General features: G+C 41.0%; 1 protein-coding gene across 2 annotated transcripts; it reads right to left on the reverse strand.

Moving 5' to 3' along the window:
- Positions 1-2153: 2153 nt before the first annotated feature.
- On the reverse strand, positions 2154-112984 carry itga11a (integrin, alpha 11a). 2 transcript variants are annotated; one of them, XM_033625262.2, is made up of 30 exons: positions 112921-112984; positions 72736-72850; positions 54214-54326; positions 53611-53702; positions 53262-53376; positions 52987-53114; positions 51502-51650; positions 51264-51408; positions 50565-50730; positions 48218-48288; positions 43571-43715; positions 42516-42664; positions 36849-36992; positions 30307-30510; positions 27527-27657; positions 27067-27233; positions 24434-24573; positions 22638-22748; positions 22402-22487; positions 22076-22286; positions 21458-21556; positions 14200-14276; positions 13805-13888; positions 13452-13542; positions 13182-13295; positions 11521-11604; positions 11308-11418; positions 11019-11114; positions 9964-10077; positions 2154-4101 (listed from the first exon to the last, which is right to left on the reverse strand). In XM_033625262.2, exons 1-30 carry the CDS (start codon positions 112937-112939, stop codon positions 4024-4026), a joined length of 3549 nt encoding a protein of 1182 aa, XP_033481153.1. In that variant the 5' UTR covers positions 112940-112984; the 3' UTR covers positions 2154-4023. The 2 variants fall into 2 exon arrangements, with proteins under 2 accessions (XP_033481153.1, XP_033481080.1); XM_033625189.2 differs by lacking the exon at positions 112921-112984 and adding an exon at positions 84683-84864.
- Positions 112985-121693: the final 8709 nt, after the last annotated feature.

Genomic DNA, 121693 nt, shown 5'->3' on the forward strand with positions numbered 1-121693 from the left:
CAGAGGATGCAAACAACCACTGACAATACTCTCGTTTGCCTTTAAATTAAATGTTCTTTAGATGTGAGAGAAAACACTGCAGCCCAGACAAAAATTAAAGGTTTTGGGAGGCTGTGATTGGCAGGTGGCTTCACAGTCATCTCTGCGCGTTAAAGGTGGTTTGTAACTTTTATAAAAGTTAATTTTTTGTTATTCACTGAAACTGTCACTACATCCACACAGAAGTAGGAGACAAATTCCTCTTCCTCCTCTTAGTGCTCATGAACTGTGGTCAAACGGTCAAACTAGGCAGCACTGAATTAATATGAGTCAAGATTCTGTCACTGCAGTGCCTTTTTCTCATCTCTAATCTTTACACTTGGTATTAGCATGAGTTTCAGTGATCCGAAGACAAGTGGACAGCCGAGACACATCGCCGTTCACACCTGTGTCCATCCTGCGTCTCCAGCTGACTGCTTGCGTTACCCCTGCTTTCATGTGGGGTCAGAATAACTGAAAAAATGACCTCCCCACTGGGAAAATTCAGGTATGTCCTCTCAAATGGGAAAAATAGCTTGAAAAGTTGGTGAAAATTTTGGTAAACGAGTTGTCAAGTTGACATTAGAGGTGCAGAAACATGGTAGACCAAAGTAAATGTTTGGTTGATGATAATAAACTTCATAGTAATTCATATATTACATGTCAGCTTTTTGTCTTTACATGTAATTTGTAATATGGTATTAACGTTAGTTGCTGTCCACGTAGAGTGACCTGGATCAGTTGGAAAAGTTACTGAGTTACTTAGCATAAAAGCACCATTTCAGTAGCTAATGTACGGCAGCAACAAGTCTACGACAAAATCATTTTTTAATATAAAGCCTCAAATATGTTTAAATGTTCTGAGCAGTAAAATACAGCACATCTTCTTTGTAGCGTCAATTTTGTTTCCACATTACGACTTAAAGCTCGTGAACACACTGAAGTCAGAAGGACAACTTCCCAACTCAGGACTTTTTGAGGAGCATGTGAATGCAGCATACCGTTTCATTTACACCAGAAGGTTAAAGGGCCCCATACACACTTAATATGTTCACGTTGTGTCTGCTCACTAGTTATGTTAGTGGTTGTGTCAATACAGCTGGAGAAATTACTGTCAGCAGAATTCAACATGTCTCCCCCATAGGGGAAAACAGTGGATGGTCACACAACACTTTGTCCAACTTGTCTTAAAATTGCTCGCTGTCACAGGTACAACCACCACATTCAGATCAGATCACATTGCGTCTTGGTGGTCGTTTACACTTAGGGTGCTTTCAGACCTAGAGTTGTCTTGCTTTGGTCTGAATCAGGGACCAATTTTGTTACACAATTGCTTAGAGTTGGTTCGTGTTCTCGCGGCAGCATTTACAAGCGGACCAGATCAAATGCCTTGTGTGAGAAAGCTGCTCTGGATTGGTCAGAATTTCCAAAACTGAAAAATCCAGGAAGTAAACAAAACGATGAAGAAGAGTACACTTGCAAGATAAATGTGACACTTTCTAATGTCACAATGGAGGGACAACTACGCAGGTTGATTTTAGCGCTGCTCATCGTGGACTATATTGCTGTCATTGTTCATTTTAGTCAAACCATACAATTTGAAAACGAGGCGCGGCTCCAACTAGAAAACAATGTTTAACCCAAACAATGTGTCATGTGACTGCAGTTGGTTCAGATCCAGGTCGGAACACCTTCTCACTACAAACGAACCGCATCAGAGTTTGTTTGTAACCGGACCGAGACCACCTCTTCAAGAAGGTCTCGGCCCAGTTGTTTTGGTTCACACCTGCCCAAACGAACCGCACTTAGGGGGCAAACAAACTTGAGTTCTATTGAACCGAACCAAACAGGGCAGGTGTAAAAGCACCCCTATATTTAGGGCTGTCCACTTGTGATAGGATTACCCAAGACACAGTTTAATACCAGGTATAAACAGGGCCAACATTTCAACCAAAACATAATGAAATAATATTGCCTACTGCAGCTTTTAATTATCTTCACTCTTGATCTCTCCCTCCATAACCGTAGCCTCTCTCTGATTAATTGACATGATTTAAATAAACAACACTCTTGTTTCCTCGGGGCTCCTTCCCACAGCTGAAACTCCTCAGGCGTTCATTAAAAAGACATTCACAGACATATACAATGTTTTATTTGTAGGCATATTACAGCTCTTCTCATCAACACAGGACAAACTGACATTCGTTGGTAACACCAGGAGGGTGCTGACATACTGTAAGCAATGTGCATTTACCGGACTCATCTTTATGGCATCTGATCGTCATTTAGTTACAGTTACTCATCAGAATTAATTTGTTGATATCCATGTTGCCTGCAATACTTTATGCACATCCTTTTGCTCTGATGCAGTGCACGTTAAAAGGCATGCAACGTCTCGTAACAGGTTCAGTAACACAAAGCCTTGTTGCTTAAGTTACAAAGTAATGCCATAAACCACGTGGAAAAATACTGAAAACCATTATAATATTTGAAAGGGTATAAAAAGGTACATGACTATTTACAAAATTCAAGTTAATTTTGTACAAAGTAAAAGTGCATCAAATGGTTAATGTTTTCCAGGATGAACATATTAAAAAGAAAAAGGAGTGAACTCCTAAGAGCGGATGCAGGTTTAGAAGTTTCTCTGTAGAAAAAAAATTAAGAAACATCGCTGTAAAGGCCCGACACACCAAACTGACATCAAAGAGCAAGTGGAGACAATGTTGCTTGTGTCTCAGCCAAAAAGTTGCTCTGAACACACTGCAAAAACGACAACGGCCAACTTGCGCGAAAGTTCTGCACGTGCATGAGAGGACATAACTTCATGTCAGCAGGCGGCGGTAGTCTGCATTTGTCATTCAAAAAGGGAAACTGGAAGGCCGACAGGACGGATTCAAGATGCTAGTTAGCCAGTTAGCACATTAACTACACAACCCAATGTTGACGGAACAAAGGATATTTACGGTGCGCCAGCAAATAACAACACAAACAGTTAGGAACTGTTTCTCCTGAAGAGCTCAATGGCTAAAAATATTACCTTACGTAATATAACAAGTAGGTTTCCTTCTCACACCCTTTTGACTTCTGCCATTTGTTTATTTTCTTCAGTTCTGTTTCTCTTGTCGTGTGCTGTGCGGAACTGCCTATCAGAGTGATTTTACCCAACGTCGAGCTATGATGCTCTGATGCTGATTCAACATGCTGAATCAGCTGAGGAAAAGCTGACACCCTAGCACCAACGACATGGGACACACTGCAGAAACTAGCACAGCAGTTGCCCACAAACGGCCCGACAGTGACCAGCGGTTGACCGTCGGCTTGGTGTGTCAGGGTTCTTAGATAAACATGAACCTTCTTTGTACTCTGGCGACTTTAGTTCAGTTTAGTTTCTTCATAAATTATTATGCAAGTGAGCTGAACATGTTGCAGATAAAAATCTTTTAAACATCGAATTCAATATACAGTATAGTAACTTTACATTTGCGGTAGCTTTTGGGTGGCAAGTCACCCTTGAGGTTCTTCATGTATTTCAAAATTTACCATAAGAGTTAATAAATACACATCAGGAAGAGACAAAAAAAATGATTGGCTAACGCTTGCCTCAAGGGCAAATTGTGGCCTGAAATTCTTGGGACAGATCGATCAAAGCTCGCTCTGTTCTTCTTTTCAAACGGCCGGGAAAAGCACCAGCCTGAAGCCAAGAAAACGACAGCTCAAAGATCTGTGGAAGGTACGACACTGGAGGGCGGTGAATACATAGACAAAGAAGGCCCTAATGTCGCAACAGTGCAGGAATGCTAAGTGAGTGTGACAGTGCTGACTCTTGGGGGTCAGGGGTCGTGGCGTGGGACAAATCCAGTGCACTGAACAAGCCTTGCTTCAGCGGTCATGCGGAGCTGTCGATGCGGTGCCACTGTGGTGTTGGGGAGCAGGGGGGAGGTGGGTTGGTCCCTGAGTGTCGGGTCCCCTGTGGAAAAGGCGTCTGCTGGGGGCCCTCAGCCTGCGTTACCGCTCTTCGGCCACTTTCCCGTTTGCCCCCTGCTCGTCCTCGTCTCTCCGTTTCTGCCTCCTGAAGAAGCCGAGCTGGGAGGGAGAGAAACACATACAGACATCAGACATGAAGCTCAAACTAACAACAGAAGACTGTCTGTCCTTCACCATGAGCTCAAAATAATCTGAATTTAAGGTCCACTTGGTTGCTTTTTTTCCCAGAGAAAAGAGTTCAACTACGTCTTAGGCTGCATTCACATTACAGGACTTCATGTTCAGTTTGGATTATTTCCCAAGATCCAGTCTTTCTGATGTCTGAAGCAACCAATATCTGACATCAGTGTGAACTGATCTCTGCCCTGAAACACCTCACATGCATCCAGTAACATCACACACATGGAAGAGCAACAAAAAACATCACAATTGTGAAACTGGCATTTGTGGAAAAATAGATGTAACGATGTGCTGCTGGTTGGGAGAGTGTGTAGCATATTTTTGGACCCAATGAGCAATGGGCATTTGTTTTCAGGATATTGGGCTGACGTACAAAAGGGCTTTCAGTCCATTAGCAGCTATTCCTGGTAGTTGTGTGGGGAGAGAGGTGTGGGTGCAGCCAGGAGAGGAGCCAGGAGTGGTGGGGCGGGATGTGGAGGGATCACGGAGGAACAGTTCTTCCAAACCCTTAGGATGTCCAGGGCAACCTGTTTATATCTCTGTTGGCGCCTAATGACAATGCTATCAGGGCTGTTCCCATAAGAAATGGTCTGACATTCGGGCTCTATTGACTGGCAGCAGCGGTACAGCTGCAGCAGTCTTCTGTAGTTTCAATGAACTGCTCCGACACTGTATGTGAGTAATCTGCAGTTCATTCTTTCATTTTTCGTAACCTCTTATCCTGTTGGGGATCACAGGGGGGCTGGAGCCTATCCCAGCTGACATTGGGTGAGAGGTGGGGTTCACCCTGGACAGGTCACCAGACTATCACAGGGCTGACACATAGAGACAGACAACCATTCACACTCACATTCACACCTACGGACAATTTAGAGTCACCAGTTAACCTGCATGTCTTTGGACTGTGGGAGGAAGCTGGAGTACCTGGAGGAAACCCACACTGACACAGGGAGAACATGCAAACTCCACACAGAAGGGCTCCCCCACCCTGGATGTATCGGGAAAATAAACCTGAATTCTGATGTCACTGTTCTCACAGCTGATTTAGGACCACATATGGAAGTAGCCCAGATCTGATTTGAAAAAACGGGATGTGAATGTGTCCACACTACTCTACTAAAAGTCGGATCTGTTTTCACATGAGAGCAAAAAAAAGTCCAATGTGGGCAACACCTGCTTGTACTGTGACTGTAGCCTGACAGTTTTAAGCCTAGTCCACATGAGCACGGGTATTTTTAAAACCGAACTTTTTTGGACTCCAGTTTTTAAAAAATCTGCGTCCATACAAGTGGTGTAACAAAAATACCTCCGTCCACATGACACCGCAAATTCCACTATCAAGCAATGTAATACACATGCCAAAGCAGTAGGTGGCGATATAACTCCTAACTGTAAGGCCATTGTAGCCAATCAGAAGGCAGTAAAACGTCATTATGGAAAAAACAACAACGTTAGTTGTATGATACAGCCACAAAGTGCTGATGGGCTGCTAAATAGCAGCAGTATTTTGTATAGGTCCATCCTCAAATCGTCTCTCGCACACACTGGATCGGGTAATAACACAGCTGTTTTCTGTTTACGTTGCACACTGTGATGTCATACAATGGAGACGAAACAAAATAACTGCGGTTATCCTGTCCACACATGACTGCTGACACCGGACTTTTCCAAAAAGTTCACCCTGGACCCTGGTTACAAATAACTCCGGTTACAGGGGCCCAAAACTGCAGTTACGTGTGGATGAAAGGCCAAACTGTGAGCAAAGAGTCACGGTTTTATAAATACCCGCGCTGGTGTGGACAGCCTCTTGAATTAATGAATGGAGCTGGCTCAGCTGTAATCAGGCCACCTGAGAGGGGAGTATGGGTCAAGTGATAAGAACACACAACCACTTAATTATCATCTGACCTGTGTTAATGTGTCGCACTTAATTCATGCGATGACACCTAAGACAAGGTTGACAGCTCTAAAAATGTCAGTAAGTTGACCTTGAGTTGTAATTTTTTTCTACAAACATAAAGTTGCATTTACAGCTTCAGAGCCGAACACAGTGAAGATGCATTCAGCTGATATGTCAACTATAAAATCCAAATCTTCTGGTACATTTGATTGATTAATTTTGTTGCCTGCTCAGAGCCTGCAGAGCCACACAGGTGTTTCCAGTTACTCTCACTGATTAGGCTCCTGCTCAAGTGGTGTGAAGATAAAAGTGTCATTTGTAAAACCCACACAGGTGCAACAAGCTACCAGGAGAGTGAGGGAGATGTCAGTCAAACTGTGTGGGTGCTTTTCATCATGCCAACGTGTCTCCTTGCTAGAGCTTTCATTCTCTGCACGAACCTGATCAGGCCTGACCCAACCCACTGGGTCTGGACTATAATTTTTTGAAAATGTCCCTGGGATTGACTTTAGTTTCTTTTAGTTTGTGATGAATGCTTTTTTCTTACAGTGGAAATTCGTGTTTTTAATCTGGCTCGGGCCCAAAACTGCTGCCATGGTTTGGTCTCAGTCGGGCTTGGACAGAAACTAAGTAAGTTCATGCATGGTCGGGCACGACCAAAAGCTCTACTGCTTCCTTCCCTCACGTCTTTGCTCCTCCCAGCAGGGATGTGAGAGAGAAATGCGAGGAAGAGATACGTAGGACACACATGTTCCCTCGCTCTAGGCTCCTCCAGAGGCCTCCTCTCTCCTCGCCTCCTCAAGATGCATTTAAGAAATTGGAAGATCCTTCGTAATGGCGGAGGGGGAATGATTTCAGGGTCACAGGAAGAGAGAGGATGTGAGGAAGCGTATGTTAGCATAATGAAAAACCCACACACTGCCCACACACGCGAGATGTTTACCATGAGTATTTGCAGCTGTTTAAAAGGCCAGACTATGCTTAATGTTGTTCTAATGCATTTGCCTTATAAAAAAAAGATTTTTTTTTTTTTAAATCAAAGGACAAACATCAGAGGAGGCCAATGATGTCATGTGAACATGAACAAATCTATCCCAGAGCTTTGCCCCAGAGAAAAGCGTGACGCTGTTTATGATCTTTGTCCCCTGGAGTTACAGTAAGTGTTTCAGTCAATGGCTTCTGTGTTGACCATGAATGTTATTGACTCTTTGCCCTTTTACTTCAAAATAAGGTTCTACATTCAGTTTAGTGGTGCCATTATTTCTCCAACTAGAAAACTTGCACATGTCCGGAACTCACGTGGTTCAGCTGTTCTTGTTTTATTCTCTCGAGAGAGTTATAAAGTGGACAACACATTTTTCTTTCCAAGATAAATGGCAAAATATGAAATTATAATTGTCCTCGGTTATATAAACATGTTTTTTTACCGAAATGATGGGATCGTCTGTCAATTAATACAGTGTCTTCTGATTGCCTGGGCACTATGTTTGACAGTATCTACTCTACACACTTACCTCAAAAGCTTTTGCTTTTTGTGTGTGCAGGGCAGAACAGTTTGCAAGACAGATTCATCACACATGTACAAAGTATAGATGTGTATTCTGAATACAACTCACTATCACTACCAGTGAGGTCAAATTTTTTTTCCTGAGTCTTGAAAGTGTGCATAAATGTTCAATTAACTCCAGACACAATCTGAAGCAATTTAAAACAGTGCATTTGCTCTACTATTTCAAAGACAGATTGCATAATATTTTCCCTGATGTTTCCTCCCTCTGTAGCAGGTGTTAAGAGGCAGACGGGACATCAACACATTCTCTTTGGGCATGTTAGAAATTGTTTACTTATTGGAAGAGTGTATTTGAATGTTTCTCTGATGCCTTTGAGAAGAAATGGGAACTTCACCCACTAGTTGCTGTCATCTGTGCCACGAGTGTTGCCTTTGGTAAACAAGTATGAAACTCAGGCCGTTTCATTTGGTGTGGCTGTGGCAAGGAAACTTATTCTACTTATGTGGAAGACAGACGGTGCACCAACATAAGATATGTGGAAAAGAGAGCTGATGAATGTACTGTACTCAGAAAGGTTACAGTTTTCTAATCAGAATAAGATTTAAATATCTGTCAGAATTTGGAGTAAAGATAGTGAATTGTAATGTTCTAACTGAGTAGCCATATACCCTGTATCGCTGTGTATATGTATTTTATTTTACTAGTAATGTTGAAGTCCTAGGACTTGGTTTTTGTACAACTCTCAGTCAGCTCATGGTGCTTTCAGTCATTATGGTCCTACTCTCTGGAATTATCTTCCACATGACCTACGGTCTGCTACAACAGTGTTCTCTTTTCACAAGTTTTTAGTTTGGTTTTTAAGTGTATTTTTATTTGTTTTAGGAATTAATATCATCATTGTCATTATCTCCCATTTTAAGAAAAATGATATCAACAGTACCCTCTTATTTTGTTTGTTTTTATCATGTCCTGATTGTTTAATACATGTGTAATACTTTATTATCTTACATATCTATCTACATTTCTCTTCTGTCCAATATTGGCCTCCATTGTTGTCCACATTTTCATCTGTGGTCTATTTGTAGTGCTCAAGCTCTGATTTGTAACATAGTGTAGCAATACAGAGACTAATGTTCATGGTTTTTGCTAGAAGTGTGTTGTAAGATTACAAACTGAGTGTAAAGCAGAGAACTTTCATCCACTTGGTAAATGTATCAGCTACAAGTGTTAATGGGTTCAGAGATGGTGCTTCAAGAATCGCTGTTAGTGTGTCGCATTCAGAAAATGCTGTAATATAACTGTCAGATTTGACCTGTCTGGCCCAATTCCAATCCGATCCCTTACAGACTCACTGACTTAGAGGCGCGTTCACGTGAAGTGCGTGAGTGTGTGAGGGCTGTCCCATTGTCAAATCGTCAAGTCAGTGAGTCAGTGAGTGAGCCCTTTATGCCCCCTTACCGTAGGACAGCATCGATGCGGACTTCTTTGTGTGTGGAATATATGCTGACAATAACCGATAAATGATCACGCCCAAAGCCGCCAGTGTCAACAACATTTTGTAGACAGGGGGATAAGTGCTGTCCCATTCCTATTTGTAGCATCCGGAGCCCTTTCAGACTCTCACACTCAATCACTTACAGCTGACGTCAGTTAAGTCAGTGAGGGTTCAGGGCTTGAGTCTTTAGGGGCCGGATTGGAATTGGGCCTCTCTCTGTCTACAGACATTATTTTGTTGTCTACCAGAGGGTGGCAGCATATCCCCACTCTGAAGAACTGCTGTGACTATAGTTAAGGTTTAAAAGAGCCTCTGAAGAATTCAGATAACTTCATCCATTCATCTTCTAACCGCTTCATCCCCTTGAGGGTCGCGGGGCGGCTGGAGCCTATCCCAGCTGACATTGGGTGAGAGGCAGGGTACACCCTGGACAGGTCGCCAGACTATCACAGGGCTGACACATAGAGACCGACAACCATTTATGCTCACATTCACACCTACGGACAATTTAGAGTTATCAATTAACCTGCATGTCTTTGGACTGTGGGAGGAAGCTGGAGTACCCTGAGAAAACCCACGCTGACACGGGTAGAACATGCAAACTCCGCACAGAAGGGCTCCCACACCCGGGATCCAACCGGGGACCCTCTTGCTGTGAGGGGACAGTGCTAACCACCACACCACCGTGCCGCCCAGATGACTTCAGGAGAACAAAATCAACTTGGCCATAGAATAATACGCTATGACCTACTTTAGATAAAAACAGCAGCAGCACTGAGACACACCTGATCTTTGGCAGTCTGAAGTAGTTACCTCTCATAATTCTTTTAAATACATTTAATTTTTAAATACATGTGCAATATATGATGACTTACCTTCCATAAAGCGAGACTGAGCAGGGCTAACAATAAGAGTCCTCCCAGCGTGCTGCCGATGATAATCCAGTTAGGGATTCTGTAATCTCCCTCCTTCCTGATCTCCAATATTATCTGTGGACCAGACCATGTTTGAATCATTCGATTGGAAAATGTATTTTTTTAAATACACACTGAACTCCTAATGTACAAAATATACATATAATACACATACAGTTATATATATAATCATAAATTGAGTACCCAAGGCACAGGCAGTAATAATGCACTCTACCCACACATGATGATGATGATGATGATGATGATGATACTGGATTATAAATAATTGCTGTAGCTATATTCAGCACATGGACACAATATTTTAGACTCCTTCTGTGACTCTAAGAGACATATGTTGAATCAAACATAACTATTTTACAGAAATAGGTCTGAAACAGGACTATAAATGTTCTTTCCTTACATGTATATTTAAAGGAAGACTTGCCGCACAGATCAGAACCAGATTTACCACAAAATCCGTTCCTCTTGTTACACTAATAATACATTTACGTCAGCTGAAAGAAATCAGTATGCACTGGCCCATAAAAGCAATATGAAGAGAAACTGTATGACTGGTTGTACTGGCCAATAGATGGCAGCAAAGATTAGTGTATGAGTCCAGACTTTAACATGTTGTGCCGCTGGTCCTTTCGGTCCCTAAGCACCACACAGCACGTGTGCTCCAATACCAACCTTTACTGTCTGATCCTACACTGCCTCACTCTCACAGAGCTGTGCTCAACTGCAGCAGAGCCCACTGATATCTGTGTAACTGCAGCAGAATATGCTCCTGTTCAGTGTTACATGTTTTATACTATTTTAACACTTCCAGTCCATTTAAATACATTTTAAAACACTGATTTCTTTGAGCACAGAACACTGTATTCACACATGGAGCGGATAAAAATCAGAGAAAGTCTAAATCTGATCAAATTATGATGCTATTATGAGCTCAGATTTAAGTCAGGTCAAACCCGGGACAGAGCCACTTTACAGTATTAGTGTTGTTGACTCACATGTCTGACAGGCCTCTCTTCATGTAAAAACATGGGGCTGGAGGAGGGGAGCTCCACCGATGCACTGGTTCCCAGTTCCAGGATTTTAAACTTCAGCTGGAGAGGAAATCAAAACATGCTGCCAGTTTTCACAAACACATCACACAGCTGAAAGACTACAAAGCTGTCATCACTGCGGAGGCAGAGCAGAGTAACAGCGAGATGAATAAAGCACTCGCATGCATTTGTGTTATTATAAAGCCAGGGATTTCCAGCTTTATGCGTGCATGTTATAGGGTTTTATACTCACTGCGTGTAAGGTATCTATTCTTAGTGCTCCTGTGATTCTGACTGCGATTTCTCTGTAGGAGGCCACATTGACGATGCACTGGATTGGCAGAGTGAGCGTGTTGGATCGGTTCTGTGAGAAGAAACCAGACATGAGCCTCAAAGTGATGAAAAGCTACAGAGGGTGGAAATAAAAATATTATTTGGGGTTGAATTTGGTTGGTTTTTACTTTACCAAGCGAGAGAAGCGTGTAAGGTCCTCAGGTGCCGCCCTGCTCTGCGCCACGTGCTGAGGTGGTAAACAGCGCGTACCATCTCTCTGAGGTGGGACATAAGAGTTAAAATATCTGTTAGTATGTTACAGCTTTATGTCTGCAGAAACAGACTGAAATAATATTCTGATAGGTTGACAGTGTTACATAATAACCAAGAATGAACATGGCTCTGTAACTGAAGGACTAGTTTAACACTGTGGAAGATATCAGAAGATCCATACAGATCTCCATGTCTGTATGTTAAGCACAGAGCTGAGGTCAGGACCTGGTTATCCTAGCTTAGCATAAAGACTGAATGTAAAGGGGAGCTACATCTCCTTCTGCCGATTTCAACACGGATTTATTAAGTTTCTTTTTTTTTTTTTTTAAATTTCATTTTAATTCTCTCCATATAAACTCCTTGCAGTAGTGTAGTGGTGGTTCAGTGGGCACCAGAGAGCTTTTGTTGTTTTGACATGACAATGATACAGCGTGTTTTGGGGCTCGCGTGATGTCGGATAACTGTCCCATCTCCACCAGGCCTATGCCACAGGCCAACACTGCTTACAAGCACTTGTAAAGCTGTCTTACTTATAAATAAGCCTGTTTCCAAAACTGTTAAAATATTTATTTAGGAGGGTACTAAATCATGAAGTGCCAATATTCTTTCAAAAGTTCACTCCTGTTCTTCAGCTTCACTGGCTCCCAGTAAACACCCCATTGACTTTAAGATCTTACTCCTCACCCACAACCTCGTTCCTCTGTACCTGTCCCAGCTCTTGCACATCCACACCCCCACCTGCACTCTCAGGTCTTCCTCTTCCATCCACCTCACTGTCCTGCCCCTCCGCCTGACCACCATGAGGCCTTCCAGCCACTCCACCCCCTGCCTGTGGACCTCCCTTTCATCTGACATTTGTAGCATCAACTCTCTCTCCACTTTCAAATCCTGTCTTAAAACTCATCTCTTTAACATTGCCTATTCAATTGACTCCCGTCCGTCTAGTCACGCACAACAACAACAACAACAACAACACTCCTCACGAATCTAAGTAAACAGGGTGCACATTTAACAACAGCAAAACTACATCAAAACATCCGTTTACAACTCTCAAACAACTCTTGCACCATAATCCAAGTCTCATTTATCCAGCCACATGCTCAGTACTTCCAAAACACGTGCATTTCCACTTCAACGTTACAATATAAAACAATTCCGCCTATGAATAAGCGCACTGCTCTGGTTAAGCAGAGTTCAAATGTGTGTTCAAAATGCATTCAGGCACACTACTCCTCCGTGCATGAGGCTGTTTGTACTGATGTGTTTTAAATTACAAGGTTTTAGTTCTGAGCATACGACTGGATAAATGAGACTTGGATTATACTGCACGAGTTGTGTGAGAGTTTGTAAACGAGTGTTTTGATATAGTTTTGCTGTGATTAAATGTGGATACTGGTTGCTTGAATTCATGAAGATTGTTTTCTGGATTCTCTGATCACAATAGAGGCATATGAGACAAACAAAAGTTCTTAATAAAGAATTTAAGGAAACATGCAGTGAATAACTGACATACAAGTAATAACTTTGTAGGTGAAGTGTTCCTTTAAATCAAGCAGCCTAACTTTGAGGTTCCACACTCACCTGGTCGATATAGAAGTCAGATATCTGCAGGAGTTGGTTCCCATTTTTCGTCATTTCTGGGATTTCAATGTTCAGCTGCAGATTCTTTACTGGAAAGTAGCCAAGGTTCTGGATCTGGGAGACAACAAGGAGTAAACTGTGTCAATTATTTCCAAGTCCCCTGTGACCCTCGAAAGTACAAGCAGATATAGCTAATGGATGGATAGATTTCCAAGCTTTCCTGTACAGTGAACTAAAGTAACAGTGATGATGATGATGCTCGTCTCTCACCTGGAAAGTGAAGTTGAAAGGAGGGCCTATGACTCCGGGCTCCTCCAGCGACAGCTCTGATTTGATGTCATACCGCGTTGGATTTGAATCCCTTTTGAATTAAAATACAATAAACACAAACAAGAAACATGTGAAAAAGCATTATTTTCCTTTTATGTGGGCTTTAAAGCATATTTTGTATGTTGCGTAGCTGAATACATGATAATAAAGACCCAATTCCAGCTTTCAGCTATTTTCCCACACTGATATTAATCTGCATTTTCCAGATGCCATTGAATCACTCACTTCAACTAATTACTTCAAGAGCCTCAGCAACATGTGTTGTTTGGTAAGACGTTCAGAGATTGACAAACCTAGTGAAGAGAAGGTCTGCCTCGTACTTCAATGAGTAATAGATATCATTGAAATTGTCAGCCGTGCTCATTTCCTCGCCATCGCTGTGGAGAGAACGAGACAAAAATATTCAAAGAACGTAAGTGATGATGTTACAGCAGGACACACCAGTTGAAATATTTATCCTTGTAGCTCAGCTGTGGTTGCAGCTTTTTATCTTATCTTGAGCTCGCCACATGGTCTGTGCTGTGGGAGTGATGCCTGGTTGTTATTTTTATGGATGTCTTAGTTGACTGTGAGCATCAGTGAGGACACAGAGGACAGTTCAGGACAGACTTCTCTCCATGCAAATAGGAAATTACACAGTTGTCAATCATTATAAAATACAGATGAGGGTTTAAATTGGTGTTTGCACCTTCTGGCCTCCAGGATGACTCTGACATGTTCGAAGAAGACAGTGCGACTGAACTCAAACTCCAGGCGAAACGACACCTGCACAGAGGAGAAAAGAGTTTAAAGGATTAAACCAGTTTTAGCAGTTTATCATCATTACATTTTTATAATTACAAACACTAAATACACGGGTTAGAAGCTTTTTTTTTTTACTTTATAAGCTACTGTATATACTCTCTCCAACAGTAAAGGCCCTCTATTATGGATTAAGGAGTAAAGCCTGCAATAACCTGCTGTAAGTCCCGCGCTTTGACCTCAGGCAGAGAGGCTGCTCAGTTGGTGCTGCTTAAAGAGAGCCAGGGAATTTCCCCTTAGCTGAGGACAATGCAGTAAATACAGATCATCATGACTTCACACACACACACACGCACGCAAACATACTGTGCGACCACCACTTAGAGTCAGAATCAGGGCAAAATATAAAACCAGAAGCAGAAAAGAGAAGAGAAAAGACAGAGAGAGACAAAATAGAAAATAGATGTGAGGATGTAAGAAGATGGAAATCATTAGAGGAAATCTAAACATTACACTGAGGGAGAACCCAAATCTGGAGAGGAGAGGAGCATTGATTGGCAGTAGAGAGCAGACGGAGCTGACCATTGTTTACAGTCCTTCATGCCGTAATGAAATCCTGACGGACTCCGTCTGACCAAAGAAGAATGCCTAACAAGGTTTACTGAAGCTTCCCTCCTCCCTATAGAGTGACTCATTGTTGACAGACCACAGATACAGAACATACATACGAACATAATGACCTATTTTCAGTGGTGGAAAGTGAGTAAGTACGTTTGGATGAGTGCTGTACTTTAAGGAGCAGTTTTTATTGAGAGCTGAATTATCCACAGAGGTCTCTTCCTCTCCAAAACAAATGGACCAGGTGCTTTAAACCATAAAAACATTGAATAAATCATGTTGGTGAAGATTTTCGGTGATCTAGATCATGGTAATGTTAAGCGCTACATCTTAATATAGCACTTAAGACTCAGTTCTGAAAAACTGAAGAAGCCTCTTGGACGAGAGGTGAAACATCCTCAAGTCCAGTTGCCTACGATATAGCACATTAGATTGAATAAAACAGTTTCATGGTAAAAAATCAATGTCTGTTTGTAATGCAGCTAGATGTAACCTTCCACAGTGTTATGATACGCCACTGGTCGGCCAGAGGTGGATGGGTCCAACAAACCTTGGACTTTAAACCGGGAGTCCAGTGTTCTTCCCGAATGTAGAGCCAAATCCTGATGTTTTTTCACACCTAGCAGTAATATGTAGATGTGAAAGGCCCCTGACAAGGCAGCAAAATGTGACAACTTGGGATGAGAATGTGTTGGAATGGCCCTATGTGGAACAAATGTTTGGTTTGTCCATTATGGGCTACTATAGAAACATGGCAGTGCAACATGCTAATCTGCTTGGATGAAAAACCTGCTCCCTATGTAAATATAAACTACAGTTTAATTCATTATGTGATCTCATTCTAATGAAAACACGATTCTCATTTTCAGATGATTATATACTAAACAAAACATTCTTATTGTGTTTTATTCAATTTCTGCCAATATTTCAACCTAAATCCTACACACTGGACCTTAAAGTTTAATTTAAAGGTACTTTTTAAGGTATTTTCTGCCACTCCATACATGTACTCCTCTACATCTTGAGAGGGAAATACTGTACTTTTCACTCGACTACGTTTATTTTACAGCTGGAGTTACAGGTTATTTTTCAGTTGAAGATTTTACATTAAAAAGATTTGATAAGATTATAAAAATCAACATATTGTGATAGGGACAGATACCCCCAAACCAAAAATACACAATCAGTCTAGACTGTTTTGGTGAGAGTTGCTGATTGTTGGAGATATCGGCTGTAGAGATGTCTGCCTTACCTCCAGTATAATGAAACTAGATGACACTCAGCTTGTGGTGTTCCAAGTGCCAAAAAAATCCATTTAAAAAAAACTTGCCAGCAATGTCTCTTTCTTCCCAGTAACTCAAGATAACCTACAGACCTTGTCGTGAGCAGTTTCATGTAGGAACTATTTTCTTTCTATCAAACTACACCTGCCAACTGTATCCACACACAGAAGGAGGCGTGCATCTACTGCTAGCTCACCTAGCATCACTGAGCTAGCTAACATTACAGCTCAGGTAAGGAGGACGGCATTAATGTTTATGTGCCCTCACAAGATTGAGCCTCTCGCGATGAGTAGATGCACGCTTACTTGTTGTTGATATAGTGGGTGTAGTTTGGTAGAGAGAAAATAGTTCCTACATAAAAGTGATCTCAACAAGGTCTGTGGATTATCTTGAGTAACTGGGTCATGATTTCTGGAAAGAGACATTGTTGTTGAGGTTTTCAAATGTATTTTTTTGGCACTTTGAGCACCATAAACCAGGTTCCACTTCCATTATATTGGAGAAATGGCAGATATCCCTACGGCCGATATGTCCAACACTCTGAAACTTACACCAAAACTATCTTAACTAATAAAACCGCACAACAGGTGAGAGGACACATATGTATTTTTGATTTTTAGGTGAACTGTCCCTTTACGTTGTGGTAAGCAGATCCGTCACAGAGAGCTTTCAGATATTTTCATTTAAATAATTGTTTCAGAGAGGTAAAAAAGAATGGGTACTTTTACTTTTGATTTCTTAATCAATTTTGTTTATCATACTTAAATTTGTGATGGAGTGTTTTTACACAGCTGTATTGTTACTTTTGCTTCAGTAAAGTATCTGGGTGCTTCTTTCTCTGCTGCCTTTTTCCATAAAATCTCATCCTATTAGTGGAAAATGCCCCTTTGTTTTTGTTTTGTTTTTGTTGTGAACGTCCTAGAAAAATCCATTTCTTTATCCATTTTCAAAGTAATTGGATGAATCCATGTTGATGGTAATTTAGAGGAAAAGTCAGATAAAAACACAAAACACACACATAAGAATGCACAGACACACACATGCATGCAAGCAGTATGGGTTTGGAAGACATCATTGTCCCGTGGCTAGAGGACGTTCGTGCGCCAGCATAGTTGAACATGGAAATTCAGACGGAGCATGAAGCTCTCCTTCCTCCTCTGGGGTTGCTGTAGTCCACCCACATCCCTGAGCCACATCCACTGTCAATCATCAAACAATTAATTTGCAATAACTAGTGTTCCTTGTCTCTAAGTACACCCACGAGAAACAAAAGCACATTCGTCACCACCAAGGTATGATCTTGAGACCTCCCTGTGCTGCAGCAGTAGTTGAGTTTACATGCTAGTTTTACACAGGTCAGAAGCAACCGGAAAACTCAAAACAAGAGTGATAACTTGCTGTTTTTAAAAACCTTGCCCTGAGGTTCCTACTTTTCTTTGGCTAAACAGCGGTTTCGGGCAGGCTTGGCAGCAGCGCTGGTGTACAATCAGTCTTGTTTAACTGTGTGCCACATTTTTAAAGGCTCCCGACCAGAGCAGATCAGCCTTGTGGCTCTGGATGCTTTTCAGGCCGAATGAGTGGGTATGAATCACTCGGTGAGATTTTAAAGGGTGACCTCTTGGTTCAGTTGTTGGGGAGCGTTACAGAGAAATGCGGTGATATTTTCGTTGCCCCGGAGATGGACTATTGTTTGTGATAATGACGTGGTTAGGACATCTCATGAACTCTCTCAATCACCTTCATTACTTCATTCCTACAGTATTTGTCAGCAGATTTTGTGTCAGTGAGAGCGACTATTGTTCAGACATCAACGCGAAAAACGGCTTACGTATAATCTGCTCACTGTTTAATAGCTTTTAATTGCACTGCGCGATGTGCCATCAGTGTCATCCCTATCGAAGTTAATTCAAACATCACCCTCTTAAATATAAAACTTGATGCCTTGCTGTAAAATTCACTGGAGTCTCATAAATATCGCTGACATTACAAGCCTGTGGAAAGGCTTGGCTACAGCAGAACTGAACGTGAGAATCAGGAACAGATGAGAGAAAGAAAATGCTCAGTATCTTCCTCTCAGTCTCACCTGGTGCCCTGGGCTAAAGTGGAGAGAAAATGTTCTTAATGGCAAAGGAAGAACGTTCTTCACTCCTGTTTACTCTGTTGCTAAGATGCATCCTGATAATAACTTCATAACAACCAAATGGGATGCTGATTTAAATTGTTACAGTCTATAGAGGAAGAAGGTATTGCTTGACTGATTTTTATGTCTGAATGAGGGACATTTACTTTAACCTTTCAGAAAATTATTTCAGAACACGCAAAGTCACTTTCAGACGACTGTGGGAGCCACAGGACTCACATATGTTATGGCTTGTGTCCCAGAAATTCTTCACACTGTAGGTTTTCAGTTTCATTACTATGTTTTTGTGCCAGTGACACTGTGTCCTCTGTCTTACAGGAATGTAAGAATTAAAGATAAAAAATGACCTTGGGAACACATAAAACATAAACTTAAAGGTGCCATGATGGGACCCAAGTAACTTTGGTCACATTATAACAAGTGATCATACAGAGTTTATGGTCATATATCGCATGACCAAAGTTGGGTCATGGGACAGCAGCTGAGCAAGTTTCATTCACCGATGAAGGTCGTGGGGTATAGCCAAAAGCTCTGGAATAAGCGTGACTGGTTTTATCACATAAAAAACATAATTAAAGAACTGTAAAAACATTCCCAGTTTGGAAGAATGTCACTCGCACTCAAACAGCTTGACAGACTTAAATACCAATACTCTCTCTGGCACACTGCAAAAGGTCTTGACTTCCACTACCACTCCTGTATCAAGCTGGAGAAAAGCGAGGGCTCTCTGAAACTATTTACACACTCTGGAGGCCTTTCTAATTTACTCTAAATCCTTGACACTGATGCCTGATGATGAGGATGGCTGATTGCCCCGCATGCCCTCCCCCCTCCCTGGTGAAATGTTGGCATTGTACATTTCTTAATACCAATTGAGCATAGCGTTAGTTCAGGCAGGACACAATGTCAAGCTCAGCTCAGATCCCAGCTACATCAGCTGATCTCAAACTGATGGAGCAGCTGATTGATGGAAGGGAGTCAGCTGATAGGTCACATGATTCCTTTCTATGCAACCAATTGGCAAATCTCATTCAGGGCACCCTATTTAAACTGCTCTGGCCTGCCTACTGTTGCCTCTACCTCTACAAGCTGCTTTACAACCCGGCTCCAGCCCAGCTCCTCCTTTTCATGCTGTGTCTGACTTATTAATGTCAATTCTGTTTGTCAGTTGATGCTGCTCTGTTCTGTACCCAGGGTGTCTTTGCTGCTGCTTTCTCCGCCTAAGGCTTTCCATGTAGGCGCATGGAAGGGCAGGCTTTCCGACCTTCTGTGCAGAGTTTGCATCTTCTCCCCGTGTTAGTACGTTTTTTTCTCCAGTACTCCAGCTTCCTTCCACAATCCAAAGGCATGCAGGTGACTCTAAATTTGCTGTAGGTGTGAATGTGAGTGTGAATGGCTGTCTGTCTCTATGTGTCAGCCCTGTGATAGTCTGGTGACCTGTCCAGGGTGAACCTTGCCTCTCACCCAATGTCAGCCGGGATAGGCTCCAGCACCCCTGTGACCCCTAACAGGATAAGCGGTTATAGAAAATGAATGAATTCATGTGTTGACTTTAAATGGGGATGGTGGATGGAGTGACATCTAGGTGAGATGGCTGCCAAGCTGCAGACCACTATTTGAGACCAACAGCAGTTGTTTTTAGCGAGCCACTGTGCCACCAATAGGAGGTATTTTAAGCCAAAACACGATCTTTTCTGAACAATAACTGAGTGGTTTTGGTGCCTAAATATAACCAAACGTTAACTGAAGTGCTGTTGAAATGTAAAGAAACAAAGTTCAACATGTCCGGGACATAATAACGTACTAATGCTACATACCAACACACTTTCCGACATTTATTCTGGCCATTGGGTTGTGCTTTAATTAATGACATACATTTATCTATGTATTTAGTTATTTGTTATTATTATTATTATTGTCTCTCTCTCTTTCTTTCTATGCTTTAATTTTTAAGTTTCTCGATAAGGTCTTCTACCAATGGGTCGGACTAATGTGTTTCTATGCATTTTAAATGTTAAAGTGTATAAATAAAGTTGAAAATGAAAAAAAAAAAAAAAAAAGCGTTCAGTGGGTGTATGTGGTAAATAGCAAAATATAAATATGTAGCCATCTTGATTTCTGTGGCTAATGAAAGCATTTTTCCCTTATGTTATTAACACAGTCCACTTTTCTGTTTTTCCTGCTTAATACGGACTTCAACTTGAAGGTCTTCAAGTTTAAAAGCATGTGACCAGTCGGGGAAACTACACCAAGTAATAAAGTGCTTTGTGAGCCCATCCTTTATGCATAGAACTGTAAATAATGTTTAGCCACAGGATATAAACAAAGATATGGATCTTGATCTTAATCTCCAGTGTGTTGTGCTATGTCTTGATAAACTACCGACAGCTTTTTAAACTGATGTAATAACAAGGACATGTTAGATTAAGTCATCTCTATATTGAGGTTGCTTCCTACTCACATTTGTTCTAAAGTTAAATAGAGTCAGACATGTTTTAGTGTCGACACTATACACTTTCATGTCAGACTATAGAAAGAAGGGATCTCACAAACCAGAACTAAACTGGGCTCTTCTGGTTGGCTTGTGGCTTCCACATTAACCAGTGTGGTCTGTCATGGTCATCTAAAGCCTGCAGCATGTGGTCTGAGCCCCTGTGATCTAATATGGACCACGTCAATGTTTTCTCAGTGCTGGAGTAGCAGCACAATGCAGGCTGTGGACATAGACCCAGATTTTTATTTAAGTCAGAAGTGCCGGCATCAAAACTGATTTCTATCATATTTAGGGATCAGTCTGAGAAGTCAAATATGGATGAATATTTTACGGTTGGAAAGATCAACTTCTACATCTGCTTTCTGTTCAGTTGGATAAATATTGAAATGAGCATTCTCACCTAAAACATATGGCCGATTTGGACTTAAAAAACCCGAACACCCGGGAACGAAATGTCAGCTTAATGAAAATGCTCCAGAATCAGTGCAAATCTGCAAAATCTATCATTTTGATTTGACTGTTTTCAACAATCAGCAAGACAGCAAAACTTGACCCAGTTTTTTGTTAGACGATAAACTAATGAAAAAGGTCACAACTCCACACTAAAAGTCCAATTTTTGGCCTTTTAAAGTTGTCAATAATTTCATTGATTCAGAGTGTGATATCTCACCTGAGATTTGGCCCTCATGAACGGAGCACTGACATTGCAGATCTTCTCATGCCTCAGTTTGTCCTCAACGAAACACTCTATTTTGATGTCAGAGTTGTCCTGGATGAAAAAAAAATGAGTTTAGATTTTTAAACCTACAACATTTTACACTCATATAATATACAACAAAAGTCCACATACCGTTGCTGCATTTTCACAAAACAAACAAACAAAATAACTAAAAATAAGGAATCAACATTTTTACAGGTTATCAATGAAGTTCACATATGGCGTCCACATTTTATCATATATGTCTGGCCTCCCTTTGATTTTATAAAATAAATAATCAAGGGGGACATGACTTGACATCTCTGACTTCCACTGAGAAAGGGGCGTAAGAGGCCCTCCAGCTGACAGCAATACATTTTTTTTGCAGCAATAAATGAAGATGACAGAGTTTCCTTTGATAGCAATCACCAACATTTATGTTCCCAAGTAGACAGAGACATTACTCCACTACATCTTTACATAGCAAACTGTTTTGCTGCTATATTAATACTCTGAATTTCATCTAAAGCTCCTTAAATGCAGCATCATGAAAACATATTCTCACTGTGAGTTTGGCTGATGATACTGTACCTTGACTATGAGACTAGAGAAGAGTAGGTTGGGTGTGTAGGTAATATTTAGGCGAGCATTGTAGGCGTTCTCCCCTTTGTTTTCCAATCGGACATCCACCACCATCCTCCTTCTGTTTCCTTCTATGACCCGCAGAGATCCCTCGGCACCTCCTTCACTTAGATGGCGGCAGAAAGCACCACGAGACTGTACAGGCTGCGCACAGAAGTGACTGAGAGGCAGGAAGAGAGAGTGAAATTCCAAGTTATAGCGCAGCCAAGCATCAGTTTTATTTTACTTTAATGTGTAAATACAGTATGTCTGCGTATTCTTGTGTGTGTACCTACTTTCGAGTCATCAGGTCGGTCATACTCTGCAGCGCCAGGTCAGGCATGCAGCGATCATCCTCGTCACAGCCGTTCCAGAAAGGCAGCTGACCAAACAGACAGGCTTTGGTCAAGTTAAAGAAACTACTAATACTTTCCTTTCTATATGTTCTTTGATAGAAACAGATGATAATTCATTAAGTGCATTCTAATGAATTGACTTAAATAACAGGTGCCGCTGTCAGATGGCCTCTCACCTCAGTCCTTACAACAGTAGGCCAGCTTTCATCCAGAACTGGTCCGTTGGCAGGATCCTGTAGCCCCGCTTGTACAGAAAACACGATGGGCCGTGCATAGTCTGTGGTCTCCTAATATAAAACATTAAGTTCAAAGATTAGCCTGTGGATTGACTCATTTATCACTGCACTTTATCTATGGCACTCAAATTTTGTTTTGCTTTCAAAAAGTTTACACAAATGCGCAAAGATACTCAAAAGATTTGATAATAATCTCCTTTTAATGTGCAGTGTGTGCTGGTTTTGACCACTGTGGGAGACCAATATCAATAATGAAGTTTTAAGACTGAGGGAGCTGAGTGAAGTGCAGTATTTTCTGACAAAATGCAATATGTTAAAATTGGACTCTTTATTTAACAAAGAACTACAAACATCCAGTGATTCTGCCACAACTGGATTCTTGTCGAAAAAACAAAACAAAACAAACCCCTGCATTTTAACCTTCACATGATACTGAGGTCCTGTCTACACGCAGACAGATATTTTTGAAAATAGATATTTTCCTCTACGTTTCAGCCTCTCATTCACATGCAAACAGTGTTTTAGGTCACTAAGACACAGATGTTTTTAAACGCCTTCCAAGGTGCAAACTTTTCAAATCTCCGATCACTATGTATCTGTGTGGACATATAAAATGGTCCGTTTGTGTTCTAGTGTGGACGCAGATATTTTGGAAAAATGAAGGTCTTGTGGACAGAATTTGGTCACACTTTACAATAAGGTACACAAAAACAAGTAGTTTCCTCAGTCATTATCAATTAACTGACTATCAACTAATGATTAGCTACTGTATGACATCTGATTGGGCGTTACTCAAGAACTGACCATTAACTGACTGTTAGTTCCTCATTTGCTCCTCATTAGTACCTTGGTAACTACTTATTTTTTGTGTACCTTGTTGTAAAGTGTGACACAGAATTTAGTTTTCAAAACCGAAGGAGAAAAAAATTTCAAAAATATCTATACGTTAAGACAGGGCCTAAACCTTTCCACAGAGTCCCACTTGGAATATATATCTTTCAGCCATCTCGCCTATTCAATGATAGGGTAAAATACAATGTACAGTGGGATACAGTAGTAGTTTTGGGATGTATTATTAATTTACAAAAAAAAAACAACATTAAAGGTAAACTAGTTTACTGTTTGTAAACAGCAGTGCCAGTGTAAGTGAATACAAAAGCAACACATTCTCACTCCAAACTCGTCACATATCGACATTTGGTCATGGACTTTCCACATCAAGATATGACGTGCAAGGTACCCTGGGATGCCTTGTCAACTTCAGCCTGTTACATGCATTGTCTGTTTTCATAATACACTTCTGTTTTCCCAAGAAAAGTACAGTTTACATACAGTCTCTTTCAAAATAAATGCACTACGTCAGTATAACACTGCAAATTGATGCTTTTTCCTATGGGAAGCGAACACTGGCCTCCTGGGTGAAACTTGGCGGTGATCAGACCCATCCACCACACCTCCTGCCTGCCCTATTTGGACTTTTGCCCCCTTTACTTCCACTGTTGTCCCATCATGTTTTCCCCCCTTTAAACAATAATGCCGACTGGCCGCATATCATGCTGATGTGAAAGGATGGCTTTTGTTGTCAGTGTGTGATGCTGGAAGTCACTGACCAAGCACTGGATTTTGTCTACACATTGCTTTATAGGGAAAATCCTGTATACTATCCCTTTATTATACATACTTACAAAATTAAATGAAAAAATACAGTTGCATGTTACCAGTGATCGTGGCCTCACCATGACGTGGAAGTAGATGTGTTCGCAGGTCTCTTCTCCAGGAAAGAGAGTCAGGTTTTGAGGCTGCAGCTTGTTTGGGTTGTCCAGTATGGCCCGAGGATTAAAACGTCTCTCCGCGATGGACACATTATATTTGATTCCTGGTGGGTCAGAGAAAGAGTTGGGAAATTACAATTCTTTGTGAAAGATCCAGTTCTATTTGTGTTAGAATAAGATTGATGAGCTTCTGTTCTTACTTTGGTTAGTGCAGACTAATTGACAAATGGCTGCATGAGGCTCTGGTGAATGACATCACTATAGCAGTGCAATGCAACATTAGCCTGACTCTGAACATATGATGAATGTGTGACCAACATATACAAGAATCCAAACCCCTCTGGCTGCTGTACTGAGTCATTTCCAAGCCACATTGTTTAAAAGGCTTTCCATTTATTGCCTCGTGTTTTCATGGCAGGAGGAAAAATCTACTGAGGGTGAACTGGTGCTTGAGTTGTGTTTGGGGTCAACTGGAGAATTAGAGAGAAGGAGAAAGCTTTATGCCTTACGCAAAAAGATCTGGGCACATAATGGACACTATAATGGAGGTTTTTCTCTGCTTTTCACAACATTACAACGATCAGCATCCACTATTGTGGATGTTTCTTTAAAAAGAAACTCTAATTTACAAATAAATAAAGTTCTATCTTGGACCTTTCCAGTTTTAAGAGTTATGCGTCATCAGTATATTACATGAAATTTTAACAAAGGCTATCTAAAAAGTAGCTGGCTGAGTCTTTTCTCTTGAATATTGTAAATAGATTTTTGCATAAATAACACTAACTTGACCAGGAAAGTAAAAAAAAAAGATCCATTTTTGCAATAGACCACAGCGAACTCATAAACACCACCACATCTGCCACGCATTACTAGCCAGACACGACAATGAGAGGAAAATTAAATAAATGTGCTCCACTGTGTGTAACCAGCAGAGACAAGATAAGTCCCCCTGCTCCTCCTCTGCTCTGTTTTTGGAACGTCTGATAGACTTGATAAAGATGTCAAAAGGTCAAGGGGTTAACTGGGAACACGCTCCCGCACACCTCTGCTTCCTCCCCCCTGATACACAGTGAAACTGGACCCCGCCGTCTCTTAAAACAAATTGTGAGCAGAGAAACACATGAAGTTGTGGTGCTATCACCCATCTGCAGGACCGATTACTTTCGGAGTTGTCGCCACCAAACAATTAGAAACAACTCTCTTTTTTAAGCTGATTTAAACGGAGATAAACTCGATGCAATGTTCACACAATAACAGGAACATCTGACAGCACCAGTGTGGTTCAGATATACCCGTTTTAGAGGCAGTAGCAGTAGTTTTGGCAGAGCACAGCAATGAGACCAGAATCTCTTACTGCTAGTAAAGAAACATTTTGTTTTGGCGCCACTCTGAACAGAAGGAGCCGTCACACATTTGACAGAAAGCCACATGCTGAAGAGTCTCTTGGAGCTGGGACATGAAGGATATACATTCAGAAGGCTGGATGCCTTTTCTCACTTAAAAACCAGTCGTCTTTCATCCTGTCATGAACCACAGTCCAAACAACAGCTGAAGTATTTTGCAACTACAGATCCAAAGTAGAAATTGCTCTACTCAAGCGTATCTGTAAAAATGATCTGTTAAAGCTTGACATAATCCAGAGGTTTGACAATTCAGCTGGCAGAGAGAGCATCTTTTTCTCTCAAAAAATATTTTCTTTTCTTAAGACTTGTTATTTTATCTTTTGATTTATCAGTTGTGCAATACATACAAAGATCTGCATTACTAATAGAAGAAGTATGGCTTTATGAATTGAGACCTGTGGGTCTGCCAGTGATCCCAACATTCCTATCTTTAAGAGGCTGCAGCAGGTTGAGTCTTAAAGCTAGAGTGATGATGCTGGTATCATATGAAACTAGACCTAAGCCATGAGATTTCGCTTACCAGACATCCCCACTTTATGCTAGTCCATGCATTTTTTCACATGCAATATAAATTTAATTTAGTGTATTTATTTAGGGCAGCACGGTGGTGCAGTGGTTAGCATTGTCACCTCACAGCAAGAGGGTTCCTGGTTTGAACCCAGGGCGGGGGTGGGGGGCTTCTGTGGGAGTTTGGGGTTGTGGTTTGACCATTTTTATCAATTTCCGAATGCCGAAATTTAGCACCGAAAATGTGTAACAAATGGAATCAGCCTAAAAATTGCTGCAAATATGTATGAGACATAATTGAGTGTGGGAATAGCCATCATATATATTCCATTATAATGTTCAAAGCCCTTATACACTCATAACATAAAAGTTTGAATCGGTGCTGAACCAAAATGCGTTTATTACAGATTTTTGACTAGAAAAACTTGACACAAAGTACTGAGCTATATCTAAAATGAATCTCCAGATTCCCAGCTTTCAGGTGATGTATACCACTCCTGTGTGGCATATACTGTCGGCCTGCTATCTACCCCTAAAGGTCCCCCAAGAAAAGACAAAAATGGGTCTATGGTGGGTCTCAAAGTGTTAACCTCTGAAAGATGCTGAACACCAGACAAACACAAGTGGAGGAACTTGGGAGATTTACTGAGATGCTTCCTCAGCACAGGATTATTTTTGCTGGCTTACCAATTTCCTGTGTGGGTGGAATGGCCGTCCTGGCAGTGATGTTGAAACATACAATGGCTGACATACAGGTCACGTCTTTGCCACCTCGCTGACAATCCTTCACAAAGATGTTGATCTTACTGGGCTCAAACCTGATGGTGGTATATATCCGGACAACACTCTGCGACCTGTGAGGGCATAAAGGTGGTGCAGGTGAAGCCAACTCATGACCTTTGAGACTCCAGGAAATTTATGAAAATATTACTCTTTCAGAAGGCGCACATAAAACTCTCTGTTAGAGGGGTGTTGCCAACATGTTTCTGCTTTAAAATAAAACAATGAACCAATCACAAAGTTTTTAAAGTAATCAATGAGGTTTATTTATGGAGTTTAGCCCACCTTATACTTTTGCAGAATGAACTACAATAACTGTCTTTTATAACAGATGACAACAGATTGATTTACTGATTGAAATACTAACCAAAGGAGAACAGCAGCACCGAGGGAACCTACTGCCAGATCCACTAAACCATCATCGTTCATGTCCATTGTGCCATGGATACTGCGGCCAAAGTACAGCAGGCCAGGAGCCAAATCTGCTGCTGCTATCCTCTGAGAAACAGACAGGAGAAGAGATATGAGCAAACAAGGATCATGACAACAACCACAGTTTACAATGTCATGATTTAAGTTATCACTAGAGGAGTCATGTGTGTAATTTAAGTGCACAGTTGGAACTGCTGGGAAATACAGTAGTAAACAGATACGGCACATTTAAAATGATTTAGTCAGGGATAAAAAAGCTTCCTGCATCACTCCAAAATAGTGTTTCTTAAAGGCACAGTTCACCCCAAAATGAAAAATACATTTATTTCCTTTTGCCTGTCCTGCTATTTATTAATCAAGATTGTCTTATCTCCAATATAATGGAAGTAGATGGCACAAAAAATACATTTTATAAATGAAACAGCAATGTCTCTTTACAGAAATCATGACCTGGTTGCTCAAGATAATCCAAAGACCTTGTTGTGAGCAGTTTAATGTAGGAACTACTTTTTTTTCTAACAAATCCCACCTGCCAAGCATATCACCATGCAGAAGATGGCCTGCATCTACTGCTAGCTTGCCCAGCTTGCACCGCTAGCTAACACTGCAGCTCAGCCAAGGAGGATGCCACTACTGTTTACATCTCTTTTTGTCACGAGTACAAGCCTCTCGTCCATGAGTATATGCACACTTCCAGGGGGCAGTTTGGTACAAAGAAAATAGTTCCTACATCACAACAAGGTCTGTGGATTACCCTGAGTACCCGGGTCATGATTTCTGGAAAGAGACATTGTTGTTGAGGTTTTTAAATGTATTTTTTAGCGCCTTGAGCATCACAAGCTAAGTGCCATCTAGTTTCCTTATATTTGAGAGAAGGCAGACATCTCTACATCTCCACACTCTGCAATTCACACCAAAAAAAATAAATAAATCTAGATTGGTAAATAGCTACAAGTAAGAGAAAAAAAATCTGTATTTTTAATTTTGGGGTGAACTGTCCCTTTAAAATGTATTACTATTGGCTAATTGGTACTCTGAGCTCATCTCACTATCATTGCCAAAGAGCCAAAAATAGTTCAGAAGTGCTACATATGAAATTACTTCAAGTCCATTTTGAGACCAGACATTTTTGGGACGTTTCTAGGGTTGATGTGGTCTGTGGTTTTTGCATGTTTAAACCCATTTACTGTAACATTTTACACTAATTTCAACCATTCACTGAAGCACACCATTAGATCAAATTGTTTCCCACAGCTTCCTGCTTCTATTTAACTTAGCATTGTCACAGGCGGCCTCAGATCATCTTATTTTGCATATTCTGTCAGTTTCTCTTGCCTGACAGTCTCCTGTCATTGCCACACCAACCTGCACACCGACCCCTCAATCCCCCATTTGTCGCTCAGTATTGAAGCCAGGCCTTTTCCCCCCAAGTCCTTTGCTAGTTTTGCTATTGTTCCCCGCAATGTTCCAGTCCTTTGTTCTAGTCATCATGACTAATTCCTGTTCCCTGTTTTTTCTAGCCCTTTTGCTCCTCGTCTGGTTTAATTTGTTTTAGTCTGCCTGTAGCTTACACCTGCCATGATTTTGGAGCAAGTGAATGCCTCACACATCTGGGTACAAAACTGTTTCAGGTGTAGAATTTTAGAGGAGGATTTTTTTACTATACTGAAACTGACATAAATCATTGGCTACTTGGGAGGTTGTAAATCAAACAGAGTGCTATTGAAAAGGAGCAGCAGTAATATGTGTATGTACAACGGTGTATTAGGGTCATTGTAGGTTGAAAAAAAAAACAACATTTTTGGAGAATTGGATTCCAAGTCTCCACCAGATCTGCATCACCTGCGCTCCTCACTAGACCACTCCCAAGATTATAAAACTCCACCCTTCAGCTTCTTCCCTCCAAACATGCCAGGTAAAACAAAGAGAGGATTGATATGCGTGCATATGGACTTTTCACGTTTATAATGTTTTACTTTGTTAATCCTGTATGTATTATCTAAAGTTGACAGATTGTTTTGTGTTACTGTTCTAAGATTCCTAAGTTTAAACTATTGTTAAAAGAAGAAAAAGAGTCCTTAACGGATGCATTAATGACATAAGTGAAACAAGACCTAATTCATTAATATTATTTTCAATATTATTATTGTTTAATATTATGCAGAGTGGTAAAATTTTCCTTTAATATTCCTTGTTATAAAAAAAATATTGGACAACCACCATTGTTCATTGTTCAACTACCCTATCTGCAATAAAACGTTGAAATGTCTTCCAGGATCCTGCGTGTTTGAATGTGCACACCATCATCAGAGGTTTTATGAGCAAGTGGCAGCACAACTATACAGTTTTTTCAAACCTGTATTAAAGCTGTAAATATAAGAGAAACAACTTGAGATTCTCTGAGATTAAAGTGGTAAATTTAGGGGACAAAATCCATAAATTTACTGCCTGAGAGTCAAGTGATGTATGAAGAGTGACAAAGTCCACCCCTTTAAACTCAGAGAATATCCAACTTTTTTCTCGTTAGTTTGAGACCTAGATCTCAGAAATGCAGAGATCTTTCTCGGAATATTACCCCCCTCCTCCTGCTCTGAATTTCCATTTTTAAATTCACAATTGCCCCTTTACACCATCGTATATGTTATTGCAGTCAGTGGACAAAACAAACAAATACAGTGACATTGTCCTTTAACTGTGTTCTTTCACACGTCCTACCTGTTTGTATTTGCGCAGGATTCTGTTGTGCTGGCTGAAGAAAACATAAATGGCTCCTTTGTGGTCATCTTCCAGTGGAGCGCCCACCACCAAGTCATTGAAGCCGTCACCGTTCAGATCCGGCACAGGAGCGAGCGCTGAGCCAAAGCGAGCGTTCTGGCCTCCGTTATGGATTTCCAACGCCCCCTCATGGATGAAACGATTCTGAGGGATGAAGGGAAACATAATGACGCTAAAGCTTGTGTTGTCTTATGGGCGTGTGTTTAAGCATGTTACACATGTCACACAAAGCATCCTAATCTTTCAGAATGTGTTTGTTTTCCCTTTGATTCCCACCTCATAAATATCTGAAGGCATTTCCCCCTTCAGGGAAAGTTTAGACTTTATTTGACACAAGAATTCGATTATATACTTTGGTATTAATGTTGATAAACAGACATTAGCTTTAGTAGGGAGTCCCGGAGCTAGAGATCTGGCTGCTCATCCCAAAAAATGAACTGCAACAAAAAGGGTCAATGAACAAAAACATCTTTAAACCACAGCACGAGATAAAAAAAAAACCTTTCATGTACTTCCAGAGCTTGACTCTCCTTCCAGATACTGCGTCCATGTATAACTGGACTAAATGTTGCATAATGAGAGCTGTTTATTGCTTTGGCTAATGTACCAATAGTTTATCATAACACTGTACTCACACAATTGCTCGAAACACCTTGGAACGAATAGAAATTCGAGCAGTAAAACTGTTCTTTCAGCTAAAAAAAACTTCCTGTGTTTTATTTGGACTGTCTTCACAACTTCTCACTTTGTTCAACTTGCTCTGACCAGGTCACTTCCCACAGTCCGCTGTAAAGACAACAGGAGTGTGTGTCTTGGACTGCTGCAAAACCTTAAAGTTTACCCTGTGTTTTGGCCTCACAAATATGGTTAGATTTGACTAAGGTGTGTTCCCTTGGTTTCATTAATCCCTGTAATAGCGCTGGTTCCAGCAAAGTATTCATTAGTTCGTTTCTCTATAGTGTTGCTTCATGTTATATAGCTACTGTAAAATATATATCATATTTTATGTACCGGCCAGTGTTTTTGGAAAACTGTTCTTTTAGCCAACACACAACATTGTGAGAAAAGGAATTGCTTTGTCCTCTCCAAACTCACCTCTGCCAGAAAACTGCAGCAGAAACTGAACACCAATTTTTGTTGATGTAGCTACCAGTTAGTCTGTGAAGACCCCCCATGTTCAGAACTTATATTTACTTACATTTACCTCACTGCCTGAGTCAGTGTCAACAAATCAGTAAAGCTACCAGGAAGTAACTCACTGCATCGTATGTCATAAATAATAAATGATCTATTCAGAGGTTGAGGGGATAGTTTGGATCTATTGTAGGGGTTGTATCAGGTATTATGTATTCATACTATATGAACATGTGAATACTGTAAAGTGGTGGTTCCCAACTGGTGGGTCACAAGTCCAAAAGTGGGTCACAGGTCTATTTTTAATGGACCACAAGTGACTTGCAAACGTGTCAAGTTTGTAAAAAAAACAAAAAACAACTTCATTTAGAAGTACAGTGAATTTCTGGCACAAAGCTTTTACTTTGAATTCTCATTTCCTGATTCAGAGTGAGTGAGTAACAGACAGCTACTTAATAGAGACAGCAAACTAGCTTGAGTACATGGCCAAATGCAGTTATGACACTGAATATAATAAACTGTGTGGACCTTGAACTAATGACAAAATAGAAATCTGGACCCCATGGCTGGACCAGTTGGGAACCACTGCTGTACAGGCTCTCTGTATATTGTTACTTCATGTATGTTTCATGTTTAGTATCAGGAGTATGCGTGCTGAGCATGATTTTTAAGGCATTCTAATTCACTGTAACATAAAAGGGATAATTTGACATTTTTAAAGTGGGTTGTATTAGCTACTCATCCATAGTTAGTATATTACATACAGTAGATATCTGTCAACACGACCCCTGTTTGGAGAAGCAGGCTGGAGTCCAACACGGAAGCTAAGCAATGTACTGCTGTTAATGAGGGGCAGCAACAAAACATATTTTAGCCGGCTAAAAAAGAAAAATATCAGTTGAAGTGTACACTATATATTAAGAATATTTTCAGTGCTTTACCTTACCGCCAGATAGTGATTTTAAACAGGAAAATGAAGCAGTTATATTGCTCTTTTCAAAACCAGAAAAACAGTGACTGAACAATCTCTGATCAGAGGAGCTGCTGGTCTACTGCTGCCTCAATTAATTATTTTATTTGTGTTATTGCATGACACTGGTGTTTAAGAGGATTGGTTCAAATTGACCAAAGTCACACAATAACACTAACTAACTCTCTGATCAAGGCAGCGGTAGACCAGCAGCTCCCATGTTTTGTGAGCCAAAATTACTGTTCTTGTCAATGGATTGTGGTTGCTTTGACCAGAGTATAGTTGGGGAACTGAAAGCATTAACGGCTTTCCGGTTGGAACAGGCTGTCTGACGCAAAGACAAAGCAAAAAAATACTCTTAATATAGCGTACACGGATGCTTCTGCCCTCCTGCTGCTTCTCCAAACTCGGGTGTGCTGACTGACATCTACTGTATGTTATACACTGACAACTGGTAACTACCCCATACAACCCCACTTCAAAAAATCCAAATTATCCTTTTAATGTTATAGCTAAGTAAAATGCCTGGAAAATCCCACTCAGTATGCAAACTCCTGATGCCTCAAACAAAACGTGACATGCACATGCACTAACGACATACAGACAGCCTTCACACTATTCACATGTTCATATACATATTCAGATCAAAGCGGTACAGGACAAAGGCTTTATTGGAATCGGAAGCACATGAGAAAAGGACATTGTTCAAAACAGCACATATAGTGTAAAGAAGGCCCTGCTGTATGTCTTATTTAGTGGGTTTTAGATGCCTTCTGGCACAGTTTCCAGTCAAACGGCTGATCTGTTCTTCAAATGATCCGTCATCCATTTATTTATACATCTCCTAACAAGACCAAGGGAGAGTTTGTTGTCCTCTATGCGCTCCATCCAGCTGAGTTTGTTGTTCCAATTATCTCTAAACCATCTTTAGTCAACTAATCATGTTGGACTTTATACAGGGAAAAGCAACAAACATTTTTCTTAAAATCACAAATCAAACGAAAGATAAAGTTTGGATCAGCTTCTGTGTTTTCCACATAATCCTTTAATTCTGCCTTTTTGAACTCAAATATCTTAAACATCTGGCAGCAGAGAAAGTGAGGAATTCTACCTCTGGGTCGTAAAAGAACTAAAGAACGCCGTATAGCTTTAGTGTATTTATTTGAAGTTCTATTCTTAGCAAGTGTAAAGTCCGATGGAAAATACCCGTGTCTTTGAAAGCAGCTACCCGACTGGAAATTTCTTTTTTTGAGACAAAATGGAGCCAAATACTTCAGTCCATCAGTAGTCATGCATATCATTGCTCCACTTGGCATCCCAGCTCATAATATAATTTAAGGTCGGCAGACGAAACATGAGATCACTTGTTATTTCAGTTGAACAAATGGGAGGGGAGCTGATTTAGGAAGGTAGCTTTTACTTTTCGGCTACCTGATGTGTGCATGTGACAAAGACGGAGATTGATGGAGAAATGGGGGGAAATATATTGAGCTCTGTTTAAATTTGAAACATATGGTTTGTGAGGAGGCCATGGAGGGTCACAACCAGTCTGCAGTGGCTCAGGAGTGAGTTAAAAGTTCAGCTATTTTTTTGTTAGACAGTAAAAGGAATTTTATTTTTGACCAGCTGCCAGACTTTAAGCAATGCTGTTTAGTTTTAGACTTGTAGTTATGATCCCTCAAGTTTTTGAAGGGGCCTTTTGTGCAAAGGCAACTTACCACTGATTATCTGTACTTATCCTGCACTTATAATAATTTGACCTTAATTGACTCCCTGCAAAGCCACCCATACATTTCTAATAAGGGACGCTCTGTGGAACTTTAGGCTCAGAAATGGATCCACTGTTGATATAAAAATATTGATTATAGTCATTTTATGGCAATGCATCAAATGATTGAGACTTTATAACAATGCACGCCTATTATATTGAGGTTCTGTCCTGCTGGCAGACATAAATACACATGCTGAGCTATTTAAAGGGACAGATCACCCCCAATGTTTTTTTTCTCTTAATAGCACCTATAGTGCTATTTAGTAATCTAGATTGTTTTGGTGTGAGTTGCTGAGTGTTGCAGATATCAATTATAGAGATGTCTGCCTTTTCTCAAATATAATGGAACTAGGGGGCACTCAGCTTGTGGTGCTCAAAGCACAATAAAAAAACAAAAAAACAAAACCATTTGAAAAACTCAACAGCAATGTCTTTTTCCAGAAATTATGACCCGGCTGCTCAGGATAATCCACAGATCTGGTTGTGAGTAGTTTCATGTATTAACACGCAGAAGGAAGAGTGCATCTACTCATGAATGAGAGGCTAATGCTCGTGACAGTGTGAGATGTAAGCATTAATGGTGTCCTCACTGGCTGAGCTGTAACGTTACCTAGCTCAGTGGTGCTAGGTGAGCTAACGCATGACGTAGGGCATCATCCTGAATCAACATTCCATGCCGCATTGTGGAACATTGTGATCAACCAATCACAGTCCTCTGACATCAGTGTGCTGCTTGTGTGCTGCCCTTCTTTCAAAAACCATTTGTGCAGTGTGCTACAACTTTGCTTCTTTAAAAATCCCTTTGTGTTTCTTCAGAGGCTATGTTTTTCAGATTGATTGAAGTTAGTTTTTGAATAAAATCCTCAAAGATTAAAATTATATGAGCCACTGCAGAACTAGCAAATTGGCTTGCTCTCTAGGCTACTGTTATGATAACTTTATTGGTAGTTTAATGAATGTCTTGTAGATGTGGGTGTTGTTTAGGCAAGAGGTAGGAGGCAGGGTTAGCACCTGATGTTGGTGGCATTGACTCATTAGCCACTAGCCGCGGAGAGGCCTTTGAGCTGAACGAGCGTGCCACAAGGAAGACACAGGAGGCAAGACATTCCAGAGACAAAAAGAGACTGAGAAAGTGTTTGAAATGCCACCACGAATTATCCATGTAAATACACATTTACTTATTACTTACTTACTTATTTACTTATTATATTTACTTATTTTGAACAACCACAAAGAGCAAGCTGGTTGACTGGTTGAACAGAACGACACCTGAGGAGTGTCTCGCCTGGTCTGAGTGAGCTGGTTGCGAGGACCAAGAGCGGTGGTCTGGCAGTGAGTCAACCACACACTCCCCCCAGACAGGAAAGGTCACACTCACCCAGGGAAGTCCAGGTACATTTCTCACGTCTAATGCAGCATATAGGGAGAGGCACTAAGTTTCGACCTGGCTAGCCAATGCACGCTTCCTTCAGCGCAGTGATACGGTTGGCAAGTGTAGTTCGGCTGAAAGAAAATAGTTCTTGACACTGTTCACAACAAGGTCTGTGAATTATCTTGAGTAACTGGATCATGATTTCAGGTAAGAGACATTGCTGATGAGTTATTTTTTTCTTTTTTTAGCTTTGAGCACAAAAACCCAAGTGCCTTCTAGTTCCATTATATTGGAGAGAAGGCAGACATCTCTATGGCTGATATCTCCAACACTAGCACCACAGATAACAGGGAAATATGTATTTCTGATTGTGGGGTTAATTGACCCTTTAAGTCTGGACCGACCACCCAGCACTGCCATAGCTAAAGCTAGGCTGCTAGCATGGCTAACAATTAACAGAACCATACAAGCACAGTGCCAATGAAAATCTGTGCACCTGTTTTTAAAGTCAAATCTGCAGAACCACATTGTGGATCTGTAATATTCACCGTAACCACAGGGACACATTTTTGAACCAGCCTGCCAAAACAATATAACTGTGCAGTGTCTACAGCAACACCTGAATCAACCACCACATGATTATTAATTACCCTGAACATGTGGAATAGCTGTCCTGATGTTGACAGAGGTTTTAAAATCGTGATTTCTCTCTGTATGTGTTTTGTTTTGCCACCTGTGATGTGGTTTGGGCCACACCAGATATTAAAATGCCTGTTCAATGGATTCAAAACAGCTGAAGACATTTATTATTCCAATGAGCAAGACAGACCTGGAGCACCGGGAAATTTCCTTTTATAACAGAAAGTTCTCGCCTCCTAATGGTTTTGCTGGAAATGGCTTTAAAAGGGGCAAAATACTTTCCTGTTGACTTCATTCTAAACATCTAATAAAGTCTATGCATGGCATGGCAGCATTTGATCTGCACATTTGATCTGGACAAGGTCATGTGTCAAACGTCTGCCTGCAGCATGTCAGTGTTTTAACTGTGGAGCTGGAATGCAGCAGAACTGGTTTGCTGTGTGTTAGCGGACACTTCTGGTGAGGAAGAAAATACAGGGAATGCCTGGAGTTTGAACAGGTGCTGGCTCAACCCTGTGTCTGTGTCAGAAACTGATTAATCGTTGTGTGTGTCCTGCCTCTCTGCATTTGTTCAAGTTTTTGGAATTTATACCCACCAGCTCTGTCACTCTGTAGATGTAGACCTTTCCCTTCTCCAACCCTCCACTGAAGAACATGGGTGCTGCCACCAACAGGTTGTCAGTTATACCGTCTCCATCAATGTCCAAAGGTGCAATCTCACTGCCGTAGTAGGAGCCAATCTGAAAAAGACGTGCATGGATATTATTCTGAGAACTGTATTATTCATCACTTTGATGCATTTGTTCCCCCCAACTGAAATCATTAATCTCCTTTGGTGGAAATGTCCTCTGTTCTTGTCTAAGCACAAATGTGAAGAGTCTTTCAAAAGTTCCATTTTTCTTATCATACTATATTTAGTCTTTGGCACAAGGGACTAGGCCTGGGCGGTATCACGGTATTACGGTATACTAGTAGTAGTATTTAGAAATGGTATGATTTTAAATGCTGTCAAAAATACAGATGCCCCTCATAGGGACATGCTGACACACCACGCTGACAGACTTTGTTGAGAAAGTTAAAACAAAGAGTTAAAATGATTTAAAACTCTATCTTCTCTCAGCAATTAACGCAACACGAGTTTCTCTCTCGGGTTCGATCAAAATCACTTGAAAGTCTCAACACAAACAAACAATAGAGCTGCCTGATGTGTAGTATGGAAAGAGCTTTATGCAGCGTGTCCAATAAAGACGCGGCTGATGTGACGCACGGACAGGTAATAGGAGAGCTCAAATTACACTGTAAAATTGATGACCTTAGGATTAGCTTCAATAAGAGGCTTAACTGTAAGGTTGACAGTTTTGAGAAGTCAATGGACAAGATCATGAGAGCCAGAGGCTGCTTGTGACAGAAATGGAGAGATGCCGAAAAGAAATGAAAGAGGGGCTCAAACTGCAGATTGGCCGGCTACAAGTGTGTCTGGAGGCCCTGGAGGAAAAGATAACGGGAGAAAGTCCACCCAACGATTTGATCCGGTCATGTCACTGATAATATATGGCCTACAACAGTAAAAGAATGAAAACATACTGGAAAAGAATGATATGATGTTCTCTGAGGGCTTAGGCAGTGAAATACTGGCTAAGGATGCAGAGAGGATGACAAGAAGGGGAGATGCGCCAGGTGTGGTGAGAGTGGAATTAAATCAACAGAGGAAAAAGTTGTGATTTTGAGACTGGAGCAAAAACAGAGACAAGTCTAATTATGAAAATCTTAAATCTGACACATACAGATGTATAGAAAAGACAATAAGAATTCAAGAGGTTGAAATGTTTTTCAGGAGAGATTAGAAGCCAAAAATGACTTATGAAGATACCTCCCCTATCAAAAAGCAATAATGATACATAAAAAAACAAAAGATAAAAACAAAGTTTGCATAATTGATCACAGTCTCAAGACCCAGCAGTAATACAAAATTAATAGAAATGTACAAATTACAAAATCAATGTGCTTATATGCTGAAATGCATTAAAATTGAATCAGTAAAATGTTAAGAAGCTGTAAATTAGATCCCTTTCAAGGCCGACTATGCAAGCAGTTTATTACGACCAATAATGACAGTTATTGTAAGCCGGCGCTCTCTGGTGGCTGTTGTAATTATTACAGGAGCAGAGGAGGAAGTGAGGTGATGTTAAAAAGGTGACAAAGTCCGTGTAATGTTGAACAAAGATGGCAGGTGAGGGTGGGCAGGATGGGTGGTGAATGGGTCAAAAAAGGCACAGGACTTTCACTCAGGAGACCAGTGTTCGTGTTTCAAAGTCAAAGTTTACTTCTTTTCATGACAACGTAGCGCAATATGCTAACATGTGTAGTATACTATGGTAGCAACATATTGTTTGTGACATGATGTATGTTATGTTCAAAACCTGAGCACCTAGTTTTGTTGCCTCAATCTAACCACAAAGTTTTACAGTGTAACAGCGACCGTTCCACAACATTAAGGACATGTTTAAAACTGCAACCATTTCAGGCAAGGTTATTTCTGTTGTTTTGGAAGTCAGTTAAAAATTGACCTATTTTGTCATTCAGGTATGAGGTATTAGATAAAAGTGTGATTTTTCATGTGATCTAAAAAGTTCACAGTGTTAGATACTTGCCCAAAGTATGGCCGTACCAGATATCATGATAAATCATAACAGATGTTGTGGTATTTTTCCTTATCATACTAAATATAGCCTTGGGGCACCAACACGTTAAAAGCAATCATTCAACTATGTGATTATATATGCTGAAGTTCTTGGCTTCTTCTCCCCCGTTTGTTGAACCACATGTTGTTTGTTGATTTACTGATAATCTGGAGTTGCTTATAAACGTGAATATTGTAAGCAAATGGGGGCCTGTGTTGTGTCAAAGCGAGTGGTCAGAGTCCTAATGAATTTGTAGATGCTCAGACTGTGAGAGGTTTACAGAGGGAGACTGGATCAGTCGCTGGAGTGGATGGAACACCATCTATTGGTTTTCAGATTAGAAACATCTGCCTATAAAAAAGCTTTTTTTCCCAAGAGTTGTGAGATCAAGACAGTTTTCTACAAAAAAACATCTGCTGTTCTGGATGAGCTGTTGCTGACAAGGTACAATGTAAGCTGCTGCAGGATCACTTCAGGCTTGTAGCCTGTGAAGAGCTGCCAGTTATGAGTGTAGCGGTCATTATCACACTGAGCCACATCTCCTTGAAATGAAGATTATTTTTAAACTTAACGGGACTCAGAGTGGATGAACAGATGATTTGCTGTGCACTCAAAGTCCTTCAATTATACAACATCAACAATAATAGCCTAATTCATATTACCAAATCAAACATAAACAGTAACAGGATAGTGTCCTCATGTCAACTTGCACCATCAGTGTAGTATGTTATGTTTATGTAATTGGGACTCTAGCAGAGCAACAGGCATTTTATTGAGCTTAAATTTCAAAATGAAAATCCTTTTGGCTATTACTCTTTTCCACGGAATAATACTGCATGTCATGACAATTTTTCCGGCCATTATCCCCCAAATTTGGCTGAAGTCGTGTTCTGTACTGCCAGTTCTGACTCTGGTTGTTGCGCACATTAGTTAAGATCATGAAGAGATGCCCCTCAAGGATTTAAAAAAAAACCAACAACCTCAAATTCATTTGTGTGTGTTTGCAAAATATGTATCTGCTAATGTGCTAGCCAGCTGAGGACTTGTTCGTGCTTGTCAACCACAGTAGCTCTCTCAGCTTCTCTTTCCTCTGATTTCCTCTGGTCTTTTACTGGTCGTGCGTAGATGGTAACCCCAGAATCGTAAAAACTCCTGCGAGATTTCACGTTCCATGTTTCAACTGATCATTTTACCAAACCATGATCTCTACATAAATGAAGCTTTGTGTTAGGTCATGCAGGACACGGAAGTCATACGCTAGTCTAATCAGTCAAGGCGGTCCATTTTAATATGGCCTCCTACTCACTGATCCCTGCTCCACCAGTGATGCTACACACCACTGCTGCCGCTGCTGGCAAAGCTTCCTTATTCAAAGTCCTAACATGGCTTAAAGGTTAACAGGGTAGGCTATACTGTGTCTTGCTTTATACCTGGGGGGGGGGGGGGGGGGGGGTTCCCTGCATTGTGCTCCCTGTTTTGGTTTAGCATGCCGCTTGTCTGATCCAGGAAGTATCTCAAGAGCCAACTGTATTAACTGTATTTTCATTTGTTGCAATATATGATTAAATCTATGGCAACAGTGTTCCTGACTGAACCATAACCAAGTGGTTCTTGCTTCTAAATCTTGCTGGCAACAACCCCTTTTATTTCCCTTTAGAATTTGGTTCTCATGATTGTAAATAATTTCATTCAATAAAGGGGACTGAAACAGGAAACTAAGTTATCATGGTTAAAACAAAATATCTGGTTATACCACCGACTCCTGTCCCATAACTGTCTACAAACCATGCCTCTTATGTGAAGTTTATACACTGACAGAGGAAGTTAAATAAAAGTGGATGGTGCAACACAGCTGGTGAACTACAACAGCCTCTTCCATCTTAGACACTCCAGGTCTTGATTCCTTCAAAGGTCTGCACTGACAAGACATCTTGCTACTGAAGTTGAACTTCAATCAGAAGAAAAAAATGTGAGTATTTTCTTTGACTATACTGACTGCAGCAACTCCAATTAGAAGACTAAATTTTGATGCAAATTTTGCTGTTTCAAATGCAGCAGATGCTTCTTGCACCCAGGTGTCTGTAGGCAACAATATTAACACACCCAGGTGAAAATAATGACATCAGCTTTTTGCACCTGGGTGTATATAGCACCATGGCAGAGGCAAGCACCCAGGTGTCTGTAGCCAACAATGCTAGTTTCACACGGGGTGTAAATAGCAAATGTGGCTATTTAAACCATGGGTGTACATTTCCAGGCTTCCTAGCAACATCGCCATATGACATTAACATGACTGGGTCTATTCAGCTATTCTGCTAAAGTTTATGTACATAATGTAAATTCAGCAGCTTTATGCATCCTAAAAACTGTAAATAATCAGTCAGCTAAGTCTAAAAATAATAAACCAACGTTGACTCACACAGTATTCAAATCCCAGTCTTCTGTGTAACCTACCACATCTCACTTCCTCCATTTGTTTGTGCATTCATTCTCTTTGCCCTGATCTTAACCTTGATGTGTCAACTAGGGGCGAATCTCCAGGTACCTCACAATTTAATCTGATCACTACCTGGAGCTTGCATAAACGGAGCCTGGGTTTGTTGAAGGTGGCAGTGCTGTTTGGGCTGAGAAAGCCATGTGTAAGGTCAGGTATAGGAGGTTGTTGGGTTGGTGCGGGGAGCAGTGAGACCTGGCATTAGGGGAGTGTCTCTGGGACGCCAGAGATCACTGTCTAGCCTCCTGGAGGTGTCGTGGGACCAACTAGATGAAACATTGGTGAAAGGAGGTTCTCACCTGATGACCTCAAAGATGTGTTAGTTATCACTGCTCACTGGTCTGTATAGTTAAGCCTTGCCATAATAGCTTATCATAGGGCTTAGGAGGTTATTCACTGAGTGCTGATCCTTTAGTAGAGCACAAACTTCTTGTGTTTATTTGAACTGATTATTATGGATAGGTGCCTCAAGCAGTTGGGGGTTTGGTACCTTGCTCAGGGGTACCTTGGCAGTGCCCAGGAGGTGAACTGGCACCTCTCCAGCTACCAGTCCATGCACCATATTTGGTCTGGATGGGAACTTGAGCTGCGACCCTCCAGTTCCCAACCCAAGTCCCTATAGACTGAGCTACTGCCGCCCTGTCTTTTGCTTATCTTTCGCTACATATTGTGAGTTCAGTTGTTTCTTCCTTTTGTTTATGTTATTGCGTCACATACTGCTCAGTTTAAAGCCACTACATACAGAATTCCAAAAATCAGACAATAGGCCCCCCAATGGACATATCAAAAACAACACTGCAAACAGCAAAACGTGTTGCTGAAAAAAACACGTCAACTGCACCAGTATCTGATATTTCTACGAAAATGTATAACACAATAATTTGTAAGATGTTACACATAAATCTACACAAAGGAGCTTTAAAGACTCCTCTAATTAACTGAGCTGCTCTTCATCAGCGTTTTATAACAATGTTTTATGACATTCCTTGTTGCACTGCAGTGTTTTTCCAAAGCAGACATGAGGACAACATATACTGGCCTGCAGCTGATAAACTTTATCAAACAGGTGAAGCTGGATGCCACAGTACCTGCTGGCCTTTGAGGGAGTGCAGGATGGTGAGGTTGCCTGAGTTCTTCAGAGTGAAGATGATGACTTTGCCGGTGTGGTTAAATCGTGGAGCTCCTGCTACGAGTAGACGACCGTTTCTGGCTGACACCACGGACGTCACAGTATAACCTGGATATGTAAAACATACAGACATTAATTCTGCCTCTACTGACAGACTGCAACTCTCTGAAGTTAAGTAGACTTCGAGGCCGAAGTAACCCATGTAGGATATTAGTTCTGATGTTAATTACCTTTTTCTGTATTAACTCTATCTGTAAATTAAGTAAACTGATTGATCGATTACCCAATTCTAATAAAGATCCCAGGCACTATGCTTTGTTCCACTGTTTGAGTGTGCAAATAGTAATTGGCCTGACCTTTAGGTTGAGTTTCATACCATGAATGTGCATGACTCAAGGAAAAATAGTAAAACTTTGCAATTTGAGGAGTTAAAACTGCATTGAGTTACGCAGAACTGGATGTTCTTGTTTCTCAGGTTTCTCAGATTTCTTCTTCTATTTCGTTTTTTCCCACTAAAAATTCCACTTACTCCCCATATACTTTTCCACCTTCATCTCTCATCTTCATACCCCCTTTTTTTCCTCAGCTTTAACTTTCTCCCTGGCCGTCCAAAATTATGCTTCCACCTCATATTACTATTGAGTCTAGAATGGCGTCCATTGGCAGCCTGGTGGATAAGCTCAGAGACAAACCACTGATGGTAAAAGCAGAGGTCTGTGGTGGTGGAGTGAGATGGGGTTGGATATGATGGGAAGCACTGGAGCAATGGGTACACTTTATAGAGATGGGCTACAGCTAGGATAGTTAGTGTTAAACCACAGCTCTTTTTACCAGGACAAGAGGATGTAGATTAAAAAGGTGGTGGATGTGGGAGCAAATGTTATAAACAGTGTTCAAGCGTAGCCTTCATTATTAAAATAACAACACTGTATTTTCTCTCATTACAAACATATCCATCACAATCCAGTTCTGACTTTTCCGCTCAATTAAAAAGATTTCTGGGGTGTTACTCACCCAAGTAGGCACCGTGATTTTTGAGCTCTTCGGGGAACTCTTGTGTGTAGGAAGACTTGGGAGGAACCACTTTCCCCTGTCGTGTTTCCTTCAGCACTGCTCCGTTCCAGTCATAAGCCCCGACTGCACCCACCAGAATCCCGTCCTGCAGGGGAGGTGCGGTGTCGTTAATTGTCATACTTCAAACAGCAGAGTAACCGAGAATGATCTTGTTGTACTGCCTGTGCTGCAAGTACATGCAACATGGTAATTACTGCCCTATACGACCATGATACACTCATGGAACTTAAAGTGTGACCACCATTTTGGAGCACAGCCTGTGTGTTTGGCTCACCTTACTCTCAGTCAGATTAATGATGGTGTAACTCCACTTGTGGTGAAATGTAATCTTGGTAACACAAGGGAGGTCCTCACTACATTTCTGGATTAGCTTAAAAGAATATGAAGGAAATCTAATTTAATGTATCCCTCCTTCTCCCTGCCACAGTACATCAGATCATTTTAATGTAGATGTTGCTACAACAAGAACATGTTGAGGGATATAGAAACTGATGGTCCATCTTAAAGGAATACTTCACCCACAAAATGACCATCTGTAAATCAGTTAGTTATGCCAGCTTACCTTGAATTTGTAAGGAAAACTTACATGCCTCCATGGAAAACAGCGGACATATTGACTTATTGATGGATTTGAGATGAGTATCCGTTTACAAACTCTCACACAACTCATGCAGGATAATCCAAGTCTCATTTATCCAGACGTATGCTCAGTGCTTCCCAAACACACATGCATTTTCACTAAAACCTTAGAATTACAGTCTGGCTACGAAGAGCGCATAACTAAGCTTCACTTTCAGTTGAGTTTTAAATAGTAGGTTTTAGTAAAAATGCTAAATACTAAGCATACAACTGGATTAAAGAGACTTGGATTATGCTGCACGAGCTGTCTGAGAGTTTGTAAGTGGGTGTTATGACATAGTTTTGGTGTTGTTAAACTTGGTCCCCAATTAATCAATAAATGAATATGACTAACTGATTTAGAAATAGTCATTTTGTGGGTGAAGTATTCCGTCAAGGTTGTTCAATAACCAAAATTTTATTTAAGTGTCCCGTCTCCTCATCACCCATCCCCCATGGGTTTATTAAGACACCTTTGCAAGACATTAGAGAAGAGCTTCCATCCACAGGTGTAGATTTCAGGATGGATGCAGGGGACATATCCCCCAAGATGTGCATTATAGGCCCCCAATAAAATCATGACAAAATGAAAAATATTTACACCATAACTTGATGAAGAAAAGGCACAAGTTGCAGGAAATGTAAGTGTTTGACGCTCTAAGAACTCTAAAACTCCTCTGTTCATATGCTTCCCCTCCAATGTGGAAATGAATCCTATACCATTGCCTGCATCTGTCCAGGTTGACATCAACAATAATCGATTACATCTTGCTTATACAACATTTTCTTCCTGAACTCTCATACATTCACTAAATAAATTGCATATTTGAAGGTCTCTTTTTCAGACCACCATGAGTCAATCATCTCCGTCAACTCAATTCTTTTCCTTTAGGTCTCTAAAAGAACAGGAAGTTCCCACCACAGAGGGCAGTCAAAGACAAATTAATACAACTTTCTATTTCTCTCAGATTCCACTCCAGATAAATGTAACTATCTTCTTCAATAGCATGGATGGGCAACCTGTTGCTGTTTAGGCCCTCTCCAGTGGCTCCCTGTGGCTTTTTCATAAAATTATCTGGAAATGAATAATGGTTATTTTTCAACATTCAGATTTTCACTTGTCATTGCTGTAGGCCTGAAGTAATTACTGCATTCTACAACTGTAAAGACGTTTAGCCTGTACATGGAATTAAAAAATGTATGCGTCATACATCTGCAACCTTGTGCCTTTTCCTCTAAATTATGCTGAATTTCAGTTGTGGTGGCAAACTTGGAGTCTCTCTAGCAAGGCTGGCTATGGATTTCAAATCCAAATGGATGGACTAAAATAGAGGATTTAATAATTTGTGGACAGATTTGTTTGCTTTCACCACCAACACTGCAAAGTTAAAATGGTTAATAATCATAAATAGCCCACTGTAGAGTAGCCACCTTGTGGTACTGAATGCTCATTTTGACCTGTCCGAATGTGGATGGGCTAATTTAGACTTAATAGGCTGTTACATTTATTCAAATAAGTTTTGCTGCTCCAGACTACTTCAGTGTAAAGAAACTGTTTCGGACTGTTTTCTTTTTTTAATGGATTATGAAGAACATTAAAAAAAAAATCATATTTCATTTCACAGTTCTTTGGTTTATGACAGATCGTTTTTTCCCAGTTGTGTTCAGAATGAATGTGAATTATTTTCCCCCTTTGATAAACATGATCAATCTTCCCTAACTTAAAAAAAAATATCTAAATGGAAATTATTTAAATCATCTATCTATTCAATAATCAATGATCCACTTTCATCAATGCAAAGTGAAAACATCGATACATATCGTCATCAAGACACTCCTTTGTTTTGAAATTCCCATGGCATGTCTGTATCACCATTTCTATCCAAGTGACCTCCTTCCTAAACCACAGACTGTATCATAAAGAGGGACAACATGACAGCTCTCCCAAAATGAAGCCAAAACATCTTGATCGCTCGCTGGTGGCTGGCTGCAGTACAGGTCATAAACCCCGCCCCTTCTATGTTAGCACAGGGGATATGGGCCAAACTGAAACCTCAAAGGAGACGTCAAATAAATATTTCCCAAAGATGGTTTCTATCATTTTCGGTAGTTCTTATCATGTTGATGTATCGGACAAGTTCCTTATCGACAGTCCATTTGTTTTTTTCATATAGTTTAACTATTATTGCCTACTATTAAACTCATGGGAATCCAACCACGCATTTCCTGTTTTGCTAAAAATGGAGTAAATCTGTGAACAGGTTTTGCAACAAAGCAGTAAGTGAATGAAAACCTGAAGTGTGCTCATCCATACTGTATTTAAGACTTCATCTTTTAAGAAAGTAAAAAAACCTGCTGGTGGAACTAAATTCATGACAGCTACTTCACCTACAGTTGTAAAAGCTACTGTAGACAATTTTCACACATTCACAAACATCAGTGTTCAAAGTCTGTGTTGAAGTCCATTATTAAATCACTGCTAAATCTTGATCTGTGTGTATTTTAAATCGTCATCCAACAAAGGAAACAAACCAGCAAGTGCAATTAGCTGCAGACACAGGGAGGGCAAGAGGAGGGATTTTCTATCTTCCATGGTTCACCATACTTTGTATCACTGACACTGTAATTATAGGGTTCCTCTGCTTAATGAGCTCAGCTCTTTTTTTCTTGCTGTACACAATATGCCGACAACACATTTTCCAGTGTTTGAGCGAACGCTGGAAGGCCTGCGATTTCTTCCTGAAAGATGGAATTGTGTGCTCGCCACGCTCGCACTACGTCACTGACTCTGACAGCAGCTTTACGCCAATGTGGTCGTCTGTTTTGGTCAAAATGGTCTCCATGGCAAATGAACAAAACCCCAAAACAGTTCAACCTTATAAACCAGTGACCTATTTCTACTGCAGTTGCATGAACGGCCGTGAGCCTCGCTTTGGTTCGGATGTCTTTGTTGTAGCGGAGGGGGGGCAGAGTTATGGCTCTGCATAAACATAGAGGATATATACATTTTGAACCAGCTCAACAAACAAGTAATGTATATTCTGCAGAAATCAGTTTAGCAAATAAGATATAAACTGCACGAGAGCCTTGAAATTGTTTAGTTACAGTTGACCAAACAAACAGAAAATGCTATGTGTGCAGATGCATGCACCATCTATATGGACGGTATATGACATAAGCAGCCTTCAGAGTTGGCACACGTCACATTCAGCAAAACCATCTGGGCTCTCAGGGCTGTTTTCCTCCTTTAAAGCCCCGACATTCTTTCCAATAAGTTATCCTACTCTCAACACTCAGGTTGGTGTTGTCGAGCATCTCTGGAATCTGGACTTGCGGATAAAATTTCCAGCCATTCTTGCCACCCAGCTGCAAAATCTGCTATATATTTATTTTTCATCATAAATGGGATATATTTATTCCTCCCCTGACAAATCACACTGTGAAGGGGAATTGGAAAATCAAAGCAGTTGCATCAGCAAATGTCCGCACAGAGCCAGAAAGGGAGGGATGAAAATCAATAGATTGGTGTGAACAGCAGGTAGTCGAGGAGATGGGACTTATCTCCCTCTTCCAGCTGTGTCACCCTCAGTACCAGCACACCTGCAACTATTTCCTCTCAGATGCAATCAAACTGTGAAGTAAAAGGAAAAACAAACTATTCGGCAGCAAAACGGTCTCAATCTCGTCTCAGCGTCTCCCTAGTATGTTTCCCCGGGGAACAAGTGGTGTCTTATTACCCATCACTGCATGGCTGAAGTGGAAAAAGGCCTGTCTCTTCTGTCAGGGGCTCCTAAATCAGGATGGCCTAAACCTCTGGGGCCACACAGCAGGCACCTCAGGGGGGACTGGAAAGTGATAAATGGCAGGTTGTGGGGAGGGGTTATGATGCGCCAGAAATTGAGACAATGTGTGTTGTTCCACATGCTGACAGACGATATGAGGCGACGTGGTAGTAGAAGTCAGACTCACCTCCACGTTGTGTGCGGAAAATCCAGCCTGAGACATCTGGAGGCCAAACGCCGTCCCGTTCTTGCTGGTTCCTGTGTAAACAAGTCACTTTTACAGTTTGGAACCACTGCAGCAGCAAGGAAATTCAAGCTACCAACCACAATCAAAACCTTTGAAGAGCCAAAGCACTGGAGTCTCAATGTGGACTTTTCACTCATAAGAGACAGGCTTAGTCACAGCATTACCACTGCAATGAATGATTACTTTAATGACTGATTAACTTCTTAATCCCATTAATTGTATAGTCTATAAAATATCAGAAAATGGTTTTCTATGTAAAAATTGCCATTACAATTTCCCATGGCTTAAGGTGACATCTTCAAACTGCTTATTTTATCCATTTAAATGGGAAAATATTTAATTTACAATAACAGAAAACAGAGAAACGATAATCTTCTCATATAAGAAGCTGGAACCAGCCAGTGGTTGGCATTTTCATTTTACAACTAATCTAAAAGGTATATTCTGCAGGATTGTCGGATACTCTTTGCAAAAACGCTCACCTGCAAAAGTAAATGTAAAAGCCAACCTTGATCAGCTCCATTGACACTCCTCATTACATCCTGCTAAAAAGTACTATTTGCGCCAGGTTTAGGGGCAGGACCAAACCATTTCATGAAAATACACGAGGAAAGGGGCGATACAGAGGCTCTCTGGATGTTGGATACTTTTTTTCCGAAAAAGAAAAACCTTTAGTATTAGTAAGCACATTCTAAATTAAGTCTTCTGTTAGTGATGATAAGTTCATCATTTTCTATTGGAAAAAAAAAAAAAAAATAAATCGTAACGTTCTAATATTGTCAGTGAGGGGTCCTTAGAATCATCCTCACTTTTCTCCCCCATATGGCGCCATTGACCAAAGGTCACGGAAGTTGTCAGAAAACATATATTTGCACACCACACCACAAGCTCATGAGTATTTAGTATGAACACACTATTTACATTGTTTTTGTTTGTTTCTTTCTTCGAAGATTTACTTTCGTTTGGCATATCGTCTCGTCATATTTGCGTTTTTTTCAGTGCTGTGTCTCTGCTTACAGTATGACACCTGGTCACTAACTTTTTACAAAGCCCCGATCTCACCTGAGCACTGTGGAGGTACATTCTCATAAACATCACGCAATTAAATAAGATGGCCGAGTGAGTCTCTGCAGAAAAAAACACTGCCACACACTAAGAGATGGTCATGAGTGATGATTCAGAGGGATTACTTCTGTATGAGTCTGTACTTTTGCATAGTAAATCTTTAATAACATATACTTAATTTGTTGTACAGCTTTCTGTCAAACTGTCTGATCCATTAACTGATTAGTGACCACTATGGATTTTTGACTTTATCTAAGGGCTATCCAAGTTCACTGTATGTAAGTTTGTGCTGATCTACAGAGAACCACCATGTCCTTTGATTAAAGATAAAAAAAATAATCACCAAATGTGAAATTAGAGTATTTTCATGCAAATGTAGTGGAGCATTACTGATTGGTTTCTATGCTGCTCAGTCCTAAGAACTTAAGTCGTTGTTTAAAGGCGACCTATTATACTATTCTTTATTTTGTCATAGTATTACAATAATGAATGTTCATGCTAAACATGGCCAAAGATTTAAATAACGAGGTTAATGTATGTAGACATTATCCTTGTGAGCAAAAACCTCAGGCTTCGGACTGTTCAGAATACTCCTAACGGTCCTCACAGTGTTTTCTCCAAAGCTTGTGAATGATTTCTTTATATAGTCATGTGCTCCAGGCACATTTACATTATGTAGCCTACACTGCTACATGTAGCTACATGCTAACGTCAAGGAAAAATGTAAACATGGTTGCTGATGTAGTAAACTTCTCCCCAATTTCAGATCATTTTCCTGCTGGAACGTGGTTGTGAAGATTTTGGTTTAGAGGCTTTTATTGGTGGTTTGTCACCTTAATAAGTGCCGCTGTACTCTTTTACAGCCATTCCCCGGCTGCAATGATGGACCAGAAGTGCAGAAATTTGGAAAACATGGAAACACTGACCAATTAGAGGAGACTGGGTTTTCTTGAGTGGGGGGCTGAAAGAGACAGGCGCTAAAACGGTGTGTTTTAAACAGAGGGTGGATACAGGTGTTCCAGCACAGACAATATGAGGAAAATAAAGCGTAAACCAAATATAGTAGAAAACTAAATTCAAGTATGAACCTGAAAATGAGCATAATAGGTCCACTTTGAGAGCAATGCAACTCTATTTTCTTAATGCGCTTTTTTGTGAGTTGCTTTGGACTAAAGCATCTACCAAATGAATGTAATGTAGTTCAAATAAATTCCTTGCAAACCTTCCAAACTGAAGATTCGTTCTCCAAGTGCGTCCACAATATCCTTCAGCGCCGACTCGTCTGTCACATTAAAGAAGTGTTTGTCATCTGGGTCGCTGGCAATGTACTTGATTTCATTTAGGAAAGCTTCTGGGTTGATTCCTCTGCGGTTATAGTAGCCAAGGACCTGTGAAGATAAGATTAAACAGTCTGTCAGTGTGTGCATGAAGTACCTGAGTGTCGACCAACTGGATTAATCTGTCACATTTAAAAGCCCTTTAATAGGTTAAAATTAGCACTATCTGACACGGTTTCAAAGGATTAAAGGTTTTCTACACCAATGCCAATGCTGTCACCAATTCCAGTTGGTCTTCAACCAAATGACTTCAGAGTTTTTGCTCGGATGCCCAGCAAAGCCGCAGAATGGAATCGAGTGTGCCATTAGCTGCACCAGCAGTGGCAAAAACCAAAGAGGCATGTGGTTTGGAGGAGATCATTTACACCTTTAACGGCACTTCCACTGAGCTTACAGTATCTGGAGCTCTCTGTGGGCCATGAGTGTTTTTGGCTCCGCTCTGGACTGATCTCCATGAGGTCACCTCATTAATGTTTATGGCGTTTTAAAGCCGCACTGGAAATTTATTAGCTATCAGAAAACTAAGTCAAAAATCACAGTGTAATACATCTAACCCAGGTAAATAATAGCTTTAGCAGACTCACAGCAATGGCATAACGCGTGATGCCGTCGCTCTCACTGTCCTCAATGGCTTGCTGGAGATCTGGGCTGTCATGTGACTCTCCGTCAGTTATCACAATCATCACCTTCTTGGCACCGCGGCGACCTCCTTGTTTGAAAGCCTGTGAGCTGTGAGAACATGTTTGATATGTTGAGTAAAATAAATCACAGAACAGAGAAGTACTGTCGTGCTGCTCATCTGTACAAATGGAGATACTGTACCGTGCTATGTTGATGCCGAGAGCTGTGTTGGTCTCCTCTCCACCTCTTTGGTCGATACTGCGTGCTCTCTTCACCACTTCCTCAACAGACTTGTAGTCACTGAGTTTGAATTCATGCACCACCTTCTCACCGTACTGAACGACTCCAACCTGTCCAGAGAAACACAACTACAATCATCCTTCAAAATTCAGTTCTGTCTTCTTGCAGCCAAACACAGTGATGATAAGATATAAAATTTACCACCACAGTAGGCTAAAAAAACAAACATGAACATATCACAAGCACTACTAGAAAAGTGCATCCAGTTGAGTGCAGTTCTTCGCCGGAGCTGATCGCAGCCAGTCTGGACAATTCTGTTCCAGCAGACACACTGTGGCGTTTCAAAAGCCTCCCAGAAGCAAATAAAATATGCGCCTTGTCTTTTTTTGACAGAGCTGCAGCGCTTTGCACAGAGCAGATCGAGTTCTCCTGCAAATATATGTGAAATATAGATACAATATAATCATGGGGAAGTAAATTTTGCTAACTAAAACAACCACAAATCTTTGATCCATATTGTTCATAACAGTATTAACTTTGGCCACAGCACAACAAAGTAGGAAATTAGAACAATAAACACAATTAAAACAGACAAAGAAAGAGGAAACTATTTCACTACATAGCCTACTTACTTACTTAGGGTAGAAGCACAAATATCAGGGGGAAATTACCAAATTAATACAATTAAGCAGGCAACATGTTCCACTTCTAAAACACTCTGTGTCATATGACAATGTGCAGCAGATGGAACAAAGTGGGGTTGAAGCCATGGCAGCCAAAACGCAATGTGGCTGCACCTGGTAAAATTGTCCCTCCCAGCTCCCTTACAGTCAAGATGGCGGACAAGCTAACAAAAACGGGAACAAATTTGTCTCATATCATGCCTAACTTTAGTGGATCGTAACTAGCAAAGATGGAAAATGAATCAGCAGATTCTCTGGCTCAAAATGAGACCAAAATTTTCTATGGATGTCAGTTTTTGAGCTATGATGTAAGCCAAAATGTCGCCTGCAACATACTAGGTAAGGCCTAATTAATTTCAGCTGAGTCAATGTCCAGAAAATCTGCAGCCCGTAAGAGGAGTGAATCAGCAGTCAGTGATGGTGTAAGACAATAAAACAGGTTTCTCAACAAATATGAATCACCGCAACCATGAGAGGTCCTTGAGCATACAGTGATACATGTGCACACAAGATATTAGGCTGACTGCTTCAGTAGTTAGCTAGATTGGCCAGGGACGGACGAATTCACACATACAGACACACATGACCAAACACATGATCCCTTCCAAGCTTACGCCTCATAGAGATAATAAACCTGAAAGAGAATATGCAAGAACAAAAAAAATACTTTTGTACAGATTAAGTCCAGTATTTGAATTCATCCAACAAGGAACATTACCAATATATCTCATCTTCCTTAAGTGCTTCTTCCTTTCTTACACACCTGTATTTGTCCTGGTCCAATATAGAACTTCTGCAGAATGTTGATGAGAAAAGCCTGCACTTCATACCAGGGGTAGATGGAGTTTGAGCCATCCAGAACGATCACTATGTCCATATAGGTCTCACATCCTGAAAAACATTTAAAGATGAGACTTAATCACGAGAGCACGCACACACACAGAAAACAGATGTTCATAAATGAGGAAATAATCCCCTGCTGTGACTAAGAACTGGCCATGAATGTTTGTCAAACAGGAAAGATACTTTACGGCTTACTCTGAAAGGCGGGTGCGATCGTTCTAGAGAACTTGAAGCTCGCATTGACTCTGGAGCATATGCCAGTGCTGTAGTAAGAGCTGCCACACTCATAGGACCAGAGCGGCCCACAGGCCTGAAACATAAAAGAAAGCATTTATACAAGCAACATCATTGACCTCAGCACATTAGAGAAGGTTAGGTTCATGCTCTCAGGGAACTTCCGTAGGGAGAGCTGCACCGTGTAATCAAAAGACAATCTTGTGGGATTTTCTTTCCATTTGACCATTGCTATTTTATTAAATGTGTTCTTACTTACTCGAAAGGTTCTGCAGCAACAGACCATTTAATGTATGGGCTTTAAACTCACCACAAAGCTGTTGTCTTTAGGGTTCGACATGAGCGTCATTCCCAGCCTCATCTTGTCCTTTCGCTCTGACACGTTGGTCAGAGATATCCTTCCTTGAGAGAAAATAGATCTCATTGAGAGGATCTTGGATGCACAGACTCACGTGATAGACATAAACACATGCACCATCCTTCAGAGACCAAACAGGAGTTCCACCATCTGGGACTTTGGTTTGTTATTGCTGTCTGGGCAGCCCAAGCAGCGTCTACATCCTCAGACCTAAACGTTTACTTGACAAAACTTCCTGTGCCTTCCTAACCAGCACAACACATGTGCAACTGGTATGAAGAGGCATGTGGTTGGATGTGTGGTATAACACACATGTGGAAATGTACATAAACCAGTTTTAAAAAAACAGTAAAATGTGGAATGACTGGTATGGTACCCACACTCCTGTCTCACACATGCCATCATGATGGTTACTCAGACACAGACACATAAACACCAATACAATGCATACATTTATCCAAACGTTGTTAACTCATGGTTGTCACTGTTACTGTGTACAGTAGTGTATCTTGCATCTGTCTGATAAATAAAGAGTGGTGTTTTGTGATACTTTACCTAAGTTGAGCTTGGAGCAACTGTTGCCATTGGTCCGTCTGCTCATTGAACATTTATAAACATCTCCTGTCTGGTAAGGGCCGTTCATTTCATATGGTGCGCCCACTAATAACCTGCAAAGACACAAAAGCCAATAGTTAGCATCACTTACAGCCTGGTATCAATATTAGAGGAATACCTAATCCCCTAAATGACCATTTGTATGTGTAACTAACCATTTAAAACACCAAAATCACACATTAATACAAGTTAACAACAGGTCAAGGTAGCGGTAGACCGGCAGCTCCCGTACTCAACAAAGTAGAGTTACAAATTTTTGTCAATGGAGTCTGGCTTTGAAGAGAGCATATATAAGTTTCACTTACAGTTCAGTTCCCTGTCAGAAAGGGTTGTCTGTTTGGGTGGTACCGAGCATATGACTGGATAAATGAGACTTGGATTGTACAGCATAAATTGTGTGAGAGTTTGTAAACAGATGTTTTACATTTGTTGGTAAACACGGATCTATGTGTTTAATTAAGCAAGATTTTTTTCCAGCTTTGGCTTCTCTGTTCACAAAAGGGAGGAGAGAAAAAAGTTTTCTTCGCAAATTCAACATCACACAGGGTCAGTGATTGATATACAATGGTAATTTTGGGGGTGTGAAGTGTTTCTTTAAAGTGTGCGTAACACATTGTCTCAGCTATTATTTAATGTCTGTAAAGACTTATGTAGTGATAACAAAGCAAGATAGACAACAAGATTTGGTCTATGTCAGAGTAAGTCTTTGTCTGGTATCTAATCATCTGAGGGAATATAACTCACTGTTAATATCGCTGACTGACATAAAAGACATGGGCAGACCTATAGATTTGAAGCCTTTATTTATCAAAGGACGTTAACTCTTAGTGTAATCGTGTTCAGCAGCACTAGCTGTATGCACAGTCTCACACAGTAGCTGGCAGTACAACCGGGCATCTCCTCAAGATACAACCAAATTTCCATTGGTCATTCTCATTAAAATTAGACCCTTTTACCACAAAATGAGTACATGAACATGGGTTTTTAAATACAGGAAAACCCGCTAAAAAAGACAGAACCCTTTCCCATTGCCAGTAGACTGGAGCTGTACACAACTCTGCAGCAGGCAAGCTTTTTTTTTCTTCTTTCTGGTGTGTCACGTTGGACATCACAGAATGGCTGGAAAACAGGTAGAAATGGTAGCTGGTGAGACGGTGGTTACTTCTTTTTTTGAATATCTGTAACTTATTCAGCCTCTGTCTGAAACTCTGTGCCGACTAAAATTTGAAGGATGTTCGAGTGCTGCTCAAATGCAGAAAGGTCAATATTTTCTGATGGTCTGCCATTGCATAGTGTCGGCAAAAGGACTGGAAAATGCTCTGCATACCTGAATATGTGACAGGTGCATCAGAGGAAAAGACTCCAGCACACTGTCTCACGATTACTGATGGAATATTTATATACAGTGTTTAGGTCTGTTCAACTGTAATCAGGTATATGAGCTGACACAGGGCAACTGATGACAGGTCAAAGGTCAAACATACGAGAGATGTAGAGAACCACAGATGTGAGCCTCAAGGTGGCACAAAAGGCAAACTCAGAGCAATGCAATAGTTGTTTAAACTATAGGTTTTAACTAAAGAACGAAAATTTAAATGCAAAATGTGAGGTGATAGTTGTATTTGAATGATACTTGTAGGTGATAAGTGTCTGTTGGATTTAGTGCCTTGCTCAAGGATAGCTTTACAGTGGATTTAGAGGGAGGGGTATCAGTTATTTACTTTTGACATCAAGATGAAAAACTGACTTCTGCTCCATTCTCTTAAACTGCAATGTCCCAACAATCACTGCTGAAATAATTTCCCTTCTCATTTAATTCCATCAGGGCTTTCCAGAGAATCAAGTTCAGTCAGAGGAATTTTGTCATCATGGACCACCACAGGATTTAGATTTCCTCAAAGAGCTGCGTGTTGGAGCGCTGGACATTCCTCTCACATGATGTAGTGTTTGTGAGGACTCAGTCCTGCACTTGACATCACAGTGGGTTTCCTGTGCGGGGTCAGTGTGGTCTTATAAATGTCACTGAAAGGTTTTAGCTGACTTGATGTGACGGAGAAAATAAAGTCTCCTGGCGTGTTTACCTCAGGACTGATGGAGGGCATAAAGACCTTAAAGGGAGCCATAATTCACATGTACGTCAGAGATAAGAACTCTTTTGTATTACAATCAGGATTATGTGAGGGGTCTTCGTTTTTATGTTGTTCATGAGCCCCTTTCCTATGTTCTATCATTGTGTGATAGATAGTTAAGTTTTTTGGATCTTGTTGGAAACAAAAAGGGGTTAAAGCTGTCATTATTTTTAGTTTGGTCAACTCAGTGTTCACCACAGCTTTATCACTGGCGGGTTAGGTTTTCACTGATTGTAGGTCAGCTCTCATAGTGGCTAAATCATTCCCCAATGCCTGGGGGCAAAATATCCGCTACGTCTTGTCTTAAGAAGGCTAAAAATTCCAGCTTCAATGCCTCCGTGTCGATAACTTGCAGCTCTTCCGTCATTGAGGTTAAGTGGTGGGGTGGAGATGAGGCACCTGTAGTCGTGGTCATTACCTGTGTAAAAGACTTCTGTGGTTGGGCTACTGAATGAGTTCTGATGTTTTTACTGGCCATGATAACTCATTCAGGTGATCAAATAGCCAGTGCAAAACACACTGGGATGTCTGTCATTAAAAACAAGATTCAAAAAGCACAGATGGATAACAATTTTAATCGGAATCTACAGGAGACTGAATATACGTCCTAATCCATAGGTTGCTCAGTGACTCTCCTTAGTCCTTTAAGGCCCGAACATACTCGGGCGAAACGTACGCGGAACGGACTCCGCAGAGGTCCACGCGGACTCAAAGCGGACGTCCGCAAGCCCTGTGCGCACAAAGCTCAGATTTTACGACGGCGCGGGCTCCGCTCCGCGCACCAGTCACTGCTCGGCATGTATTTTTCACATCGCGGGGATTTTTCATGGACATTTTTACAGGAAACTACAACGCGGAAGTGTGCTCGACTATGAAAGCCCGAATGACTGCGGACATTCCTCGCGGAGTCTGCTCCGCTTATAGTACACCCGAGTATGTTCCAGTGGTTGGTGGTAATGCCTTACTTTTACTCCAATACATGTACTTGAGTATTTTTTTTTTATATTACTTCTAAAAGTAGCTTTTTTTCCAGAATACTTTTTACTCATACATAAGTACATTTGTTATAAGATACATGAAACTATTGAAACTTAAGAACTTATGTATTAATTAATTAAAATTATTAATTATTATTAAATTATGTATTATGTTTTAATTATGTATAGAGCAAAATGCAGAGTGTTACCAGAACATTTGCAAAAGTTGTTTTTTTTCAGAGGACGACGAGCATAGAAGAAATTTTGCTTTAAGCACCAGTTTGCACGGACTACATTAAAACAGATGTGCATTTCAGTGGTGGGTGTGTGGAATTCTTTACAGAATGATTTAAAGGGTTGTTTTTCGGTTTAAGAAAATGTATAAAGAAATACCAATTGGACTATATGGAGTTGTCGTGTAGAAGCTGTGCCCTTGTTGAAGGGGACATTGTGTATGGCTTCTGATTCTTCTGTTTATTTATTTATTTCTCTATGTTCCTTCTGAAGATACTGTAAGTATTGGTTATTCACTGTAACTGACAAACCATCTATTTCGTATGATTATTTGTGTTTTGGAATGTGTATTGAAAAAATGTTTTAATGTTCAGCAAACACAGAGAATGGGTGACATATGTCATGTAACATACTACATTACATATTTTTAAAAAAAAAAAAAGACTTTGGGTTTAATGTGGGACACAAACAGCGGTGTCCTGGGTGAAAGCACTCACTATATAAAGTTAGACGACTCATCTCCACTTCATCCGACTGTACAAAACTGAAGCTGAAAATATGTCGGATATGACCGTCCCATTGTGTGCTGGTGACATCATCTGGAGCCAGAGTTTGCACAATGGTGATCGCTGTGGTATTGAGTTTCTACCCATACACCAATCAGACCTGCTCACAAGCAGAATCACAGCTCTGATTAACGATGTCACGCTCCGTTATTATAGCATCATATAACTATTTAACTATTAGCTAACTATGACCAAACTTAGCAGAAAAACAAACACTTGAACTCACATCAGAGTTACCCGCAGTGACAGACACAATCTATGGGAAAATTTTATTTGGCATAAACTTTACTGGTTCTGGATCTGGCAGTTTAATATCAATAAATGTACACTTTACATCAGTTACTACCTGTTGAGGACCTGTTTAAATGTAAAACATTGATGTAATAAATTGCATCTAATGACATTACACACAACTTGAGTCGCCTTTTTTTTTTTTTTTTTTACAAGATACTTATTTTGACTCTTACTCCAGTAGTTAAGAGTATTTTTACTTCTACTTAAGCCAATATAATTATAAAGTAACAGTACTTTTACTTGAATAGGCTACTATTTTGTTTAGTCTACCACCCTCTGAGGGTTTCACATTATATCTTGTGATGTGTGTCTGTTTATCACGTGATATCTTTAGATTAAATGCCTCACTACTCTTACATCTCAGCACTGTCAAAGTCACAAGGCTTGACGTCCAAACGCCTGAGGTTTTAACATATGTTAACAGATAACATGACACCGCAAGACCGCCCTCAGCTGTCTCACTTGATGGGGAACTTTCCATATTGCACTGCAGTTCATACAGTCCAACCTATATACAGTACACAGTATCAAACCCGCATTGTCTGAAGATACAACAGTAACATTGCAGTAATAACACAGATCTCCAGCTGTATTGTTTAATCTCTTCAATATGTAAGACCTGAAATAGTTAACTAAAGAAATATGAGGAACAATGGAGTAAACTGGCCTCATAATGCTTTATACAAACATGGAGAAAGCAGCAATAAATTCTGTAATTCAGTGCTACATTTAAACTTTAAAAGGCAGAGAATGGGTGAATGAGAGGGAAATTGTAAAACACTTTGGCTAAAAGTGCTACATTAATGCAGCTATTCATCATTTAAAGTGTACTGTCACTTCTTGCTCCAAGTTTCCAATCAGATTTTATGATAATGCTGACATGATGACTGACTGAAGAAGTACACTGAACACAGTGCTGAGGAATCATGGGGCTTAAGCATGTGTTTAAGTGGCACAAGGAACTGAGTATAGCATCCCAAATTGGAACTGTTTCCCAAGTATTTTTTTTATATGTTTGTTTGTTTGAAATAAGAATTTCTGAAGCATTTTCACTTTTTTTCTTATTCTTAACATTGCCTAATTTAGGCACCCAAAGAAGTTGTATCCTAAACTAATCACATTCCTGGAAAAGCTTCAGTAAATACAGCAGTTCAACAAGGAATTTAAACAACTGTTGAATCCAAGTGGAAATCACAGGGAGAGCAGTGGGCAAAGGAGCAACTCCCAGTTCAGTGGTGGTGCCCCAAAGGAAAGACACTCGACACCGCTTTATAGCAATAACAGACTGCGGCCAACCTCCTGCATGGACTTCTAGGTCAAAGTCTTACAATTTAAGAAAGACAGATCTTCAACTTAAGGTTTTCTAGGTCAGGCTGAAAGCTTCTCCAAATTCCCAGGAAACACTTTAGTCATAGTTAGTAGGAAAGGCGTTTACTCAGAACCTCCCTCAGTAGAGCGTGAGATTCATATGACATAATATGACATGCATGATTTCAGCAGAAATCAAATGTGTCCTTGGGGTTGTACTGTAGTAAGTACACATTTCATTAATAAAACTGTTGTAGCATTTTGTATTTGATATAATTTCTTAATTTGTTGCAGAACAAATTCCTTCAGATACAAAGACTGTATTCATCACAGCAACCACCATTTAATTAATCAGGGCAGAACAACAACAACAGATCAGAGTTGATAGTCAGTCAGAGGAGAGGGCTTGTTTTTTCTGCAAAACAGTTATGCTTCTTCCAAAATATGTTTTCTTTCTTCAAGTTAGTCCCAAGAGCACAGCTTGAAAAGGCATTTAGACTTTGCACTCAACAAAAACTTTAAACTGATTCAGCTCAAATGTCAAATGGATTCATCTGCTTGTGCTATAAAAGCTAAAATCATGCAGTGTACTGTAGAACATATCTGTTCATTTGAATTAGGACACCCGGTTAAGTTTTGTCATTGCCCCTGCCTTTTTATAATACTGCATTGTCTGTTTGAAACATGCCTGTTTGGAACAGGGCCATTGCTTGACCTCTAATATTACTGCTTGCATATTTCTTGAGAGCCGCTCATCCAAACAATGTCACAATCAACACTACGCTTCTTCCGAGTCCTGAGCAATACACCTGCCACGGCATAGTTGTCTCTCCTAACAAGGCTAGAGTATACACATAATTTGCTCACAGCTAGCTATTTGGATCCAGGATATTTCAGGGAACAAAAGTGTTTATTCATTCAAAAGTTAAGAACACTTCTGTATATAAAGTGCATAAAAAATTAAAATTTGAACACCATTACTACATGTTTTTTAATGTATGTATGTACTTATATTTATTTACTTTTTTCTTTCTTCTATCCATTATGTTTTATTTGTTGACCTGGGTAAGCTGTTACACTTCATCACCACACTGACTGCAGCCTTGCAGGGTTTAATAAAGTACTGATGAAAATTGAATCTACATTTCTATGAGAACTGGGTACACTCCTGCTGAGGAAGACTGTGTGATATAATAAAGCCCCAGAACAGAAGTGGTGAGATTGTTTAAGTTCTGTTTCCAAAGTCAAGAATGAACTTTCAGTCTTGAGTTTTTTGTTGCCATGTGGCATGACGTCTTTATTAGTGAGTCTCTTTGGGGGCAGCTGTGCATGTGATGTGTAGTCAAAACATACACACTGAAAATTTAGTTATGATTTGACATTTTACAGCAGCAAATGAGGACAAGAGGAAATGTTGTTCAAACAGGCCATCACTGCACATCAAAGAGGGACTCATATGGAAGTAAGCTTCAATGTTATTGCACCTGAAGCCAACTTTTTAAAGTCCCACAGACTCTGGAAGTCATTTTCACCACAGTGGCTCCGACAGGGCTCATATTTTCGAAGCTATTAATAATCATGATTATTACTTCAGTTATTGCTGTCCGTTGGCAAGAGGAGGCACTGAAGCACAAGTTCAGGTCAGGATACAGCCACCTTGATGAAAAGGGACCATTGTTGCCTTCAACTTGGATGCCTGCCTGGGGGCCTCCTGAATTTCACCAGAAGCTGTTCAAACAATCATGTTCCAGAGCTCATTAGGGTCGAATGCTAGCCCCGGTGCATCATCACTGCAGGAATGGTAATGACACTGAAAGAAATAACTTGACCCACAATGAATGCGCAGACATTTTCTACCATGGTTACCAGGGGATACAGGATTTTGGGGTTTTGAGGAAGCGCCATCTCCGAGCCCAGGCTGTTATTAATGTGGTAATGTTTTTCATATTTGGAAGGAAGAGATGTATACGCTGTGAAACCACATCCCTGCCCCAAACATGAGCGTGCTACTCCGATGTCACGCTTGCTCATCACATTCCATTTATCTGCATTAACAGGATATGTGTTCTTCTGTTAATGCTGCCTCATAAATCGGAGGAATTGTAATGGTCACATAATCATTTTCCAAAGACATTCATTTGGTGTGTCTACTTTACTTGAGAGCATTGACCAGAGAGTGACAGAGTGACTTATGAGGAAGCACATGCTTGTTGCCTCAATACATTGTCCCATAAAGCATGTTGGTCTCTTTTGGCTCGAACAATGAGTTGCCTGTGTTTCATGCTAGGATAAATTTGTAGCAATGCTAGCGACGTGGCTCTAAGAAAGGCAGCACTGGTTGGTCAGTCCATGATTTTCCCCCAGACTGAAATATTTCAACAGCTGTTAGAAGTATTCAATAAAATTTGCAAAAACATTTATGGTCTCCACAGGATGAATCCCGCTGACTTTGGTGGTCCACTGCCTTTTCCTCCAGCATCCCCAAGTCAAAGTTTTCACTTATCCAGTAAACCCTGGGTCCTCAACAGGCCCTAAGAGTCACTGCAAGGGGGGCGCCAAATTAATGCTTACTAATTGGGGGCATCGGTGGCTTAGTGGATAGAGCAGGCGCCCCATGTACAAGGCTGTTCAAGTCCAGCCTGTGGCCCTTTTTTGCATGTCATCCCCTCTCTCTCCCCCTTTCACACCATTACCTGTCCAGTAAAGGCAAATGCCCAGAAAAATATCTTTAAAAAAAAAGAAAAGAAAAAGTTTACTAATTGAATTTAAATTTAATTATTTTTCCAAAGATTTAAATATGTCTGAAAATACCCATTAACCACCAAAATATTATTAGCAAAGACAATTCCTCCCTTTCATTAAAGGGGAAAAACCCCAAACAAACAAACAAAAAAAAAACAAAACATCTGTAATTTAGGGTACACAACATTAATAATTGGCTAACCATTATCCTTGAGTCCTTGTGCAATCATGTGAGCCAGCTAAAGCTAAATCACTGTGCTACACTTATCCACAACAGTAAGGGCTAACATTTACATACTATTGAAATATGTTGGACAATTAAATGTATTATTATTCCAATTGTACTGACATTCTTGTGAGCAACATTATAGGGTTTTGTAACATCTCAAACCAGAGATACTCACACACTGTTTCCCTCAGAAAACACTGACAAAAGTGCAGAGGATGAAGCTAATGCACCTAGCCATGCTACAACTGCTGCTGACTTAGCAGCTACAGGCAAGTTAAACAAGAGATGATCCAAAGATATTCTGAGAATTACCTAAAATGCAAAAATAATGTATACATTATACAGTATGTAGTAGGAATCCCTGCTCTGTCTCTTTGAGCTCAGGGGTTCTTGGCCTGAAAAAGTTAAGAGACCCCTGCAGTTAACAATCTCACTATCTACAGTACAGCAGTGGTTCCCAACAGGTCCAGCCATGGAATCCAAATTTGTCCTTAGTCATTAGCTCAACGTCCCACAGTTTAATACATTAAGCGTCATACTTGCATTTGGCCATGTCATTGGACTAGTTTGCTGTCTTTGTCAAGTAGTTGGTAAGTCACTCACTCTACAGTGGAATACGGCACTTCATAATAAAAGCTCTTTGCTGGGAGTTACTGTACTTAAAAATAAAGTGTGTTTTTTTTTTTTTTTTTTTTTTTGGTGAGTCACTTGTGGTCCATTCAGAATGGGCCTGTGACCCACTTTTGGACCATGACACACCAGCTGGGAACCACTGATCTACAGGATGCCCCTGTGGCTTAGGGATACAGAATAGATTCTTTCTACTGTCCGTAATAAAGGCTTAAAAATCCCCATAAAACCTCAAAAAGTATTTAAAGTATATCTCAACATCTACATGGATTGCCACATTTTTTTTTGTTCAGATATTTTTGGTTCCCAGAGGATGAATCATTTGGCAATCCCATGACTTCTCGTTTAGCATCATCATTTTGTTGACATGTGACTCAAAAACTATTAGATGCTTCACTCCAAAATTTGGCACAAGCAATCACGTTGCCTTAGGGATGAACTGTAATAACTTTCTTAGTTGCTTAACTTGGATTCTCTAGCACCATCATCAGGTCAAAATGTGAAACTTACGTTTGTGTCCAAGTACCTGCAAAACCAATGGTATTCCCATCTAGGTCAGTTGCATTTCGAATGTAATGAACATGTAAAAAACATGCTAAGCTAAGACAGGGAAGATGGTAAACATTATCTGCTCATAAAATCTGTGAACACTGTCAATGTGAGCATGTTAGAATGCTGACATTAGCACAATGTTGTGCCACAGAGTCCTGTTTTCACTGAATTAAATGTAACGGGTATCCTCTAACTTAAACTGTGTAAAATACTTCAAACTGATGACATAGGCATTACAATCACATGACAGTGAGTGTTTTGTCTAAACTCAAATTCAATGGATCCAATTCTGTTTTCCTACTGAGCTCAGGATGTGTAAAAACACTTTTCTTTGCAGCTTTGAAAACGAGCTAAATAAAGGGAACTCTATTTAAGGTCAGTGCTGAAAGACTTCACAGACTCCCTGTAGTTTTTTGGTGGTGTGCAACTCGTAACTGAGCTAAAGAGTAAAGGTCAGGTCTCCATTGAGGAGACCTGGTACAACTGTAGAAAAATAAACAGTGGGAATAGCAAGTGGGAGGCTTCTGTGGTGCGTGGCTCAAGTATGCAGGTCAGTGTATCCCATCAGGTTTAAACACCCAAGCTCTTCACCAATTGGAGGTGAAGTGGCCTCTTCTCAACTCCCCAAAGAGCGCCTGCTCTGGCAGAGTGTTTAGAGCACCATAATGCTCAGTAGACATGTGAGGAAATGACACATTCTTGACCTTATGACCTTTCCTCAACTTGGTAGCTCTATCAGTAGTCATGGACAGAAACTGTCAACAGACCTGACAAAGATGTCTCTACTTCTTGATGTCTCTGATGCCAAAAACTGAAAAAACAGTGATATTACCCATCTCATCTAAATACCACATGCTTTGGTATGAAAGGAATATCTTCTATTCTATCTAATTTCTCAGAGAAGTGTTCTTCTACACATGCAGTTTTAGTATCTCAAATACACATTACACTACTCTCTTAATGTGGTTCTCAAAGCATTTTGAATTTAGCCACATGCCTGTCTAACTTCAGGTCCGGGTCATAAAAAGCTTTTTTTTTTTTTTTTTTTTACAGAGTCACTTTCCAGCTGTGATCCTGTTCCTATCCAAACACAGAGCTGAGGGTTTTGAGAAATCAGACAGCTCTGGAAAAGTTGACAGCGCTGCAGTCTAGCACAGATGCTCGCAGGCAACATCAGAGATTGTAACAATTTAAATTCCCTCAAAAGCTCAGCTGAGGTGAAACCACTTGAGGGGAAAATGGAGGTTAGAAAGTTAAAAGGCATAAATGGTCAGGGACGTGGACTATCCAGTTCAATTCACAATAAGTGTATCACTCACAACACAGTTTTCTGACTGACTAATCTAAGTGCGTCTACGTCACATTTGTACATACATTGAATACAAGCATCAGAGCACACAGACCCAGACAATCAGCAGAAATGCCCCCCTGAAGTGCTGACACTTGGTGTGCACATGTTCTGCTGTAGAGCTGCTGTCTGGCACTTCAAAGATGTCTTTTCATTCACTTGAGACAAAAAAAAGAGCAGATTTTGTCCTAATCAGCACAGATCATTACCTCATCAACACATTCATCATGTAGAAAACAAATACAAATCCCTCTAAACCTCTTAGATGGCACACATGAAAATGAGAGACATGTGGAGTCGAAGGCATCATTTCACCACAATAAAGCATTGCTAATCTGGTACCAGTCATGGAAAACAATGTACTATGGTACCAAAATACTCTATTAAAGTATAATTCTGAGTATTTTCATTGTGTGCTACTTTATACTCCTTTGAGGGAATTCCTGTTCTATTTAAACTTCTTTACTCCACACATGTATTTGTCAACTAGACTCACTACTGTCGCTCCAGATTTTACTTAAAAACATGAAAAAAATTACATTATTATACTTAAATTTACCAAACTTACTCTGTATAACACTCAACAGAACTTCTGTCATAATGAGGTATTTTTATATTTAGGTAAAGACCACTTTATTTCTATTTGCAGTATTACATTTACCAGCATGGCTCTGTACTGGGGCCTCTCTGTCTTTCCTAGGCCTACGCAGAAAGCCTAAGGCAGAGAAAGCACACCTCTCTGCCCTCAACGTGCCTACATGGAAAGCCTAAGGCAGAGAAAGCACACCTCGCTGCCCTTCAACGTGCCTAAAGATGCACCGATCCAGCTTTTGCAGTTTTGATACCGATCCCGATGCTGTGGCTTTGAGTATCAGCCAATACCTGATACCGATTGATGACTACACGGTTCCTAAGATAAAATGAAACAGGATGAAACAGATTAATGCAATGATGAACTATTTACTTTTAACAAAAAAATAATAATTGTGCAACAGCAGTTGAAATAGTGTGAAATACCTCCACACAGCAGATTCTCTCCTTCGCTCCCTGACGTATGATGTAGCTTGCGTCACAATAGATTTAAAGGGAAAGGATCGCCTCAGGTATAGGTTGCATTTTCCGATACCCGATCCATCTATTTTGATGATATCGGGGCCGATATTCGATCCAGATATATCGGATCGGTGCATCCCTAAACGCATCTACGCATAAAGCCTTAAGGCAGAGACAGCAAACTTTACTGCCCTTCCATGCGCCTACATGGAAAGCCTAAGACAGGAAGAGCAGCAGCAAAGACCAGTTTGGCGTTCCTTTTGTGTGAAAATAAAAATCGTGTATTTGTTACCTCAAAATGAACCATTTATATCTACATAGGGAGTGGATCCTCTTCCAAGGCAACCGCCATGTTGCACCGCCCTGTTTCTACAGTAGCCCAGAACAGACAAATCAAACACGGTCTCTAGGGCCATTCCAATGTATGCATTAGCCATTGTAGTTAATAGTCCCTCCGTGACAAGCGAAATAGCGTCGAAAAAACACCAAATTTTAACTTGAAACTGCTTTATTCAGTGTTTCTACTCTATTGACTCACTGGGTTCATTTGTTTTAGAGAGGAAGAGATCTTAACTGATAGTTTGGGTCCTAGAAAAACCTCCTGAACAATGAAAACTTAAGGAACTCTAACCGAGAGCTCACTGTTGGGACATGGGAGAAGTTTTGGCTGGTTGCAATCTGCAAATCTCACTGCTAGATGCCACTAAATCCTACACACTGTAAAGAAATAAAGAATCTAAATACTTCCTTGACAGCTGTCTGATAACAGCTGGATGCTCACATCCTTCAGCCAAGCGAACACTGGTGAAAGATAACACTCTCCTGAGCAGCAATATCTTTGGTTTAGATGTTTGGATGTGGATGAAATAAATTTAGTCTTGCCAAAATTAAAAACAACATTATTTCTGAATCATCTTAATGATCCTCTCACACTCAGTAACACGGTGTTTTCACATCTCCCTCAGATCCTGCAACGTTCCTGAGTCCAGCTGAGGGCTGTCAGATTAGGTACACACACTCCCACAGATACACACACAAATATACTGTACAGCTTGAGTTTGAGCATGCAGCTGTGAGTCCACATACCCACACCTACGCACACTGCTGCACTGACCAAACAGTCTTTTTAAAAACTAAAACTCCACTGGATGACTAAGTCGTCTGTCGCGGAGACAGACGAGTCATAACCAAGGTGTAAAACAAGTGGGAGAGTCACACTGTGGTTCACAGTAGCTTCAGTCAGACAGTAAACTGAGAAGCCGCAATAATGAAACAACACTTAAAACACTGTTTAAATATATAAAATAAAGGAGACATTTCCAGAAATGTTTTTTTGCATGAATTAGAAGACTTTCCACCACATTAGTGCTCTTCCACACCACCACTGTTCCACTGCTTCTGAATAAAGGCACTTTTATACCAGATGTACGAACACCTAATAAAGATGCCAAAATCCCAATCCCTGCAGCTCCGTTTGGCTGGACGCTGTTTGCACAGTCTGCACTGTTCTTCCATGGCAAATGTTTTCACCTTGTTCTCAGACATTTACCTCAGTCGAAACAGTGTCTCCGGTGACCTTTATTCCACATAAATCAGCTTCATCAGACCCATGCAGCTCTGGTAGACATGGTTGGCTGACAGCGGCTCCGAACAGTAAAAAAAAGTTGGATTTTACAGTGACATTGATATTGTCGCTGACATGCGCAAAGGAAGACTTTGACTTCTGGCAGCGCTTGCTAGTTTGTTACTTCACTCTCCTGTACACCAGGAACACACAGGTTTGCACTCCCTAACCTCTCATCTAAACCTTAAAGGATACGCCTAGTCATATTTTATATTTTCATTATTGTTAATGGAAAGTCAAAACCTGCAACGTGTCTCAATACTTTCTGACTCCAACCCAGTGTGTGTGGTTCCGGATGAAGGTGTAAATCTTTAAAAATGGGTCACAAATACATTTAAAGGCACTGTGGTTTTTGCCAAACATTACTCTCATCACAAGCTAACCATGCATCTGTTGAGGATTATTTTTAGCCATAGATTTGTGAGTATTTTTGACAGGAGTTTCCTTGATTGACTAAATTATCAACTACATGTTCATTACAATGAAGTAACATGTCACCTTAGTGTCAACAGTGTGGCTCATTGATGGAGTTTTAATAGCTTTTGGACAACTATGGCAGCCTTTGGCACAGAAGAGTATGCCCAACATGCCTCAGCTACACAGACATCATCAGTAGAATCAATTCATTGTTGGGTTTGGTGTTTTAATGGGATTTGTTGGCAATAAAAAACCTGAGCCTGCACCTGATTCCAACCTTAAACCTAAAACCAACCTCTGAAAAGTCAGGTCCAGCTAAAATGCCATTACTTTCCAAAAATGTCTCACGCTCCTGCTCTGAAGCTCAAATTGGATCACATAGAGAAATCAATATAAGAGCACATCTGCGCACACACACACACACACTGGAAAGCTCTCAATCAGCTTCTGTAGTCTCTTTTTACTTTGAGGTTACTAACAGACATTGTGATCTGTGATATCAGCCAACAGAGTGATTTAATTGCCAAGTGCAATATTATAAAGCTTCATTTGTATGAACATAATACTCTCTCTTTTCACACACACATCAGGCAATATAGGCCTCATATGTCAGGCTGCCTGAGGATGACGGAGGATGAATACCTCGCCAAGAGGAACAGTAAAATGGGACAGTGAGCCTAGGGCTGTATTTTCTGCAAAAACAGTGGTTGCATTATGTTGGACGACCAGTACTTAATGTAAAAATGAGAATCATACCATCGGGCTGTTAATGACTATAATGGCCGATGAATTCTTAATGAGACATAACTGAGTTGTACCACAATGTTGTTGCAACAATTACAGGATTAGGTATAACTAATGATGCTTATGTTACACTTATACTATGACTGATGTGTTTTCTGAGGTGTCACCTCTGTGGTTAAGGTTCAGAGTTTTTGACTAGATAGCTTTATTATCACTAGCTGGACACACATTCATCCTGTAGAGCTTGCATCAAGTTGAAGTTAGTTTAAGGTTGATTGTTGAACACATTCTTGTAAGACAATGAAATATGATCCAAAAAGTACAGATCCATTTGAATTTGCTTCCAGTGCCAAAAGGCTGCACAGCAGTTTCTATGAGGAGGGATTTTACAGCTTTGGAAAGTCGGCACAGCAGTAATCCTTTTATATTTCGTCACAATGGTCATGAAGGAAACAGTAGCACAGTGTTCATGTTACAAAGTACCACCAAAGTTTGCTTGTATGTGTTTTATTGGCCAATGCAGTGCTGCTCCGGATGACGCTGCATTGTGTTGCTGTGTAAGTTGAGCCAGGTTTGATTGTTTTGCCAAATAGAAATAGCCCTGCAATTATTTGCGGAGGTCTGTCTGTGTCTGCATGAGTGAGGGGGCTGCATTTCTTCAGTGTCTGTCTGGACACAGCCTAAAACTGCAGACACACCAGACCGACATTTAAGAACTAGTGGCAATGAAGGCCGGCTGTTTCACTGATTCACATTGCCTGTGACTGCCAAAAGGTTGCACGTGAACACACCACAAAGACACGGATGTTCCGCACCTGGGTGAGAGGAAACAACTCTCCATACCAGCAGGTGGTGCTACTCTGTATTACTAATTCAAAAAGGGAAACCAGAAGACCCAGGACTTTCAATACAAACTGTTGTTATGATATATATTTTAAACAAAGTAGTGTATGCCTGCTATTTTCACACCACTCTATCTAACCACCTATTGGTCTTCAGTTGCTTCAGTCCAGATGGCCATGTCATTGGTAAAATATTTGTGAACTGGAATGATAAAATGAGATGAAGATGGAAAATGAGAGTCTTCTGTTTGTGAACTCTTGACTTTTGCTTGCTGTCCTTATTTCTGTTTCTCTTCACGCACAATGATTCACTTAAACTAAACAGCAAATCAGAGATTTCTCTCACCAAGTGGCTCCGTTGCTGACTCAACATGCTAAAGTGGCCGAAAAGCTGCCGACAAAGGCTGGCAAGGGATGACTAGTCCCAGTGGTGCTGGACACACTGCAAAAACCAGGGCCACAGACACTTACCGATGGCCCCACATCAGCCCATTGGCTTGGTGAGTCAGGGCCTTGGGACAACTGAAACTGTGTTTATAGTTAGGGAAAGATGAGGTCATTTTTAGTTTAACTTTCACGGTAAAAACAAATGGTGGCATGGCGCTGCAGTGGTTAGCACCTTCACCTTACAGTAAGTGGGTTCTGGGTTTGACAGAGTTTCACAGCTGCCCTGTTTGGTTCGGTTCAATTGAACTCAAGTTCGTTTGCCCCCTAAGTGCAATTCGTTTGGGCAGGTGTGAACACAGCAATCGCAGTTAGGTGCACACCACAACAACCTGACCGAGACCTTCTTTAAGAGGTGGTCTCGGTCTGTTCACAAACAAACTCTTGTGCGGTTCATTTGTGGTGAGAACGTATTCCGACCTGGATCTGAACCAACTGCAGTCACATGACACATTGTTTGGGTTAAACATGAGCATGTTACAGTCCTGGAGGATTATTAATGTGCACCTCCTCCTGTACTGCCTTAATATGCACATTCAGCACATCCAATGCATCAAAACACTGTTTTCTAGTTGGAGCCACGCCTCGTTTTCAAACTGTATGGTTTGACTAAAATGAACAATGACAGCAATATAGTCCACGATGAGCAGCGCTAAAATCAACCTGCGTAGTTGTCCCTCCATTGTGACATTAGAAAGTGTCACATTTATCTTGCAAGTGTACTCTTCTTCAACGTTTTGTTTACTTCCTGGATTTTTCCCACATGGAAATTCTGACCAATCAAGAGCAGCTTTCTCGCACAAGGCATTTGATCTGGTCCACTTGTAAATGCTCCCGTGAGAACATGAATCAACTCTAGGTAATTATACAACTTAACGACAAAATTAGTCCCTGATTCAGACCAAAGCAAGACAACTCTAGGTCTGAAAGCACCCTTAGTGACCAAGAGTGTGAATAAATATCTGTCTCTATGTTTCAGTCCCTATGCTTCTGGCGTGAGTCTGGTGACCTGTCCAGATTTTACCCTGTCTCTCACCCAGTGTCAGCCAGGATTGGCTGCAGGGTTGGAAATTCACTTTTTTGTCCATTTGCCACTGTGGCTGGTTGATTTCGGATTCCACTAACCACTCAATACATTACCACCGTTTTTGTGGCTGGTGAATGAAGCAAATCTAGCAGCCACTTGCATATTTTACCAGCTTTTGGTTGGTGGCTGGTGCTAATTTCCGACCATGATTAGCTGACGCCAATAGGGTAAATACCCTGAATAGGATAAGTGGTTACAGATAATGGATGGAGGGATGGATGGTTAAACAAAGCTGATTATCAAAAGGAGGCAAGATGCAAACAATGTTCCTGGTCTCATGCCTGTACATCAAGCATCCACCCTAATGAATGAAGCCACTTAGAGGGGGCACTCATTATTCACTTATCAACTGCTTAAGGTCTCGTCAGGACATTGCAAACGAAGTTTGCTTTAAAGCATTTAAACAAAAGACCAGCCCTATCATTTTTCTGGTGAAGCCAGTCTGGAAGCCATCAGAGAGGAAAAAAAAACATAAAAATAATTAAAATATATATCAACAGAACTAATGATTTACACTCACACAAAGACACGCGCACACACACACAGAAGCGCAGCTGGAGCTCGACATGGTACTTGCACAGTGTTTGCTACCAGACATAATTTTGGGATGCCAGAAACTAATTTTGGCCACCACACGGTGCCAGTTGGCCTAATAATAGTGTGCATCAGGAGTCAGTTTGTGCGATGAGGTAATGTGATGAATGTGAGGTATCCAGCTCAGAGCTACAGTTTGTTTTGCAAGCACAAATTAATGGGAGGAAAGCTTGCACACCGCAGGAGAGGTACAGTAGATCACTATCTTTCCGGGGGAAAAAAAACCTCACTGCCAAGTCAGACAGTCTGTCAACACTGCTGCTTGTCGCTTGTGTTTTACAGTCGTAATATAGTTGACCTCTTAATCTCAGCCATAGATCACCAGGGTAAATTCTGGCTTCTTTGCAAATGCAAAAAATATACTTCACAGTACAAGTCACTGATATTTTATGTCATAAAATATAAATGATAGAAGTGACACTGTAATCCAAGCGGTTACTGTGGTGTCAGAAGCCTTAAAAATGTCAAATACAGCAGTTTTTCCAGTTGCCGAAATCAACTGATTCTCAAGCACACAGTGTTTACCAGGCTGTTTGGTCAGCAGGCACTGATCAGCAGAATTAAACTTGAGTACTTCACAGGTGCAAATCATCAACGTGCTATAATATTTTGCATCAAAGCAGAGTATAAATCATATCAGCCCCTTACCATTTCTCTCCTCCAGCGGCCACGTGTTGCTGCACAGTGTATCCAAATTGGGCTTGTTTAGGGCCTTTGATGATCCTGGCGTTCTTTGTGTCGATATTGAAGCAGTCATGGAAGCCTTGAAAGAGAAAAGATGATTTTCATCAGCACTGGTTCAAGAGGATGTCCTTAATGACTCGTAGTTAAATACCTAGTTCTGTCGCATCAGCAGAATTTAAACAGAACATCCATGGTTTCAGTGCCACGTGGTAGTATCTCAGAAGTTTTATGGATGTCTGTACTGCAAGAAACATTTACATTAGCATTGGTTAGACCAGACAGCATCTGGCTTTAGATCAACAAACAGCTGCAGACTCATCCTTCGTCATCATTAAAATAATCTCTTCCCTGTGCCTTGTCTGTTTGTCCCCCTGGGCCAGTCTAAACAGACAATTCTCATAAAGACAACAAATATTAATTGTATTAGTGTCGCAGAGCTGCTGAGCAGACACAGAGGAGTTAAGCAGCATCGTATCAACATGGCCACCTAGACGACCAATGTTTTACTTCCATAAGAGCTCTTTGAAAGACACCAGTCTGGGATAAAACATAAAACAGGCCTAAACATGATGTAAGAAAGATGGAATATCTTTGCTTTACATTTCAACAGAGGAACTATAAACTATAAACTATAAATGTCCTTCCACATGAAAAAAATAGAAAACACCTGCACCATATCAGTAATGAATACAGTGCAACTGCAAATACAAGCTTGGTAACGAGACTCAGCAAGGAGTTTTGTTTTGTGTTGTAGTTAATAGATGGTGAAGTGTAACCTGACAAGTTGTCAGAGGGTAAAAACTAAAAGCTGCCGGGGGACCTGATCAAAGCAAATCTGTTTTCCCGATTGTGTGCTTAAACTTCCCTTACATCTCTAGACAGCTTACCAGGTGGCAGAAACGAGCAGCGAACACCTGTTTTCAATTAAAATACCAATCAGAGAAGGTATGTTTTTCAGATTTTGCATGTCACCATGTTACCCATTAGGCTTATTAATGGCGATAGCATTATGTGGCTTTTAAATTTCCATCAAAAGAGTATATAAGGACACTGAGGTGATGAGATTTGCTTCCTGGCTTGAGAGAAGGGGAAAAAACGTAATCGTCTGCCACTCCGACTTCCTCTCGATCCATCTCTCTCCGTTCATCTGTCTTCTACTTAATCTCCTGCTGATCTCTGTTTCACCAGTTGCCAGAGTTACTGTAAATGTGCGTGTGTTGATCGATGTTGCTCCATTGATGTTTCATCTCAATGTTGACCTTCACACCAGAGCTCATTAATATTCTAAATCCCCAAAAATACCAATTTAGTTGGGGAGCTATTATATATCAGAGCAAAAAAAATGCACGGAGAAAATGGCAAAGGAAAGTTACCAGGAAAAAAATGCAGGCATTACACATTTCTGCAAACCACAAACACATTACATTTGCACATTTCATACATATCATATTGTTTCTAAAGTGATGTAATATATGAGCTGACTTTGCCATAGGGAGGTGGAGGGGACGGTGCATGGTGTGTCACCAAAGCGAGATGCCTGCCAGACTGCAGGCCACTCTTCACATAGTCATAGTTGTGTTTCCAGCAGTGTTTTAGGCTCCAAATGTGCATTTTGTGGTGACCTGTCAGTGTTTTCCAGCTGCTTTTTAGGCTCCAAACAAGGGTGATTTGTGACAAGCTGTCCTGTCAGATTTATAGACTCCAAACAAGGGTGTTTTTTAGTGACCCGCTGATTTTTAGGCTCCAAATGTAGGTGATTTGTAGCAACCCCTCAGTGTTTTTCCAGGTGCTTTTTAGGCTCTGAATGGAGTTGTTCTGCAGTGACCCATCCGTTTTTTTCGGCTACTTTCTAGACTTCAAACAAGGGTGTTTTGTAGTGACCCATCAGTGTTTATCAAACAGTTTTTAGGCTTCAGATGAAGGTGTTTTCAAGCGACCTGTCTGGTTTTTTTTTTCTGGCAGCTTTATACACTCCAAACAAGGATGTTTTGTAGCAACCCATCCGTGTTTTTCCAGCGGATTTTTATGCTCCAAACGAAGGTGTTTTGTAGCAACCCATCAGTGTTTTTTAGCAGCTTTTTAGGCTCCAAACATAGGTGTTTTGTAGTGACCCATCAGTGTTTTTCCAGCAAGGGTAGTGGCAAGACATTGCTGCTTTTCCAGCCAGGACTGTGCCCCCAAAAACCATTTTAAGACAAAATGTGATCTTTTCCTACCCATAACCAATTGATTTTTGTGCCTAAATCTAACCACGTTAACCAAGTGTTGCTTCAGTGTATCCGCTACATACGCTACATAATAACGTACGTATCCATGGTTTGCAGAAACTTACAATGCCAACATTTTTTCTGATGACTGTGTTAAAAGTCAAGCGGATTTTATGCTTGCTAGACACAGAGGTTTGTTTTGGAGGAGTTGAAGATTACTGTTAAAAAAATAAAGTGTTTTCTCACAGTTTGAGCTGCACAGCTGAGCTGAAAGCACAAAGGCCTCTGCTTTTAACCACCACTGACCCCCCGACTTCTTACATCTCTGCGGCTCTTGTCCACACACTGTGGGCTTATTCAATCCCTCGCCCTCATGCTTAACCACCCCTCTTCCCATCTGTGAGGCTCCGGGGTCACGTCAAGTTAAGTGAGGCCTTTTTTTCCCTGTGAGGGGAAATTCAGTTAAACGTAAACAACAAGGTGAAGGAATGCTCAACAAAGTTAAAAAACATGTAGAATTCAAATTAGCCTCTAACAAATGACAGCTGATGTCAAATTCAAGACAGTCGTACCCAAGGTCAATCACGGGTGGAGCTTTATGATTTTTCATTGGCAGGTATTAAGCTGTCTCTGCATGTCTAATGAACAAAAGTATGTGCTTGTGCAGGTAAGAATATTAAATGTATATTAATAAAGAGAAGTGTGTTATTACTTCACTGTTATGCAGAGAAAACATTGAGTCTCTTAATACGATTACTGTTGACCTGATATTGTTGCTATGTTATCCAATAACCCTATTAATTGTGAGTATCGCATCTGTTTCCACTTTTATCCCAATGATACTCATCTGCATTGCCAAGATAAATCGAGGAGCCCAAGTTACCCACATTACGTAACCGTCTAGTTGATGTCAAGAACTGTATGTCCCAAAACCTCCAGAATGTAACAATGTGTACCAGGCTGCCATTAGGAAAACTATAGCTGAGTCTTTTAAACATACCTCACAGAAGCTGCTTGCTTTTCTTGGCGATCCATGAACAACAATAACCATTAACAATTCAGCGTCAGTGTGTTGGTTTGGTGCTGAGTCAAATACAAAAGCTTGTTGTGTAGCAGTTTGTGGTTTGACTGCATAGCCGACCCCAAGCCAGATTTTGCTTTGGAGGCCCCAGAACTGCTTGTGAGATGGTCAATGGCTTCAGAAACTCCTCCCCCCACCCCCTTTCTGACATCTGGGGGGCTGCGTCCAACAATTTTTGTAACTTTCCAAAACCAATCCAATGGCTTTATGCAGCGATCGGCCAGCTGAGCAAAGTAAGAACTATTTGTAACACTTTCCATAAGAACAAGTAAAAAAGTAAGGATGCCTCTCAGGACACTATTTTTAAAAAGTGCAGTGTTATCCTCATATATAAAAGATTATTACACCTTCCTCCTCTCTGTGACAGCCTTCAAGTGTGGCCCTCTGGAGCAGCTATAAATACTTTTAGCTTCCGATGTGGTTGGACAACACGTCCTACGGACTACTTCTTTTCCAGCATTAAAAGAACTAGCCCGTGCCTGTGTGTATTTGTTGAGCTCAAACTCTGACTGATCTCACAACCGACCAGAAACTCTGATTCTGCCGGTTATTTCCTTCTGATCTGTCCTAAATCCTCTTGCCTATCTTCATTTATGAACTGATTCATGAAGCTCTGGCATACATGCTAATTTTTTGATTATGAAACATTTTCAACTCCCAGACAGATCTTTGCATCAATTTGTGCTGGCACAGGCAAAGTCGCGTCTAATCCCAACTTACATTGACATGCCACCTCTACAATTGTCTGTGTTTTGTCTGAACACACAAATAACTAATAGTGGATCTTTTTAATGTCTAAAAGATCTGCACAGTTTTCTGAGTGAACAGTGGGATCATACTCACAGTAATATTCAGGGTTCCCACACATTTTCAGGGGCAAAATTTCAAAACTTTTCCATGACATTTCAAGGACCCATAATAACACTGTCATTTCAGAAAAACACGCACTTCACTGTCTGCTGCACTTGCCGGCTATTGCACATCTCGATGTTGATGCTGACACGATACATCATGCAGCTCAAAGTTGACGCATATTAGAGGTATGTTATGTCAACGGCTAACTTACAGTGAATGAATTCACTGTTATGTTACATTACATGGAAGGTTATAACAATCAATTTCATTACAAACACCAAATTCTATGAGTTAGGGGTGTCATCCCCTCTCTCAATCCCTATTTCATGCTAGAGTTTCCTATCTAAAAGAATTTTTTTTTTTTTTTTAGATATTTTTTTGGCCATTTTGCCTTTAATGGACAGGACAAGTAAGTGTGAAGGGGGGGTAACATGCAGCAAAGGGCCACAGGCTGGATTCAAACCCAGGCCACTGCAGCAACAGCCTTGTACATGGGGCACCTGCTCTACCACTAAGCGACCGACGCCCCTATCTAAAAGAAATTCAATAAGTTTTCCAAAACTTTTAATAATTTTTCTAATTCCATGACTTTTTCGGTCCTGAAAAATGAGATTGTGAAATTCCATGACTTTTCCAGGTTTTCCATGACCGTGGGAACCCTGACTATCGTGTTACACTGAGATGAGGACAAAACTCACCTGCACTTCAACTTAGAGATAAAATTCTGGTGCTCCAGCTCTGGCTGAGGATGATTGTTGTTATGACTTCAATACAAGTAAGCCAATTTTAAACCATAAAGGGTGACAGGACTGGGTCAGCAATAGGGTTAGCGGCAGAATCATGTTTTACTGCGTTTTTACTGCACGTGAAATAAAAGACTCCCATTAGTATTTCTGCCTTATAAAACAGTAGCTCCCAACTGGTCGGTCACGGTCTAAAAGTGGGTCATGTGTCCATTCTAAATGGACCGCAAGTGACTCGCAAACGTGCCAAGTTGGTAAAAAAAACACACTTTATATTTAAGTACAGTGAATTTCCAGCACAGAGCTTTTATTTTGAAGTGCCGTTTCTTGCTGGAGAGTGAGCGACTAACAGATAACTGCTTGACAGAGACAGTAAACTAGCTTGACGACATGGCCAAATGCAGGTATGACGCTGATTATATTTACTGTTTGGTCCTTGAACTAATGACGAAGGAGAAATCTAGACCAAGTGGCTGGACCAGTTAGGAACCACTGTTATAAAAACATGACGTTATCTCTAAGTCAGGATGAAAAGTGTCAAAAATTCTAAAATACAATACTGTATTGATACATTAGACAGTATAAAATAATAGACGTAGCCACAGCGCATCGGCCATTAGCTTGTAGACAGCCATTTTGAAGCCTTGAGTTCAGCATTTTAATCGTCACAATCTTGTTTTTTTGGAGAAAGAAGTGACCATCTTTGGACGAGAGGGAGTTGTAGAGGAGCAAGGAGTGGCTCTGACTCGCAGACAGCCTGTCACTGAAAATAGCCTGCCCTTAGTTATGTATAACTTATAAGCCTTAATAAAATGTAAACACATGAGTTATACAAATATTCACCCCCCATACAGGTGTCATAAATATTGAAATTAGCTGTGGAGAGCTAAGAGTTTTTGTTAATAGGCTGTGAACATGTTTATTCTGCTGTAGAGTTGGGGATTTTAACATGGGGGTCTGTGGGGATTTACTCGCTCTTCAAGCCAACCTCAAGTGGCCATTAGAGGAACTGCAGTTTTTGGCACATAAGCATTGGCTTCATTTTTCAACGCCGGAGGTAGCCGCTTGAGTGATACAGGGTGCAGCTGCACCTCAACTCAGCTTTTTGTGTGTAACACAGCAGACAGAAATTATTTGTTTGGGTGAGGAGTTGTTTGCACTTTGAAATGCAGAGGAGAGGTGACTTATTGAGCAGCTGTATTCCCTGATGAAAAATGGTCCCCCGACAGAAATGTGAAGCTGTCTGCATTCCTTAGATAGTGAATATTTAGAAGTGTTAATAGGTTATCCAAACAAATAGCAAACCAAATATCTGTTCCCACTGTTTCTCAGCAACTGTTCTCTGTAAACTTAAGGCTGAAATTGAGGGTTTTGGGTAACTGCAGTCAGTGTCACAACCATCCCAACCACAATGTTACCACAGGACATTATGTGAATGGAGTGACAGCCACAGAGTGAATGAGTCATTCATCTCCCAAGTCTGTCAAGTGACCAGGAGTATATCACACCTTGATTGGCGCAAAAGACCATTTGTTCTGTTTCATGAAAAACCTCCATTAAAATAAATAGCAATCTCTACCAGGCAGGCTCTTCATGTAAATATTGACTCATTCTCCACATTGCTCATTTCCTGTTGTATGAATGGTTCACATGTTCAGCTGGTGTTTGATCCTGTCTTTCAAACATCCTCTGAAAGTTTCTGTTTATCTAGAAACATAAAAGGGGTGACTGGAAATAGATTGCTGAGAACAGATAGGTGTACAAAAAATAAACAGAAATCAGTGGGTAACTCTTGACAGTGTGGTGCAGCATAAATCATTTTACAAATGAAGGGCAGTGAGGTGTATTATTTTGAAGTCATTATTGTTCAGATGAAGTGCATAAATTTTAACAGTTCTGGTAAATAATAAAATGCTAGGATGACTTCTAAGCACTTTAAATACATTCCCAAAGATGCAATCACAGAAGGGCTGAAGTCTGACCATGAGCGAGAGCTATGACAGGGTGAAGTGTCAGGGTGAACACATGAGAATGGAGGTGATCCAGTTTCCATTTCAAGCTACTAATGTGGCAGAGCAATTTAATATTCCCAGTAATATCAGCAGCTTCTAACGCAAGGTTGGAGTCTTGCTGGGTTTCCTGTGTACTGGCTTCCATGCCCAGATAAATAAACCTCAGGCCGGTTGCTGCCGGTGCGACCCACATTAGTCCGCTGATGCCTTTGGCCCAACATCAAGCTGCAGGAGCTCCACCACAGACCCACTGACATAGAGCAGCCATGCGGGTTGCATTGTGCAAACTGCTGGCTCAGACTCATCCTCATATCAGACAGGCATGATGCAGGATTTTTATAAATTGAGACAGTGTAATAAGGTTAAGGATTTATGAAAACATATGGAACGTCACAATGATGTGCATGTGAGTGGACAGACACTGCATTACGACAGCATCTGACTGATGTTTTAACAAATATGAGAGAGTCTGCACATAAAATAAATCTCAGAAGCAACAGAATGTACTGTTTTTCCATTGAGTCCATCCTGGGTTTCCATTACAATGGTTTTCTCTGGAAAGATACTTCACAGTTGACAATATACTTCCAAAAAAATTTGGCACCTTACATCACATTTACCCCACGCCAACGAAAATACTATGGAAGGCACAGGGTATCTTAAACCAGATGTTCCCAGCAGCGACAGCCAACTGGGCACTGATTAACAAGCTTTAAACCCTCTAAGCCAACAAAAGACCCTCCGGGGATCCAAACCAAGTCTTTGGGGCAGAACAATACAAAACTTGTGTTACTAGCTACCACACACGTCTGCATGACAGTGTCAAGACATTTGGGTAGAATTAGTAAGCAGCAAGTTTCCTAGGTAAAGCATTAACTGCTTTTGGCAAAGGAAACATAAACTAACATGTAACAATAAAACTTCAACAGCCTATAAATAGAAATGCTGTAAAACAAAACGACTCCTGATTAATGAGCAGGTATTTGTCAAAACAATCTGACAGTAATCCAACCAATTAATTACATTAATAATTCAATCTAATGAGACATTTTATTAAGGACTACCTATGGGACATCTGTTGCTACTGGCATATTTAGTCTTGGTAGACACCAACAGACAGGCTTCACTTTTGAAAATAGGATCCGGGCACAGAAAGATCCAAAAGGCAGTCAAAACAGCATGAAGGAATTAAGGAATCCCTGATCTAATTATACCACCAAACTAGAATCATCTGAATCTTGGACCAACTGTAATCAATCAAGATATCGTACAAAGAAAACAACAGAAATGTGTGAAACATAACCTCCTCCCAAATTTGTTGGCAGAGGTATAGTAAATACCTGGCATTACTGGAGGTCCCAGAAGGGTTTTCAAACTTGGACAAACTGGTTCTAGTAAATGACTTTACTTTATTTACTCAGTTTATAAGAACCATGTTAATTAAAATAATGCAAAAGGACACCTCACGCAAAGCTTGGGTCACTGTTGAACACATTGGTCATAATCAATGACATTTACCAATCGATGTGTGACATGAAATGGGTCACAGAAACCACTCAATGATGATCCAACTCCAATGATTTTTACCCAGAGGTTTTGTTTCGTGCATTAATTGGTTCAGTCTCACCACTGAATAGACAAAAACAACAGCATTGGTTGTTTTAATGCCTCAAAACTACACATGTATGTTCAAGTGGTAAAGGAATTATCAGTCTTGTCAGTTGGTGACAAAGAGGAAGCTGAGTGACATTATTATTGAGCCACAAAGTCTCCAGAGGGAATAGGTTGGGGTGGTTGGAGGTGTCGACAAATCTTTGGGCTGTAACAAGGTTGTGCCTAGAAAATAATCCTGGATTTGCAGAACTCTCACAAGCTGCTTCACAATATTCGTGTCACTTTTTATGGTGTGAGTACACTGTGGTTCAGGTCTTGTTAGGTTCAGTCACAAAAAGCACTTGGTTAGGGTTATTGAAAGATAATGGTTTCGGGTTAAAATGATCACTTAAAACATGGTACATGAAATCTAGTATGAGTTTTCATGAATCTGGGGTTACCATCTCGACACAAACCTGTATCACATGAGATCGCTGTTTATTTCCTCTATCCTAATGACAGTCAACTCTGGTTTCTTGTAATCATCCATGGAACCTCAACTAGGCACTTATTTAAACTATGACCTTTCTCGGAACCTAACCAAGTCGTTTCCATAGCTAAACCCAACCAGACCTCAACCATGGCATTGTATCACCATAAAACAGATTTAATTTTTCAACAGTGATTTTAAATGATTTGTGGAAGGCACCGAAAAATGACATCATCCTGTCTATGGGGGGTAAGATCAGATCATCTCGTATATATAATTTTGGAGGGCAGTAACAATCAAGGTATAGTGGAGCATGAAGCAGCTAAACAGCTAGGTATTTTTCTCAGATGCAGAATAACTTCTTCAAATTGATCGCTAATTTTTCTTCCTGTTAGCCATAGAAGCTGTATAAGGTGATATTACATAAGGACTGAGCTTAGTCTTAAGTTATTTTGTCCTCTAGTGGCCAAAAACTGTAATTGCAGCTTTAACTGCCATTAAATCAGCCTGGTCTCATTCCCAGGGTGTCAAAATGTGCTGCTTGGGCAGTGTCCCCGGGGTCATTGTAGTGACACTGGGGGCACCATTTAGCATCTGTGTGAGACGCACCAGGCTTTCAACTCCAGTCTTAACCCATCTGCATTATTATTAGATTCTCAGAGACAAATGTAGTTTAAAGAGTGTGAAAGTCTGCTCATGGTGGGCTGGAGGTAGATGGATGGGTCCAACAAACATGGGACTGTAATCCAAGAGATCGGTGTTCAAGACTAAGAAACCACAACATCGGTTGCTGCCTTTCCAGCCATGTTTGTGTCACTCAAAGCTGGGTGTTTTTAGTGACATCTGCAATCTTTTCCTAATCATAACCAAGTAGTTTTATTGCCTTAACCTAACTGCCAACTGCTTTTGCGCCAAGATACAACTCAAAAGGCATAATTTTAGTAACGCTGGGGCTTCTGCCCAAGCGACAAAATATGATGAGCAGGGATGACATCACACTGATTAAATCAAGCACTGTTAAAATAAGACTGCATGGGTTATACTGACTACACAAAATGTTAGATGCCCATTAGCCGATAGTGATGCAAACAGCCTCCCAAATTTGCTTTGGGAAGTGGCCATGATGTAATTGCAACCATGCACTTACTCATTAAGAAAATAATGGACTTGACTGCTACTTCATTTACTATCAGGGCACTTCATTACGTGTTAGTGTTTAGTTAATCTTGCCAGAATCTGGTGTAATTTTTTTTGGATCATAAATTTTGTATTTTGGAGGGTCTCCAGTGATAGCTTATTATTTATGAGTATGTCAGTAATTCATTAGCATTGTTGACATTTTCAGTGCACACTTCATCCTCTACTGTACATCAATATGGAAGACATGGTGGGAACTCTTCACGACAGCTCGGGGTGGTCACAGTGCATGTTGATTGAAAGGAAGAAATAAACTTGACTTGACATATCCTGTCAGAACAGTGCTTATGAGGACATGTGCCTTATGAGGACAAATCTGGTGAAAGTATGCAAGAAGTACAATGTTCTATCAGGGCAAAAAAAATATTTAGGTGTGATACAGAAATGTCATCATGTCATATCGTAGTTGCTTGAGGGAAATGGCAACCGCTGTTTAGAGGTGTTATCTACGTCGATATGAGACGGCCCCCCTCAAAGTTATCTAGATGGGATCACTGGTCCCAAACTCACAGGATTCCACAAACAGAGGACTAAAATGCTGCCTCCTTCTCATGCGCCTGCCAAAACATCTCCCACCACATCCAGCATCAAGACCTTCTCCGCAGACTCCAGCTACAAGGTCAGCGTCTCCCTCATGGTGGCATCGGTCCAAAGCTTGTTTCCAACAAATTCCAAAATCAAACCAAATATTTACAATAGAGATTTCCTCTCTTCCACTTCTTCTTTGTGTTAGTTACCAAACGTCTACATTGAAGATTAATTAATGTCTTCTTCTTGAACAATTTCAGTCTTGTAGACCTCAGTACATTAACTTCAGGGTGATGCCGCAAAACAGAATAGGAATGAATAATGCTTCATTGTTGAGGAAAACTGCTCATGTACAGCCATGGTGACAACATGCACTGTATTCTATGGAAACATTGGCCAACACACAGTGTGTTTAAACAATGTGGTTACAGTCCGCAGTATGCTGAGCTCAAAACCATATAGAGATCTCTGTGGTGCTGCATCAGTTACTCAAGCTTCTACAGTATATTTAAAGAGTGCAACAGGTTTGATTAGCTTTACTTGTACCTGTGATAATTATGATTTAATTTAAATAACTCATATTAAATGTTTGGCTTTGAAAAAACATAAATATACTTCTGGTGCCTTTTATTCACTCTCTCTTTCTTCCCTCCTGTCTAGATGTGTTACTGGTAGAGTGATTTCACTGGTAATTGACCACAGTTCTGGCAGAGCACCAACAACTCTCCAGTCGCTGGAAACTTGACTGTGAAAAGATAGCATTAACTTTTATTTGAGAGAACTCTCCTGCTTTCCAATGAGACACACAGCACCTCAGTGTAGACCTGAGGGGGGACAACATATCCTTCAGTAAAGCCACTGAGTTCTGCCCTTCCTGTCACTTACAATGATAGTGGGTCAAGATGTCAGGTTAGGATGTCACTCACACAAGCAGCCATTCATTCATTCACTGAAGATATTCAGATATTGCTGCTCCTCCAAGAACAGAATATGTGTGCATATATAAAAAGACGTAAAAAGCAACAGTCTCAGAGTTTCCAGTTGTTTCTGGAGCAGGCCAAAGTATAACTAACAATTAGAGAGCCATTATTATACTGCAAAGCTACATGAAGACAGAAAGAAGGTCTGATTCATGCATCTGAAAGCATGTTAGGATACGCACACTCTGAAACTGTAACACTCAGATATAAACACCTTTCACTCACCTAACTGCTGGCTGCAGATCCAGAGCAGGAGGTAGCAGTAGTACTCCATATGTGTGCCGGTGCAAGCATGCATGTGTGTGTGTGTGTGTGTGTGTAGGTGTGTGTGTGTGTGTGTGTGAGTGATGACTGCTGTGAGTGTGTGTGTGGTGGGCTGAGGCAAAGAGACCCAGTGACGGGCACAGTTAAAGATCCCACTCTGATTGACTAAGTTAAAGCGCTGCCTATATCTTGGGGAAGTAGGAGGGGACTGTAGGAGGAGAAGAAGGAGGTCCACTCCGACACAGCTGGCTGGGATACACAGTCTCTCACACACTCATTCAACTCAGTTTGACTGGGTGAATACTCTCAAAGGGCTCATCTGAAGGCAAAGTTTTATTTTGTAATGGTCACTTTGACGGTGGATTTAACTGAGCGCATTTACTCAAGGACTGTACAGGAGTGCAATGTTGACATAATTTTACTTTACTTGAATATTTTCATTTTGGATTAAATCATATTTCAACTCCACTATATTTCAGAGAGAAATATTCAAACTTTTTACTCCACTATATTCATCTCAACCTTGTCTCCTGGAAATTACTTTTGTTTAATACTAATTGCACTCATTATTATGTTGTGGTGACAATGTAATCGTTAGAATATGTTTGGAGACAACACTACTTTGAGTTGATTAAACACTACATATATATACCGCCTGGATTCACAGGACTGTGAAAACAGAACCTTGGGTTCATGTCCTGACAGCCGCCTTAGGTTTAGGCAACAAAAGCACTTTGGTTGAGGTTAGAAAGAGGACGTGATTTTGGTTAAATGTTAATATTCAGTTCAATGCAATTTTGCTTGTAAAGCCCAGTAAAACCATAATTTGCCTTAGAGGGCTTTACAGCATACGGCGTAAATATCCTATTTTGGCAGGAAACAAATGAAATATATCGTCACGTTGGGGCAGCTGTGACTTAGGAAATACAGTACAGCAGATCATCCACCAATCAAAAGATCATAGGTTCAATCCATAGCTCCTCCTGTCTGCATGTCATAGTATTCTTGGGTAAGATACTGAAAACCAAATTGCTTGTGCGAATGCGATTAAACTGAGTGGCAGGGGGTACCTTCTATGGTAGCATTGGCCACATGTGTGTGAATGGTTGAATGTGACTAGTGTTGAAGCGCTCCATTTACTGTTAACATTTTGCTGATACATTTAGTATCAATATTTTGGCAACTTGCCATGTATGTTGACTACCAACATTTCCTCCTCACATTCATAGAAAACCTAATTCACTCTGCCTTTCATATGACACCACTTATCACCCACCTACAACGCAGTCTTGGGATCCCTTCCCAGATGATTTAACACCAATACACACCTTGACCCATCTAACCCTAGCGACACACTGGGTGGGTCAATGTTTCACATGGGACCTCAATGACTCTGTAAAGGTTCACACCCACACAGAGTTTAAAGGCGCTGTATGTAAGACTGTGGCCAAAACGGTTACTGCACTCAAATTCAAAATACTGCCACGAGTCGTGTCTGCCCCCTACAGATTCGAGGTTGCTGGACAGCAGCACGCTGGAGACTGATTTGTTTGCCCACGGACTGCTGCTGTGGCAGGGCCGCGTCACCGCGTCCTTGATCTTCGGTTTCCCAGCGGACCGTTCGAGCAAGTCCGGCTTCTCTGCTGCTAATGCTGCTGCCAGGATACAGCGGAGGAGGAGCCGGCTGCTAATACCATGTACCGGGACACTGCTACCGGGACACTGCCGTGCTGCTGTAGCTCAGTCGTAACTTTAACTGATGTTGAGACTCTACTGACTGCGTGACTGATAGACAGCGGTGGGTGGCGCAACAAGCCAAAACACAAATTCAAAACATAAACATGATTTGCAGACTGTAAAAATGTTTTTTAAATGGGAATATTCTGGCTGTACTATTGTTGTCCGTGAGATCAGTATGTTATATGAACATTATTCCTTAGTCTCTGTGACATATTAGGAGGATTTTATGACTATTTGCTTTAGATTTCTTACATATAGCTCCTTCAAAGCCTGTGCCTTAAGAGACTGAACCAGTTGCGACGAAGTGAAACATCTTCAAGAAACTCAAGCAAGTCCAGTTGCCTACGATATAGCACTTATGATTGCCATGACCTGGATGACTGAGAATCTTCAACAACACTCTGCCTTTCCTTTCGCTCAAAAACCTATTTTCTGTTTTACGTAAATTGTGTATACACATAATTTCTATGAGACAGGGCTGTTGACTGGCACTTAAGAGTTACTTTTTACATGAAAAATATGACTTGATGCAGTACTATCTACCGACCAATCTAGTAATATATGAACAAAACTACAACTACAACACTAAAATGCTCTTATATGTATTTGAGATAAAAACAGAATAATATAATGTTTTATAATAACATAACATTGTGAGAGGAGCCATTGTGTATAATGTGTAGTATTACTTTGTATACTCCACATACATACTTTTGTACTTTACTTAAGTAGCATTTTAAATTCTAAGTAGGATCTAAATACTTTTTTCCACCACTGGATATTTATGATGACCTGCATTTTAAGTGAAAGAGGTTTTAAGCTGTTCAGGTGTTTAAAGGAATAAATGTACCGGCTCACTTCAATATTAAAGAGACATGTTGTTAGTGTGGAATAAATTAAACAAGAATTGGTGACTCACAGCCACGTTGTAAACTTTTGTTGCTCATGCACACTGATTTCCTGAAAAAAATGAGGTCACTAATCAGGATAATCTGATATTTACTTAGTTACAGCTTGAAGACTGAGTGAATGAAGAATGGAATTAAATAATACACCTAAAAAAAGATGTTTCAGTCAGTGAATCTAAAGAAATATTCCATAGATCAATAACTATTCTTTTTAAACACCTAAAAATGTGTTCTGTCAGACTCAAGCTATGCACCACGAATGCTACCATCATGGCACGACCACAAACTAACCAGTGTATTAACAGTGGAACGCAAATGTGGGGTTTGCATGTTACCTCATACCCCTGCAGCTGAACCATCCAGTCTTAACTACAGAATGTATAATGATCCCACTTACGTAATAAGACTAGTTTGTGTACATTTGCTCTCCTGAAATCCATTTGCGGTCACCTGGTAGATCTCCAGTTCACTACTTAACCACTACATGTCACATAAATGCACATCTTTTCTTAACATAAGGCCTCATTTTCACTTTGGTCTGGAAAAAAGATTTTTATGTCAGCAGTGGCTGGGACTATGTTTGAATGTAGTACATTAATACCTGCATCATAAACCACTTACACAACAGCTATATGCAGAAATGTTTGGATGGTAGTAAGCCTTTATTTTATTTAACTAATTAAGTAATCCTAGATGTACTGTATCAATATGAATACCACTAGAACAGTGCTGTTAATACTAGTAGTGGTACTAATGGTCATATTGCCGATATCATTGTGATATCGGCAATATGAAATCAAAACCTATATGACGGGACCATGTGGGAATTTAATTTAAAAGGACAGACACAGGAAGTGTCCATGCTCAGCAGTCAGACAGGAGTCAGGTTAATTTCCAGGGCTGGTACCTGCAGTTATTACACAGGCTAGTTAATATGTCAGGCAGGAAATCCAAAGTGTGGGATCATCTTGAGAAGGTGAAGGACGAACCCAAGGTCGACTACAAACATGACATATCATCTGAAACATGGAAGTAGCTACATGCCCATTAGCCCACAGCGTCATTAACAGGCGGCTCGCTCAGTGTGTGACATGCACTTGTAGATAAAATATAGGCCTATATTAATGAAGGTTCATTAGTACGGTTTTGTATTTCTCTGTAATGTAGCACAGTGTTAACAATGTTACTGATACTATTCTTTCTCACACCTTCAACTCAAACCATTGTGTTGCCCCGCCCAAAATATATAATTTGATAACTGAATTAATATCGTAAACCCGTGGGCGACTAGTCGACTGATGGCCATAAATGACGACTGTTGGTCGACTTGTAAAATTCTTAGTCTGGGGCAGCCCTGATATTTTGACATTGTCTCCATTGGTAAATGAGCTCCATAATACATTGTTGAAATAATGCCCCATCTTAGAGATCAAAATTCTCATCTTGATTGTAGTGGTACATCAGTTGATACTTGGTTAATTTATTAGTGGTTAGCTACTGTTTGGGTACACAGGAAGAGTGACTTATTTTATTGGATAAAATGAACAAGTAAAGTATTATGTCTTGACATGATACTACAGGTTAATATGAAAAATACTGTGGGAGCTACAACGTGATGCTTACAGGGAGCGACACATGAAGGAGTTGTCGAGTGGGAATAAGTATCTTCAGAAATAGGTGTCCTGTTTGTCTTTCCACGACATTAAGTATCCTGAGCACAGGCAGTCAAACAGCCCATGTGAGACTGCGAGAGGCCTGTGAAACTCATCATGATGAGTTTGTCACATATCCAGATCTGATATTCATCCTGTCAGCAGCTGTCTATCTAAAAATCTGTCTCCAGCACACACCTCCTCATATTTTGCAGTCACAGCCTCCTTCTTTTCTTTTCAACACAGAGCGACCACAGATCACACAAATCAAGCCAGTGTTTGTGCTTAAACGACTTAGCGTAACCAAGGCTTCAAAAACAGAAAGAATTAAGACTTGCTTTCATTAAGGGTGCTTAAAAGCTCATTGGTTTTTTCACCCCTCCTTCATCACATCTCCTCAGTAGACTGCTGCCCCTCTTGTTTCTTTCAAGGCAGGAAATTAAGTCCTGTGCCTACTGCTGCTGCCTGGAAATGTCCACATAGCACTGTGGATGTAAATATCAATGGGCAGGGTTCTTGAAATGAGTTACTGCATTAGGTGTGTGAAAGTAAAGTGATACTCCACGGCTGGACACAGTACAAATGTCTGCATTTGACGTTAAGACTCGGTCTTAAACTATAAAAACATCAACGTGACACTGAAATTATGTTGTGCTTCCTGCTGACATTATGTCGTTGTAAAGCAAAAGCAAGTCCACAGGGTTTACCACATTACATCACAAACATACAGTAATTTCCTCGGGCAGACTAACAAGATAATATAACAAAGGAACCTTTTGAACGTCAGCATTCCTTGCCCATCAGACTGTCGGAATAAAACATTCCCAAATTGGAGGGGAAACTAAGAAGTTATAGGGGTTTGGCAGTCATTATAAAGTTCTCCATAAACATGAAAACTTTCATAACAAGGATTGTTTCTTCCAGTATTGTGGGTACAAACTCATAGCTCAAGAATCTCCCACTGTCAGCTTGTAAGACGAATGATAGATCGAAGGGGAACCTACAATTAAGATCTGGTGCTCTGAATGAAGGCAGTGTGCCAGTGCAGTTAAGGAGTTGGGCTCTATTTGTCAGTGTTTCAAGACCAGAAGGGGGTGGTGGGCAATTCTCCCCAATGCTTTGCTGCAAACCTAAATTACCATGTAGACATTTAGCTCACTGTCAGTAAGGGGGGATTGGGGTTTAGGGGGAGTAGAGGTGATCTAAACGGAGTGTGAAAAATTGGGTTTTGAAATCCTATTCTTTATCCCTCCTCCAGACCATATAAGCCATACAGAGGCCCACTGTGAAGTGCGGCCTGAAATCAACACTGAACAGGAGCTGCACTTACTTCACCTTTTCAGGGCCCTCTCCGACACCATACCACAACTGCAAGCAATTACCTCAATCACCCCAGGATTATCTGTTTGTGTGCAATGTATGGTCTGTCTCCTCGGGCTAGAACGGGAGCTTTGGCCAGACACAGGACAAGTCCTCTAGGATCAGATGTAAAGAAGCAAATAGCCAACCCTTGTCAGAGTTCAGGTTGGGTGCGTGCCTAGTGTCTATCACCCATCACAATGTTGTCATGTTTGAGACCTCCTAGGCTGGTCTCTGGGGCTTTCATACAACTGCTTCTGCATGGCTTCTTTCTGAGGCATCGTTACTTAAGCATTAGTTCAACAGCCAAGGTAGGAGATGAATGATGTAGTTTTTGGGAGGACTATGCCAATTCTGAAAGGCATGCCAGTTCTGAAGGCTATATTTAAATCTGAGTGTTTTCACAAACTTTTTCCCAATTTGATTCAGTGATTCAGCATTTTTATTCATGACTGAGTGGAGAAGCCTCTGTGGCATTGTGAGAGTTCTGGACACCAAATACTTCAGTGAAACACAAGTTCTTTATATTTTTCAAGCTGCTCTTTAACGCCCTGATCACACAGAAAGCATTTTAGCAGCTGGAGGCGGGTTTTTGTGATTTTTTTCAAGCTTTTTCCTTGCACTTTTTGCATTACAATGCGCCTCATGTTTCTGCACTCTATGTGCCTTATATTTTTGCCAGAGCGCTCTGAAATCCTTGAGTTGAAAAAACTTCAACTCAGAGCAGAAAAGCACCGTACGTCAACTCTTTTTTGTCATCCTTCTTTATGTTGTCCAATCCGATGATTTGAGAGGCGGGCCTTCTGTGGTGATCACGACACCAGGTTTACAGTTAGTAAACAATGGAGGAGAAACTGGTAGAAGTATACGGCCCAACAGTAGAAAGCAGGTTGTCAAACTGTCCATTAAACCAAACAACAGAACTGCAGGGTGAATATTTTTTGATCCAACCAATACGACACTTTTGGTATTTTTGGATGTCTGCCAGCTGTTTTGATGATCCAGTCAATCGGATTCGACCAATGTTGCTCACCCCAGGACACACCAAACACCAGTAGATGTGTTGGAGAGGCTTGTTATGACTTCCCAATCACATTGCCCAACAAGATATGACGGTGTCCATGACATAACAAAATTCTCCAGGTGCGCATCACAAAAGACAAGTGTCAAGCGACTCTCTCTCAAAAAGACATCATTTCTGTTGAGCAACACTCATCAAAAGTGTTGAGTGCCCTACCATAAATCAGGCTTAAGGGGGGAATAGAGTCTGAAAAAATGCAGTCAGTTTGACAACCCCTTGGTGCACATAAGTTTAATATCCCAGCAATTCTAACAGCACGTGTAACAACATTGGAAAACAAAATAAAAAACCACCTCCTGTTTTACACATAGAGAAATAGATACATATTTTTCCTCTGAACAGATACAGATACAAATAGTGATGACTATGAACACCCCTCAAAGCTAAAGACAGTTCGCTCCCTGACCCTTAACCTGTCAATGCAAATCAATACTATACAGAAGCCCTTTGATTTTAAAGTCAAGCAGGCACCAAGGCTTTTCAGTTTTGTTGTGAACTAAGAAAACCATGCTTCTCTTTTCACTGCTTCTCTTTCATATCTCTCTCAAGGATGGATTTTCCCAACAGTGCATGGGATCTAAAGCAATGAAACAATGCGTGGGAGTGTTTACCCTTTGACTCAGAACGATGAGCCAACTGGGAGGTTCAGAATCTCAGATCTGGTTGTGAAGCCTACACCATCTACTGACACTGGAAGGTCCATCTGCAGTCTTTATGCCCACAGTCCCATATCCTGTTGTCAGGAGTCATCTCCAGTTCTCTGTTACTGCCTCAGATATTTCTTGGAAATGGTTCTCCAAACATTCAACTGTACATGCTAAAGCTTATTGCCTGTGGAGATGTTACTTTCCACAAATCACAGCCAAGTAAGGCATGGGCAGGATGAAACAATGAATGGTTTTTAAAGCAATAGAGCACACACTCAAGGTCCTCCAAGGAGCTTTTTGAAACATGCTGCTGTTCCAGCAGCTCGTTTTTGGCCCCATGTCATCTGCTGTGAGGACGGTAGGGAGAGATTATTGCACAGTTCCAGCAAGTAGCCCTGCTTAAAGCATTAACCTGGAGAAAGTGCTGGGAGGTCATCTGCAGGAAGCTCTTTTTAAAGCCTTATGTGCTGTAGAAGACATGAACCAAACAAGACGCCATCTATTATCCAAAATGGAGTGGTTTGACAGATTAAAATCACAGGCTAACATTTCTATTTTCAGATGTACATGTATATACACAAATTTCAATATGAAAAAGAGGAAACTGGACAAATGCTCAGAGATCAAAGAGTCAGTTAAATCTGTTATTGAAGCTAAAGTACCCAAATATTCATGCACTACATGCACTGGGGTGGTCTGGAGTGTGAAGCGGTCAGGATGAGAGTCAATGGCTCTGACTGCCCCCTCTGGGTTTGGAGAGTGATTGTCTCAAGTTAAGGAGTTTAAGGGTCTTGTTCACAACTGAGGGTAAATTGGAGCACAAGAGGGACAAGCAGTTTGGTGCGTGAGCTTTGGGTAGTGAATGAAAAAATGAGATTGCAGATACAAGCGGCTGAACACATTTCCTCTGTAGGCTCCGCCTCAGAGAAAGGGTGAGGAGCTCAAATATCTGGAGGGAGCTTGGAGTTGAGCCACTACTTCCTCCAGTTGAAAGAGGTCAGTTGAGGTGGTCTGGGCATCTGATCAGAATGCCACACCTGGGCGTCCCCGTTAAAGGTGATGTCCAACTGATAGTAGGCCCCAGGGCAGACCCAGAACAGGCTGGACGGATTATATATCTCATGGGCCTGGGAACACCTCAGGATCACCCAGGAGGAGCTGGAAAGTGTTGCTTGGGAGAGGGACGTCTGGAGTAACATTACTTTGCTTAGCCTGCTGCTCCTGTGACCCCGCCCCGGAGAAGCAGATGAAAATGGTTTAAAATGGACTAAAATATTTTACTATATGTTTAAGTTCTGCTTTCAAATGTTACTTAAATAGGTACATAAAGGTACATCAATGATCACCAAAATTTAATAACAGTATCAAACTAAGAAAATTCATTGAGGCTTGATATCAGTACTCGGTCTGATCCCTGACCATCTAGACTCCCTGCCAGATCATCAAACTTTCTGTTGCTGCCATCTCAAGAGCTGCTCTCCTCAGCAAAGAGTCAATTCAATGTCTGCCCGGTTAGTACAAGCTAACACAGCAGCATCGGCTAAAATTCAACATCAAGCCGTCTCAACAAACTCACAGCTACACCAAAATGGTTCAAGGCTGTCATAAAACCTGTTAATAACCATTAGGTAATGTTAGTCATGTAATGCTACCATTTAGCCCTGCAACTGCATGTGGAGCTGGGCAGTGTCCCCAGCCCAGAGCTCATACTCCCACTGTGTGTGGTGTGGTGAAGTCCAGCAGGGTGAGTTGGCAGTTCAGTCTGCCAAGATGCCACCAAAACGTTCAAAAGTATGGCTATACACACACCTCTTCATTCATATTATGGACATTGAATAAAGCACTCTATTAGTACTGGTATCACTTTAAGGTGCTAGTGATACCCAAACCTAATAGTTATTATGTCGAATGAGTGTTACTGTAAACTATTAACCCATTACAAGTAAGGAGCACTTACATGTTGTAAATGGTACATGTGGCACAACTTTAAACAACGTTACACATGGTTAAAAGTCCAGTTTATCGGATTTAGTGGCATCTAGCGGTGAGGTTGCAGAGCTGAAATTTGCCATGTGCCAAACATCAAAACGAGTAGCCATTCTCGGCTACTGCAGAACAACATGGCGGACTTGGTGAAGGAAGTTCACTCTTTATGTCAATGAACAGGGGCCTCATTTATAAAAGAGTGCTTAGGATTCATACTAAGAGTTGACGTGCGCCCAAAAGCTGAAAATGGCGTGCGCCAAAAAATAATCTGATTTATAAAACCGTGCGCACGCACACTTGCACACAATGTTCTCTTTATAAATCACAGACCTCCTGGAGTTGTGCACACTCAGATCCGCCTCATATTCCACCCTCTACATGCCCTAGTTCAACCATAAATGGTCATGCAAATCACCTCATGAATGCGATCTGCATATAAATAAGCCGGCATGGGAGTGTTTTCTCGTTGTGAGTCACAGCGACAGGTGTGAGAAATGAACCAAAAAACGGAATTTCTCCGAGACTGAGCTAGTGACCCTTTAACGGGAGGTAGAGGACTGAAGAAAGATTTTATTTGGTGGCCACAGCAGCGGGACCACTAATAAAAGAAAGCGAAAAAAGTGGCAACACATCAGCGCTGATGTGTGATGCTGTCAGCTGTGTCTGTGGGACTGCACGGACAGTGATAGAAAAAAAAAAGTGGTCTGATCTAAAGGTAGACCAAATATGTCTACTCCTTTACCAACATGTAGTTAATGTGTTGCTTTTAAATTTGAGGATGTTTGACATTGATGTGCAACATAAAGAATCACATTTATTACAGGTGGAGGCAAAAAGGAGTATGTGCCAGTACCATCTTACGCAATTACGCACGAGGGTCACCGCAGTATTTATATGTTTATGGCAATTAGTCTGATCAGACTCCCGGCCTGAATTAAAGCATGAACCAGTGGTATCCCTGTCCCAAAATACAATGTGTAATTTGAAATACAATTCAAAGATAAAAGTGTAATAGGCGAACACGTTTCTTCATGCCGCTTTTGTCATGAACAGCACATGTCTAAGAAGGGCTGATGAAATGAGTGTAACGGTTGTGCTTAATGGCTGTATTTCGAGACATGATAAATACACTGGAAATATTTAGCTAAATAAATAAATATATTCCATGCAGTCGCGCCGTCCTCTCCCCCTCCTGCGCTTACAGAGTGGACAATGAGACGTTAGAGGCAGTGCGGATTAAATATGTATTTTGAAAGAGTTTCAATTCAGGATTTGAGTTGGATTTTACAACGTTTTTATGAAACAATTATCACTCACTCCAAGCGCAAAATAATAATTTAATTTCAATGATAACGTGGATCTAAAGTGGATATAGCGTGACATTAAATTTGTGTGAGACATCAATAAAAATCTGACTCCACTTCTCCACCTCGCCGTCTGCATCGCCACTTCCCAGTGTCTCCAAAATGTGCGCACGCATGACTCAGAGTTTGCTTACAGGTGCGCACATTCTCCCGCCAAGTTTATTTTTATAAATCACAACCTTTGTGTGGGAAGTGGCGTACGCCACTTTCAAGCCCCGTTCTGTGCATAGGCAAGCTTTATAAATGAGGCCCCAGATCATTCTAAAGTAATGACAAAGCAAATATTATTATTTTCAGGTGATGATAAACTTATGAAAACAAAGTTATGACTATTATATACCATTTATGCCAAAAGATGCCCCTAAATCTTACACACTTTAAGTATTAAATCTGTAACAGTACAGTCTTGGTACCAGTAGCTACATTTTTCAGATAAATGTGGTGGCAGTGAAACTCAAAAGTTGTACATAACTCAAATGTGTACTTAAATGATGTATTTGAGTAAATCTACCTTGTTAATTTCCACTGGTGCAATGCTGAACATAATATTTTACAATTATAGATATACAACAACTGTAACCTTGATTATATCTATTACGTTTAAAGATTTAAACCCTGTGTCTTTTGTTCCACCAGATGAATTAAATCATCTTTCAGGAATGAGGGGAGACGGTCGACCAATGTTGAAGCAGTACAAATCAAAGCAATGTGAGTGGATTTGGATGAGGAGAACTTGAGTGACAGAATGCAGACCCGGAGGAATTCAGTGGTTTTTAGGCTGCCGTGCAGAAATCCTGTTCCTCTACAGAATGCAGACTGTGTTTTTTACATTATTTTGGGGGCAACAGTGTATCTTAAAGCCTTTCTTGCTGTTACTGTATGTTATGAGTATGCATGTGGCTACGGAGGATTCCTCAGTTATAGGAAAGCCTTGTGTATACTCCTCCTATAAGCAAGATTATACTTTGATGAGTAAATAAACACAGCAAGGATCTCTTTGTGTGTGTGTTAGCTAGACTGAAACAGTCTTTCTTCGGTTAGTCTTTATTTGTTCTGTGGATGTTTCCTAAAGATGGCTTTTAGAATAAATAGTCTATCATGCATGTAAACTCAACCTGAGATCTCTGGTTTCGAGCTTCAAAGACTGTCCACCCACAGCTAAGCTGAAGTGGAAATAACGTAATACATCCCACATATCATTATGTGCAAGTCACTGCGGTATCTTTGGGAACTGCAAATCGGAAATGCAGAGTTATATGCTCAGCTTCTGTTAATATGGGGGTAAATAAGCAGAGCTGGCTGAAAAATAGACAACCAACTGTTCTGTACTCCAATCATTCATTTTCTTTTCCTAATTATTCCTTTTGGGTCATGGAGAGCTGAAGCCTGTTCTAAGATGCATTGGAGAAAAAGCAGGTCATAGTCAAACTGTCCTGGCACAGATTGGCAGGCACAATTCATGGCTGTGGACAATGTCTCCAAGCAGTCAGAGCTATGTATCTGGGTGAATGTCATAAAATGTACTGACTCTGTATTGTGAACTGTGGAGAATTTAAGGATTTCCCATCATTTCCCTTCAGTTAAAAAGTTTCTGAGCCAACATTTTCAAACTTTTTTTGCCCAAAGCACACCAAAGGGCAAGCCAAAATGTCAAGACACACCTGTGTATCTGTGCACTATACCTAAGTGTGTTATCACTCTTATCATGACATAAGACAATACAAATAAGAAAAATAAGACAAGTAGCTTTTGTGATACTGTCTACTATTTTTTTTTTCTTTTCTTTTGGTGGTAGGTCATCTTTAATGGTGCTTTGTTGTAATTTGCTCCGTACAATTAAGTGATCCATTGTTCCATTCACGGCTTTCTCCTTTTAATTGTTATCATCCCGCACACTGGCTGCCAATCAGGGCTTTTGTGTCACACACTTATAATTCCCGCACGCAAACAGCAACAAATAGGTTCCCTCTGTGAAGGTTTTTTCAATTAAATTACATTTAATTATATTTTTTTAATTCGAGTTTGCCTCTTTATTAGGTGCACACAGCATACTGATATAGTCAATTAAAAATCAATTTCTAACTTTTTGTATAGGCCCATATTGCAATATATTGCATGTTGCAATAAATATTAATAATAATAAATATACTGAAAATTGCAATAATAAGTTTAAGTTTATTCACTTTATTAATCCCCCTGAGGGGAAATTCAATAATAATCAATCATATTCAATAATAATCATAATCACAAAATCTCACACCTGGATTGGCATCAGAGCACACCATTTGAGAACAACTGCCGTAGAGGACCTGCATCTTAGTTTCACATGTCAACCAGCCACTGACTCTAAAACCCAACATGTATATTTATTATAATTATTAAACACTGGCTTACAAAATAAAACGAGATAAAAGCTGTAAAATCCTAAAGAAACACCAACAACTTGCATTCAGAGCCTGCTGTAAGTGTGAGGTAGCAAAAGAGCCAACAGTAAAGGATCTGGCCTTGATGCTTATTGTGATAGTGTATTGTGATAATCAGAAAAGTCAAGCTGTGGCGGTTTGAGTCCACAGCAGGCTGTTAGATTAATGCTGATAAATGTGGCCCTTCGGCGACTGTCCTTGGTGCTGATCAAAGGCTGGTTTACAGGACGGGAGACGCTTGGTGAGCCTCTCCATGGTGACATAGCATTTGTCTGAAGTGGTTGTGTGTGTCCATGTGTGTGTGTGTGTGTGTGTGTGTGTGAGCATACAAGCGGTACTTGTGTTTGGGGCCCATGAAAATATATTTGCACTGGGGCAAATCACAATCATGTTACAGTGCTGCTCAAACTGCTTTATAATTTGCCTTTCATTCAATCACACACTGATGACAACAAGCTACCACACAAGGCACTGACCATTGGAACAATTTAGGGTTCAGTGCTCGAGGATACTTGGATATGTCAACAGGAGGAATGAGGGATCAAACCACCAACCCTGTGATTAATAGAGGACCACTCTACCTGCTGAGCCATAGCCACCACATGTTAAAGATCCACTAACCCTGAGGAAAACTTGAAGACTTAACGCTTAAACCTGTAGCTCTGTGGAGCTTTTTAGCTTCTTTCAATGTATTTTTTTGTGTGTTACAGCACAAAAAATTACAGAATGGGTCACACTGCCTCTTCTCAATCCCTGTAGGTGGATTAAGTTACTGGTTGGCTCTAAAGAACATCCTCAAACATTGAAGGACTCAGATATTATTCATCTCAGGAGTTGCTTGAGACCAAACCAGAGCCAAAAGGAGAGTGAATATTGGACTGTCGTTTGTCCGGTGGCAGAAAACTCCAAATGTATGCGAAAATTGTTCTGTGTCTGCTCGATATATTAGGAGCTAAGTATTTGCTAAAGGCCCTGACACACCCAGCCGACGGTCGGCCATCGATCAAAGTCGGGCCGTCGGTGAGCGTCTGTTGCCCTAGTTTTTGTGGTGTGTCCCGCACTGTCGGCACTTCAGCGTCGGTGGCTTTTCGGCCAATTGAGGATACTGAATCGGCGGCGGAGCTTGTCATCGAGAGAGAACACTCTGATTGGTTGTTCAGGTTTTATTTCCTCGCCCCTGTAGCGAGTGAATCTGCCTGTAGTGAAACCGGGGCTAACCAGTGCTTCTTCCTCAGGCTCCACTTCACTCAGCTGCCTGACAGATCCACTGCTTCTTCCCACTTTAACCTGAATAACAAACCGGAGCTAGCTGGGAGCGGCTAGCGGAGCATTAGCCGCAGCATGACCAGCTCTGCGTTTGGATCCAACCGGAGCCCTGGTTTGTTATTCAGGTTAAAGTGGGAAGAAGCAGCGGGTTTACTACACCTTCAACTTTCCTGCCGTCAGTATTCACCCAGCTACACAGTCCTCTTCAGGAGCTTAATAAAATGAGTCTGGACTTGTTGGATTGAACTTTATTTTTCTTTTTAACTTGACATTAAAAGTCCATCAGTGTCCAAAACACAAACGTCACCACAGTACTTATCCTGTTGACACTACAGCTGAGGAACAAAAGCTTTGGTTGAAGCATCAACAAGCGCAGTATTATTAGCCACTTAATAGTTTGTCTGGGGATGTAAATTCAACCAGTCTCAGAGGACCTTTGCTCAGCGTTTCAGAGATCTGGCGCTGCTCCTGTACTTCAGTCATCTAGTGCTGCTGGTTCCACCGTGGAGGTCCAAATCAATTTGGAGTTTAAAAGGGGAACAATCATCACAGGAACCATGAATCTAGCAGTGGTTCAAAGAAACGGCTTTTAGCCAATAGTTAACTCAACTTGCACTATTCTCTGTTTTGTTCATTACCATATGAACTGCATGAATTCCCCAGAGAATTAAACAATTAGTAGCAGAAACAATCTCATTACGAGATTAATGTCTATGGAACATCTCAATATACCATATATAAAAAATGAACGTATTAAAGAGCCACTATACAGAGAAGTAAATGTTTCTGTCTGAGCTTGAGTGAGTCATTCTAACTTTTCCAGATCTCTGGCAGGGCATTGTGCAGGTTGAGTTGTGCCAGTAGCAATAGTGGGAAATAGACTAATGTGGAAAGTAAAGCCACACGCCACAAGATGGACGACAATGGAACGCCGCAAAGCTCACACATCCAGATTCGGGGCAAAGCCATGTCTCTCGACACCCAGCTTAAACACAAAGCCTTGCTGCCCATATGAAATTACTTCCATGGACAATGTGCTATATGTCAGTAAGGGTTTTTTTCCCCAGTCTGTGTCCTAATAATGGCATGGTGGGTGTGAGGGAGTAATAGGCATATAATATACAATCAGCTCCTATGCAAACCACATTCTTGTAGCTGTGTTACTTTCCAGGACATAAAGGATATAAAAAACGAATTACAGTCAATCACCACATTCCTATATCCAATCAAGCAACTCACAACTCAAACGTCCTCATACAAAGACTTAGGTCATACGGTCCTGTGGTCTCACATAAACTTCTGCCTCCGTCATGTCTTCATCATGGGAGAACACACACTCCTGTTTCATTGCGTTTGCATTTACATTCATTGTGAGACAGATGGAAAAATTGTACTCTGCTTTTTTTTCCCTCCACTTGGATCTCAATGGAAAACCAAACCGTCTACAATTTTCTGCTTGTAATTATTAGGTTTCACGAAGCTTATACGCAATTGTCTGTTGCAGGTTGACCACTCAAACACCAAGTTAAGTCCCTCTCACAGACTTTTTAAATGCAATCCTTATGACAACACATCGACGGTTAATGCAACACATCTTGTGGTGTGGTGTTTCCAGAGGGAAAGTCTATGTGTGATGGTATTTCATGTTGTTTTACACCCTGGCAGCTACTGTTCCATCGAGAGTTTAAACCGTCTGTTTATTTTCGTACCAGCCTTGGCAGTTCGTTTGCACAGGAGAAGATGGATTCAGTTTCTCTAACTATGTTTGTATTTTTCAAAGGACTATTTAATTTGGCAAGCAGAAGGTGTCTGCCCTAAATGGCTCCTAATCCAGTTATAGTTTGTGCTGTACATTGTGTTTAAAAACATCTGCCAAGAATAGAGTGGGGGCCTCTCAGGGAGCACAACCTGCGTTGAGTGGTTTGTCTTAGATTTTAAAAACAAAATGAAAATGTGCCTACCTCAGAATAAACTGTTCTCCATGCACTGACAAACAGAAGTATAATTTATTTGTGATTCTAGACTTGAATATAAATGGGACAAGGTTTTTAAGAAAATAGCACATTATAGTTCATAGCAGTCTATTTCCATAACAACATGGTTAGTTTGATTTTGGTTCACAACAACAATTTGGGGGTGAAGGTTGGGTGTCATATTTTGTGCACAAACACAAATACATGTGCAGTTATTCTGTATGTATTTTATGGGGCATTTGTGGCATGTACCATTGGGGATGGATAACTGACCAAGCCTGTACTGTAGATCTGCTACCACCAGGGGCCTGGCCCTTAGGTCAGCCAAGGTCCCCATGGTCAGAGGCCCCTGGACACTGGGGGAAAATCTGAAATGTAAATATGAACATGTGAATGGGGGAAGCAATGGCCTAAAGGTTAGAGGAGCTGCCTTGTGACCGGAAAGTTGCCAGGTCCCAGGACTGGTGGAATAAATCTGGGTGCAGCAAGTCAAAGAGAGGTGTCTGCCATTTCCTTACTACCACCACTGAGTGCAGCTTTCCAGTGGCTAACTCAATGGACTGTGGTTTTACTGGCACAATATATTAATACAATAGTTTGGTTTGCATGATATCTAACAAATTAGTGCCTCACAAATGGCGTTGTCACGTTACGGACGTAGTGTAAAGTTACAAATTTAACCTAAAGTTATGTAGGTTGGGGTGAGGAAAAGAAACTTGGTGACAACATACCTTAAAATAACTAAAAATTTAACAAAGTTTCACACAGAGCACAAACACCAGTCTCTGGGGGGAAAAGTTGTGTGTTTGTTTGACCCATCCACCACCCCAACCTTCTTTCTTATACAGACTTTCGCTCTTTTCCTACGAGATGATATCAAGAAATTAATCAATCGATATATATCTATAATATATGTTAGATTAACATGTTAATGATAAATGATAATTAATTGAATTAAGCACTGAGTGGTCAGGCTTATATATGATTTTATTGAAGGCCTGAGCCCTACCCAACCCGGTCAATCAATGCACATTTTCAGCCTGGACCTAAACCTGGTCCAACCCATCAGGCTTTTTGGACTTGTCAGGCTTGGGTTGAGATTGATAACTCTTACACACACAGGGGAGAGACAAGAGACAGCAGTCAGAGAAATAAAAGAGTGAGAGAGAAGTATTTTCACACAGCATGTTCTAAAGAGAGAAAAGTAGACAAATAAAAATAATGAATCATCAATGGACAGACTCTGTAATCATTGTTCCCACGGGAAGTTCAAATCAGGTATGTCTCATATCAGAAGGCGAGCTGAGGGGGTCGAGGGGGTGTGCCATCCCCCTTATTAGCTAAATAACCAAACTGCATGCTCCTTGTTAACCTGGCATACCTCCTCTTCATCCTCTAGCAGCAGACAGAGTGCAGGGCAGAGGAGTTGTTTAGCTGAATATGTTAGTCTAGTCTGCCTGACTCATGGATCCTGAATCTGACTGAGAATTGTGCAAGTAAGAATCTATGACCCCGATCATGGCTCTGAAATTGCCTTATTGTGCTGTGTATGGGGGGAGGGGTGGGGGACAAACAGGGTCTGTCCCCCCTTCCATGAAAAACTAACAAATCACCTCCTGGAAATATAACAAATAAATAAATCAGGGAAGTTACTGGTGTCTCTGGTCCCCACATGCTCCACATGTTCTAGAGAACAAACTCCTTTTACAAAGAATCAACTATTAAAACTACTCACGCACAAACTATAAATACCACTAAGGCTAGAACTTTGAGGGGCTAATGGACTTTGTATAGAAAGAAAGATTAAAGATAGGCTGTGTGTTTACAAGCATGACAGACTGATGAGGGACTGTAAATTGATTACAGACTTTACTATAGGAGTGTGTTCTGTCCCAAAAGGACATAAGGATGTGTAAAAAAGTATGGTCTTGGTCTTGTGGTTAATTATGGTCAGTGGATTATTTGTTGAGTGAAAATGACATTGGTTGAATATGAAGCTAAACTTAAGTTCAATCAGGAAGAGTACCTTTTTGCTATCCATCCATCCATCCATCCATCCATCTATCCACTCATCCATCCATCTATCCATTTTCATTCACTTATTCGGGAATGGGTCACAGAGGCAACAGGCTGAGCAAGGTGCTCAAGACATCCCTCTACTCAGCAATGCTTTCCAGCTCCTCCTGGGGGATCCTGAAGTCAAATGACATCTATAATCCCTCCAGCTTGTCTGGGTCTACCCTGGGGCCTCCTATCAGCTGGAAGTGCCCTGAAAACCTCTAACAGGTGAGCTAGGCAGCAGGCAGGGGTGTCGCAGACTGGCTCTTGGGATGTGGCTGCTGTCAAACTTTAAATCTGTTTTCCTCTCTGCTGCTGTCAGCTGTCATTTTAGGCAGAATTGTCGCACCCTCCTCCACCCTATTCATCTCCAGTCACCATATCCAAAGCCCAGGTTGAGCTCATCAGAAGTCCACTCCTCATCACACCCAGATCCTAAGCACCCTCTTCATCTCAGTACCACTAACACCATTGTCTAGAAGCCATAAGAGATTCCTTTTTCTACAGTACCACAGCTTCACCACCCCCCTTGAAATATATGACATCACGATGGGGTCTAATCGCCAAAGACTATTCACATTTCTCATGCTTTTCTGCAAATGTAAATAAATATTCTTTTACTCACATGAGTCTCTCCTGAAGATGCCTAGAAAGTCTTTATGTACAGTACAGGCCAAAAGTTTGGACACACCTTCTCATTCAATGCGTTTTCTTTATTTTCATGACTATTTACATTGTAGATTCTCACTGAAGGCATCAAAACTATGAATGAACACATGTGGAGTTATGTACTTAACAAAAAAAGGGGAAATAACTGAAAACATGTTTTATATTCTAGTTTCTTCAAAATAGCCACCCTTTGCTCTGATTACTGCTTTGCACACTCTTGGCATTCTCTCCATGAGCTTCAAGAGGTAGTCACCTGAAATGGTTTTCCAACAGTCTTGAAGGAGTTCCCAGAGGTGTTTAGCACTTGTTGGCCCCTTTGCCTTCACTCTGCGGTCCAGCTCACCCCAAACCATCTCGATTGGGTTCAGGTCCGGTGACTGTGGAGGCCAGGTCATCTGCCGCAGCACTCCATCACTCTCCTTCTTGGTCAAATAGCCCTTACACAGCCTGGAGGTGTGTTTGGGGTCACTGTCCTGTTGAAAAATAAATGATCGTCCAACTAAACGCAAACCGGATGGGATGGCATGTCGCTGCAGGATGCTGTGGTAGCCATGCTGGTTCAGTGTGCCTTCAATTTGGAATAAATCCCCAACAGTATCACCAGCAAAACACCCCCACACCATCACACCTCCTCCTCCATGCTTCACAGTGGGAACCAGGCATGTGGAATCCATCCGTTCACCTTTTCTGCATCTCACAAAGACACGGCGGTTGGAACCAAAGATCTCAAATTTGGACTCATCAGACCAAAGCACAGATTTCCACTGGTCTAATGTCCATTCCTTGTGTTTCTTGGCCCAAACAAATCTCTTCTGCTCGTTGCCTCTCCTTAGCAGTGGTTTCCTAGCAGCTATTTGACCATGAAGGCCTGATTCGCGCAGTCTCCTCTTAACAGTTGTTCTAGAGATGGGTCTGCTGCTAGAACTCTGTGTGGCATTCATCTGGTCTCTGATCTGAGCTGCTGTTAACTTGCGATTTCTGAGGCTGGTGACTCGGATGAACTTATCCTCAGAAGCAGAGGTGACTCTTGGTCTTCCTTTCCTGGGTCGGTCCTCATGTGTGCCAGTTTCGTTGTAGCGCTTGATGGTTTTTGCGACTCCACTTGGGGACACATTTAAAGTTTTTGCAATTTTCCGGACTGACTGACCTTCATTTCTTAAAGTAATGATGGCCACTCGTTTTTCTTTAGTTAGCTGATTGGTTCTTGCCATAATATGAATTTTAACAGTTGTCCAATAGGGCTGTCGGCTGTGTATTAACCTGACTTCTGCACAACACAACTGATGGTCCCAACCCCATTGATAAAGCAAGAAATTCCACTAATTAACCCTGATAAGGCACACCTGTGAAGTGGAAACCATTTCAGGTGACTACCTCTTGAAGCTCATCGAGAGAATGCCAAGAGTGTGCAAAGCAGTAATCAGAGCAAAGGGTGGCTATTTTGAAGAAACTAGAATATAAAACATGTTTTCAGTTATTTCACCTTTTTTTATTAAGTACATAACTCCACATGTGTTCATTCATAGTTTTGATGCCTTCAGTGAGAATCTACAATGTAAATAGTCATGAAAATAAAGAAAACACATTGAATGAGAAGGTGTGTCCAAACTTTTGGCCTGTACTGTATGTCTCACAAATCTCATATTAAATCAATTTTTCCACCTTAATACATATGGAAATGTAACAGACATTAAAGCAATGACAGAAGATTTCACTAATAAAATAGCACATTGCCTGCACAACACTTGTGGACATAATTTCTTTCATCAACCTGATGTAAAAACTTGCTACGCTGCAAAAACACATCTTACAAAACTGCGAGGGGGAGAGATTTGTTGATTCCCGCTGATAGCTGAATTTATTCTAAATCATAAAAATGAAACATTTCTTAAACCATTAGGGACATTTCAAGTGAACAGGCTTAGGTTACATTATATGAGTAGACATAATGTCCTAAGCAGCACATACATAGTCACATATACACATAAACACACACACACATACACTACAACCTTGCCCATTATAGAAAACACACTACATTAAACATACAATGAACATCACATATCGTCTGCAACAAAGTCTAAAATCTGAGTCATGGAAAAGAAAATGCTCAGCTACCTTTACCGAAAACCACCAAGATATATAGCTGGTCGGCGCCCCATTTTTACTCTGCCAAACAGCTGGTGTCCAGGAATGAGATGTTTGGCTGGAAATACCAACTGAGAGTTTTAAACATTTTCAGCGACCCCGACTGCTCTGTGATTTATAGAGAGAGGGTGGCATGATTCCAGGAGCAGGGTCCAGAGCTGCACATGCTGAGTGTCTTTCCTCCACCAGGCACAGGTAAATATGCCCCCTGTGGGGATGCTGACAGCTGGAACCCCCCTGTTCAATTTCACAGTTTATGAGCACCGAGTCCACTCTGTACCCGAAGACTTCTGGTTACTAACATGTCTGCAGTTTCATAAGGTGCTTCTTCTGCTTTTATATCACTGTTCATGTGCCTTTAGAGCATCACTATTCTTATCATTAAGAGTTTATCTGTCTCTCTGATGAGACAGAGAGACAGAATGCAAAACGAGTCTGTCTGCTTTAAACCCTTTATAGACCCACAGATTTAGACAATTAAATTATTGTTTTTGGTTTTCAGTCCAGAAAGAAATAATGGCCTTTCATCTAATTAGTGTGGTTGTATTTCCTCTCTCATTCTTGCTCCTAACACCAGCTGTTTCCACACAGATGTGTTTCCGTATATGAGCTATTAGCTGCTACATGATGAAGCATTAAAGGGGGGCATCTACACCCACGTAAGGCAAAGCAGATTGCAGATGGTGTTGTAGTCACATTGACAAAGCACACTGATTTTATGTGTTGTTGTGTTTTTTCTTTTAATTTAAAAAAGAAAAAAAAAAGCATCATGGTTATTGGACAACAACAGACTCTCTGAACCACTGTGCATTCATTTCTCATTTACCAATCTAACGCAAACCTAGCACCTTTTAACTTTTTTAATTGTTTGTTTTAGTCATCAATATTAAATTATGACTCATATTCTCTGGAAAATAAAATTAGTACGAAGCCTGTAAAGTTCCAAAAGGTGATATTTTTTATCTTGTGAGAGCAAGTTAATTATCTTGTGCACAAGAGTATGCCTATTATGTTCTGCTTAGTCTTGCGTAACCAGACCTATGTCCACTGCATTGTGTCAGTGCTTGAGAAAGGCCAGTCAACATATTATTATTCTGCTATAGGGAAAAAACACTCTGGATAGTTTGTGTTTCTCTAAACCAATCACAATCGTCCTGAGTAGCACAAAGCCCAGGATGTAAAGATGGTGCCCTTGCAAAACAGTGTAGAGGAATACAAACAATGAAAGGGCTAACTTTTAGCATCACGCAGCTAATGTTACCGAATGGTTATTAATGGGTTTAACGACAGAGACGAGCCTTTCTGCATAAGGGTGAATGTAGAGTCTTTCAATAAAAAAACTTTAAATTTAATGCCTCTGAGGTAGCCTGGAAATCCAGACACAAATCTAAAAAGATTTAGGGTCTGGCTATGAGTAATGCAAATGGCCCAACTCGAGGGGCGGCACCAAGCATGCATTTGAAAATATCACTGCACGCAACTGGATATCACTACGACCACTCAGAACAATACACGGGGTGACGTATCCAGAGCGCTACCAGCGGAGCTAACTGGTAGATTAGACTCTTGCTGTATCCGGTCAGCAAAACAGCAAAAACGTCCTTCTTGCAAAGGAAAGATTCGAGCACCGTCTTCCTCTTTTAGAGAAAAATCCAAGTCTAACTCGTTCATTGTAGCGGCCAAAGCCGTTTCAAACAACTGGTGTTCATCCGTAGCCATCTTGCGATGTTTACTGACTGATTCCGGACTTCGTCATCGCAGCGCTGTCGTCATCTGTTTAGCTCGCCTCTGGCCCACCTATATCAGATACACCGATGTGATTGGTGCAGCTCGGCTCCAACGGCATGGGTAATGAGCATCATTACTGACTACCAGAGTGACTCGCTGAGCAAATTCAAATTGTGCTCTCGTGAGAACTCTGGATTTCCAGGGTACCTCTGAGGGGCAAACAGGGAGAACTTTTCGGATGTGTGTTCTGGTCAACAACAATAAACCAGTGTCCAATTCATCAGGTTTCTTTGAGTGCAATGACTCATTTATTTTCACGTGCTCACCTTCACACAGGTAAAACATTGTCTGTCCATAATTCATCCTAGGTAGGTTTCCACTTTAAAGTTTCAGAGTCAGTCACAGGTTAGTGTCCATTCAACAGTTAAGTGTCCAAGTTTCTATTCGTCAATTCCAGTTTCAACATACTACAATCTCTTCATGCTGTCACACTAAACATTGTCAAAAAACTGTTTGCTTACCCGGCCACACACCTGCTGCTCATCACCTATACCTTACCTATATTACCTGCGTTTTCCTGCTCTACTGCGCCACCCCGTGTACAAACAACATCTGTTTACGTCTAGTCACCATTAGTTAAACATTAATCAAAACAAATACAAAGAATGTTATTGTGGCTCCAACAGTGAGTTTGTTGGGACTGTTTAAAAGCTCAGTGTTGGGCGTGCCAACCAGGCAAACTCGCCAAGAGGAGAGTAGCTCCACTGACAGCAGCAACAGAAAGTTTGCTGATCCAGCCAGGAGTTGGGACGATCTGGGATCAGCACTACAACACAAAACGGATCAAATTCAGGTATTGTTTCATGGAGACGTGTCAAAGATTTGGCAAATAAACTCCAACTGCCTGTGCACGAAAATCCTGTGAGGTAGAGTCTGGGCTTCTCTAAGGTGCTTTCACAAGTTGTTTTATTCCTTCAACAGTTCACTAAAACAACAAAGCAGGCATGTCTTACTGCACGATCCAAATCTTCATCAGTGTGTAGGTTGTTAACTTGGAGGCTTTTGTTGCGGTTTATGTAGCAAAAGAGATTTTGAAAAATGGTAGCTCAAGGACAACAGAGGGGGGGACGAATGTCAGCCCAAATAACTGGCTAAAGGCAGGCTTATAGCCACAGTCTACATCCGGAGAGTCAGATTACGGGCTCCATAAATCAGAATGCATAATAAAATACACATAATAAAAAATAAAGTATTCAAGGAGTACACCACCTGGAGAAATGTTTTGATTGTTTAATATCTCTATGATATCCTTGAGTCTACCCTAGAGTATTTAATATGATCCAATATCTCTATCGCAGAAATTCCATCTATATTGCTTCATGTCATAATGAATGAAGACATCGAACAACACTGTGTCACTTGTTCCATGTGGCAGAAATATGCCACTGGTTTCAGGCGGCTGGCACTAATCAGACCTTGCATGTGATCCAACTTTGATTACCAGCTCAATCAAACACAATCAGGAGGAACGTTGGACTGTAATCAATCCCTTGCAGTTAGGATTCAAGCCATTTGTCAGATATAAACAATGCACCAACAGACCAGAAAACAGAAGGAGTCAAAGAACAGACTGAAATTTACAGAAGTGTAACAAATCCCTCAGTTTTTAAAGATCACAGAGAGACTTCTGATTCTTGAGCCACCCAGAAGATGTTTATAGTTTATCAGACATTAGCAGACAATGCATTTACTTTGGACATTTTGGAGCTTTCAAGTGACTGACCCAACATTCTGACCCTCAAGTGCAGGCAAACATGATTCAAGACTCTTTGTATTTGTATTCACTTTTGGCAGTATGCTGGAAGGGACGCCGACTTCTGCAGAAGGTTCAAGAGCATTCCACTGCTTTTATGATAAGCCGTGGCCTGTTAGTGCTAAGCCTGGGAGTGAAAACTTCAGGCTGGCCAACAAGCTGTGTAAGCAATGACAAGAGCTGCACTAATTGAAGAAAGAGCACTGGACTTAGTGCTGCACTTGGAGCTAGCCTGTCTATCCTTGTTGCTTTTGAGATAGGAAGACCACACAACCACATCCACACAGTAATGTTTTTGTGACACTATCATCTCAACAGAGGATCGAAGCAGCTTGCTCAGATGACATGAAAAGAAGTTAAAAGAAAAAAGGGTGGATGTAAATGGGACTGAGAAGATGTTTAGTACAACTTTTGGTTTCTCTTAAATGCAGTGGTTGTAACCAAATGTGTAAGGGTACTTGTTAACTCATCAATCATGGGTGATTATAAAAATAATACATTTTTGTCTACGTTTTATGACTCTATACTAAAATTTGTCTAATATCTGGATTGTCTGTGGTGTGGATGTCAACAGATGACTGCTGAGAATATTTTTGTCCAGTCACACATGCTGGTCTATAGGTTAATTTTGCTATCTAGCTTAGTATTAACACTAAGCGGTAGTACAACAAAGCCAATAAGGTATTTATGGGAGCTAGCTAGCATCACCGCTAATTCAGTGATTACTGCCCATGGTGGCGTTGCTATGGAAACAATGTGCCCAACCTAGTGACTTGGAAGTAGAGCAGTAAGTGTACGATTGGAGTTGTTGTTTAGGATCTGAAAATAAAATTTAATGGCTTGATGAATTGTGTAGTTTTGAAAAATCAGGGTGTTGGGAGTGTGAGAATGCTGTGCAGTGATGAGTCCAACGGAGGAGGTTACCATGGATCTTGTAGGCTCTGTTGTATAGTTTTGCTATTAGTCCAATGGTTTCCTTTGTGGTGAGGGACCAGATTGGGAGACAGTGGGATATTATCAAGAGAATGATTGCATTTAGATATGTGTCAGAAACAGCAGGGATGAAATATGGTCTGATCTTGTTATAGACATACAATTTCTGGTTGAGTTTCTTGTTAGGTTCTGAATGTGCTGTCGATAAGTGAGATGTGAGTCAAGGAATACTCCAAGGTATCTGTTGGTTTATTTAGCATTGTTAACTATGTTAGCTCTATTAGCACCATTAACAGTGTCAGCGCAGCTAGTGGTGCTAACAATGCTAATGGGGATTTGCTGCACAATATTAAACCTCTTACTCATTGCTACCTGGGGGGGGACCAGATGGTGGCTACCATGCTTCTACAGCAGTAATCTAGTGGTGCCGTTCAGTAGTAATGAGCACCACCACTAGCTAGCTCCTGCACAGGGCACTGTGGGCACTATGTTTCCACATGTTGACGCGGCTGGCCAGCTGTCTGTCAGCAACAGCAACAGAAAACAAAAAGGCAAAAAAGCAAGATATTTACAACACAAAACATCAAAAATTCACCACCTCTACATGGATAGCGCTTCAAAAGTCAGTGCTAAAGCTCACTGAATCAATGGAGCACCAGACTAAAAGGAAAGGCCTCTTGTATTTCACGTCATTTTGCATTTTATTCTTAAAAATTATCTTGTTTGTTACCAGCTAGTGGGTGTCAGGCTGTCAAAAGCAAAATTAACCGAAAGCGACATCCCCAGTCTGCGGAAAACATATGTCTGCCTCAGCACCTTTATGGCACAGCAAAGCCATAAAATATTAAGAAACTTGTCAGAAATGTGTCAAGTGCCAGTATGGTACCCGAAATAGAAACCAAATGAACATAAAAGGCACTTCACATTCACTGGTGGGGACTGAGCTGACCGAAAGAATATTTAAATGTACAGTGTTTGCCAAACTGACTCATTCAATCAGTTCAGTGAACGATCCTCTGAGGATTATAAGTTTTGAATGCGTTTCCCCCTTGCTTACTGACGTTTATGAGAGCCAAATATATTGTCTTTGGCTGCTGTAAAGAGAAAATGAGTGAACTAGAGTAGAGTAGCAGTTTTTACTTTTCTGTTGAAATGCGCATGGGGTGAAAGTCTTTTTCCCTGCCATACATATATTTGAGAAGAAGTTGTGTGCTATATTTCCAGTATTTTTTCTCTTTATTTTAGGTCTATTTGATTGCAAAGGTCTGCTTAACTGCTACCACATGTGAATCCTTTGTACTGCTGTCACTGGTTTAATGTGAGTGTGTTGTTTTCCAGACTCTGTGTGTGGTGAGTGTGTATGAGAGAGGGGAAAAGAGACAGATAACACAGTGACAAAGGGAGAGGAATAAAGAAAGAATGTATATGTGTGTCTGGTTACTCAGTTTGGGTCTTTTTCCAAAAGGGGGAGACACACTAAACCCTAAATCACTGATGTGTCTCCCTCCTTAAAACATCTTAATTATATTATCTATTACCTTTCTAAATCTATCACTCAACAACGGGGTTACTAAGGTCATTTAAAGACACAGGAATAGAGAGATTTTTTAAAGCTAAAACAACATTATAACTGCATTACGTTCAACAGCATCTCTCCTTGACACTGAGATGAATCAGTGAGAGTATTGGGAGGGATGGGGGCTTCTTTCCATCAGAGGACTCCGTAAATCTGCTCCAATGACCGGCAGGTGAAAAAATAGAGCAAATGAGGCTCTGGGAAGGGAAACATAGCTGTAGAGGAGACTTGGATGAATTAAAAACCGGTGGAAAATGACTTAAAGAGAAGGCGAGACTGGAGTGATATGTTGCGTTGAGTGAATAAACTGTGGAATTGTCTACTCATGGCTGAGCTATGCATCACCTACACAAAGAGGTGCACGCTGATGAGAACTCTGCAGTGTGCGCTACCACGAAACACACAAGACTGACTGATGAGAACCTCAATCACCCTCACTCCCATTTGCTTCCTATTTCTGTCGACCTCTATCTGCAGCTTTGCTTGCCTCTCTCCATCTCATCATGGTCCTACTCGCCCCCCTCCCCTATTTTTTCTTCTTCTTCTTCTTCACGTTGCTTCAGATAGAGGAAGTGGTTTGTGTGCAGACTGTGGCTGGCTGGAACACTGTGCTGTGCACTGGGGAAGCCGAAATTTGAGCCCCTGTGCATTAAATGTTCCACTAGAGCAACAATTTCTGTGAGGGGAAATCATGCGGTGGGCCAGTGTTAAAGGATCTGAAGGGGAGGGGGGCACAGTCAGGGTAGGAAGGAGAGGGAGAGTTGGGGTAATGGGGGGAATGTTGACTCTAAATAAGAACTTAGCCATTCTGGTGGTTGAGTTGGTTTTGGTGCACGCCATATACTGTAGATCTGGATTAAAATGTGACCACATACCTTTGTCACATATCATCATCTTGTTTCTTCTCCATCACTCGTATCTCTCTTGTTCTTCCTCTGCTGTCAGCGACGCAAAAAAGAAATACAGAAATTAGTTACAGAGCAAAAGAGTAATGTATGTGCAGCATGTGTGTGTGTGAGTATTTCAGGACACAGAAACACAGCACCACCTGTGGCAAGGCTTCAATCCAGGACTCTGTTTTATAGTGTTTAATTTTAATTTGTTGCAAGGCTCAGTGTTTTAAAATAGCAGCGAGGGCTCAATGAGGAAGTTGTGTGCTGTGGATTTGTTGCAATGCCCATTACTAGTTTAACAACAGATTTACACATTTGTAGTCAGGGTTTACCTCAGCTCATAAAGGCAGCTCTGAGAACAGCTGAGGAGAGTGATTACGGACTCTGGATTAAATGTAATAACACATATCTTCTGACTAACAGATTAAGAAGCTAATTTGTGACATTATGGCGAAAACTAAAGCTACAGACAGTAATAATTATTTTCGGTGTTTATGGATTTAAAGGGTAACTCTGACATTTTTCCAATCTGGACCCTACTACCCTGTGTTTTTGTGTCTAAAGCCTTGTTTCCACCAAACACTTTCGGTATGGTAACTTTTGAACCAAAAGTAACCTTCAGACAAGGTACCTAGACCCTAGGTCCTCTTAGTGTTTCAACCATAAACGGTATCCTTAAATGCGGGCAGGGTTGTTGTCACTCACTGCCCCGTCCAGCACTCCTCTTTTATTAGTGTACACCTTGTTCACTGTCCACAGAAAAGGGCTGCACGCTGACATTTTCAGAACAAAATAAGACAGGCTGCAGTGAGAGTCTCTCTCCATGGGATATTTAAAAATAGCGCGTTTGTGCATTTAGTCCTTCTCAGGCAAGCTCAGGGGTTTAGTGTTGCCAGAGCACACAGGAACAATGCTCCCCGAGTGAGGATCAGCATATATGCGGTTCACACTACCTGGTCGAAATAAATAAACATTTCCACTCATTATCCACTCATCCACTCATTACTTAAAGTGTATGTCACATAAAGTGATGGTCAAAGTTGTCACAGTGACTTAAGGTGTGTTGATTGAGTCATGTCGACAGCTAATACACTGAGTAACATTACAAGTTAATGTTCCACCTTAAAACTTGCCGGCAGTCGGCCCAGTGAATTAAGTTATTTTTTTCTCAGACTCCAGCTGCTGTGAGAGGCAGCAAACATCCTTTCATTTTATAGTTACAATCTACTAATAAAACTCTGCACAGTATGAACAGTGGGTTACATGAGCCTCAAAACCAGCCACAACTCAGCCCTGAGCAGAGTGACCGTCCACTATTGACCAATCAACAGACTGCAGTGTTCACAGCTCCACCTTTTAGTACCAGATCTGTGTGCTAGGTACCCCAACAGAGGGGGGACCGAGAATGGGGACAGTACAGAACAGTTCCTTTGGTACCATCCAAAACTTTTCACAGTGGAAATGGGGAAAAAGGCATACTGAACTGAACTGTAACGTACTGTACTGCTCAACGGAAATGGGGCTTAAGTGACTGATGGGAAGACCACTTTTACAAATTGTTCCAGTATTGAGCACAAGTGCTGTAGCTGGTAGCAGCAAAACACACTGCAATGTAATCACTTGGGGCACTTGTGCACCATCAATTTATGTCCATTAAAGGTGCTTGTTTTTGCCACTGACATGCTTAGATTGTTATTTTAAGTGTCTGACAACTTCTAAAAAGGATCCCCCCCAGAGGTTGACCTTTTTGTTATAGAGTTAGATCCTTTTTGTTTAACCAGAAACACCCCCACAATTGCCATCTCACCAGACTCCATTTAAACAAACAGTAATTTAAGCCTATATAGAGCCAGCGTATTTTCACAGCCAACTGGGTGAAGGGAGGGTTTATTTCAACCAAACCAGAGTTGCTGATTGTTGGAACAGTGGAAAGATGAGCCAGGGTGGCTTTTATACGTTTTATTTTGTTTCCGTTGACTTTGAATGAAGTGTTTTTTCTTATGGTAAAATGACTGTTTATTGAAATGGACTCTGGTAGGTTTGACAACAGCTATTCTGGGGTTGTTTCTGACTAAACAAAAAAAGGATCTTACTCCTTAAAAAAAAGGTTTATCTCTGTGGGGATCCTTTTCATAATGTTTTCAGACACTTACAATAAAACTCTGGGCATGTCAGTGGCAAAAATAAGCACTTTGTGAACATAAATTGGACGTGCGCTGTTGCCCGCAGGGATTACATTGCAGCCTGTGTCACGGCTGCTGGCTGCAGCAGTCTCGCACAATACTGGGCCTGTTTCAAAAACTGTTGTTTCCATTAGTCACTCAGACACAAGAACATGAGAAAATAGGGTCCAGAGTTACCCTTTAGGGGGAGACATTTGTGGTCATTAGGGTCAACTGAAACATTAGTCACTGAATGACGGTACAGTTAATTTTGTGAGATGCTGCATGGGATGTTTGAACCCTGTATGTCAGCTTCACCTCAATCATAAAATTGTTTTTACACTGCAGTTTTTAAGCTGCCTCTGCAAGCAGCATTTAGTCAGCAAGATGCGTCATCGCATTGACTGTTAGTATAATGTGGTTTCTGAATGGTGAGTCAGCTGAGAGGTCAAAGCATGGGGGTCCCTACAGGAGCTGTCTGATTTTGTCTAATGGTTCACACGTCTTGTCTATAAGAGGTAACATCTTGCGTCTGTGGCACAGTGATTGGTTACATCAGATTCATCTGTTCTGTCTTTTGTAACAGTCATCTGCTGAGCGAATTGATTAAATAATGACTTACAGAATAATGCTGCCTCACACTTTGAGTGGGAATGAATCATGAGGGATTCCACTGAGCACAGATGTGCATCAATAGCATTAACAAACAAAGGAAGGGAATCCATGTAAAAATATATTAGAGGATGTGAGGCCGGCTGGCAGGGGGTTCAGGTTTCTACAAAAGTAACTGCACATCTTATTGCTGCCAATTGTTTTCTGAAGTGCTGCAATTAAAGGGCTTATCAGCTGTGGATAGCTCACAAGTTGCATGCTACTGCGTGACGAATTAAAATAATAATTTCTCAAGCATTTTAAGAGCACGAAAGATCAGTTTTACAAGCTTGCAAAGGAGTGCAGCCCATGGATTTTATCTGCATTAATGCAACTTTTTTGTAAACATTTTCCTACATGTGTATAAACCACACATTGTCAGGAAGTGGATATGAAGTGGATTCTATCCGCTGTAACCAACATAAAATGTGAAAATGCACTTATAGATGAAGTGAGGTTATGCTGCATTCAAATGGGGTTGTGTTTACCATGTTTAATACAATAGTTCATATGAACCCCCCCCCCCCCCGAGGTATTCACAATCTCGTAAGTGGAAATTTTCTGAGACCTCCGAGTTCGCGACTTCACGTACTCAACTTCCCACGTCGTAAACACAAGCTCACAAGATCCAGTTGAACGCTGCATAAATGTCTCTATATTACACAACATTAATGTTTAGCACTTACCACAGTCCTTGTTGATAATGTCTTAAAATCAATAAATTACCACGTAAACAAAGTCGGCAGTGTTTTGACAGCCATTATAAACAGACAATTACAGGCTTTCAGTTGTAGCCTTTAGACCCTTGTTTGTTTTAGTCCCTACAGTTAATTTCCCTGTTAATGACTGTGTGCGGATAGTGCCCTCGGCTTCCCAGTCTGACCCACCCCTCGCTCCTCCACAGTGCCAAATATGGTCACTTCTGACTCCAAAATACCAAGATGGCAACAGCCGAAATACCAAACTTGATGTTTCAAAACAGGAGTCCACAAACCAATGAATGATGTCAGTAATAGCTACGTCCATTATTTTTACACATGGTTTGTCCATTCTGGGCTGCTGTAGAACAACATGGTGGAGCCCACACTGTAACTAACTGACCTCCCTGAAGAAAAGTCAAACTGACTCAGCAGCAACAACAGGTTAAAAGACAAGATAGTTAGAAGCTATAGCCGAACTATAGGCTACAGATCACAGTGTAAAAGTGAACCACCACATCACTGCTGATCACCACAGAAGACAATGAATATAAAGGGAAACTTTGCTGATATTGATCCAGCTGTGTGGCATCGCAGTGTGTACAGATGAACAGTGTTTGGCTTCGCCCTGTGCCACCGCCAGACAGGCAGGGATCTCCAAGAAGGTTAAACAACATTCATCTGCGCACTCTGCTATGACACACAGCTGGTTGAATATCAGCAAAGTTTCCATGCTTCCCTTCACTGGTTCCTGTACAGCAGGGTTGGTCTTTGTTTCACTGTTATAATCAATATAAAGCAAAAGCAAAAATGTCTCTTCTGTGACATAATGTATGAAATAGTGTTGTATGATGTAGTGAGGAAATGTGAGGAGGGTCTCTGTTGACACCCTTATAAGTCTACCTGATGACACCTGTGTCAGAGGGTGGGTGTGGAGGATGACGTATGCTTTGACCCGCTGGAGGGTGCGTAATGCCGCATTCGTTTGGCAATCCAGGCCGGTCATTCCTTGTCGGATTTATATGACCGTATGACACGTCTGATCTGAATGCGTTTCATTGCAACAGTCCGGAAAACATGGCGGCGCGCCATAAGTTTGTTTTTGTTTGCATGGTTGCTGAGCAACGGAGACTTTGCTGGTACAAACGACTTTAGGCTACAACGGGCTTGCACAGACTTTTTTTCCCAACACAAATCAACAGTGGAAATAGAAATGCCATTGCAAAGTACTTGTATGATTTTTACAACACAAACGCTTAATTAAACAGCATATACAAGGACAAATTGAGGACAAATAACTTTGTTTACCATTCACAATGTGCGCAGCCATCTTCGTCGTGAAGTCAATTCTACTGACTCGGTCTACCTGGACCTTGCCCGAGTTTGATGACGAGACCTCCGGGTAGAACGGGTGTTCTTTTGTACCTTTCCGGACCGGAAACCGTATCAATCCCGGTTCCGGTTACCAATAGAATGCAGCCAAAGAGCATGGATACCAAGAGGCGAAGCTCAACAGAACGCCCCATAGCAACAAATTCCCCCATGGTTTTGTCCTACCGCCGCCATATTGGACCGTCAGCAGACCGCAGCAGACCCGCTTGCATACAAAACCACACAGACAAACTGAAGTATATCACAATTAATTATGCTTACAATGCTACTCACCTCGTGATAGCTTGGTCACAGCTGCTTTTTCATGTTTTTGTAAAGCAAAATATAGACTTCAAAAAAAAAACAAAACGACAAAAAATGGCCTAGATGGCATCTCTACATATTACATCCACTTATGAGAAGATTAACTTAATTACTCCTTCAAAATTACCCCATAAGCCAATCTACCAAAAAAATAAAAAATAAAAAATCAATATTTTAACTAGACACACATTAATGGTGACATCACATAGTCAGGAATAAAGATTTATTTACAGTTTGTACAGTAAGGGGACAGTAATAATAATAATAATAACATATAGGCTATTTTAATGATACATTTCAATGCTAAAGCAGTAATCAGTTCTGACATAAATGGTCCAAGAGGCCATACATATATATATATATATGTATGTGTGTGTGTGTGTGTGTGTGTGTGTGTGTGTGTGTGTATGTGTGTGTGTGTGCGCAGTACAGTACAGGCCAAAAGTTTGGACACACCTTCTCATTGAATGCGTTTTCTTTATTTTCATGACTATTTACATTGTAGATTCTCACTGAAGGCATCAAAACTATGAATGAACACATGTGGAGTTATGTAAGGGGAAATAACTGAAAACATGTTTTATATTCTAGTTTCTTCAAAATAGCCACCCTTTGCTCTGATTACTGCTTTGCACACTCTTGGCATTCTCTCCATGAGCTTCAAGAGGTAGTCACCTGAAATGGTTTTCCAACAGTCTTGAAGGAGTTCCCAGAGGTGTTTAGCACTTGTTGGCCCCTTTGCCTTCACTCTGCGGTCCAGCTCACCCCAAACCATCTCGATTGGGTTCAGGTCCGGTGACTGTGGAGGCCAGGTCATCTGCCACAGCACTCCATCACTCTCCTTCTTGGTCAAATAGCCCTTACACAGCCTGGAGGTGTGTTTGGGGTCATTGTCCTGTTGAAAAATAAATGATCGTCCAACTAAACGCAAACCGGATGGGATGGCATGTCGCTGCAGGATGCTGTGGTAGCCATGCTGGTTCAGTGTGCCTTCAATTTGGAATAAATCCCCAACAGTGTCACCAGCAAAACACCCCCACACCATCACACCTCCTCCTCCATGCTTCACAGTGGGAACCAGGCATGTGGAATCCATCCGTTCACCTTTTCTGCGTCTCACAAAGACACGGCGGTTGGAACCAAAGATCTCAAATTTGGACTCATCAGACCAAAGCACAGATTTCCACTGGTCTAATGTCCATTCCTTGTGTTTCTTGGCCCAAACAAATCTCTTCTGCTTGTTGCCTCTCCTTAGCAGTGGTTTCCTAGCAGCTATTTGACCATGAAGGCCTGATTCGCGCAGTCTCCTCTTAACAGTTGTTCTAGAGATGGGTCTGCTGCTAGAACTCTGTGTGGCATTCATCTGGTCTCTGATCTGAGCTGCTGTTAACTTGCCATTTCTGAGGCTGGTGACTCGGATGAACTTATCCTCAGAAGCAGAGGTGACTCTTGGTCTTCCTTTCCTGGGTCTGTCCTCATTTGTGCCAGTTTCGTTGTAGCGCTTGATGGTTTTTGCGACTCCACTTGGGGACACATTTAAAGTTTTTGCAATTTTCCGGACTGACTGACCTTCATTTCTTAAAGTAATGATGGCCACTGGTTTTTCTTTAGTTAGCTGATTGGTTCTTGCCATAATATGAATTTTAACAGTTGTCCAATAGGGCTGTCGGCTGTGTATTAACCTGACTTCTGCACAACACAACTGATGGTCCCAACCCCATTGATAAAGCAAGAAATTCCACTAATTAACCCTGATAAGGCACACCTGTGAAGTGGAAACCATTTCAGGTGACTACCTCTTGAAGCTCATGGAGAGAATGCCAAGAGTGTGCAAAGCAGTAATCAGAGCAAAGGGTGGCTATTTTGAAGAAACTAGAATATAATATAATAACATGTTTTCAGTTATTTCACCTTTTTTTGTTAAGTACATAACTCCACAGTGAGAATCTACAATGTAAATAGTCATGAAAATAAAGAAAACGCATTGAATGAGAAGGTGTGTCCAAACGTTTGGCCTGTACTGTATATATATTTATATATATATATATATATATATATATATATATATATATATATATATATATATATATATATGTAGGTAGATTGGCTTATGGGGTGATTCTGAAGGAGTAATCAAGTTAATCTTCTATAAGTGTTATCTTCCCTCCAAAACTGGCATATTAAATTTATATTAAAACACTTTAAAACGTACACCTCAGGAGTTCTTACCTGTCGGGATCCTTCGGGAAACGGTGGAAGGCACAGGTGCGGGGTATTCCATTGATAGTTGTTGCAGTTAATTGCACTACACTGTTTTCTTTTACTTTTTTTCTCCTCTCTCCTTGACATCTTGCATGCTGTCTGGGCGCAACAGTCCAAGCTCAACAGTCCAAAATGGCGGTAGTGGCCCTAGTGGCTGTTGGCAGAAATTCAACAGAGCTTCGCCTCTTGGTATCCATGCTCTTTGATGCAGCATTAGACTGACCTGCTTTGACCGTGGCTTTGGCTCCGTGGCGGGAGGGTGGTGTTAGCATCTTGTTGCCGATAGTGAAGAAGCTGCTCCTGTCAGCAGGTGAGGCTGGGTGACTTCTTTCCGACAGAGAGGAAGCGGGAGGTAAGTAGGTGCCTTTAGCTTAGCTGTTAGCATCATGCCGCTTCAAGCAGGAAGTCTGCATTACTCTTTTGGCACCTCGGCTGGCATTATGGGCGCTTTTAATTGCTTAGCTAGTGCCGTGAAAAGTGACAGGAAGGTGGGATGTAACGGTTGGAGGATTTAGCTGTTAAAAAGTGGGCGTGTCATAACGCCCATCTCCAACATGTCAAACAGAGTGGGAGGAACACTGATTAATAAGGCGAAGCTACTTTATTTAGTGTTTTTACTGGTTTAACTCACCATATCCGTTTGTTTTTTGGAAGAGACCACAGCGGATAATTCGGCTCCCGCTAAAACCCTCCTGGATGTCTGGACTAGGAATAAGGTGAGTAATGAGTGCATATAGCAGGCGCTACATGAGCGGCCGTCCGCGACCACGTGGCTGAATCCAAGATGTCCACTCTCTTGACTTGAGCCCTCGCGGACTTCAGTTGGTTGTACGGACTGTGACGCATTCACTGTCATCACGTAAAGTCTGTGAGGGCAGAGACTACAAGTGGGTGGTAGACAGTCCTTGAGACTGTTTTAGTTGTTGCCATGGAAACTGTCAACTACTGCTGCTGTCATATTCATATATATGTCATATAAGTTGCTTAATAGTGGCTACTAATCTGTCCCTACAGATATCAAGATATATATATATATATCCTATGTAGGCCTATAATGTGACTGAACAAATATGTAGTCATGCATCTCTATTAGAGTTGTACTGATACCAGTGTGTTCACACCAGGCGCGAGTAAAATATTCGCTTCGCTCTACTCCCGCGAGTTTGACCGCTGGAATATTTGGTTTTACTTGCGACATTCACGCGGGTCATTTGCGCAAGTCGTAGAGTACACAACTTGCGAATGTTTATATAAAAGTACCAAGTACAGCCGGAATCAATTTTCAAA

This window comes from Epinephelus lanceolatus, chromosome 2 (genome assembly GCF_041903045.1).
Source record: "Epinephelus lanceolatus isolate andai-2023 chromosome 2, ASM4190304v1, whole genome shotgun sequence".
NCBI classification, from domain to species: Eukaryota; Metazoa; Chordata; class Actinopteri; order Perciformes; family Serranidae; genus Epinephelus; species Epinephelus lanceolatus.

What these genes read in the sequence shown, in the direction of transcription:
- itga11a (XM_033625189.2), bottom strand. Translation starts at nt 84,755, where the DNA reads ATGCATGCTTGCACCGGCACACATATGGAGTACTACTGCTACCTCCTG. An exon ending in ACTCCCTCAAAGGCCAGCAG is followed by an intron (nt 36,993 to 42,515) that starts GTACTGTGGCAT and finishes CGTCTTTTTCAG; the next exon opens with ATTGGCTCCTACTACGGCAG. An exon ending in ACCGACCTGATGACTCGAAA is followed by an intron (nt 22,287 to 22,401) that starts GTAGGTACACAC and finishes CCTGCCTCTCAG; the next exon opens with TCACTTCTGTGCGCAGCCTG.